At 50.5% G+C, this 133,782-nt stretch overlaps 4 protein-coding genes and 1 long non-coding RNA gene across 10 annotated transcripts; 3 read left to right on the forward strand and 2 right to left on the reverse strand.

Annotated features, from left to right (window-relative positions):
- The first annotated feature begins 6,388 nt into the window (after positions 1–6,388).
- On the forward strand, positions 6,389–13,467 carry FNDC5 (fibronectin type III domain containing 5). Its single transcript, XM_084874400.1, has 7 exons — positions 6,389–6,658; positions 7,196–7,459; positions 8,927–9,042; positions 9,469–9,667; positions 10,060–10,149; positions 12,216–12,349; positions 12,712–13,467. Exons 1-7 carry the CDS (start codon positions 6,574–6,576, stop codon positions 12,715–12,717), a joined length of 894 nt encoding a protein of 297 aa, XP_084730526.1. The 5' UTR covers positions 6,389–6,573; the 3' UTR covers positions 12,718–13,467.
- A 4,362-nt stretch (positions 13,468–17,829) lies between these two features.
- On the reverse strand, positions 17,830–54,273 carry S100PBP (S100P binding protein). 3 transcript variants are annotated; one of them, XM_084873119.1, is made up of 7 exons: positions 54,252–54,273; positions 45,052–45,165; positions 42,728–43,434; positions 41,123–41,205; positions 39,241–39,344; positions 22,480–22,561; positions 17,830–20,377 (listed from the first exon to the last, which is right to left on the reverse strand). In XM_084873119.1, the coding sequence occupies exons 3-7, from the start codon at positions 43,430–43,432 to the stop codon at positions 20,278–20,280; spliced, it is 1,074 nt and encodes a 357-aa protein (XP_084729245.1). In that variant the 5' UTR covers positions 43,433–43,434; positions 45,052–45,165; positions 54,252–54,273; the 3' UTR covers positions 17,830–20,277. The 3 variants fall into 3 exon arrangements, with proteins under 3 accessions (XP_084729245.1, XP_084729243.1, XP_084729244.1); XM_084873117.1 differs by lacking the exon at positions 54,252–54,273 and adding an exon at positions 52,671–52,803; XM_084873118.1 differs by lacking the exon at positions 54,252–54,273 and adding an exon at positions 52,503–52,647.
- Positions 52,951–77,058, forward strand: YARS1 (tyrosyl-tRNA synthetase 1). 3 transcript variants are annotated; one of them, XM_084873076.1, is made up of 13 exons: positions 52,953–53,189; positions 57,055–57,201; positions 57,347–57,522; positions 58,463–58,592; positions 61,852–61,932; positions 65,992–66,084; positions 68,431–68,566; positions 69,033–69,118; positions 71,633–71,768; positions 72,702–72,799; positions 73,690–73,883; positions 74,570–74,711; positions 76,211–77,058. In XM_084873076.1, exons 1-13 carry the CDS (start codon positions 53,007–53,009, stop codon positions 76,319–76,321), a joined length of 1,713 nt encoding a protein of 570 aa, XP_084729202.1. In that variant the 5' UTR covers positions 52,953–53,006; the 3' UTR covers positions 76,322–77,058. The 3 variants fall into 3 exon arrangements, with proteins under 3 accessions (XP_084729203.1, XP_084729202.1, XP_084729204.1); XM_084873078.1 differs by having other exon boundaries at positions 52,985–53,189; positions 56,995–57,201; XM_084873077.1 differs by lacking the exons at positions 68,431–68,566; positions 69,033–69,118 and having other exon boundaries at positions 52,951–53,189.
- Positions 77,059–77,768: 710 nt separating this feature from the next.
- Positions 77,769–105,657, reverse strand: NHSL3 (NHS like 3). Of its 2 annotated transcripts, none has more exons than XM_084873054.1 (7): positions 105,292–105,657; positions 83,588–83,758; positions 83,454–83,509; positions 83,056–83,179; positions 82,359–82,475; positions 79,708–82,257; positions 77,769–79,356 (listed from the first exon to the last, which is right to left on the reverse strand). In XM_084873054.1, exons 1-7 carry the CDS (start codon positions 105,512–105,514, stop codon positions 79,334–79,336), a joined length of 3,264 nt encoding a protein of 1,087 aa, XP_084729180.1. In that variant the 5' UTR covers positions 105,515–105,657; the 3' UTR covers positions 77,769–79,333. The 2 variants fall into 2 exon arrangements, with proteins under 2 accessions (XP_084729180.1, XP_084729181.1); XM_084873055.1 differs by lacking the exon at positions 105,292–105,657 and adding an exon at positions 95,133–95,303.
- Positions 105,658–120,202: 14,545 nt separating this feature from the next.
- On the forward strand, positions 120,203–123,744 carry LOC311617727. Its single transcript, XR_014794164.1, has 3 exons — positions 120,203–121,053; positions 122,949–123,377; positions 123,465–123,744. It is a non-coding gene; the product is annotated as an uncharacterized lncRNA (long non-coding RNA).
- The last annotated feature ends 10,038 nt before the right edge of the window (positions 123,745–133,782 follow it).

Here is a 133,782-nt window from a genome sequence, read left to right on the forward strand (position 1 = left end):
GGCCTGGGGCCAAGCTGTGGAGAGGGGGTGCCCTGACCCCCATACCCTGCATATGGCTTTTAAACTGGATGGGGAGTGAGATGCAGGCGGCTGGGGTATGTCCCAGCCAACCTTGCCTGCAGCCATCATCCCTCTTCCTCCCACTGGGAAAGCAGCTCTTGCCGGAGGGCCTGGGGCTCAGCCACAGAGGAACAGTGACTTCCCTGCAGAGGCCCCGCCCGGCTCACCCCTCTGCCCCCCCCCCGAATCAGAAGGGACCCCTGCATAGCTCTCTGACAGACCAGCCCAGGACCCTCCACCTTCCCATTGCTGGGCAGCTCGCTCCCATCCTCCTGGTCTGTCTCTGAGGTTTGAACTGTTGCCGGGTTTGCAGCGAGGGGACATGGACGAAGGGCAGAGGTGTGTTCCTGGGGCCTGTGCACACCGTTCTGTCTGGGGGTGCACAGGGTGCAGACAGGGCTTTTGAGACTTGAGTCGAGACTTTATGCCGAGCCCTGCCCGGTTTGGCTCAGTGGGTAGAGCGTCAGCCTGAGACTGAAAAGTCCCGGGTTTGATTCCGGTCACGGGTACATGCCTGGGTTGCTGGCTCAATCCCCAGTAGGGGGCGTGCAGGAGGCAGCCGATCAGTGGTTCTCTCTCATCAATGATGTTTCTATCTCTCTCTCCTTCTCCCTTCCTTTCTGAAATCAATTTTGAAAGTATATATATATATATTTTTTTTTTTTTTTTAAAAAGGCTTTATAAAGAACTTCCTAAACTGGGATCTGCCTCCCAGAAGCCTCTGGCAGCCGGGCTGTGCCCAGGGGGGTTGCCCACGCCGAACGTGGCCCCCGGTCTGTGCCCGTGGCCCCAGGCGGCTCTCCGCCTGTCCTGGGCCTCACACGTCGGAGAAGCCCCGTTCACCGCTGAGCTCCTGTGTGCAGAGCCGGGCGGGGCGGGGGCCGCAGGCCTGACCACCCCTGGAGCTGTGCCTCCGGAGCTTCTCTTCACCCGTGAGGTGCCTCCTCCCAGGCCGCGGAGGAGGCTGCGCGGGGACCCATCGGGCCTCCGGTGACGCTCACACAGCCTCCAGGACAGGTGCCCCAGGGAGAGGAGCAGTAACATCCCGACTCCTGGCCCCCGCGGGCCCCACTCATATCCTCACCGTACAGAGGGGAAACTGAGGCACAGAGTGATCAAGTCACCTGCCTGAGACTGCCTGGGGTTGGAGCCAGAGCCAGGACGGGACTCCACTCTGCTTCTTGAGCCCTTTCCAGTGGGGCCTCGAAGAAGCAAGGGCTCCCCAGAGGGTTCAGGGGGCCCAGAGCCCCAGCACCCGAACCCCGGAGGCCGAGGTGCCCTGCCCCAGGCCACGTGCTCCCCGTCTGTCTCTCTTGCTGGGAAGGCGGGTCATCTTCTCATTTCCAGCACCTTAGGTTCTCCCCAGGATGGGGATTGCCTCTTTGTTTCCATAGTAACGGTGAACCGAGGGGCCTCCTGAATCCCTGCAGAAATACTGCACTGGGACCTGCAAGTACACATGTGCCCGGGCCTCCCTGGATGGGCAGCTTCCAGTACATGCATGTACATACATGCACACTCACCACTCTGCACATGTGTGCACACCCAGTGCATGTGTATATACACACCCACGCCCCCTTAGGAGCATACACACACACTCTGGCACCCATGGGCACCTGTAGGCACATGCACGGTGAGCCTGGTTACCCAGAAGTGGGTCAGGACATCCCCCTGTCTGACATGCTCACTCCCACAGCCACCCTGGTCTGCTCAGACGCAGCCAAGGTCTTGGGGGAAGGAGAGACGTCCACTCTATAACAACACCCACGGCTACATTTACAGTGTGTGTCCGCACTGTGCGTCCAGGATGGTGCTTTTCTCTCCACATGTAACACAGTGCCACTCTAAGACAGGTGCCCAGGGAGGAAACACGCTCAGAGAGGTAGCGTGGTTTATCTGAGGTCGCACAGCATGGCCAAGCCAAGATCTGAGCCCAGGACTGTTTGGCTCCTGCCCCCTCTACCGGATCCCTCAATGCCAGACCCACGAGCACTCACCTGAGACCCACACACTCAGATGGGGAGGCAGCTGAAGGCTTGGGCTCTTGTGTATCTGGCCCTGAGGGTCTCTTAGGCTGACCCTGGAGGAGTTGGGGGCCTGAGGCCAGAAGCTAGGCCAGCCAGCCACCCTGAGCAGGCAGGTGGGCAGGGTGTGTCTTCCAGGAGGGGAGGCAGCTTTCAGCAAGGGGATGCTCTGGCAGTGACAACGTGCTGCTGGGAGGTGGTGAGCTCCCTGTCGCTGGAGGCATCCCAGGCCAATAGGCTCTGGGTGGCTTCAGAGTTAGGAAAATTCCACATGAGCAGTGACTGAGTCCTGCACCGTTATCGTCGTCATCCTGGTCGTCATAGCTACCACCGGTGGGACACTCTCTGTGTCAGGCACTTTAAGACACACTACACCTGCCCCCACCGTCCGTAAAAATAGCAGCGCCCGTGTATCTGGCCCCTCTGTGGTTATCTTCGCTGATTACTCACAGAACCCCGTGCACACACACTGCTGGTAGGCCCACTGACCGGTGAGGAAACTGAGGCTCTGAGAGAGTCAGGGACGTGTGCACCGTGCAGCAGCAGCAAGACTCGGGCTCTGCCTGGCTGCTGAGCCTGCCGTCTGCCCCCCGGGGACCAGGCTAAGGGAAGGCCGGGCAGTGGTTCCCAGCCCGGCGCTCTGTCCCTGGAGCCTTTCCTGTTCTGGGCCACACTGGCTTCCCTGTGACCGAGGTGGGCGCCCTCTGCTGGCCATGCCCTGGCCCTGCAAAGCCATGTCCCTTCAGAGTAAGGGATCGGATCCTCCTGCTCCTGGGATGTAGGGGTGGGCGGGCCCTTGAGCCCCGGGTCCTGACTTCAGATGGTGGTGCCTGAGGATACTCAGGGGCTGAGCTGAGTTTTGAGCCTCATGGCGGTCTAGTTCGCAGGCTCCGGGCCTTCCATCCCTCCCTGGTGGGGAAGGGATTTACGCCAGCTGCTTCACGTCCTGCCACACGCCCTCCACATCTACAGCGGGACCTGTGGTACCTTAATCAATAAAGAAACTAAAAAATAATAATAATAAAATAAAACAGGACCTCTGGTCCCTCTGCTCTTGCGGGGTCTTGGGGACTGCGGTCTGTAGCTGAGGCTCCGGCTCCTAGAGCAACGCTGGGGTCCAGGGCTTGAGGCAACTTGAGACGTGGAGTCGCCACTGGCAGACTGCGCCGGGAAGATTCACCGCCTTTCTGAGCACAGCAGGGGGAGGCGATGCCTCTGAAGACTGAAAAACTGAAGAGGCTTGAGGTCTCCCTCACCCAATCAGAAGGCCTTCTCTCAGCCCCCTTCCTCTCCCTCCCCACCCCCCTCCTCCCTCTCCTCCCGCTTCCTCTTTCCTAGCCCCCGTCACCACCTCCACCTCTCTGTGGGATGGATATTATTATCTTCCTTTTCGCGAGGAGGCATTTGAGACTCAGAAAGGTAGAGCGACTGGCCCAGGGCACCCAGTGAGCCATTTCTGGCTTAGACTCCAGACTCTGGATCATCTCCCCTGGCCTGTTCCTTCTTCCTCTTCCCTGTTTGCACTCCCCGCGTCTCCTCTGTCAGCTCCTCCTGCAAACAGTGTCCCAAAGCCTTCATCGACTTCTCTCCCTGTCCTTGGCTTCCACTCGGGCCAAGGCCTCGCGTTTTTTGTTTATTTATTTTATTTTAATGATTTTTGAGAGGGAAAGAAAGAGAAAAATACTGATTTTGTTGTCCTGCCTATTCATGCATTCATTGGTTGGTTCTTGCATGTGCCCTGACCAGGGATGGAACCTGCCACCTTGGCTATGGGATGATTCTCTCACCCACTGAGCTACTCGGCCAGGGAAAGACCCATCCAGGTGACCCTGCAGTCCCCCTGCATCCCCACAGGTCACCTGGCCCTATTTTCAACAGCCCAGTCTACATGCTGGAGCAGGCACAGTGAGCCTTCATTTTATGTTGAGAAGCTTCTCTCATGTATGTAAGGTGCTGGCTTGTGGACAAGGTTGGGGAGAGGTGGGTCCTTACCCAGGAGTTGTCTTAGCAGCTGCCTGTGTGAGCGGCAAGCCCCCTCAAGCCCTCAGGGATGGAAAATAGATGTCTTCTAGTGAACCCTGGCCCTGGCCCCCTGCCCTGTCACACCCTCAGCGGGGAAGGAAGGAAGAAGGCAGACTGGATCCAGCCCTAAACTGGGAGCCACATGACCAAATTTGAGACGCGATCCTGTAATTCACTGGCTGTGTGACCCAGGGCAAGTCCCCACATATCTGTGAGCCTCAGCTTCCGATCTGGAATGGGAGCTGATGACACTTCCAGCCTGAGACCCCAAATTACATGGACAAACAGCCAGTCCTTCTTGGGTGCTTGATTACTTTGTCTCCAAGCAATGCCTGCCCTTCTCCGGATTCTTCTGGGGGATTTGGGGTGGGGGCGTGGGGGGTCTCTAGTCGCATGACCATTCTAGGCAGCAAAGAGGAGCTTCCCATGGCTGCCCAGGATGTGGCTGAGGCGCCTGCAGCCTGGTCAGGTGCTGTGACTCCGGGAAGGATCACTAGACACTCCGGAGGATCCAATGCTCGTGACCTCCCAGGTGTCAACGTGTAAGTGACCGGTCCGCCTCCTAGGAGCCGTCTGTGGAGTCCTCCAGAGGAGACCAGTGCAGCCTGGGAGGATAGAGGCTCACCCTCCAGCCTCCACTCAGACCCTCATCCGTGCATTTACTCATTCTTCCACCGCTATCGCCCCAGAATAGATGTTCACTAAATGTATGCTGGGAGAACAAAATTGTTCCCTACCTTCAACAAACATTAGTGGGCACTCCTGCTCCCAGCTCTGTGCTCAGAGATACACATCTCTGAGTGGCCTTCACAGCCCTCTCCCAGGCCTCCAGGGCCTCTACATCCTCCTCGCTCTCTTCACTCCCAGCCCCGTTTCCGCGGTTGCCATGCTCCAAGCATCAGGCCTTTTCCCAGAATCGAGGGAATGCCCAAGCGCCCCGGGCAGCATGGGCTCTGGGGAGGTTCACCCCTCATCCACACCTCTCCGAGTCCTCCCCGTCTTTCATGTCCCAACTCCCGCAACCCTTCCCCATCCCTCTCACACTCCACAGCCGTCTCCCCCCTCCCAGTGCCCTATATCTACCTGGGGTAATACCTGGATGTACCAGCAGGTGGCGCCGAGGCCCCCTCTGCTCCAGCGCTGGACTGGACTCCAGACCCCACTAGGACCCTGTCGTGTCCCTCCCTCCTTCTCTTCTCAGCAGGGACAGGAGTGGGCTCTGTGACCTCTAGATAACCCCTCTCCTTCCTGCTGGCTCCTGCCAGGAGCCCTCAGGAGACTCCAGCTGCTCCTGCAGGCCTGGGCTGCCTTTTCCTGCCTGGTGGGTGAGGGGGTCCCCAGGGGCCCGGCTGCAGCTGGTGGGGCGGGGCCGGGTGGGGCGGGGCAGAACGCAGCTGCCAGAGAGAGAAAGAAAGAGAAAGGAGAAAGAGAGAGGAAGAAAGAAAGAACGAAAAAGAGAGAGAAGAGAGAACGGACAGAGAGAGGTGCTCTGGTTCCCAGGTTGACCAGAGGACGAGGTATGTGGCTGAGGGAGCAGAGGGGGCCGGGGGAGGGTCAGCCGGCCACGCAGAGCAGGCCTGGGGGGGGCTGAGGGGCTGGCCCGTTAAACCCCGCTGCTCAGCAAGAACCCCGAGCCCCTCCCGGTGAGACCAGGTAGAAAGGACGCAGCTCGAGGAGGCCTTGGGGGGAGCGTCTGCCAAGGGCTCTGTTGCTGCCCTGGACTCGCTGTGGGAATTTGCACCTCAGTTTCCTAACCTAAAGGGGGGGGGGGCAGATCCTGAACAGGGCTCTGTGGGGTGACTTTGCCAGGTGGCCCCTTGGGAAGGATCAGCCCTCCCGGGGCCTGGGGAAGATGAGGCCTTTAATGCCAGACAGTGGGCAGAGATGAGTGGCCCCTCCGTGTCAGGGGCCCAGGGCCCGGTCTGTTTCGGGGGGCCTGGGGGGGAGAGTGTCAGCGTGGGGCGGGGAGCTGCCCAGCTGTCTGGTGTCCAGAGATCATTGGGAGAGGATGGTGGTCAGATGGTGGGTGCCTGGCGCTCCGGTCAGAAAGGAAGTGGGTTGGGTGGAACGGTGTGGGACTGAGGTAGGGACGGTAAGAGGCTATGAGTGTCCCAAGGTAACGAGGGCGGGGCCCTCCAGCCCTTTTAGGACTGAGGCTGCCGGCCCAGGCTGCCGGCCCTGGCTAAAGCACTTAGAGCCATTAGCTCCTCCGCTGCTGACAGCACTCCGCCTGCCAGGATGGGAGGGGGCGGGGAGAGAAGGAGGGCAGGGCGGGGAAAGGGGAGGCCTGGGGCCACCCCTCCCTCATCCTGCTCTTGGGAAGAGATCGTTCCAGATTGTTCTCTGGGTAGGAAGGAGTTGGCACGAGCGAATTCTAGGGTCCCAGGGCTCCCAAAGTGACTGAGCTCGCTCAGGTGGGAGACAGTGAGTCAAGCACAGGTTTGGGGATCAGGTCAGCCCGTGTCCAATGCCTGCGTCCCCACCAGCCAAGCAGCCTCTCCAGCTGCAGTCTCCTCCCTGCCAGTCCTGGGAAAGTGGAGCCAGGCCTCAGGGTGCGAAGTAAGCAAAGCCCTTCGCACAGGACCTGGCACCCCCAGGGCAGGTGCTCCGGGTTACTCTCCCCCGGAGAGGCCGGGGAGGCGCAGGGATGGGGAGGACGGGCAGGGGCCACGAGCCAGGCCCTCCGGGGAGTCAGAGCCCCTCTCCCTGGCCGCAGGGCAAACCCTGAGCACCCGCTGTGTGCGCCCCGCACTCACCCCGCGCTCTGTGGGACCCATCCCCGCCGGGGAGCGCCCCAGCTCCCTCCGGCCCCAGCCAGCGAGGCCCTGGTGTGGGGTGAGGGGAGACCCCAAGGCCACAGGGTGGGGGAGAGGCGCGGGGAGCACCTGTCCCGCTGGGAGAGGGCGGCGCTGGGCCGGCCGCGGGGGGCGGGAGGGAGGGCGGGAGGCGGCGGGGCGCGGAGGAGCGGTTTGCGCTCCGGCACCGGCGAGAGGGGGCGGCCAGGTGGGGCCCCGCGGACCTGGCGGCCGGCCGGGTGGGGAGCGGGGGGTGCGCCCTCGGCCCTCACCCCGCCCCGCGTCTCCCCGCAGCTGGGGCGCCCCGCCCCCCGGGCGCCCGACGTGGACGCGGCCGCCGCCGCCGCGCGGGAGTCGCTGTCCGCGGAGCCGACATGCAGGCGGCGCGGGGCGGCGCGGGGCGGCCGGGCCGGGCGGGCCGCGGGCCGGATCGCGGGCGCCAGCGGCCGCCGGGAGCCGGAGCCGCGTCCCCCTGCGCCGCCCCGGGCCGGCCGGCCGCCGCCGCCGCCATGCACCGCCTCTGGCTGGGCTGCGTCTGCCTCGCGCTGGTGCAGGCGGGTAAGGGGGCCCTGGATGGGGGTGGGGGGGCGGGAGGCGGGGAGCCCTCAGTTCCCTCCCCTGCTTCCTGGGACTCCATCTCTCCCCATCACCGCTCCCTGATGCCAGCCCCAGCCTCTTCCCTGCCTTCCTGACCCCCGGCCCCTTCCTCCAGCCCCCAATTCCCTGCCAGCCACCCAGCCCTGGGGCCAGCGTCCTGTGACCTCAGTCCCCTCACTCCATTGCCCTGAGCCCAAGCCTTTGCCTCAGGTCCCCAGCCCCCTGCTCTGGCCGCGGAGCAGCCGAGGACACCAGTCCCCCCACCCAGGGCCTCCCTCCCTGCCCCCAAAGCCCTGCAGCCAACTCTGCAGGTCAGAGAGGGAGGGCCCAGCGGGGCCCAGTGGGTCCCAGTGAGCATGTGTGAGGACAGGGACAGGGACTGGCACCTGGCCCGGGGGGGCCCCCGGTGCAGCCGGCATCTGGCCTGCCCCGCGGGGCCTGGCCTCATCCTCGCCCCGCTCCCCTCCGGCTGCTGTGGCCTCCATCTCTCCCTCTCCCTCTCCGAGGCTCACTGCTCCCATCTCTGTGTCTGCCTCACGGACCCCGCCGGTCTGTCCTCTGGGTCTGTGTCTGCCACCTGCCCGTGTCCCTCTGTCTCTCTCGGGGCCACGTCTCCCCTGGGGCCTCGGTCCGTCTTCTGTGGGGCCAGGGGTGCTGCTCACGCCCAGATCTTCCCGTCGGTGCCAGCACCTGTCCCTTGTGACTCCACTGCCCTGTCCTGGAAGGGTCTTCCTTCCGGACCCCTCTGCCCCCATCACTTCCTCCTCCTCTTCTCCGCTGACGCCCTTCCATCCTCTTCCCACATCCAGAAGGCCCTGCCTGCCCTGGCCTCTGGGCTGAGGGGCCCCACCTTCCCCCGTCACCTCCCCGCCTGCCAGTTTAGAGCGCGCAGAGGCCCTTCCGCCGCAGGCTTCTCTCTGCCTGGTCCCCACAGCACCGAGGCTCCCTCCCTGCACCCCAACTCCCGTCCTCGCCTGGTTCTTCTCGACCTCTGGGCTTGCCCTGTCCTCAAGGTCACTCCCCTGGCAGCGCGGCGAGTCCTGTAGAAAGGGCACTGGATGGGGACTGCTTTTCGTCAGACTAACCTTCAGCTCCCGAACCCTGGCCGCCTCCGTCTCCCCAACCCCTGTCTCCTCACCTCTTCACGCCCCTCCATCAGATCTGCCACTGGCCCAGGCCCCTCCGTTTTAGCTTGCCCCCCTGGTAGGGCCAGTTGTGGGCATCTGGGGTTCCCTTCCTGGGCACACGGAGCCTGGGGCCTCCCCAGCCTGGCCCTGCACCCACCAGGGACCTGAGGCCCGTGTGCCAACCCCAGGGAGCCCTTGGTTTCTCCCGTTCCCGCTGCACAGCCTTCCCCAGGCTCACCCGGGAGACAGTGGGCCTGGGCCTGCCCGCGGGGGGTGCTCAGGCTCAGGTGTCCCCCCCCAGACAGCCCCTCCGCCCCAGTGAACGTCACTGTCAGGCACCTCAAGGCCAACTCGGCGGTGGTGAGCTGGGATGTCCTGGAGGATGAGGTTGTCATCGGATTCGCCATCTCTCAGCAGGTAAGCCCCTGGGAGGGGAGATGGTGGAGGGTGAGGGAGGAGGAAGGAAGGGGCTGAGGCCCAGGGCAGACTGGCAGGACAAGGGCCCCGAAGGGGGTCGGTCGGGGAGGGAGGGCTCTGGGGCCTTTGTTCGGAACCCGGGACTTCAGAGTGTGGTTTTGATCTTAAGCAGACCTGAGATTTGGGCCTGGCTCCACTTCTCCCGCGATGTATGGCTCTGGGCACCTTCCCTCACCCCTCTCCCCGCCGCCTCCTCTGTACAGCAGAGATAAGGAGGTCTGCAGAGATGGGGGGATGCGTCAGTGAGATGATGTCTGCAGCAAAGGGCTTAGCAGGGTGGCCAGGTGAGCCCGCGGCTGCGGCTGGAGAGGCGGCAGATGGGTGGTGACTGGGCACCGGACCCCCGGGCTGGCTCTCCTTTGGCAGAAGAAGGACGTGCGGATGCTGCGCTTCATCCAGGAGGTGAACACCACCACGCGCTCCTGCGCCCTCTGGGACCTGGAGGAGGACACGGAGTACATCGTGCACGTGCAGGCCATCTCTGTGCAGGGCCAGAGCCCGGCCAGCGAGCCCCTGCTCTTCAAGACGCCGCGCGAGGCCGAGAAGATGGCCTCCAAGAACAAAGGCAGGCCGGCACCGAGGGAGGGCGGGCGCGGTGGGCGAGGGCTGGTCAGGCCCGAGCAGTGGAGGTTTTAGAAAGCACTGATTTCCCATACTCCTCCCTCCACTGCCCCCCTACCTATCCCCTGTCTTCCCCTCTGCCTGGTAAAGCACCTAGTAAAGTACCTAAGAGAGAGAGAGGAGGTCACTGTAGTGACCCAATCAATGGGTATATAAACATTTATTTTGGATTGCCTTATCGCTGCCACTCCGAGTAGCCATCAGCGTGTTCTAGAAGCTCTTTTTGTTAGGTGCGTGGGCACCGATACGGAGAGAAGCCGGTCTTTCTTGGGCGTGGCCACAGAGGAGTGGCTGGGGGAGGCAAGGAGCCCAGACCCAGCGTCTCTCTCCCCACAGACGAGGTGACCATGCAGGAGATGGGGCGGAACCAGCAGCTGCAGACGGGCGAGGTGCTGATCATCGTGGTTGTCCTGTTCATGTGGGCCGGTGAGTCTGGGAAGGGCGGACCCTGACCTGACCCTTCTCTCACAGAAACACTCAAGGGGCCCAAGAGCCGCATGTGGCTCGCGAGCCTCAGTTTGCCCACCACGGCACTAGGTCATTCCTGTCGTGGTGCCTCCACAGCACCCTGTTTGCCCCTCCTCAGCCCTTCTTAGATAAGTTAGTTAGGCTTATAACTCTCTTTTCCACTTATCTGTAAGCTCTCTGAGGAGAAAGATCAAATTTCATTTCTGTATTCAATCCGCGTTTCCTGAGCGGCCACTTCACTGTCTATAGTGCTACGTTCCTTAGCGAGGGCTAAGAAGAGCCTCATACCTACCAGCAAGCCTGGGAGAAGCCGGGCCCGTATGAACTACAATTCAATGGGATGGGTGCTGTCATAGGACTGTGTATGGGAGCAGCGGAGAGGGAATTCATTCTGGGGCCAGGAGTCAGAAAACCGGAAAAACACCAAGAGTGGGAACATGGGATGTGAGCGTTGAAGGGTGAATAGGAGTTCACCCAGCAGCCAAAAAAAAAGGAAGGAAGGATGTTCTGGGCACGGTGGGTTCAAGAAACAGATTAAGCTCAGTGGGCTCAGGGCGGCTGTGACCCAAGAACGAGGTAGGGAGTGGGGAAGTGAAGGACGGCGAGGCGGCGGAGTGACTGGAGTCTGGAGGACCTGATGCCTGAGCTGTGTCAGCAGTGGGTGAGGGGCAGGCTCTCTCAGGTGGAAGAATTGGGGGGTGAGGGGGTGGGAGGTTCCATAGGCTCATAGGAAAACAGGCACTTGGGGGGAAAGGGTTATACAAAAGAGGAGGTTTGCTTACGGTGCTTTATTAGACTTGGCACAGATAGTGTTTATGAAATCACAACAATATAAACATAGTGAATGAACCCAAAATCGTCACGTAATTCTGTTAGGGCGATGGGGAAGGAAGCAGGGGGAGTGCTTAGGCCTTATCTGCTGTTAGAGGGGCAGCTCGAAAGGTGTGCGCTGGGAAAGGCAGCCAGGAGGGGGTCCCTGTGAGGCCTGACACGCCACAGTCAGACGGTGGAGGCGGCAGGCCCCTCTGTGAGAAGAGCCAGAGCCTCCGGGATGCGGTCTAACTGGCAACGTAAACCTGGGGGAGGGGCCTTATAACGAAGATACTGTTTTTGAGAAATAAGGGAGGGGGAGACTTAGGTTTAAGGCACTCCAGTCTAAGGGTATAAATACCCAAAGCCCCACTAGGCAGGGCACCTGGTTTGGTTTCCAGTGGCTGAGTTGCCGTATACACTCAGACAGTAGCTGTGTGTATTCCTTTTCTGCAAATACATTCCCGCCGCTTGTTGTCTCTTGTTTAAATTCGTCCCTACGAGAAGACAAGAATTGAGAACGCAGAATACTATTTCCAGGCAGAGGCCACCCTGACCATCCCTGACACTACCATGGTGGGAAGTCAAGAGATAATATCTAAAACAGATAGGCCAAGAAATAACCACTGTAAATCCAGAATAGAAATAAAAATAGGGAAAACACAAGAACTGGAGCTGGCTACTTTAGTACTATCCAACTTCCAAAAAAGCTTATGATGCGCCTGTATCAGTTCAATAAAATAAACATTTCGCAGACTGCAGGCCCCGGGTACACACCCCGGCTCCACCCCGGAGCGGCCTTGAGTAAGTCCCCTGAGCTCTGCTCGGTCCTCACTCTCACCTGGGGAGGTCACTGGGCCTCACAGTGCCACGAGGACTCCGCGAGCTGGAACGTGTCAGTGCACAGCACAGCTTGGCACGTGCTCAGCGGACGCTGCTGTTTCTATTTCCCCCTAAAGGAAGGGGGGCGGACTCAGACGTTTAAAAGGGAAGGGAGGAGACATGATCAGACACAGGTTGTAGGAAGACCAACCCAGCAGCAGTGAAGGGGATGGTCAGGGGCAGGCGGGCACAGGAGCCAGAGGCCAGGGGCAGGCTGTGGCAGTGGTGCAGGTGAGAGGCCATCTGGAGCTCAGTACCTAACGAGCTCAGCAAGGGCTCAGGGCGAGGGAGCAGGCGGGCAAGGACTCTGACTGCTCTCCCCCGTCCCCCAGGCGTCATCGTCCTCTTCTGCCGCCAGTATGACATTATCAAGGACAACGAGCCCAACAACAACAAGGAGAAAACCAAGAGCGCGTCCGAAACCAGCACACCAGAGCACCAAGGCGGGGGGCTTCTCCGCAGCAAGGTGAGGGCAGGGCTGGGGCCTGGACGGGCGGCCCCTGGCTCAGGACTGGGAGTCCCCAGACTGAGAGGGGGCAGTGCAGGGTCTGGCATGGCTACAGCTGGGCAGAGCCAAGCTTGGCTGCTGCCTGTGTGACCCAGGGGACTCTGCAAATTGGTTTTGGATCCTTTCCTTTTGCAGGGTGCCAGGGGCCAATGAGGGTTAAAGGGGGGGGGGGGCGGGGGGGCAGTGAATGGGGAGGGCAGAACTCTCGGCTGGTGTGGACGAGAAGAGATGGGCTTTGAGCTCATTTCTGCAGCGGCGGTGCTGTGACCTTGGGCAGGTGCTTCAGCTCTTTGTCCCGTATTTCCTCTTGTGTGAAACAGATATGAAACCTTTTCAGTGCTTGCTCTGGGCAGCTCAGAAGACAGTAGAAAATGTGAGAGGATCTCATGGTTCAGGCGATGATACCCAACAAACATCTGGCCCTCTCTGCATTTCCTCCGCCCCCATCTCCTCACACCCTCTGGCTTCCCTCTTCCTGGCGCATTTTGCTGAAGCCTCTTATTAACCCCCATCTCCAGAAGCACCGCAACCATGGCAGTGGCTGAGGCTGCGCTGAGGCAGATCTGCAGGACGTGAGAACCAGCCGGCAGGATGGCTCTGCTGGGGGTGACGGGGCCCGGGGGCAGTGGGCCCAGGACCCAGTCTTGGCCGTTCAGCTGCGTGAGCTGAAGGCTGGGTTTGAGACGGCAGAGACAAGACGTGCAGGCAGGCTGCTCCTGTCCTCCACGGGGGACAAGAGTCTGGCTCTCCAGCTCCCTTCCTCCTCTTGTCCTCTGTTTGCAACCTTGCGAGAAGTCTATTCAGTCAGCCCTGGCCGCTTCTCTCATTTTTCCTCCCAGTTTCCAAACAAGCTCTTGGTGATCATCATTGAAGCGTGACTACCTGTCTACAGGGAGAAGGATTTCATTTTTCTTCTCTGCTGGTCCCCAGGTCCACGGGCACAGGGAGGGGAGGACTGCAGTGGAGGGGGCGCTACGGCTAGCTGCACAGTTCTCTCCCCCCGATGTCCTAGTCTGGTGAAGGAGACTGAACTACAAACCCAAATTCTGCAAAAAAATAAACAAGCCACAAAACGAGTCCCGGCCCCATTCTGGAAAAGGCAAAGCTGCATGAGACACGGCCTTCCTCTCTGAGAAGATGCACAAAGCTGCTGGGAGAGGACAAGCACCGAGACCGACTTCGGCTCTTTCAGACCAAGAGCCGGCAGGGAAGCCGTGGAGCCTTTTCTGGATTTAGCCATTAAGGACTTGTTTGTGGTGCGATGCACAACTTTGTGTGTGTGTGTGAGATTTATCTGTTTTGTCTCTTGGAAAACACAATTGAAGGGCTTCATTCCAGAGGGCCATAGGGACTCCCGGAGCTGGTTGCCTGCACCTTCTATCTTTTTTGGCCCTTATTTTGACTGTAAGACCACCAGTCTGGGGTTTTAAGAAAAAGTAGGAAAGACAGCTGGAAGGTATTGGCCCCATTTCTTTAGGAAAATCTCGTTGTAACAGTGCTGACGAGGACGACGGAAAGGCACGTTCCCGTGGACGTCCCGAGGACTGCTAGATCACCGTGCTGCGGTGGGAGCTGCTGGAAGGCAGGCCCGAGCCACCCATTCAGAGCAGCCGTGGCCTCTGGGGTCTCCATAGCTTGCATCTCATCCAGGGTTCTGTGAAAGCTACCCAGGGTCCTCATGTCCTTCCCTAGAGCCGGTGTGGTGTGAGGTGACAGGTCTTTCTCCACTGCCCCTTTCTGGTAAAAAACAAAAACAAAAACAAAAACCTGGTGCTTGATAAGGGAAGGCAGACCCTTCCCCAGGACTGACAAGCTGTGGCAGCTGAACGCCTGCACGGAAGAGGACCTCTGCGCCTTCCAGTGGTGGCTACGGACGGCAGTGTGGGAGCACCACGCCTAGCAGCAGCCTGGCACACAGTAGGTGCTCTGAATGCCTGTTGAACTGAGTAAGAGCAATAGCCCTAAGCCAGAGAGCTGAAAGCCATCGCCCAGTGACCACCCTTCCTTCCGGTCTCCAGGAGCTCTCCCGGCTGGGCCGGCCACCACGTCCGAGTGTGGGACACAGGGAGGGAGGAGAGACAGGGTACAAGGCAGATGTCAGCAACACTAAGGGCTTCCTCATGGGAGGGCATGAGGCTTCACTCATTGTCTGTGACTTCCATCCCTGCTGAATGGGGCTGCAAGGCCAAGGCTCCCTAGGGGGGAGAGGTCCTTACCTCTGATCCAGTTAGAGCAATAACCACTTTTTAAACGAAAATAAAAAGACAAATGAAAAGGCACACCCTGGTCTTCTGGTACATGCCCAAACGCTGCCCTCTTTTTCTGGCAGTTGGCAGACGCTCAGTTCTCTCTCCATTTTGGCCTGCAGCTTCCTGGGGACATGCCTGCCAGCCAAGCTGGAGTTGGAAGGGAAATCTCGAGCAGATGGGGGGTGCACGTGTAGGAGGAGAAAATAGCTGCTCCATCGTCCTATTACTGAGCCCCGCCCCCGGACCCTAAACCAGGCTTGGGCTGCCTCACCGCATAGGTATGCAGACTGGTGCTCAGTTTTTAAAACAAAGGGTTTTCCCCTTGGACGGGCTGGTGCTTTCCCTGGCCAGAGGAATGCAGTCTGTTTCTCCCAGGGGTGAGCAGGGAAGTGAAGAGGAACTGCAGAGCCGCTTGCTGCGGCTCAGTATTCACAGCACGCCGTTCTGGGCTGTTAAAGGAACATCCTTATGGTCCCAACAGCAGGCTGAAAGGTGGAGTAATAGTGCCATTAGCCAATGAGCAAACCAGTAAATGGCACACCTTGAACATTCCTGTCAGAACCAGCAAGAACTTGGTGATTGGGCTTAGGGAAGGCTGTTCTGGAAGATTCTGAGAAAAGGCAGGCAGGTCTTAGAGAAGTCCATTAGCACACATAACCCTAAGCCAAACCTGAGAGGCACTTCCCAGGTCCTCTGTGCTCACAGTGCCAAGTGATGGAGAAGCCCCCAGGGCAGCATCAGGTGTAGAAAGCTGCCAGTGGGGTTCAGGAAGCACTGCCAGTCTCCCCCTTATCTGTGCCTATAGTATATCACCTGAGGGTGTGAAGGGAGAACAGTCCTGCTTTAAACTGTTGCCTTTACCTACCCATAGTCCCAAGTTCTTCAATGACTGAGCTTTTCCTGAATCAACTGTAGTTATACAAACCCTACACCCGGCTTGGGAAGCGGTCTCTCCTCACCACGCACATAGATCCAGATTGCTCACTGCTTATTCTTTGAGGCTGAGACCTGACTGCAGGCCACAGTGGGCCTGTGGGAGGAATGCAGGGCTGAGAGGCAGGAGACCCCACCTTGTATGGCATAACACCTCAGGCCAGTTACTTGAGGTGATGGGGAGTGGGCCTTGGTTTCCTCGTGTGTCAGACCCCATTCACCACCTAGACTGGGAGCTAAGGGGCTTCCTCACAGGAACGAGAGGGAACCCCAGAATTTAGGGAAGGACTGTGGGCTGTTTCAAAGGGGTAAGAGCCTCTTACTCCGTGTAATCCTGTCCCCTCAACCACTAGCTGTTCAGCATGGCCTCCTTTAGAATCCACTTTTAAGATCTCTGATGCAACCCTTTACAGAAATATGTAAAAACTCACCAAACATCATGTTTCAGACTTCTACTTTCTCACCTTCTTTAAACCTATTTGTCAGAGTTTGGATTTTGCTTTTACGATGTAGCTTCCAACAAACTTTATGTAAATGGGATACTATCCCCCAAGCTCCAATCTCATCAAGCTACTTGAAGCTAAATCGAAGGGAATCTTTGTATATAAATAGTTCCTTAATGATACATTTCATGACTATCACATGGGCTGCTTTGAAGATTGTCCAAATAATTACATTCCCCTTCTCTTAAAAAAAAAAAATTATTGATTTCAGAAAGGGAGAGGGATAGAAACCATCAATGATGAGAATCATTAATCAGCTGCCTCCTGCACGCCCCCTACTGGGGATGGAGCCTGCAAGAGGGGCTTGTGCCCTTGACTGCAATTGAACCTGAGATCCTTCAGTCCCGATGTGCCAAATCAGCTAGGGCCCACTGCCTCCTCAGTGGGTGCTAGGGAGGGGCAGATTTTCTGTCTATGGCATGTTCCAGTTGTCACGGGGGGAAGACAGGTGGGGAGGATTGACAAGGCAGGAGCTTGCTCATTAAGGAATTCCACCACTGACCAGCTGATACTTCCTGTGCCAAGTGGGAATTTTTTTCCAGACAGGTGCTTTGGCATACAACGCCAAGCATACCTTATGATCAGCTTAGGAATAATTGTTTACTCTCAGAAAAGCAGGACAATACCCAGAAAAGAAAGGAACTCAGATTTCCAGTTTTAGGTACTTGGGGTCTTTTCTTTCTGTAAAAGCTCAAAACAGGAGCATGTTTTAAAGAATGATTACAGAATGAGCCCATTTTCGAGAAGGTCCGTTGTCTTTCTCCTCACTTTCCCATAACATGAAACAAATGAAGGGTAAGGGACACCATCATTCCAGAGAATCCAGCCTGGTCTCTGAGACCTTTGAAACCTACAGTCACACTGTGAAAAAGGAAATGAGGAATTCCTGGACAAAGGACTGTCTACCTGACAGGAACAAAATAGGTCTGTGTAAGTCAGAAGCAACTCTGACTCAAACAAACCAAATAGCTGAGTACTTAGCAAATTTATATTGAACATTCTACTTGGACTGTAAAATATATACTAGATGAAATTTATAGAACAGCAGCTCAGAAAGCCTGTCCAAACACGTTGCCCCTTATTTTCTCAGCAGGAGCTGAATTTTAAAAAGCCATGGCTAATCTAGGAGCCATGCTATTATTGCCTTCCCTTTCATCCTCGTTCCTGGGGGGTACTAAGAAGCTTTGGTTCACAGAAAGGATCTAAGGAACACTGTGTCTCCCACATCAACCCATACTTATCCAACCTTCGCCTAGATTCTAGGAACAGTCAGTTTCTGGAGAAGAACAAGTTTCAATTTTGCACTATCAATTCTGGCTTCACATCCCTTTCAAAAGGAGAATGTCCCAGGATGGTTCAGCTTCTTCCTTAATCAGGGCTAACTCTGGAGTGGCAGAGGCACAGAGGTCAAACACAAGCATGGGAAGGAATGCAAGGCGATGTCTGTCTGATCAGGCGGAACCATTTTCCCCTCTGCAAAAACAGCAGCCCAGTGATATTTCAGGCTCTCCCCGTGTCAGGCTCCTGACATGCACTATATGTAGCTGCAAATCTCAATCAATTTCAACATTCTTTAGCTGCAGGAACGCCTTTTTCAACACTGTAATTTACCCTCAAAAGAATAGGAGCATGCACCCCCGCCTCCCCAGCACCACGTTCTACTAACTGCCACCCCCTTCTATACCCCACTAACCTACCTACGCAAGGAGGAAGGAACCCTCCTTCAAAGCCTGCAACAGACGGTCACAGTACATATGCCACTGACAAGAACTTTTATTTCTTTTTAATGACATTAAACACAACTGCTACAAGGGAAAAAACCATGATAAAGAGGCACCAAACTTGTTTCATAACTGATCCTGACAAAAACTCAAAGCAGGGCCTGCATTAGATGCAAAATTGCAGGTTCTTTGCCTCTAAGCAAACTACATAAACAGCACATTTTTACTCCGCTTTATCAATACCCTTGTGGTGAGAATGTCATCCTGGATGAAGAAAGGTAGGTAGGCAGTTAAATGTATGTAACATAAAACACAGTAACAATTCCACATGAAATACTAGACTTAGAGGCCAACACCAAGTATAAGATATGCATTTTCAAAAACACTAAAATTCCAGATTTTACCCACCAGCTTCTTTAAGATGGGCAGGCCTAATAATGAGTTTTCTTTGGCTGTTTTTTTCTCCTTGAAGAATATTATGTTAACTGCTAGAGAACAGTTCTCTCCTCCTCCAGTCCAACAGATTTAATTAAGCTGCTAAAGCTTTGGAAAAACAGAATTATTTGAGCAAAGAGGAAATGTGATTGTCACATTTTATAGTTAACCTGTCACTCATATGATTTGGCAAAGGCAATGCTCCCATTACAGATTCAGACTTAAACCCTTTTGTACCAGGAAGGTAGGAACATGAGTCCTAGATTTTGGCCTAAGCAAAACACTGTCTCTTCAGAACTTGGGTTATCTATGGGGAACTAGCCAGTTGCAATGCTAGTTATTCGCCTATGATTAATTATAGCTATGTTGTGGTTCCAAAGGTAGATTTTTGCTTGTCACACTCTATTAACTTAATTTAGGGAAACTTGGAGAAGCGACTGATATATTAAATGATAACTGGAAAAATAGATTGACTCTTGCCCTTGCACATAACTTTTTAGCATTTTGGTCTCAGAATTTAACAAAATGTCCAAGGAAAAGAGAACCCTGAACCAGATAAAAACAATACTTAGGGATGACCAAGTTCTTCCCAAGTCAGTTTCTAAAGAAGGGTTTAAGATGGGTTACTCACAAAGATGGGGCTGATGAAACAACAAAACCAGAGGCAGCTAGCCAGTATCATAGGCTGTGCTACAGAAACTATGTACAATTTTCACAGCGAGTGAGCAACAGCATGAATGCTAGACTGCAAAATCTCCCAAAAGATGTCTGGCGCTGTCTTTAAAGAAAGAAGAGCAAATTCCTAAGGCATCCATTAAGATGGCTGCAGTCTATCAACTTGGGTTAGAAAACCAATCCTTAAGATCAGGTAATGTTTTGTGCACAGGCTTAATCACAGCTATATTAGACCCACGTTAGCAGTTTTGTGAAACTGTGCATCAGAGGTTCAACCAAATGAGATGATAACATTAGGGTCTAAAGGCACCTCTTGTTGACAAATGGAGACAAAAAATGCCTCCAAAGTTTCTCCCACAGGATGGAAGCTCACTAACACAGGACTCAGCCTTAAAGTCTGGGTTCAGCAGATGAAACTGAAGACTGACATCTCAATAGCACTGACTTTTGGGACTGTCCTGGAGGCGAGACCCTGGGTGAGCAGCTCATCAATAAGGAGAGTAGGGACACTGTTCTTAAGAGGCACATCCATGTCTAACAGGAAGTTATCGGTCGAACCCTAGAGAGCACAGTGGTCACTGGGTTAAAAAAAAGGCAAATCCTTGAAATAAGGCAGAGAAGACAGTTACAAGACCACAAATTAACATACGTTACTCAGTCAGCTGTCTTCTGGCAAAGTTAAGATGCATACAATCTGCAAACATTACTATGCAAAGTAAGTCTGATAAAGAATGAAATAAAAGCCAAAAAAATAAAGGCAGAGAGGAGATACAAAAAGGAGAGAAGATTTATACTTTTAATCTGTCCTTTTAACAGGACATCTATTCTATTTCAAATATTTTGGATTACCAACTTGAAAATTTTGACAGGTAATTAGAGGTGTTAAAAGTTATTTGTATCCATTTATAAATCATGAGCAATTAACAATGGCTTGCAGCCTGATAAAGAATCTCTTCCTCATAGAAGATTAAAAGATTACTTCTTTTGGGCACCAGTAGACTTCACTTCTGCATAAAGGTGGGTGATTAGTTTGAGCCTGGGTGTTTTCGCCTAATGTCAGCTTTCAGGAGGTGGCCACCTTCAATTTAAAGAAACAAAAACTGTATCATCTTAACACTGCTTAAACACACATGCACGCACGCACGCACGCACGCACACACGCACGCCTGAAGGATTTTATACAAAAAATTTCAAGTTGGCAATGGGCACTTCCAAAAGGCAAAAAGTTCTTTAAATAAAAATCTTGTGAAAAATAAAATTCAAAATCTGCCAAGCACAAAACAGCAGAAGACGAGATGCTACTCTGAACAGGACCTGGACAGGGACCTTCACTGCTAACTGGGTGAGACACACAGACTGTATTGGTTATCTTAGAGACTCTGGAACCGCTGGTGGCTTCGCTTGTTCCTGTCAACCCACTGAGTCAGACTGTATCTTTCCAGAGGTTTCTGTCGGAACCGGGCATAGTTTCTGTCAACAGAGAGAGAGAGGGAAAATAGAAACAGAAAAGATGATGGTTTCAGCTGGGATGGCTCTTTGTATACAACTATTTTAAGAATATCATTACTTTAAGAAATCAAATAAATTTTACATTTCAATTCTCAAATTTTAGAAATTTTATACAAAGGTCATATTATAATTGCTATGTCCTTCCAAATTCCAAAGCACCTAATTCCTAGACAGGTATTATGTGGTAACAAATGTCCCAAGAAAACAATGTCTAATAGTGATTAAGTAGGAAAAAAAATACTTTCCCCCTCTGGGAACATTTAGAACAGGATCTACATTTCATTGCTTGTATCAGAGCTCTATTTCCAATAGGTCCTCACTGTCTGACACAGCTCAAGGTTGCTCAGGACACAGCAGTTAAAATTAGAATAAAATTCCCAGAGAAGGTAAGTCATCATGCGAGCTTCACACTGCAAGTTTAGGGACTGAACAATTAACAGCACAGACTTAGAGTTTCTTGAGTCTCCTTTAGTCATGTGCGGGGCTGGGTTCTGAAGAGGACCCATTGAGATCATTTGAGCCCATTCTCAACTCTACTGTTCCTAATAACCCACCTGGGAAACTTTTTAAAGATGTAGATTCTTGTCCCATCCCTCACCTCCAGACTTAATGACTTAGAATCCCTATAATCAAAGCCTGGACACCTATATTTTTGGACATCTCCAGAGATGATTATGAGGAACAACCAGGGTTGACAATAATTGTAACAATACCTGACATTTACTTAGTACTATATACAAGCACTTCAATTCTTTGAACACCTTATCTCATTTAAAATATATATATATTTTATTGATTTTTTACAGAGAGGAAGGGAGAGGGAGAGAGTTAGAAACATCGATGAGAGAGAAACATCTATCAACTGCCTCCCGCACACCTCCCACTGGGGATGTGCCCGCAACCAAGGCACATGCCCTTGAATAAGGAAACTGATCCTCAGGTTAACTAACTTGCTCAAGGTCATATAGTGGAGTAAGCAGAAGAGCCTGGATTTGAATTCACACCAGAATTTATTTACTAACCATTACACTAAATAGTCTTTCTGATAACTACAGATGAAACAATGAGTGTAAAGGCTGAGGTAGGAGAATGTCTGCATACTTGAAAAATAGCAAGGAAGCCAGTGACTAGAGCAGAATGAATAAAGCACAGAGTAGTAGGAGATGAGGTTAATGAGCTGTCAGACTAGGCCATGATCCTTATAGGAGATGTAGGGGATCATGAAAATGAGAAGATGGGAAATCAAAAACCATTTGAAAATCCTGAGCAAAGAAGAGAATCTAACATGGACTAATGTTTTAAAAGAATCTCTTTGGCTACTGAGCGAAGAACAGTCGACGGGCAAAAGCAGAAGCAGGAGATGATTTAGATTTGCAATAATCAGGTGAAAATGATGCAAAATGATCAGGTTTTAGATATATTTTGTATGTGGTGCTTACAAAATTTGCTAATGGAATAAACATATGGGAAGAGAGAAAGGAGCCAAAAATTACTTTAAGTTTTCTGGGTAACTGGTCAAAGTAACTGACTAAGTCTATAAAATTACACTGCATCAAGAAGAATCCATAAGATTTCGGCACTAGAAAGGCCCTTTGAACCCTGGCCAGAGAGGCTCAGCTGGTTGAGTGTTGTTCCATGCACCAAAGGGTCACTGGTTCCATTCCAGGTCAGGACACATGCCCAGGTTGCAGGCTCAATCCCCAGTAGGGGGTTTCAGGAGGAAGCTGACTGTTTCTCTCTCATATTGATGTTTCTTTCTATCTCTCTAAAACCAATAAAAATATTTTTAAAAGGCCCTTTGACATTAATTAGTCCAACATCTTAATTTTACAGATGCAAGAACCAGAGAAGTAAAGTGATTAGATTAAAATCAAATAGATGAAAAACTGCAAAGCTAGTACTAAAACCCAGGTTTCCTGAATGTCAGTCCAGTTCTTATTCCATTTTACTGTATTCCTCTTTTTCCACCTCTGATTTTAAACAATTATAACCTCAACTTCCCACCACAATCCTCTTATAGCCAAATTCTACCCTCTTCCTCCTCCCTTTAATCACCCACTCACCGAATGGTGAGGTCCGAAGGATGCGGATGGTTATGCATATGATGAACTTGATCCATCAAAGAACACAGTTCCACCAAGGCACCTGCAATACAGAGAGATCAGTGGTTAAAAATCAGGTCAGTGAACCACCATTGTCAGCCTAGGTCAAAGCTTTCAGAGGAAGAGAAAGCAAGCACTGGTCCTAATACTATCTCTGAGCATCACCACCAGTCAGCACAAAAACTATTATACAAGCCAGAGAGGGGAGCTTGTTCTTGGGTGATGATGATGAAACAACAAGACAGCTACCATTCATTCATTCAACATTTATTAGCTCCTACAATGTGTGAGGAACTTGACTGTCCCCTAGAATATTGTGGTTTATAAGAGACTGTATCTGCCCTATGTGATATGTATGGTGACACACAGAGACTGGGGCATGGGGATTAGAGAAAGTCGCCTCCAAGGGAAGTAAACTAAAAGCAGGGATCTATAGATGTAAGAAGTTGGTGAGATAAAGAGGGATGGGCGGTAGGAGTGTCCAAGAGAAATAGCTAATGCAAAGGCCTGGAACACAAGATAACAAAATACATTCAAGAAACAAGAGAAGTTGAGAACAGAAGAGGGGTGGGGGCTTTTTGCTTGACTAGAAAAACTGGGATTCTGGCAAAGTGCTAGTAAGTACTTTACACATTACCTTAATTCTAAAAAAAATCTTAGATGGAGAGAGATGTTATTAACATCATTTTAGAGATGAAAAACTATAGCTCAGGAAGTATACTTGCCTTAAGTGCTTATTAAGTTGGATTCAAAACAACCTACTTTGAGTTCAGCTTTTGCCACTATTTGATACTAATTTTACACCTAAGGGTTGAGACTTAAGCTGAAGTTCACAAGAGAAGAAATTATGGTTTGAGAAAATAAATAATTTCTCTAGACCCGTAGCTCTCAAATTTTAACATGAATCACAATCAGCTATAAATGTTATAAAACAGATTGCTGGGTTCCAACCCCAGAGCTTCTGATTCTGTAGATTCGAGTGGGAAATGAGATTTTGCATTTCTAATAAATGTCCAAGGGATGCTAATGCTGGTTTGGGAATTACACTTTGAAAACCACTGTCTTGGAGAGCAGAGATCTTTCTTTCACTAGTTTACATACTTCTCATTTATCTTATCTACTATGTTCTCAGGAAGCAAGAGCACTCTAAGGTACAGACCATCTTTTCAAGTTCAGGTAAAAAATATTTACGACCAATTTATTCAAAGCCTCAAGGAGCCGACCTTTGTAAAAAAGTATATAAACTTTGAAGTTAGGCAGACAAATTAAATTTCCAATCCAGTCACTAACTAGTTCTTGACCCTGAACAAATCATTTCATTTCTTCTAGCCCCACTTTACTCATCAAGGCACTGTGGGGGACAATAATATTTAGCTTGGAGTATTAGGAACATCTATAACAATAAAAGTGTAATATGCTAATTAGACCAGACAACCTTCCGGATGAAGCCAGAGCTGCGAGGGAAGCCGGGTCTGGGTGCCTGCTGGCGGCTGGGGTAAGGAAGGCCTACTCTTGCACAAATTTCATGCATTGGTCCTCTAGTAGTACATAAAAGCATAGAATACTGCCTGGCATACAGCCTGTGTGCAGTAAGTAGTAGCTATTATTATGATGTTACAGCCTCAGGCCTATGTTAGTTTGCAATGAGTCTTCAAATCCCATGACAATCAACTACCTATTTTTAAGAAAAATGCTTATTAAATGGATAAGTCTACATATAAACTATGACACTCAGCAGCACTTGGCAGATATTCTCCCTCTAACCATAATGAGAATACTTTTCAGGAAATATTTATAGATTCATTACATTAAAAGTTTCTGTGCAGTAATATAAAAAAGCACAACCAAGGATAAAAGAAGACAATTGACAAATATATATAAAATATATTTGGCAAAGGTTTACTATCCTTTTTCTACAACGACAAGTCTCCTCATAAAACAAAATATAGGTCAAGGACATGAATAGGTAATTCATACAAGTAAAACAATGAAAAAAATGTTCAGTCTCACAAATATGGAAATAAAAAATTAATCTCACTTCTTCATAAAGAAATACAAATTTCTCCTTTAAGAAAGTAATTTTTAATTAGAAAATCCCTTGCCTTTAAGTTTTTCCAGCTAAAATCAAAAGTCTTGATTCTAAATTGCCCCTTTCCTATACCCTACTTTCACATCACTAGCACCCCATTCCCTTTAGCTCCCAAAAAAGAATGTAGTAATGAGGGGAATATCAGCTTTGTAAGAATTTCAAAATAAAATTTTCCTGCCAAAGCATTACCAAAGGAAGGCTGGCGAGACATGCAATTTTGGTGTCCAACCTCAAAATGAAACAAGACTATCTACAGACCATGTCCTTCAGTTCACTCATCTCTAGAAAACTGCCTTGATGATGGAAACTAAAGATATACTATAAACCTCCAACCAAGAAACATATTCATTTTAAACTAAATGAAGAAAAAGACGGATTGATGAGGCCCAAGGAGGCTTCATATATTCAACTACTAGGCATCATAATCTAGCAGCAGCACTTACCATATATTAGGCACTATCTAAGTGTTTTGTATAAACAACCTTACTTATTTCTGACAACAATCATATGTGGTATTTTCCCCATTTTACAGATGAAGAAACAGGCACAGAAAAGCAATTTGTCCAAGGTTACATGCCGGTGTATGTTTCTTGGCATCTGCAAGTGGTTCAGGAATCTAGAGAAGGTGCTGTGTGTAAATTATTGAAGAGTGCAGAGACAAAACATTAATTTTGGAAGGCATTTGAGGGGCCAGAGGAACTGGCTAAAGAAATCTAGTTCTCTCTCCGAGACCGGTTTGGCTCAATGGATAGAGTGTCGGCTTGGGGACTGAAGGGTCCCGGGTTCGATTCTGGTCAAGGGCATGTACCTTGGTTGCGGGCATATCCCCAGTAGGGGGTGTGCAAGAGGCAGCTGATCGATGATTCTCTCTCATCTATGTTTCTAACTCTCTCTCTCTCCCTTCCTCTCTGTACAAAGTAAAAAAATAAAAAAGAAATCATGTTCTCTCGTCTCTCTGGACTCCTTACTTTTTATTAACCCAAATTATCCTAAAGCAAGGTTTAGTATACAGAATCCATTGTCAGATTGGAGGAATTGCCTTCGGCTGTTCAGGTGTATGGTCAGTAAGGGGCAATAACATGTAGATTGAAATGCCCTCAGCTGTCTGGCAGTAAGCAATCAGTTTTGCATCCTTTTTTCAATTTGAGGAAATGCTCTCAGCCATTTCCAACAGGCAATAACATAAGTGATTCAGCTCTTACTGAGTTCCCAAGTTCCATCAACCTTTTGATGAAACTCTTGCTTTTATGACATGCTGGAATTGGCTTCTGGCAGTTACATAGCTAGTGACAGAGACCAAATTCCAACAATACCATGGGTTGAGTTTCCTAAAAAATTTTTCTGGGACTGACATTTTATAGTGGGGATCAGAAAGCAAAAAAACATAACATAGTATGTCTCTTGCACACACAGTTGGCACATGGCACAGCCTGTATAAACAAGGAATGAATAATTATGGCTAAACTCATACACCAAAAAATTTGTTTTCATTAGCACTGAGAACTTACTGATGGATTATGGTAATCTTTATTATTATTATTATTATTTTAATATATTTCATTGATTTTTCACAGAGAGGATGAGAGAGAACCATCGATCAGCTGCTTTCTGCACCCCCCACTCCCACCAGGGATGTGCCCACAATCAAGGCACATGCCCCTGACCGGAATCAAACCTGGGACCCCTCAGTCCACAGGCCGACACTCCATCCACCGAGCCAAACAGGTTTTGGTGGTAACCTTTATTATTAATAAGACTTAATGATCACCATTGCAACAAAAAATTTAAGATACCTAGGAATAAACTTAACCAAGGAGGTAAAAGACCTGTACTCTGAAAACTATAGGATGTTGAAAAAAGAGACAAAGACTTAAATAAGTGGAAGAATACACCATGTTCATGGATTGGTAGAATAAAAATCATTAAAATGTCCTGGGGGAGCGTTGGCCTGTGAACTCAAAGATCCCAAGTTCAATACCGGTCAAAGGCATGTACCTTGGTTGTGAATATATCCCCAGTGGGGAGTGTGCAGGAGGCATGTGATCGATGTTTCTCTCTCATCAATGTTTCTAACTATCTCTTTCCTTCCTCTCTGTAAAAATTCAATAAAATGTATTTTTTTAAAAAGGCAATATAAAATAAAATAAAAAGGAAAGTTTGTGGGGGGAAAAAAAAATCATGTAAGACCAGCTCAAAGCTTCAATCTTCTTCCTCCAAATTTACATACTAACAAGAATGGAAACATTTTTGTTTCGAATTCTGAATTTTCTCTTCCCTTCATAGTCTCTTAACAGGTGGGATTTCTTGGACTAACAATTAGTACCATGAGTTTATTTTAAGTTGTGGCTAAAAGATGGTGAAGGCTATCTTTTGTTTTGTGGCTAAAAAGGAAATTCACCTAAGGATGAAATTAGGAGGAAAAAAACCTCAACATTTCAGGAATGAGATCAGCAATTCATCTAAACCTTAAATCTATAAGTATGTAGCTGACTAGTTTTGGGGGGGAATCCAGTCTAATAACTGTCCTTAATAAGTTAAAAAGTAAGTCAATTGTTAGAGGAGTAGGAATGATAATGCTGAGTGCTTGCTATGCCAAGGGCCCTTCTGTCAGGTTTTATATAATATCACATGACCCTACTCAATCAAGTTTGGCACATGATCCAAGAACAGGGATTCTCTCAGCTGACTAATAATTTATAAGCTGGCCTGGCTTATAAATCAGATACTCTCTTTGTAATGTGAATGTGAGCTTTAGCAATGAGAACAAGAGAGAAGAGTACACAGACAGGGATCTAGGGAACAGAACTTGAGATAGCTAATAGAGAGCAGAAGCACTAAATCAGCAGGGAAAACCTATGTAGTGAACAAAGATACCATTTCTGAAGGGGCCTGTCTCTATGGGGCCTGGCTAAGTTGTTGAGCATTTAATAATCTTCTTTTCTCCTGTAAATCCTTAAACTCAGTTACTTAAAGACATTCACAATGTCTCTATGCCATGTAATTAAAAAAAATACCAAGTACAGGGTAAAGAATGAAGGAAGGAAAGAAAAAAAAATGTGCTATAGAGGTGTGGGCTACTGCTTTTTCTTTTTTTTAATTTAATTTAAATTTTTTATTTTTTTTAATAAGTTTTTATTGTTCATATTATTACAAATGTTCCTCCCCCCCCCCCACACCATTGCTCTCCTCCACCAGGTTCCCACCCCACCCTCTGCCCTTTCCCCACTCCCCATTGTCCTCATCCATAGGTGCACAGTTTATGTTCAGTCTCTTCCCAGATCCCCCTCTTCCCTTTCCCCCAAGAATCGTCAGTTCACTTCCCTTCCATACCTCTGATTCTATTATATTCAACAGTTAATATTGTTCATCAGATTTTTTTAATTTCCTTGGTTTTTAGATTCACTTGTTGATAGTTACGTATTTGTTGTTCATAATTTTTATCTTTACTTTCTCTTCTGAAAGAACCCCCTTCAGCAATTCATATAATTCTGGTTTGGTGTTGATGAACTCCTTTAGCTTTTTTTTATTAGTGAAGCTCTTTATCTGACCTTCGATTCTGAGTGATAGCTTTGCTGGATAGATTATCTTTGGCTGTAGGTTCTTACTATTCATCACCTTGAATATTTCTTGCCATTCCCGTCTGGCCTGCATGGTTTCTGTTGAGAAGTCAGCTGACAATCGTATAGGTGCTCCTTTATAGGTAACTACCTTCTTTGCTCTTGCTGCTTTTAATATTCTCTCTTTGTCTTTTGCTCTTGGAATTTTAATTATGATGTGTCTTGGTGTGGTCCTCTTTGGATTCCTTTTGTTTGGAGTTCTGTGCACTTCCTGGACTTGTAAGTCTAATTCTTTCACCAGGTGGGCGAAGTTTTCTGTCACTATTTCTTTCAGTATGTTTTCGATATCTTGTTCTCTCTCATTTTCTGGGACCCCCATAATTCTGATGTTGGTTCGCTTTAAGTTGTCCCAGAGGTTTCTTACATTATTTTCAATTTTCTGGATTCTCTTGCCTTCTAACTTCTGTGGAGGAGTGTCTTCTGGTTCTTTATGTTCCAAATCTTTGACTTGATTCTTGCAATCTTCCATTCTGTTTTTAGGCCTCTGTATAATATTTTTTATTTCAGACAATGTATTCTTTATTTCTTGTTGATCCCTTATCATTTCTTGTTGATCCCTTATCATTTCTTGTTGACTCCTTATTAATTCTAGTTGATCTCTTTTCATATCCTCATAGGTCTTATCCATCTTTTCTAGGAAATTCTTGAAAAACCTTATAAGCGTAGATTTGAACTCTATATCCAGTAGCTTTTTGTCCTCCATTTCTTTCGTTTGTGATCTATTTCGTTGTCGCATTTCACAGTTATAGACGGGACGGGATTTCAGGGTGGAGCCTACAGCCTTGGCTTCCGTCAGCCCCGCCCTATGCGGCTCCTGGGTCTCAGGGTCCTTCAGTACTCGCTGCAAAGCGCCTCTGAGAGATAGGTGCCCTCGATTTTTGCCTGCTGCCAAACAGTCTATGCTCTCCCGCAATGAGCCCGGTATTGGGGTTCAGTTCAGTTGGAAGTGGAGTTGGAGGTGGCGTTCAGAACAGACTGGAGCCCCAGTCTCCTTCCGGCCAGGGCAATCCCACGGCACAGCCGACCGTCCCTTCTCTGCACGCAATGTGCGCGCCGCCGGGACCTCCTTTCCTCGCTTCCCCGGGGTTCCGCCTTACAGCCCAGCTCCCTATGGATGAGCCTGGGTCCCCGGGGTCTGGCCTAGAACTGGAGTTCAGAGCAGTCGGAACTGGGGCCCAACACAGTCAGAGTTTGATCTCCTTCCCGCTAGGGAACGCCAGCCAGGCACTCGGCCTCCCTCCTCTCCGGCTCCGTCCTCTCTGCGAGCCGCGTGTCTCCATACCTTGGGCTTTTAAAGCTCCTCCATGCTTCCTTCTGGTTTTCTCCTTGCTTCTCGTTGTAGAATTTCCAGTCAGTCGACTTTCCTGTAGTTCTGGGTAATATCCATTTTATATTTTAGTTGTATTTTATTGAAATTGTTTTGTGCGGCTGCGGCTAGGTGTTTACCTGGGCGCAGCCATCTTGGATCCTCCTTTTTTTTTTAATAAATATATTTTATTGATTTTTTACAGAGAGGAAGAGAGAGCGATAGAGAGTTAGAAACATCGATCAGCTGCCTCCTGCACACCCCCTACACCAGGGATGTGCCCGCAACCAAGGTACACGCCCTTGACCGGAATCGAACCTGGGACCCTTCAGTCCGCAGGCCGACGCTCTATTCACTGAGTCAAACCGGTTTTGGCTCTTCTTCTTTTTAAAAAAAATGTTTTCAGCTCAGCCAGCATGGCTCAGTGGTTGAACGTCGACCTATGAACCAAAAGGTCACTGGTTTGATTCCCAGTCAAGGCACATGCCCAATTGTGGGCTTGATCTCCAATTGGGGGAGTGCAGGAGGCAATCAATAATTCTCTCATCATTGACATTTCTATCTCTCTCTCCCTGTCCCTTCCTCTCTGAAATCAATAAAAATATTTTTTTAAAAGACTTTATTGACATAAAAAAAAAATCAAGATATGTCTAAAAAAATAAAATACATTTTCATCGATTTTAGAGAAAGAGGGAGAAGAAAGAGAAACATGATCAGTTGCCTCCCATATGCACCCTGACTGGGGATCAAACCCAAAATCTGGGTATGTCCCCTAACGAGGAATTGAACTGACAATCTTTTGGTGCATGGGGCAATGCTCAACCAACTGAGCAACACCAGCCAAGGCTAGGCTCCTGCTTTTATGAACAGATAAATAGAATGAAAATAAAAAGGAAAAAACAGATTAAATAGAAAGCAATAATGCAAACGTGTAGGTCAACAATATGGCACTGATCTAGTACAAATCTTGACTATTTTCCTTGTAGTCAAAGCAAACAGCAACTTAAATGTCCACTGAAGGATGAATGGAAAATAAAATGTGGGATATACAATCAATGGAATACTATCTATCTATACTAATAAAAGAGAAACATGTAAATTGACCATCACTTCACTGATACCTCACAATGCCCACAGCCAATCAGGAGTGAGTATACAAATTAACCCAACAAAGATGGCGGCAGCCCTGCCTCCCCTCCACCCCCAGACCAGCAGCTCCGGGCCTCTGGGCAGTAAGCCTCCTCAGGGCCTCCCTGCTGCGCTCCACACCTATCAACCATCCCTGCAGCCTCCCTGTGGCCCAGTGGCCCTGTGCCCCCCCTCCCACCCCCAGAGGCAACCCTCTGGTGTCTGAGGTCATAGCTCCCAGTGTCTGACTCTCCCTCTACCTCACCTGCCACTCTGGTAAACAAAACCCTAGCTTTGGAGCAGCTCAGCGCTCGGGTACACATTAGTGCACCCTGGAAGCCCCCGGGCCAGCCAAGGGGCGAAGGTGGCGGCTCAGCTTTGTTTTGAATAGATAGATCAAAGAGGCCACCTACACAGTAACCCAATTATCAGATCTCCCTCCTTCCTATCTCGCCAAATCAAGAGGGGAGGGGTGGTGGGAGTGAAAGGAGGGTGTGTGGGCAGGAGGCAGAGGGTAGAGGAGGAAAAAGATGAGGAAGGGGGCCAGTTGCATCCCACTTTCACAATGGGAAAGTGAAATGCACTAGCGTACCCAACCTTTCCAGTCCTTCCTGCCTGCCTCGCTTCCCCCACCTCCTTCCCGCTGAGTCTCCCCAGGAGTGCCAGCGCTGCACAGAGTTACAGAGGAACTCTTCGGAGAAGGAGGGAGAGGAGGAGAAGGAGGGTGAGGAGGAAGCAGCACCCTCGCAGCGCACAGGCTGCCTGAGCGCTTGACATGCTGGCAGCCAGGAGAAGGAAGGCCTATTCTTGCACGAATCTTCGTGCATTGGGCTTCTAGTCCTATATAACAGAGAGCTAATGTGCCGATTAACCAAACAGCAGAAAAACCATCCAAAGCTGGGGCTACGAGGGCCAAACTCCTTGCACAAATTTCGTGCACTGGGCCTCTAGTTCTGCCATAAAATGGAAGGAAATTTTGGTACCTGCTACACAACAAATGAATCTTGAGGACACTATGCCAAGTGAAGTAAGTCGTTCACAAAAAGACAAGTACTGTATGATTCAATTTATATGAGATAACTAAAGTAGACAATTTAATAGAAGGTAGAATGGTGATTAGGGGCTCCTAGGAGGGAGGGAAGCCTAGTTGTTTTTAATGAGTAGAGAGTTTGAGAGTTGCATGATAAAAAGTTCTAGATATCTGTTTCACAACAATGTGAATAAACATAACACTACTGAACTGTATACTCAAAATGGTAAATGTTGTTTTCTTATCACAATAAAAAAAAAAAGATTAATGGGATTATGTCAGAAGACACAGGAACCCACTTAAAGGAGTTCCTATTGATCAAATCTGAAAAAAATTTAAGAAATGCATTGATTATGACACATTGTTTTTTTAAAAATCCATGAGGGGTTCTATGCAATGGGGGCCTTTCGTTGGCGACAGCCAATGAAGAGCAGTAGCCACAGCTCTGTGCCACCCCATGGCGATGAGCCTCAAAAAAGCTACCCGGGAAAAGCAGGTAGTTACCTATAAAGGAGCACCCATAGGATTGTCAGCTGATTTCTCAACAGAAACCATGCAGGCCAGACGGGAATGGCAAGAAATATTCAAGGTGATGAATAGTAAGAACCTACAGCCAAAAATACTCTACCCAGCAAAGCTATCACTCAGAATTGAAGGCCAGATAAAGAGCTTCACTAATAAAAAAAAGCTAAAGGAGTACATCACTGCCAAACCAGAATTAGATGAATTGCTAAAGGGGGTTCTTTAGGAAGAGGAAGAAAATAAAGATAAAAATTATGAACAACATGGCTAAAACCGGTTTGGTTCAGTGGTAGAGCGTTAGTCTGCGGACTGAAAGGTCCCAGGTTCAATGCCAGTCAAGGGCATGTACATTGGTTGCAGGCACATCCCCGGTAGGGGGTGTGCAAGAGGCAGCTGGTCGATGTTTCTCTCTCATTGACGTTTCTAGCTCTCTATCTCTCTCCCTTCCTCTCTGTAAAAAATCAATAAAATGTATTTTTTTAAAAATTATGAACAACAAATATATAACTATCAACAAGAGAATCTAAAAACCAAGGGAATTAAAAAATCTGATGAACAATATTAACTGGTGAATATAATAGAATCAGAGGTATGGAAGGGGAGTGAACTGACGATTCTCGAGGTAAAGGGGAATGGGGGGTGTGGGAAGAGACTGAACATAAACTGTGCACCTATGGATGAGGACAATGGGGGGTAGGGAAAGGGCAGAGGGTGGGGTGGGAACCTGGTGGAGGGGAGCAATGGAGGGGGGGGGGGATAAGGAAAATTTGTAATAATATGAACAATAAAGATTTATTAAAAAAAAAAAAAAAAAAAAAAAAAAAGCTACCCGGTACCCAAGAACATGAACCAGGCGAGGAACAGCTGCAGCCAGGAGTGCCTTACTAAGCACACCAAGTTCATGTGGGCCATGATCCAAGGGGTGTGCGGTTTTACCCTCTAACAATCCGCCATGAAGCTGCTCAAGATCTCCAAGGACAAACAGACCCTGAAGTTGAGTGGGGACACACAGCAGGGCCAAAAAGGTGAGGAGCTCAGCAACCGCCTTATAGTAACGAGGAAGGCAACAGCCAGGGACTGAGTCCCATCCCCTCTGTATATAAGAAAACCTTTTCAAAAACAAATAATAAATCCATGAGGTAAAAGTGATACTAAAAAATCTATATAGACGAATGCCAGCTAACAATTGTAGAAAAATGATATATTTAGAAAATGAATACTTTCCAATTCTCCGTATAGTGGCTGATTCAGGCAAGGATCATCAATGAATGCTCAAACCATTAGGGGAATAATTGTGGAACAGGATATTTGAATGGTACCAAAGCAGCACTCCACAGATGATTTACTAATTACAAAGGGAATAATATACCTTACAATGGAGAAATGTTTCAATTAACATTTTAACAAGGTGATTAAACTTAGCATCTCTATTAGTGGAAATACCCGTCATTAGTTGGTACCTCCTAATTTGATACAGAATAAATACACAATAGTACCTGTGAATTATTCCAGCCAAAAAATATTTAATCTGAATCTAATCCATCTTCTAGACCAGTAGTTGGCAAACCGAGGCTCATGAGCCACATGCGGCTCTTTGGCCCCTTGAGTGTGGCTCTTCCACAAAATACCACGGCCTGGGCAAGTCTATTTTGAAGTAGTGGTGTTAGAAGAAGTTTAAGTTTAAAAAACTTGGCTCTCAAAAAAAATTTCAATCATTGTACTGTTGATATTTGACTCTGTTGACTAATGAGTTTGCCAACCACTGTTCCAGACCCAGTTTACAGTAAATTCAAGGGATGACACCAAAAAAGGGAAACAAACACAATTCAAAATGTGGGACAATCTACAAAACCAGTGACCTGGCCTGGCTGGTGCAGCTCAGTGACTGAGCATCAACCTATTAACCAGGAGGTCACAGTTCGATTCCCAGTCAGGCACATGCCAGGGTTATGGGCTTGATCCCCACTAGAGGGTGTGCAGGTGGCTGATCAATGATTCTCATCATTGATGTTTCTGCCTCTCTCTCTCTCTCTCTCTCCCTTCTTCTCTTAAATCAATAAAAATATATATATTTTTAAAAAGGTGACCCTGTCCTAGCTGGTTTGGCTCAATGGATAGAGCGTCGGCCTGAAGACTGAAGGGCCCTGGATTCGATTCCAGTCAAGGGCACATGCCCAGATTGCAGGCTTCACCCCCAAAAGGGGGTGTGCAGGAGGCAGCCGATCAATGATTCTCATCACTGATGTTTCTCTCTTTCCCTTCTCCCTTCCTCTGAAATCAATAAAAAAATTATTTTAAAAAAGGTAGAGGGTGGGGTGGGCATACGTGGGGAGGGTTTTGGGATGGGAATGGGGGGATGAGGACAATTATGTGATACCATAATCAATAATTTTTTCTAAAAGTGTTCATTAAAAAAAAAAAAAAAAAAAAAAAAAAAAAAAAAAAAGTGACCTGGATGGATTAGGAGACTTAAGGAGACACAGGCACATGTTGGTTCATGGCCCCAGTCCTCATTGATGTTTGTGGTGAATAGCAATGTGCCCCATGCCTTGGTACCAGCCGGACTCTTCTCTGAGTTCACCTAGCAGCTGGTGCAGGAAACCAGCAAGCCTGCCCAGTATGTTGCAGTGCACATGGTTCTGGACAACAGTTAAACCTTAATTCAATCCTGTTTTAATAATTTACAAGAGACATTTTTGGAAAAACAAGGAAATTGGGAATATAGGTGATTTTAAGAAATTATGATCAATTTTGTCCTCTTTGGAGGGATGCTTTTAGTTATATTTGCAAAAGGGAAGTTTTTCTTTTGCTGTAGTTGTCTTCTTTGCAGAATATTAGTTTGTGCAAGTTTGTGAGCAAATGAAACATACAGAGTTTGGCTCAATGTAAAGAACAACTTTCTAACAATTTTCTAATCAATGAATGGCCTATTTCATGAGGTAATGAGTTATGTACTATTAGAACTCTAAGCAAAGGCTGAATGGTCACTTGGCAAAGATACACAGAACAGAATTGTGTGTTAGGAGATTAAAGAGAAAATCTTAATGGTCCTTTTCTACTCTAAGAACTTATTTCATACAAAGTTTTCCATTAGATGGGATTTCATAACGGTTGGCACTTCTTTTTTTTAATATATTTTATTGATTTTTTACAGAGAGGAAGGGAGAGGGACAGAGAGCCAGAAATATCGATGAGAGAGAAACATCGACCAGCTGCCTTCTGCACACCCCCCACAGGGGATATGCCTGCAACCAATGTACATGCTCTTGACTAGAATTGAACCCGGGACCCCTCAGTCTGCAGACCGACACTCTATCCACTGAGCCAAACCAGTTTTGGCGGATGGTGGCACCCACAGCCAATAAGGAGGGAATATACTAATCGTGTGGTTGGCAAACTGTGGCTCGCAAGCCACATGTGGCTCTTTGGCCCCTTAAGTGTGGCTCTTCCACAAAATACCATGGCCTGGGTGAGTCTATTTTGAAAAAGTGGCGTTAAAGAAGTTTAAGTTTAAAAAATTTGGCTCTCAAAAGAAATTTCAATCATTGCACTGTTGATATTTGGCTCTGTTGACTAATGAGTTTGCCGACCACTGTACTAATAGACTGCCCTGCCCTCAAAGATGGCGGCACCCATAGCCAATAAGGAGGGAATATGCTAACTGACAAATGGCAGCATCTGGTCCCTCAGCCCTGCCAGGGCGGCAGGCACACAGCAAACTCTGTGCACCTGCCTCAGTCCTCTCAGCCCGCCAGGGCCGATCCAAGGCGCAGACAAGCCTCGGATGGTGGCTGCCCAGCTGCCCAGGGCCACCGGAGGCTCAGGTAACCAGGGCTGGCCGAATCTTGCGCTGCTGATAGTGGCAGCAGCAGAGGCGTGATGGGGGCGTCCTTTCCCTGACCGCCGGTCCACCTCCCGTCCCTGATGGCTCCCAGATTTTGAGAGGGGCCAGGCCAGGCTGAGGGAACATCCCCCACTTCAGTGCATAAATTTTCATGCACCGAGCCTCTAGTAATAGAATAATGGAGTTAAAGGATGAATTATATTATTATATCTTGTATCTATAATATATACATTATTGATTAAATGTGCCCAGCTGGCATGGCTCAGTGGTTGAGTATCAACCTTTGAACCAGGAGGTCAAGGTTCAATTCCTGGTCAGAATACATGCCCAGGTTGTGGGCTTAATCCCCAGTGTGGGGCATGCAGGAGGCAGCCAATCAATGATTCTCTCTCATCACTGATGTTTCTATTTCTCTCTCCCTCTCCCTCTCCCTTCCGCTCTGAAATCAATAAAAAATATTTTTTAAAAGTAATTTTCACATAAGCTAAGTAAGCCTTTTTATTATCCCCATTTTATAAATGAGAAAACTGAGCTTTTACTGGTTCAAAGTCACTCAACCTGTAAGTAATGGTGCTAGATATGAACCCAGAAATTAACTTTAGACTAGACTTTATTCTCCCAATTACTAAAATATTCTGCCTTTCCTCAGTTATTCAAACTGTTTCTTTTTTTAATATATATTTTTATTGATTTCAGAGAGGAAGGGAGAGGGAAAGAAACATCAATGACGAGAATCACTGATTGGTTGCTTCCTGTACACTCCTTACTGGGGATTGAGCCCCAGCATATGCCCTTGACTGGAATTGAACCTGGTACCCTTCAGACACTATCCACTGAGCCAAACTGGTTAGGGCTATTCTAGCTGCTTCCTATGTGATATAGACTGTTGTGATAAAATGGGAGAGACTGCTGAATGGGGGAAGAGATTAGAAAAGATGCTATAAAATGAGCAGTTGCTCATTGCTTTTCTTGTGACATTTTTTAAAAATGCCCCAATTGAGAAAGAAAACTGTATAACTGCATATTATCAGTGCCAACTATCTATTATATAAAAGAAAGTAAGTCACCTCATGAAAGAAAAAACAATGATCAATGCCCTAGCCGGTTTGGCTCAGTGGATAGAAAATTGGCCTGCAGACTGAAGGATCCCAGGTTTGATTCTGGTCAAGGGCACATGCCTAGATTGTGGGCTCGATCCCCAGTGGGAAGTGTGCAGGAGGCAGCCAATCAATGATTCTTTCTCATCATTGATGTTTCTATTTTTTTTCTCCCTCTCCCTTATTCCCTGAAATAGATAAAAAATATTTTTAATTGATTTTATTGATTTTTTTTTACAGAGAGGAAGGGAGAGGGATAAAAAGCTAGAAACATCGATGAGAGAGAAACATTGATCAGTTGCCTCCTGCACAAACTCTACCAGGGATGTGCCCGCAACCAACGTACATACCCTTGACAGGAATCAAACCTGGGACCTTTCAGTCCGCAGGCTGACACTCTATCCACTGAGCCAAACCGGTTTTGGCAATAAAAAATATTTTTTTTTTAAATTATCAAGCCTCTTCCACAGAGGCTGAATATAAACAAATTTTTTTTTTTTTAATCTGCCCCTCCAGTGACTAGGTGTGTGTGTGGGGGTGGGGGAATGAGGGGATTGTCCCTAGTTCCATCAGTTCAACTAAAGGGATCTCACAAACCAAAGGGCTGAGCAATCAGTATGAGTAGTATTTGATTGTTTAATAAAATCTTTGAGAAAAAAAATAAAAGGACCTGGCCTTGGCTGGTGTTTCTAAATGGTTAGAGCATTAGCCCATGCATCTTAGGGTCACGGGTTCGATTACTGGTCAAGGGTAGGTACCTGGGTTGCAGGTTTGATCCCCAGCCTTGGTTGGGACACATGGAGAAGGCAACCAATCAATGTCTCTTTCTCACATGGATGTTTCTCTCTCTTCACCTTCCCCTTTCCTCCCTTCCATTTTCTCTAAAAGTCAATGGAAAAAATATCCTCTAGTGAGTATTAACATAAATGAACAAACAAACTAACTAATTAAAATGACCTGGAATAAAAAAATTCTTTTGACTGATGTCTCAACAGTTCTAAACCTTTCATTCATAGCCTTATAAAACAAAAAAAGAAAAACTCACTAATCATTCAAGATTTGTCAAAGAAAGGGGAGTCTCCCTCTGATCTTTGGCCAAAAACTCTTCTAAAACCCTCTATAGTAACCTTAGAGTAACTGACCTTCCTTCCCTGTAGAGTCTGCCTAGAGCATCCTCCTCCTCCCATCTTCCAGCTCTCCCCAAACACAAACAGAAGGGCTCTTTCCTTGCTCCTACTGCACTTTATACATAATTATATTAGAGCACTAATCAACATTGCAGTGTAATTATCTTTTTCTTCTCTAGGCTATTAATTCCAAGAGGGCCAAGTCTCTACCTCACTTCTTTTTAAATTTACTATTCCTAATCTTCAAAATTAGCACCAGTGAGAGTTCTCGAGATAGGTTTGCTATATAGGGAAAGACACAAAGATGACAAAATATAGAGTGATCTTTTATGAGAAGAAATTATTTTGTAAGATCTCTAACTTCTGCATCTTCAGTGAAGCCCAGTTTCCCTTTAGGAGTCCCCCCCCATCAGCCAATAGTTCAGGATGAATGGGAGCTAGAGAAAAAGTCTAGCTAGCCATTTTGGTTTGCAATAGGTTTCCATGAACAAGGGATGACTCAACTTAAAGGATCAGGAAGGTAGTCAGAGCCTTTCAAGAGTTTTTATTCAGATGGCAAAGATGCAGGATGTAATTTGAAATGCCTGCTTTTTTTACGTTTAAATGCTAAAGACAAGAGGAAAATAATTCCAAATAAAAATCAATGATTTCTAAGCAGTACCTGCTCATCCACTCTACTGTTTTTCAGACAAAAAAACAAACCTCTGGCAAAAAAGTATAGGTCTGGTTACACCCTTCAACCATGGGGAACGTACTTTTCATGTACTGATATGAGTCTCTTTGGACCCCTCGTTAAGGTTAGCTCAGCCACTTTCTAGATAATATGGTTAGGCAATCCTTTGAAGTGAAAATTTTGGGGTATGGAAGTTATCTTTCTCACCAATTTGAGAAAATTAAGTGATATTATACTGGAAAAACAGTACCATCACATCTGTACATGCCATTTTTGGTTACCATGTTACCTTGGTTAGAATCCACTGAGTCTTTTATATGAGCAAAAACACTCCTGACATAAGTTTGCTTCTTCCGTTCTAGATCTGATTGTGAAAACGGTGAAACATTAGTCCTGGAACAAAGCAAACCAGAAGGAAAAACAGTCCATTAGAATTATGAGTATAGTGTTTTATTGACAAGAGATATATTCAATATATTGCTGATCAATCAGAACAACTAAATTTCATAAGCAAAATACTCTCTAAGATTCAGTGACATAAGATAGTCTTAGGCACCTGAAGCTGAAATCAAGTATGGAGTTGAGAGAAAAAAGAAGAGATCAACAATCTCCTGCTAACAACGCACAGGAAAGTAATGACAACTTAGTTCCTAGGAAAAAAAGCATTTGAGTAATTCAAGGTCAGGAAATAGCTAACTTCATAGAGCTACAGAAAAACTGAATGTGATAAATAGAAAAGAACCAGCTGGATCTGGCAATTAAAAAAATTGATGACCTTGGCAAGAACATCTGGCCCTTACTCATACTGACTCTGCACTATACTGAGGAGTCTGTGGATGAGAATATTGTGATAGTCAAGTTATTACGGTTCCAAGAAGCCTGACTTATATTCTCTGGTATAATTTCCAATGTGAGCAATTCAGTATGTTTCCCTCAAATTATGCAAACAAAAGAAAAAGAAAAACAGAAAAGGGACTTTAGCCTTATTTTTAATATTTTAAAATTTCAAAAGCAGAATACCTATACAAATGCACATGGATACATTTACAATTTTTCAAATATCATTGTAAGGAAGTCAATGTGACCCAATCTAAAAAACAGCTTTGCTAATTAAAAAGGCCCATGTAGAGACACTGCCATCTCCTGGCAATAAGAGCAAAGATTGAAAAGGTTGACCCAAATCTGCAGTCTCTATAAGAATTTTTCCCCAAGACAGTTGTAAATGATTTTCTACAGTTATATTTTAACATTCTTGTTAAAATTATTCTAACCTCCTAACATATCTGTGACCAGGCTTGTCCATACACAGGAAAAGGAATCTTACATTTATACAGTGCTTTCACTAATATGTCTTTTTCTAGTTTTCAAAATTATCTTGTGAGGTAGTGGAAAAGGCATCATTGGCCTCACTTTAATGACATAACTAGAGGCCCAGTCCAATAAATTCATTGGGACACACACAAACACACACACACAGAGTTCCCCTCAGCCTAGCCTGCACCCTCTCCAATCCGGGACCTTTCGGGGGATGTACGACTGCCAGTTTAGGCCCAATCCCGGGGATCAGGCCTAAACCGGCAGTGAGACATTCCCTCTCACAATCCAGGACCATTGGCTCCTAACTGCTCACCTACCTGCCAGCCTGATATCCCCTAACCACTTCTGCCTGCTGGCCTGGTCACCCCTCACTGACCCCCCTGCCAGCCTGGTTGCCCCTCACGGCCCCCCCTGAGAGCCTGATTGCCCCCAACTGCCCCCCTCTGTGGGCCTGGTTGTCTCTCACTGTCCCCCCTACCCCTCACTAACTCCCTTGCCAGCCTGGTTACCCCTCACTGCCCCCTCTACCAACCTGGTTGCCTCCAACTTCCCCCCGTGATGGCCTAGTCACCCCACACAGCCTGCTGTTCAATCATTTGGTCGTCCCTCACTAACCCACTTGCCAGCCTTGTCGCCCCACACATCCTGATGTTCAGTCGTTATTGTGAGGGCATCCCAATCAATTTGCATACGTATTACCCTTTTATTAGTATAGATGAGTCAGAGATCATTTGACTTGCCCAACATCACACTAATAGGTGGTGCTAGAACTTCAAGTATGCTTACTCAGGTTTTTTCCCCCCACACTACAGGGAAACTGAGGAGGAAACCAGAATATTTCATCACACTATTACCTTGCTTTGGTTTGCAGAACAGGAATGACTTTGCCTATTCTCTCAGGAACTTTCAGCTTCCCAGAATCCTTGTCAAGAACATCCTTTTTTTCAGAGCAAAAGAAATGCAGAAGGAAAGATGGTTCTTAGTAATAAGAAAATAACTTAGTTTACCATTTATGCAAATGCCCTTAAACTAAAGGCTTCAGAGGCATATCCTTATCCCACTGTGTACCAGGCACTATAATAGCTGCTTTAAATGAGATAGTGACTGCAATCTTAAGTGGGGGGAAGGAGGCTTAGAACCCTAAGCAGCAGGGATTATTAAGCCCATTTGGAGGAAAAGGAATCAGGCTCAAAGAGGTTAAGTAAATTGCCCAAGATTTTTCAACTCTTCTGAGGCTGACTTAGAGCTGGTACTACATTTAATATAGCAATATTAGAGGCCCGATGCGCGAAATTCATGCAAGAGTAGGCCTTCCTTCCCCTGGCGGCCAGCACGGGCTTCCCTCTGGCACCCGGGCTTCCCTCCAGCTGCTGGTAGGCACCCGGGACCTGGGCTTCCCTTGCAGCCCTGGCTTCGTCTAGAAGAATGTCCGGTCTAATTAGTATATTATGCTTTTATTATTATAGATAACCAAAGCTTAGGCTGAAGCCCAAAGAGAGGAAAAATAATACTAACATAATCATCAACTTAGTAATTATCTAATAAATGGTAATTTAATATCATGAATGTTAATGCAAATACACAATTACCCTTTACTCTATCATGAAGTATTTTTTTTAAATATATTTTATTGATTTTTTTTTACAGAGAGGAAGGGAGAGAAATAGAGAGTCAGAAACATCGACGAGAGTCATCGATCAGCCACCTCCTGCATGCCCCCTACCAGGGATGTGCCCGCAACCAAGGTACATGCCCTTGACCAGAATCGAACCCAGGACCCTTCAGTCCGCAGGCTGACACTCTATCCACTGAGCCAAACCGGTTTCGGCTATCATGAAATATTATTCACTCCTATTTTTAAATAAGAAATATGAGGGCTCAGCCATTGTGGCTCAGTGGTTGAGCATTGACCTATGAACCAGGAAGTCACGGTTCAATTCCTGTTAAGGGCACACGCCCAGGTTGCAGGCTCAATCCCCAGTGTCGGGTGTGCAGGAAGGAGGCAGCCAATCAATGAGTCTCTCTCATCATTGATGTTTCTATCTCTCTCCCTTCCTTTCTGAAATCAATAGAAATATAAAAATAAAAAGAAATGTGAGGGAACAGAGAGGCTACATAATCTGTCCAAGGTCATGGTATTAGGATTCAAACTGCAATTTGGCCAAAACTGGTTTGGCTCATTGGATAAGAGCATAAGCCTGCGGACTGAAAGGTCCCGGGTTCGATTCCAGTCAAGGGCATGTACCTTGGTTGCAGGCACATCCCCAGGAGGGGGTGTGCAGGAGGTAGCTGATCGATGATTCTCTCTCATCGATGTTTCTAACTCTCTATCCCTCTCTGTAAAAAAAACAAAACAAAAAAATACACACAATTTGTCTGAATACAAAGTTCTGTTGCTATACAGCTTCTAATGAAAATAATTTTTTATTTTTCTCTTCATCTTGAACAAATATACTTACTTTGTTTGATGAATTGGAAACAACTGGAAACTTCATTTCACAACTTGATTTATGTGATCCATTTCTCCAGGATGACCCTAAATGAGGAGTCTCTGAATGGTCCAAGATCTGAGTGATTACAGATGTAGGTTTCTTACTATCAGGCATACTTTTTCCAGGGACAGTTTGTTGAAAGTTATTACTTGAAGGAGAAGGGAGCAAGGGCCCATCCCAGGAAGAGTTATTGGGGATGATCCCCTCAGAATTAGTGCAAAGTCTGATCTTTTTTGGGCTAAGACCATCTTCTCTCATCCCTTCCCCAAGGGAGGAGCGTTTTTCAATATCTTTGGATGTATCAGTCTTGTCCTTATTAAGCATACTATCACAAGTTGTTGGATTAAATGGTGCAACAACTGTTAATTTTACAAGATTCTTTTCTGGTGCAAAGGGTCTGTTTAATGGTTTTGTAGGAGTTGGTCCCTGGCCAACTGATGTACTTTGAGGTGATTTGAAGAGGCCAGGAGTCTCAGCTACTGGTACACGGCTGTCCAATGAATGTTCCTCATCCTCATCTGATAGATCATCATCCCGCAAGTACTTCTCTATCTCTTCCTCCGTGAAGCTGAAATGGCCATCATCTTCTTCTCCTTCACTCAGGTCCAGCAAGGAGTCATCCAATATATCCTCATCCAAGGGACCCCTAGAGGGCACTAGTGGGCACATCATATCTGAAGAAATAGGAGGCAGATTCACTGAGGAACAGGAAATACTCTTTATACCAATTCCAAACTGCTCTCTAGAGTAATAGTGTCCTCACATTTCAAATTTTTAACACTGTGACTTGTAACGTGGAAAACAATTTTAAGATATCTAACTTTATCAGAATCATGGAAATACATATTAGAACGATGATACCTTTTTCCCTATAAATATGGTAAAAATTAAGACATAATAATCCAGGTTAGTGTGGTGTGCGAAAAAGCACTCTCATACTCTGTCAGTGAGAGTGTAAGTCAGCACAATATTTTGTGGATAGTATCTTGGCAATACCAATTTACCCAGATATTTCACTTCTGGAAGTTTATTCTACAGAAATACCTATACAAATGCACATGGATACATTTACAAAGATATCCAAAGCATCATTACTCAAAATACAGTACCTAAATAGTGAACAATCTACATATCCATCACCAGGAGATCAGTTAAGTAAAATTATGGTATATTCATGCTGTGTATATTTTAAACTACAGTAGTCTCCCCTTATCTGCAGTTTTGCTTTCCACAGTTGCAATTACCACAGTTTCAGACATGAGGTCAAGCGAGGTTCTAAATTATTAAATGGAAACTCCTGAAATAATAATTCTTTTGTTAAAGTATATTTTTACTGATTTCAGAGAGGAAAGGAGAAGCAGAGAGATAGAAACTTCAGTAAGGGAGAACCATTGATTGGCTGCTTCCTACCCGGGGTTGAGCCCACAACCTGGGCATGTGCCCTTGACGGGAATCAAACCTGGGACCCTTTAGTCCACAGGCCGAAGCTCTATCCACTGCACCAAACCAGTTAGGGCCTGAAAAATTCTTAAGTTTTGAGTAGTCTGATGAAATCTCGTGCCTTCCCACTCTGACTTGTCCAGAACATGAATTATACCTTTGTCCAGCATATCCACAATCTTTATGCTACTGTTCATTAGTCACTTAGTAGGTTATTGGAAGGACTGCCATGATATTTCAGTGCTTATGTTCAAATAAACCTTATTTTATTTAATAATGGCCCCAAAGAGCAAGAGTAGAATTGCTGGCAATTCATATATGCCAAAGAGAAGCTGTAAAGTACTTCCCAGGAAGTGACAACGTGTGCATAAAAAGGGAAAAAACAGTATATATAAGATTAGAAACTATCTGCGGTTTCAGGCATCCACTGGGAGTTTTGGAACATATCCCCTGCGGACAAGTGGGGACTACTGTATTTAAAGAGACAATGTGAGCCGAAACCAGTTTGGCTCAGTGGATAGAGCTTTGGTCTGCAGACTGAAAGGTCCCAGGTTCGATCCCGGTCCAGGGCATGTACATTGGTTGCGGGCACATCCCCAGTAGGGGATGTGCAGGAAGCAGCTGGTCGATGTTTCTCTCTCATCCGTGTTTCTGGCTCTCTATCCCTCTCCCTTCCTCTCTGTAAAAAAAAAAACAAAAAACAAGACAATGTGATCTGTATATACTATAATTGAATAATATCCACAACATACAAACAATACAAATATAATATGTAAAATGTTTGAATTTTCATAGTTTACACTTTTTAGAAAACATTTTATAATTAAGAATATTAGAATTGTCTTCCATACTGTGTGGAGCTGCTGGCGTGATCTCTGCCTCTGCCAGGAGACCAAATGGAAAAGGTTTCAGCTCCTGCTCTGTTCCTTTCAGCAGACTTGTCAAAGTGATTGACTCCCACCTTCCTGAAGGTACAAAGAAAATTAGAGGATCTTCTCATCACTTTCAACTCTGCTAATTACAAAGTCAACTGTATTATGCTTTTAAGATGCTCCATCTATTAATTTTCATCTTGATTTTTTTTAATACCAGAAAGTTAAATTTTAAGTCAAAACATAAAAGAAAAACCTTTAGAGAAAAAATTATGCAACTAAAGGACTAATTTTATTCCAACAATTTGTACTTTCTTAAGGTTATCATTTATTTGCTCCAGTAGGATGAATCCTGGATTCGGAGTCCAAAAACCTGGGTTATAGTTGTGGTTCTGTCACTAACTAGTTATAATAATTTAGCCACTTAACCATTTGTACTTATTTTCTCATTTATAAACTGGGGAACGGATGGAAAAGGGGACCAGGCAATGTCTAAGATTCCACCAAGATCTAAAAGTTACTCATGTCCACATATACAAGTCTCATTTCAATAGATGCATAGATGCAAAAATAGAAAAAAATGCAAACCCAAATTTGATGACTGCTATAACATGTGGAAGGATTGAGAGAGGTCAAAGGGAGATTTTGGTATCATTTTACTTTTCCAATTGAATATTTATATATTACTAGTTTAACTAAAACCTAGTTTTCAAACAGCTAATGATAAATTTGACCTATAATTATTTTCTAATGGAGAAAATGAGGGAAAGCTAATATTTTACATATTTCTTATAAACAAATGAAAAGCTATAAGAAATAATTAAACACTAAACTCAATAATCTGGGAAATTCATGATAGCCTTTTTTCTGTGAATTTTGCCTACCCCACTTCCTTCTAAACCACAACTGAAATTTTAGCTTTAGTTCATACCTTCTTACAGAAAACATAGTTTCTGAGTTACTATCATCACACAGCATTGAGCTAGATAATACATCTCTATAAAATTTCTAAGACATAAAGATATGATTTCTACACTCAAAGGATGTATAACCTTGCCAGGAGACAAGATTTAACATACACACTACTATGAAAAAATGTAAAATGGCATGGACAATAAAGTACCAAAGAAAGAGTTAGAAGGGAAGTAATTTCAGAATTTGAAAATTAAAAGGGACCTACGTAATGCACAGCATGGTGATTATAATTATCAACACTGATTTTATACTTGAAAATTGCTAAGAGAATATATCTTAAAAGTTCTCATCACAAGAAAAAAAACTTTAATTATGTGAGGTGGTGATGTTAACTAAACTTATAATTTTATAACTAAAGGCCCAGTGCATGGATTCGTGCACCGGTGGGGTCCCTCAGCGTGGCCTGCGGTAATCAGGTAAAACTCCGGCAATCCAAGGCCGCCTGCTGCTCCTGCCTGCCACTCCCACTTATCTCGGGCCCACTGCACCTGCCACAGGCTTGCGCCCAGTCAGTCCCAATCAGGAGAGGCTTGCATCTGGTGCCCTCGGATCAGCTGAGCAGTGCTCCTGCCGTGGGAGAGCACTGAGCAGGGGGGGGGGGGGGGGGGGCCGGCAGCTCCTGCATTGAGCATCTGCCCCCTGGTGGTCACTATGTGCACTGACCACCAGGGGGCAGATGCTCAATGCAGGAGCTGCCCCCTGGTGGTCAGTGCACATCATAGTGACTGGTCATTCAGTCATTTAGGCTTTTAAATATATAAATCATATGGCAATATGTACATATATCAAATCATTATGTTGAACATCTTAAGATAATAAAACTAGGGGGGATAATAAATAAAAGAGAGAACTAATTAAACTTTATCTTAGAAATGAGGTGGGACAGAAAGGAAAGAAATATTAAGTACCTATTATAAATCAGGCCCTGAGAGATATTTACAGCTCTAATTTAACTTAATTCTATAACACAGATCTTATCCAAGAAACTAAGGTTTCTGTTGTATTTAAACGTAGTGCTGCTAAGACTTTTTCTCTGATTTACCAACAATTGTTGTGAAAGTTCCAGGCACTGGAGCAGATTCCTCATTGAAGAGAAAAGTAATCTCTCTGCCCAGTGACTGAGTTTTTATAACATTATTTCTTTAGGCAGAAGTAAGAAAGTTGACTTTTGGAAATTTCTTTACATAAAGTTTGTGGTTGTCAAGTTCAAGTATCACAGACAGTATGGTTAAGCAGCTACATTTCTAAGAATCCCTTTCTGAGCCCCTATCCCCATTCTCACTCCAGCATCTGCTTGACCAAATGAGTTCAATATATTTTCACTCTTGGAAGACAAAAGTTCAAAGTCATAAAGTAACTCAACCAAGTACAGAGAACTAAGAATGCTAGAACAAGGATCCAAACTAAGGTATATTTCCAAAGGCAATGATTTTTCCTTGTGTATGTTTTTCTACCACCTTTGTAATAAGACTTGCCCAGGGTTGGTCAGCAAATGGCAGAGCCCTCTAAATTCACTACACCTTTTAATAGACATGAAAGATATGGACACTAATGAGGATTTTGGTGCCTTGGCAAAAATAATTTAAGCCACCTTATTATCACAGACTTCCTTGATTTCCCAGCTGAATGGAAGAACATCAGAAATATCCCTGAATGCGGCCAAACCTCACAAGAAAAAACACACACACATCATTACTGCACACAAAAAGGACCAATATCCTTCACAACCACTGAAAACATCAATTTCTATGCCATACGACATCCAGAGCCACAGAGCTGGCTCTTCCGAGCTTCTCTCATATAATGTTCCAAAAGGGCTAGGAGCAAAACAATACAATCCTATATAACGGTAGTAATCCTATGTAATAAAAGCCTGATAAGCAAATCGACCAAATGCAATGACAGAACGACTGTCACTATGACATGCACTGACCACCAGAGGGCAGTCGCTCAATGCAGGAGCTGCCCCCAGCCAGAAGGCCCCAGGCCAGCCAAGGTGGGTGCCAGCAGGGACCCCACAATCATCCCGACCATCGCCCTGCAGAGGGAGGCTACTGGCAGCAACGGGGCAGGCCAGTGAGCAGGCTGCCAAGGTGGGTGCCAGTGGGAGCTTCCCCCCTTCCCCAACCGCCCCACCAGTGGGCCCTGATCACTGGCCAGGCCTAAGGACCCTACCCATGCATAAATTTCATGCATCGGGCCTCTAGTATACATATAATGTTTAACCTGCATAAATCATTCTCTTCAAAATTTTAGTTCCTCATTTTAATACACATACAAGAATAACATAATAGTATAATGAATCCTACATACCATCATCAGACCCAATAACTACCATCAACCAAATCATTGCCAATCTAACCCCACCCATTTACCAGATTATTTTGAAGCAAATCCCAGGCATTAATCATTTCATCTGTAAATAACAAGAATTCATCATCATAAAATATCTGGTTCAGTTTTCCAATTATTTTATAAATGTCATATATATTTTTTTTTTAAATATATATTTTATTGATTTTTACACAAAGAGGAATTGAGAGGGATAGAGAATTAGAAACGTCGATGAGAGAGATACATCTACCAGCTGCCTCCTGCACATCTCCACTGGGGATGTGCCCGCAACCAAGGTACGTGCCCTGGACCGGAATCGAACCCGGGACCTTTCAGTCCGCAGGCCGACGCTCTATCCACTGAGCCAAACCGGTTTTGGCTGTCATATATTTTTTAAATATTTTTTAAAAATCATTATCCAACTAAGGTCCTTACATTGTAATTGACTGATATATCTTGTGTTTCAATCTATAGCATCCCCATTTTTTTCTTGCAACTTGTTAAAGAAACAATACCATAGATACATATATCATTAAATTATAAAAACATGCATAGGAATAAGAAACACCAAATTCATGCCAAAACCGGTTTGGCTCAGTGGTAGAGCGTCCGTCGGTCTGCGGACTGAAAGGTCCCAGGTTTGATTCCAGTCAAGGGCATGTACATTGGTTGCAGGCACATCCCCGGGAGTGTGCAAGAGGCATCTAATCGATGTTTCTCTCTTGTTGACATTTCTAGCTCTCTATCCCTCTCTCCTCCTCTCTATAAAAAAATCAATAAAACATATTTTAAAAATAAAATAAAATAAAATGTATTCTGTTGAGTTTAAAAAAAAAACAAAAAAAACAAACACCAAATTCAGCCCTGGCTGGTTTGGCTCAGTGGATAGAGCGTCAGCCTTTATAGGGAAGGATCCTGGGTTCGATTCTGGTCAAAGTCACATGCCCAGTTTATGGACTCAATTCTCAGTAGGGGACATGCAGGAGGCAGTCGATCAATGATTCTCTCTCATCATTGATGTTTCTAGCTCTCTTCCCTTCTTTTCTGAAATCAATAAAAATATATATTTTTTTAAAATTATTAAAAAAAGATAAAGCTGGATGGTGGGTATAATGGTACTCATTACTATACTTTTTATATGCTTAAAATATTTAATAATAAAAACATTTTAAAATTAGAAATCAGTGGGGATACAATGATTACATTCTGAAGTTTCAAATGTCCTCTCCTGTAAAAGGACCACATAATACTACTTCATGGAGTTGTTGGAAGAATTAGATAAGATCATGAATATAAAGCACTTAGTATATACATTATAAAAGCTAAATAAGTAGTTTACAGACATTATTTCACTCTATCCTCATCACCTCCCTGAACCCTTCAAAATCTTAAGAGAAACATAGGAATAGTAGGAAAAAAGAGTGCTAAACTGGTAAAAACTTCTCCTAGCCCTCGCATGTTAGGGAATTAATCCAGTAGCTCTAATCTCTTCTACATTAACCCAGAATTCAACCATTTGCCACTAAATTAAAGACTAGGCTGTATAGACATCTGAACTACAGGCAAATTCTGTAAATTAATAATGAAGTACCTTGTACAGGGGAACTAAAATTCAGAAACTTCAGCAATTCACTTCAAGTTTGAAGCTCAAAACAGATGAGAACACTCATCTGAAAAATGTAAATTGTTCACTGTTAACTTCGAATATAGATTATCATGAAGATAAATGAAGGCAAGTTTAGGAGAGCACTCAACATAAAGCCCTATACCAGTGGTCGACAAACTCATTAGTTAAGAGCCAAATATCAACAGTACGACGATTAAAATTTCTTTTGAGAGCCGAAACCGGTTTGGCTCAGTGGTAGATCATCAGTCTGTGGACTGAGGGGTCCCAGGTTTGATTCTGGTCAAGGGCATGTACATTGGTTGCAGGCACATCCCCAGTAAGGGATGTGTGCAGGAGGCAGCTGGTCGATGTTTCTCTCTCATCGACGTTTCTAGCTATCTCTCTCCCTTCCTCTCTGTAAAAAAAAATCAATAAAATATATTTAAAAAAATAAAATAAAATTTCTTTTGAGAGCCAAATTTTTTAAACTTAAACTTCTACCGCCACTTCTTCAAAATAGACTCTCCCAGGCTGTGGTATTTTGTGGAAGAGCCACACACAAGGGGCCAAAGAGTGCATGTGGCTCGGGAGCTGCAGTTTGCAGACTAGGGCCCTACACTAATGAAAGTTGATTTTAATGAATTTGTGAGGGAGGGGGGATCTCAGATCTCTAAAGGGAAGTTCCACAGAAAGCCTTAGTACTTGTCTGCCATCCTACCATCACCTGGCTTTCTTGGCACTTACTTTGTAACCCCCACCAAAAATATTCGGATCTCTTTATTTTTAAAGCAAGACTATTTTTCCCATCTCTCAAGTCTCTCTCTTAATTCCTCTGCTCCCCATCCCTCCTGTGACCCTATTCTGTCCTTCTATGTCTCTCACCTGTCCACCCCCTCCTTCACACTTCAGTTTACCACGCCCGCCCTCGCTGTTCTCTAACCTTCTGGTTGCAACCTCAGAAACTGGCTCCCTTTCTATTTTTATCATACCTAAAAAACCTACTGCCTTAGAGCACAGAGCTTTTATCTTTTGATTCAGGCCACTAAAACTGCAACACCAGATACCATCCCACATCCCTCTTTCTAAAGGCTCTAAAACCAAATCATTACCAAGCTGAATTTGACAAGGTATGGCCAAGGGGAAGGATTATTTTCAAGGGACAGGATTTCCCCACTCAACTTGGATTTCCAATTTTCCCCATACGCAATCCGTGTGAGGCACATTACACGAAAGGCACTACTCGGTAGGTTTTACCACTCTATCAAAGGGACATAGCATTCAAACAAAGTCAAAGTGGCCTAACATTATCTGTGGGGATTGCGCAACTCCCTTTGAGGTAACTGAAAAAGCTGTAGGACAGAAAAACAGCCCAGAGCTGGAAAAATCTGCTGCAAGTAACATTTCACTAGATAAGAGCCCCAGGATTCTCCTCCCATAGAGGCAAGGGAGACCAAATGTCCATGCCTGCAGCAACAGGTTTCTTAAAAAACAACAAAAAATGTAGGCAGGTTTGCTAAAGGCTGGAGCCTCTATCATAGTCACAAGACACTGGAGGTCAGGTGTGACCCATGACCCATCTAAGACCACACACCTTCTACTTGGCCCACAGTAAGTTTCCACCTATCTCAGAATCTAATCTAACCAGTAAATATGGCCGCATCCTGCCCGAGGAACTGAGCCAGCTCCGCCCCGGAGCCCCCACCTGAACCTTCCAACAGCCCTTAGGAAGGAACCTCCGTCCCTCACGGCGGCAGGCCCTGAGCCCTCCACAGCGCTGGGTCCCTTTCAAGCTTTGGACTCAGTCCCTCTCCTCTGTGAATCCTTTCACAGCCCGGGCTTGGAGGGAGCAAGCCCCCCGAGCCCCCCTACCCAGGTGAGGACGGCAGGTGGGCCCACCCCGCGGGCCCAGGCCTCCCCTCCGGGCTCAGGGAGGAATGGGTGGGGCGCCCCGGGTCTCGGGAGCCAAACCCACCCTTCGGAGGCGGCCCCCGGACCCCTTCCCGCCCTCCCTCCCGTAGTCAGCCTCAGCCTCCGGCACAGCATCGCCCGGGGCCAGGCCTCCGCACTCCCTCCTCCCTCCTCCCAGAGACGGAGAATTCCCGCCGCCCGCGGAGGGCGGGAGCAGCGCGGCTCGGCGCCCTCCCCTCCCCCCGGAGCGGGACCTGCCGGCGGCGCGGCCGCAGCCTCTCCCCGAGGATGGCGACCCCCCGCCCCGCCCCGCGGCGGGACCCCGGCCCCGCGCCCCGAGGGGCGGCCATCCTCTCCTCCCCCACAGCCCAGCGGCGAGAGGACCGCGGTCCCTCCCGGCCTCCCCTCCCGCCGTGGAGGAGCCGGAGCGGCAGCGCCCACCCGCCCCTGTCCCCCTCCCTCCCGCCGCCCCCGGGCTGGGAGAACCGACGCCGCTCCCGCCTCAGGCCGCCAACAGCCTCCCTTCTCCTCCGCAGGGTGAGGGGCGCCCAGAGCCCGCCGACGTGGAGGTGGGGGCAGGGACACTCCCCCCTCCCGCCGCCATCACCTCAGGGACGAAAAACGAGCCGCCCTCCCAGCAGGGCGAGGGCCTCCCAACCCCTCAACGGGGCGGACGGCGGCGGACGTGGTCCCCTGAAGAAGCAACAGGCGCCCCCATCCTCCTCCCGGCCGGGGAGTGCCGACCCCCTCGCCCCTCGCCCCTCCCGCACTTCACCTCCGGAAGCGGGGCCGAAGCCTGGGCGAAGACCTCGCCTCACTCCGCCCCCTGCGCCATTTTATCGCCCCTCTCCCCGACCTCCCCCACCCGAGGCAGCCCGGGCAGCGCCAGGGGGGCGGGCACACAGGCGATGATTGGCAGGGCGGCGCCCCGCCCCTTAGGGGGTGGAGCTTCGCGCAGGCGCCGCAACCCCTCCCTCTGCACCGCCTACCCCGACTACTGGCTCCGCCTCGTCTCGTCTCATCGACCCGCTCGACTTTCTGCTGCTCCTGCCTTCCGACCACCTCACGCCGACGGGTCCAGGCCGAGCCAGCCGAGCGACGAGCTCAGCTGATGCAACCTGACAGTACACTTCCCGGCACGAGGAGGCGGCGGCGGCGGCGGCGGCGCGGGCCGAGGGCGAGAGCGAGGAAAGGGCGCAGTGCTGGATTGAGCCCGGAAGACAAGGGGGACGGAGCCATGGGGGATGCTCTGAGCCCAGAAGAGAAGCTGCACCTCGTCACCCGGAACCTTCAGGTCAGGCCTGGGAAACGCGCTGTTGGGGACTGAGGACCCAACCAACGTTCAGAGATGCTGAACCCCACTACGAGATCCTAAGTGTATGGGGCCGGGGACTCCGCGCCAAAGCCGCGGTGAGATAGCCTGCAGTCCTCACTGCGGGTCCATCAGTCAGTCAGCCAGTCAGTTATCTGGGTGCCACAGCAACCACATCGGGCTCACCTCCTGTATGCAGTTACCTGTGTTGAACCAGACTTTGAATTCGGACTCCCACCCTATTATGTACCAGGCGCGAGGCTAGGTAATGGGGATACGTCAAGGCTCTGCCCACCCCACAGATTGTCTGAAGGGAATCAGACGTTAAAAATGACTTGTAATCCAAGCACTTTAATTACAGTTGAAGAAGGTACTGTAAATTACTTATACACGAAACCTTGAAAAGCAATTAGAGGAGACAACTGGGGTGTCAGGGGAGATTGGAGACGTGACCTTTAAACCTCATCCTGAAAGCTGCAGATCACCTCTTCACATATGTTCCTGCACAGCAGAAGTGGGAGTTAACCAGAGGGAAAATGGCGGTGGGGGGGTGGGACATTTCAGGTAAAAAGAACACAGATCCAGACCCAGAGGAAAGCCTAACCGCCGTAGCTCAGTGGTTGAGCTTCGACCTATGAACCAGGGGGTCACCATTCAATTCCGGTCAGGGCACATTCCCGGGTTTCCGGCTCGATCCCCAGCAGGGGGCGTGCAGGAGGCAGCCAACCAATTATTCCCTCTCATCATTGATGTTTCTAGCCCTTTCTCCCTCTCCCTTCCTCTCTGAAATCAATAAAATTATGTATAATTTAAAAAACAAAAAAAGACCCAGAGGAGAGCAAAAACACTGTGGTTCAGATAGGAGGCTAATTTGGCTGGAGTAGTGTCCCAATTACTAATTTTACTAGGGACATAGCACAGGTGACCTAGGGCTCCTCAGCCACCTAGTGGACTTATACGGAGTTACCAGGCACTTAGCCTAAATTCCAACACTAGGAGACAAACATTAATTGCACGAATCACACACACAAACGGTTTATTTACCTAAGGCCTGGTGGGTTCCAGAACTCGGCAAGCCACCCGGAGAGCCCCGCTGACAGACACACACAGGACATGCCCTTGACCAGAATTGAACCTGGGACCTTTCAGTCCGCAGACCGACGCTCTACCACTGAGCCAAACCGGCTTCAGTTCTGCCTTTTTTGTGATTGCTTCCTCACAGAACTAGACATTTCACATAAATGGAATCATACAAAATATGGCCTTTGTATCTAACATCTTCCATTTGGCATAATGTTTTCAAGGTTCATTCATGTTGTACCTATCAAAACCTCATTCCTTTTTTATGGCTGAATAATATTCCATTTCGTGGATTAAACCAGATTTTGTTTATCTATTCATCAATTAATGAACATTTGAGTTACTTCCACTCATAATTTAACCTTGACCAGAGAATTTTGCATGCTTCCCCTTTGTTTCCTAGCCTCTCTCCATAAAATAGTGCTGGTTGGCAATGGACACAAAACTCTGGGGAGGGAGGGTATGTATAGGAGGGGGGGGCAATGTTAAAATATGTACACAGATAATAATTTTTTTAAAAATGTAAAAGAGAGAAAATAAATAAATAAATAATTGGGGGGGGGATAGTGCTGGTTGGGACAAAGGATATACAAAGCTAATGGCGTTGACTCGCTCAGGTTTTAAAGGGTTTTAAAGTGATAGGACTTCCCTTGGGTAGTAGAACCTTCCAAGCATCCAAATAAGTCAGGGGCTTGGAGGATACAGGATCAACCTCCAATCAGCTTGGAGCACAGAATTTTAACAAGTCCAACTTTAATAAATAAATCCAACCAGCAAAACGATTTTTGTCACCCATGGCTTCCAACAATCACTTGAACACTAAAATCTCTTTTTATCTGTAACATGCCAGTTTATTAAGGTTTTTCCAATATATCTTAGGGCAAAAGGAAATTATTAAAGTATTTAAACAGGTAAATGAGTTCATCAAACTTTGGGTTTTAAAGATCTCTCTGGCTGGCTTTTGGAGAATGGGTTAGAGAGCAAAAGATTAGATATGGGAGACCTGTTAGACTGCTGTTTTAATCTTGGTGTAATCTTATGGTGGCCTAGACTAGGGTGGTGGGATAGAGGTGGAGAGAAGTAGAAGGGCTTAAAAGCTGGTTTCGGAGTAATGTATGCAACTTGAATGATAGTACCATTTACTCAAAGAATGGTTGGGGGATGAGGTGGAAAGATGAAAGCATGAGCTTTTAATTTTGAACACGTTGAGTTTGAATTGACTGGGGTGATAAAAAGTACACAGTTCTGTACAGCAGTGTTTTTCAGCCTTTTTTGGGCAAAGGCACACTTGTTTCATGAAAAAAATCACGAGGCACACCACCATTAGAAAATGTTAAAAAATTTAACTCTGTGCCTATATTGACTATATATAAAGTAATTCTCTTGAATAGGAATCAAATAAACACAAAGAAAGTATTTTATAATTACTTTATTATAAAATATTAAGTAAACAAAATAGTGAAAAATTATAAAATTCTTGTCTTGTCTGCACCTACGGCACACCAGGCAACATCTTGCGGCACACTAGTGTGCCGCGGAACAGCGGTTGAAAAACGCTGCTGTACAGGGTGTGAGCAGGAGATTTGGTGGTTACTAGCTCCTACGTAGTAATTGAAGCCACTGAAGGAGATCAGGGAGGATGTAAACTGAGAATTGCTGATATTGCTAATATTTTGTGATTCGGGGGAAGAACAGATGCAAAAAACTCAGACCCGGCAGCCAAAGCAGGAGGAAAACTAAGAATGAAATAGAAGAGACCGAAAGTAGAGAGTGTTTCTGGAAGTGAGTGAGAATTGAATTTAGCAACTTGGAGACCATCTGTGATTTAACAAGAGCATTTTCAGTGATGTGATGCTGCCTGGAATTCAAACTCAAATGGAAGAAGAGATAACTTTTTTAACAAGTTGGCTTTGAAAGGAAGGAGCATGAGTTAGAGGTAGTTGGATGGGAAGATGTGGTTGGGGACATACCCCTGTTGTGGGGTCGAACCCTGGGTTCAAAATAAGACCACCGGAGGCTGATTAATTAATTAAAAAAAAAAAAAAAAAAGCAGGCAAGGATTTACTGAACTGGCCAGGACAGCCACGAGAGCACCACACGCAGGTGGTCTCACACGACTGCACCGTTTCAGGGGTAGGCAATTCCTTTTAAAGGTTTAAACCGCAAGAATTTTCCTGTTGTTCCTAAATCCTAAAGACTAAATTCTAAAGACTGGGGACAGCCCGCAGGGTCAGTTCCCAGTCACATCCTGCTGGACATTGGAATGTGGCCCTATCTTGAGATAGCGATAACACAGAAGCAGAGCTCCACGGTTAGTCTCTAAAGCTCTAAAGGTTATCTACAGTTTCTATCCCTGAAGCTACTGAGTCAGTGGGAATCAATCTCCTGTGGTCCTGGTCCCAGGCTAGGGAAAATTGCCTTAGCCTCCAGGTCTCCACCTGGAAGCTGAGGTAAGTACCCAGTGTTTTAATCAGATGCAAGAGCCAGACTTAGCAGGGTTAAAATTCAAACGGCAGTTTTTACCAAAGTATGGTTGCCACTATATTTCACCCCATCCTCCTAACATCACTGTCATTTCACTGGAGTGGTACTAGCAACACCACCAACGTATATTGGCTCCCACTCTCCACTGAGACCATGGCCGGAGCCCCTGCTGGCTCTGAGCCTGGACCCCCAGTGACACGTGCCTTTGTTTTCCTTGTCGCAGGGTAAAGGATGAGCGAGGTGGGGCGCCGGCATTAAACCAGCTCTTCTGCTTCCACCACAGGAGGTTCTGGGGGAAGAGAAGCTGAAGGAGATCCTGAAGGATCGGGAACTTAAAGTTTACTGGGGAACAGCGACCACAGGCAAGCCGCATGTGGCTTACTTCGTGCCCATGTCTAAGATCGCAGACTTCTTGAAAGCAGGGTGTGAGGTAAGCTCTAATATTTAAACCAATCAGTTGTCCTGGGGGAGTGGCCAAAAGAGGGACTTCACAAGGGCTGGGCAGGGCAGGGAGGGGGGTGTGGAGGTCCTCAGGCAAATTCACATTTTGCTGGTTCCTGATCTCTTATGTCCAGGTAACAATTCTATTTGCGGACCTTCACGCATACCTGGATAACATGAAAGCCCCATGGGAACTTCTAGAACTCCGAACCAGCTACTACGAGAACGTGATCAAGGCAATGCTGGAGAGTATTGGTGTGCCCTTGGAGAAGCTCAAGTTCATCAAAGGCACCGATTACCAGCTCAGCAAGTAAGTGCTTGATCACCCACATTCCTCCTGGCTCCCATGCTCCTCACTAATTACAGGTCTGTGGCGTCTTGGCATTCTTAAATTTGGACTAGTAGCTGTTTGGCTCTACCTGTTAACCATTTAAAAATGTATTCCTTTTGTCCTTTTAATTCATCCATTGAAAATGTACTGACTAGTAAATGCCTAGATATCTCCATTTGCTGGAGTTGTAAATGTAAATCATAACAAAAGTCCTTGGCCTTACAGAGCTCACAGCATATTCGAAAGCAATGATGAGCAATTCAGCCTTCCTTTCTCCTTCCAGGCTCAGCAAATATTGATAAAAAGAAATGTGAAAGAAAAGTATTTCGCTTGTTTATCACCTCCCCAACAACTTTTATTGCTTGTCAGTTTCATTCATGTTTGTGATGTTAGAATACATATGATTTTGTGCCCTACTTTTAAATATTTTTTTTTATTGATTTCAGAGAGAGAAAGAAAGAGAAAGAAACATTAATGATGAGAGAGAATCATTGATAGGCTGCTTCCTGCATGCCCCCCACTGGGGATGGAGCCCGCAACCCAGGCATGTGCCCTGACTGGGAATCGAACCATGACCTGGTTCATAGGTTGACGCTTAACCACTGAGTAATGCTGGCCGGGCACTAGGTCCTTTTTCTTAAACTGAGCGGTGGGTACACTATTCTTAAGACATAGAAGATAGTTTGAGAAATTCTGATGTTTCTTTAATAGGCATTCCAGAAAAGGAGAATGGAGGGGAATGGAATACATAACAATGAAGTAGTATTTTGAATGAAAGGATGGGCCACTCACATTTTAAAAGCTAGTAGGCAGTGCTCTCCTGAAATGTGTTAAGATTGGGAGAGGGAATTCGTGTGCTTTAGGATTAAACTGAGGCCTGGGCGTGGCTTTAACTGTCTGCTCTCCCTTTCCTCTTCAGAGAGTACACGCTGGATGTATACAGACTCTCCTCGGTGGTCACGCAGCACGATGCCAAGAAAGCTGGAGCTGAGGTGGTCAAGCAGGTGGAGCACCCTTTGCTGAGTGGTCTGCTGTACCCTGGACTACAGGTACTTACGAGGGATGGGGTTACCTAGTGAGCTTTTCTGTTCTGCTTCTAACCACTGGTCCAAACCTCTCTCTCCGCCTAATTAAACTGATGCACTAGCTGTTCCTTCACAATGCGGTAGGCCTTCCTTTCTGTCTCCCTCCTCCTCCACCTGCCTTCATTTCCTAAAACCCTCTGGCTTTTTCAGTTGTAAGTTTCCCCTACCTATCTGTCATTTAACTGCTCACCTGCCTTCGCCAGTTTGGCTCAGTGGATAGAGCATCGGCCTGAGGACTGAATGGTGTGGGGGTTCGATTCCGGTCATGGGGACATGCCCAGGTTATAGGCCTGATCCCCAGTAGGGAGCATGCAGGAGGCAGCCAGTTGTGAATCTCTCTCATCATTGATGTCTCTATCTCTCTCTCCCTCTCCTTTCCTCTCTGAAATCAATAAGAATATATTTTTTTAAAAAGAAAAAGAAAAAAAGGAAAAAAAAACAACTACTGCTTATCTCGCAAACCTTCTTTAAGTTGACCAAAATCTCTTGAAAATTAATTTCAGAGCAATGTGTGAAAATAAATTTTAGGCATGATCCTATTTTCCATTAAACAAAACCAGCTCATCCTATTTCATGTGTGCACACTTATATGAACAAGGAGAAAGATGGGGGAAAAAACAAATCAAGCTATTAATATTGGTTACTTTAGAAAGGCAGGATGAAAATGTAGATAGATGCCGAAACTAGTTTGGCTCAGTGGATAGAGCGTCGGTCTGTGGACTGAAAGGTCCCAGGTTCGATTCCGGTGAAGGGCATGTACATTGGTTGCGGGCACAACCCTGGTAGGGGATGTGCAGGAGGCAGCTGGTCGATGTTTCTCTCTCATTGACGTTTCTAGCTCTCTATCCCTCTTCCTTCCTCCCTGTGGAAAATCAATAAAATAAAATTTAAAAAAAGAAAATGTAGATAGACAACTTTTTCTTTGTATATTTCTTTTTTTAAAAATATTGTGTTACTGATTTCAAAGAAGAAGGGAAAGGGAGAGATAGAAACAACAATGATGAGAATCATCGATTGCCTGCCTCCTGCATGTCCCCTACTGCGGATTGAGCCCACAACCTATACAAGTGCCCTTGACCAGAATCAAACCTGGGACCCTTCGATCTGCAGGCTCATCTCCATCCACTGAGCCAAACTGGCTAGGGCTCTTTATATAGTTCTATAATGTTTGATGTAAGAAATTATTCCTCCCTTGTCACCTCCAAGTGATCTTTCCAAAGGTTAAACCTGAAGACATTATCAATCTACACTGTCATTGTGATAGCCTCTAGTTATAGCTGTATATGGTTGTTAAAAGTAATTAAAATTAGCCCTCACCAGGTGCTCAGTTCATTGGGGCATCATCCATATACCAAAAGGTTGCAGGTTCAATCCCCAGTCAGGATTTGATTGATATTTCTCTCTCACATCAATGTTTCTCTTTCTCTTCCTCTCTCTCTCTAAAAATCAATAAATAATCTCAGGTGAGGATTTTAAAAATAATGACTTTTTAAAAAATATTTTTATTGATTTCAGAGAGAAAAGGAGAGGGAGAGAGAGGTAGAAACATCAATGATGAGAGAGAATTATTGATCAGCTGCCCCTTGCACGCCTCACACTGGGAATAGAGCCTGCAACTCAGGCATGTGCCTTGACTGGGAATCAAACTGTGCCTCCTGGTTCATAAGTCACTGCTCAACCACACCATCAGGGCAGTATTATTATTTTTTTTAAGTAATTAAAATTTTAGTTCTGCCGAGACCGGTTTGGCTCGATGGATAGAGCGTCGGCTTGGGGACTGAAGGGATCCGGGTTCGATTCCGGTCAAGGGCATGTACCTTGGTTGCAGGCATATTCCAGTAGGGGGTGTGCAGGAGGCAGCTGATTGATGACTCTCTCTCATCGATGTTTCTAGCTTTCTATCTCTCTCCCTTCCTCTCTGTACAAAATCAATAAAATATATTTAAAAAATAAATAAATAAATAAATAAAATTTTAGTTCTATAGTCACATCGGCCATATTACAGTTGCTCATGAGCCACATGTGAATAGTGGCTATCAGGTTGGACATCAGAGATATAGAACATATTTATCATCACAGTAAGATCTTTTGGACAATGCTATTCTAGATTCTTCCTGCTTGCTCCTCTTTCTCTACCTCTCCTTACTTTTCCCCCCATCCAGACACTAAATTTTATCAATTCTGCTTCTTAAAAAAATCTCTTAAATTCAATCTTGCTCTACATCCCCACTGACTTGATTCATCATTATTTCTTACCTGGACTCTCACAGCAGCTTTCTAGATATTTTCTTCATCTCCAACTCATGGCCTCCATTCCATGCTCTGCCCTCTTAGTGGTGTGATTTTTTACAGTATAGGTCAGGTTTCTCCCTGCCTTAAAACCATTCACTGTCAGAGATATTGCTAGGCACCCTAGCATGACAAAATTACCTGTTTATATGTCTCTTCTCATCTGGGTAATTGGTTCCTCGAAGGCTGAGTCTGGGTTTGACTCATCTCTGCATCTCCTGGGCTGAACTAGGCCTGGCGTGTATTAAGTGACAGTCTTTGTTTACTAGGTTAGCCTTGCCTTTTTTTCCTGCGCTCTCTCAGCACTTTCCTCTGCCTATTTATTTATTTATATTTTTAATTTTTTTAAAAACATTTTCTTCTTCTTTTTTTAATATATTTTTTATTGATTTTTTACAGAGAGGAAGAGAGAGGGATAGAGAGTTAGAAACATCGATGAGAGAGAATCATCGATCAGCAGCCTCTTGCACACCTCCTACTAGGGATGTACCTGCAACCAATGTACATGCCCTTGACCGGAATCGAACCCGGGACCTTTCAGTCCGCAGGCCGATGCTCTATCCACTGAGCCAAACCGGTTTTGGCTAATTTTTTTTTTTTTTACAGAGAGGAAGGGAGAGGGATAGAGAGTTAGAAACACTGATGAGAGAGAAACATCAATCAGCTGCCTCCTGCACACCCCACACTGGGGATATGCCTGCAACCAAGGTACATGCCCTTGACTGGAATAGAACCTGGAACCCTTCAAGTCCGCAGGCTGACACTCTATCCACTGAGCCAAACCAGTTAGGGCCCTCTGCCCCTTATTTACCATTTTTCATAGGCTTCATTAGGCAGGGGGTACGTTCGACATGGCTGGTCAAAAGTTTCTGGTTACCTAGATGCATAGAGAAGAAATATAGTAGGAGTTGATGCTCATGTGTTCTCTCCACAGGCCTTGGATGAAGAATATTTGAAAGTAGATGCCCAGTTTGGAGGCGTTGATCAGAGAAAGATTTTCACCTTTGCAGAGAAGGTTAGTATTCTCTTTTTTTTTCTTTTTTCTTTTGAGCCTCAGAGAAATGCTGAAAATGCCAGTCCCGCCACTCATAACCATATTGTATGGCAAGTATTCTTTTCCTTTGTTTTGCAGATGAGAAAACTGAGGCTAGAAAGTTGTTCAGTATCTCAGTTAATGGCCAAGCAAACAGCTCAGTTTCCAGGAAAGGCACTGCTGTTCTTTCCCAGAGCAGTTGGTCTGTTTGCTCAGGGTTTTATATGAACCACTCAGCTCTAAGATGACGGTTAGTAGTGCTTAAAGGAGGAAATTAATACAAGCCCATAATAGTTTGTTGTTGTTTTTTTCTGGGAAAGAGCTTGAGTAAGTTGAAAAGAGCTTTTGAGAAGCAGTTGGTATTTTTGTAAGCATCTCAAAACCTCACATTGGCAAGGGTGCAGAGAAAAACACTGCTAGTAGAAATGGCTGGAGGGTGGTTTGACAACACTAAAATGTTTCTGTCCTTTGCCCTAATAATTATGAAAATTTAGCCTAAGAAAATAATTTTAAAAGTACAATTTGAGTTACGTATGAAAGTATTTATCATATTATTAATTTAAAGCAAAAATCTAGAAATAAATTTACATCCAATGACGAGGGATTGGTTAATACATTATAATAAAGCCTCACATTGGAATATTATTTAATTTTTTAATGGTTTTTAGATATATTTAGTGACTGGGGAAATGTTTACAATGTAAATGTTTTATAATTTTATAATATATATTTTTTAATATTGATTATTAGAGAGGAAAGAAGAGAAAGAGAAACATCTATGAGAGAGAGAAATAACAATTGGTTGCCTCCTGTATACACCCCAACTGGGGCTTGAACCCACAACCTGGATATGTGCCCTGACTAGGAATTAAACCCACAACCCTTCAGTGTATGGGATGATGCTCTAACCAACTGAATCACACCAGCCAGGGCAGTTTTTATATATTTTTAAGGGTTATAAAAAAAAATTGTTAAGTATGTAAAAGAGATTATATGTGTGGCCCACAAATCCTAAAATATTTAGTATCTTGCCCTTTACAGAAAAATTTTGCCCATTCCTGCCCTAGAGATAACTTGTATCCTTGTAATTCATTACAGTTTAAGTTAGATGTTTTTACCTCTTCCCAACAATGCAAAAACATATATATTTCACTTTTATATATACTTTAAATCCCAAAGTCTTCGTTGTAATTGTTTAGTAAACATTTTTCATAAATACTTACCATTACTCACCCTTTCTGATACTCTTGATTTCTTCTTGTAATTCTATGTCTCTATGCTTCCATCTGGGATCATTTTTCTCTTTTTTCTTTTTTAATATATTTTATTGATTTTTCACAGAGAGGAAGGGAGAGAGAGAGAGAGCTAGAAACATCTATGAGAGAGAAACATCTTCCAGCTGCCTTCTGCACACCCCCTATCGGGGATGTGCCCGCAACCAAGGCACATGCCCTTGACCAGAATCGAACCCGGGACCTTTCAGTCCGCAGACCGACGCTCTACCACTGAGCCAAACCGGCCTCGGCTGGGATCATTTTTCTTTAGTCTAGAGCCCCCTTAGTATTTTGTGTTTGTAGTGAAGGTCTCTTGGTAATGAGTTCTTTCAACTTTTATCTGCAAAATCTTTCTTTTGCTTTCAGTGGGTATAAATTCTAGGTTGACCATTATTTTTCTTTTAGCCTTTAATTTTTTTTTATTTTATTTTTATTTTTTTTATAGAGAGGAAGGGAGAGGGATAGAGAGTTAGAAACACCCATGAGCCGAAACTGGTTTGTCTCAGTGGATAGAGCGTTGGCCTTCGGACTGAAAGGTCCCAGATTCGATTCCGATCAAGGGCATGTACCTTGGTTGCGGGCACATCCCCAGTAGAGGGTGTGCAAGAGGCAGGTGATCGATGATTCTCTCTCATCGATGTTTCTAACTCTCTATCCCTCTCTCTTCCTCTCTATAAAAAATCAATAAAATATATTTTGAAAAAAGAAAAAAAGAAAGAAACATCCATGAGAGAGAAACATCCAGCGGCTGCCTCCTGCACACCTCTACTGGGAATGTGCCCACAACCAAGGTACACTAGTCCGCAGGCCAACGCTCTATCCACTGAGCCAAACCAGTCAGGGCTCTTTTAGCCTTTTAAAAAGTTGTCTCATTGCCTCTGGCTTCCATAATTTCTACTAAAAAGCTGCCTATAAGTGTCATGTGTCAGATAATATTTTTTTTTTTCTGGAAGTTTTAAAGGTTATTTCTTGGTCTCTGATTTTCAACAATTTGACAATAATGTTTTTTTGCATGTTAGACCTCTAATATTCTGTTGTTTTCCTTTCTTTGTTCCCTCTGTGCTTTAGTTTGGATATTCTCTATTGACTTTTCTTCAAGTTTATTTATCCTATCTTCTGTTAAATTTATTCAGTATTGTTGCCGAAACCGGTTTGGCTCAGTGGATAGAGTGTTGGCCTGCGGACTAAAGGGTCCCGGGTTCGATTCCGGTCAATTGGTTGCGGGTACATCCCCAGTGGGGATGTGTGCAGGAGGCAGGTGGTCGATGACTCTCTCTCATCGACGTTTCTAACTCTCTATCTCTCTTAATTCCTCTCTATGTAAAATCAATAAAATATATTAAAAAAAAATTTATTCAGTATTGTGTTGTGTCTTTTTAGAACTTCCATTTGATTCTTCTTTATACATTCCGATTCTTGTTTAAGGTTCTCCATCTTTTATCCCATTTTTTCCTTTTCCTCTATTCCCTTTAACACACTAATCATGATTATTTTGACACTTTGATCTGCTTATTCCAATACCTGGAAGGTCTGTCACTCTGTTTTTGTTGACTATTTTAACTATCAGTTACTTTTTTCTGCTTTTCATTTCTAATACTTTTTTTTACTGTATCGGAGTAATTGTAGATACGTTATAGAAGCTCTGGATTATGTTTATAAAGTAATATGTTTTTGGTAGACTGTTAAGTTACTGATTTATCACCTTGATCCTGTCAGGGTTGTTTTTAGACTCTGTTAGAACAGTTTTGCCCTTGTTCCCTTGATATGGTTTTATTCTTAGGCTGTGGCTTTTCTAGAGCCTCATACTGAAATTTCAAGGTGTTCACAGAACCCTCACTATTTTGATTGAACCTAAATTTCAAGTTCTGTCTCGAGATCCAGCACTGTGCAGCCTCTGAAATCTCTGCTCAAGTCTCCAGCCTCCGGAACCTGTTCTCTGCTGGGCTTTCTGGAGTCTCTCCATATGCATGCACAGCCATGTGTCTCAGTGGGGAATTTTGACTTAGATATTTAGAGGAGGGAATGCCTTCTCTCTAGAACCCTTCCCAAATCCTAGCCTCCTGACAGCCCTACACTTCGGTCTCAGCTGCTTTTTTTTTTCTCAGTTCCCGGTTTGAAAAATATTCCCTCACAGGGAAAGCCAGGGTGAGTGTGTGGTCACTGTTGCTTTCCCTTCTCTCAAGATGTGTAGCAATACACCTCTTACTGTCAATGCCTACAAATGGTTATTTTATGTATTGCCAGGTTTTATAGTTGCTTATGATGGGAGAGTAAATCCATTAGCCTCACAATACAATACTAATAGAAAAGCTTGGCGAGCGGGACACACACACAACTTTGTTTACATTACGATCACCATTAAAAGCTATATATTTGAATATAAGTGATGAGAGAGAATCATTGATTGGCCTGGCTGGTGTGGCTTGGTAGTTGAACATTGACCTATGAACCAGAAGGTCATGGTTCAATTACCCATCATGGCACATTTCTGGGTTGTGGGCTTGATCCCCAGTAAGGGGCATGCAGGAGGAGGCCAATCAATGATTCTCTCTCATCACTTATATTTCTATCTCTCTCTCCCTCTCCCTTCCCTTCCGCTTTGAAATCAATAAACATATTTTTTAAATAAATAAAGTTGGCATTCAGTAGAAAAAAGACATTGGAAGGAATATATGAAACAACTAAGTTACTGGCCAAGTTAGATGAGATTAGCGTACTGAGGAGGAATTTATCCTAATATCTGCAATGTTTCTTTCTAACCCCTCAGTATCTCCCTGCACTCGGATACTCAAAACGGGTCCATCTGATGAATCCTATGGTTCCAGGATTAACTGGTAGCAAAATGAGTTCTTCAGAAGAGGTAAGTGCCAACTCTGACTTGGGTTTAGAAATCTGCAATAAGAGAAGAAGAGATTAAGTGCTCAAAAGAAGAGTAACTTAGCTAACTAGAAGTCTCAAATACTTGAGTAATAAGTTATCTTAAATTAGTCAGTTAATTCCAGTGGTTCTTGAGTACCTAAGGACCCAGAAGCAGTCCTGATGATTTTTTTTTATTATATTGATTTTTTACAGAGAGGGATAGAGAGTTAGAAGCATCGATGAGAGAGAAACATCAATCAGCTGCCTCCTGAACACCCCCCACTAGGGATATGCCCGCAACCAAGGTACATGCCCTTGACCGGAATCGAACCTGGGACCCTTGAGTTTACAGGCCAACACTCTATCCACTGAGCCCAACCAGTTAGGGCAGTCCTGATGATTTTTGAAATTTTACTGCTACTGATAAAAAGCTCAAAAGTAATTTCTTTATTCATAAAACTATGATAAAATTCAGCCTTATTAATGAGATGGCTGTGGTTGCATTTCACCAACTAGCGTCTTGATTATTAGGGTGATGTTTGATATGATTAATATGATATATTTGCTGTCTTTTGACAAGTAAAAGTCCAATTTAAGGAATGTACACTTTTATTTTGTTCACTAAGGGTACAGAATTGAGCAGCAGTTACCAACAGAGATGTTGAAGGTTGTGTTCAGGGTTCCCAAACATGGCTGATCTTCAGAATTACCAAGGAAATTTTGTTTTTAAGTTGGTTAGACCCTGTCCTTAGGTTCTGATAAAGTGGTTCTGGGAAACAATTCAGGAATCTGTACTTTCTTTCAGATCCTATTACGTGATTCTGTTTACAGTTGTGTTTGGGCGTTCATCTAGTTCTTTGATGAGAGATGAATAAATATATGCATAGAAATTGTTATTGTTATTTTTAAAAGAATCTACTCATTCTTTTTTCTCTCAAGTTATAGTGCTTCATCTCTCAATTATTTCTCTGACTATTAGATTACTCATCCTATTGGTGACATTCACCATATTTTAATCCTGGAAATAGATGTTAACAGCAGTTCCCAAACATGAATGCATTAGAATGACTCAGAGCTTTTTAAAAATATAATACCTGGCCCAACCCCAGGAGATTTTGATTCATGGGGTTTGGGTGGAGCCTGTAATTTATATATTTTTTAAAGCACCCAAGGTGATTCATATACAGCCATATGTGGACCAGAATTTGGTGACTGCTGAACTCAAATGAGCATGATCTCACTCACTCCAAAATAAGAAACAAATTCTATTACCCTAAAAAGGAAAAGTGACTCTAGATAATTTATGATATCTGGTGCTGGTGGGTTTTGTGAAACAAGTATCACACGTGGCTGATGGCAATGTCAGTTTGTATGCCCCTTTCAGAAAACAGTTTGGGCCTGGCAGTTTTTTGGTAATTTAAGGAAATAATCTTAGAGAAGGCAAAAAAAACTTCTGCTAGATGCTCATTGTAGTATGATATATAATCTGTAACAATTAGGATATAGTCCCAAAGTTTAGAAACTGTTATATAAACCAGTGTTTTTCAACCTTTTTTGGGCAAAGGCACACTTGTTTCATGAAAAAAATCACGAGGCACACCACCATTAGAAAATGTTAAAAAATTTAACTCTGTGCCTATATTGACTATATATAAAGTAATTCTCTTGAATAGGAATCAAATAAACACAAAGAAAGTATTTTATAATTACTTTATTATGAAATATTAAGTAAACAAAATAGTGAAAAATTATAAAATTCTTGTCTTGTCTGCACCTATGGCACACCAGGTGTGCCGCGGAACAGCAGTTGAAAAACGCTGATATAAACTACGTTTTCGCTAATAATTGGGAATATAATACACCATAAAAATTATAAGTGAAGACTAGCCACTCAGAAATGCTTATGACATAGTCTCATAATGTTTAAATCTTTGTTTAAAAGATTACAATGCAGTCGACCATTGAACATGCGGAGGTTAGGGGCACCAACATCCCCCTCCATGCAATTGAAATCTATAACTTTTGACTCCCTCAAAATTTATCTACTCATAATCTACTGTTGGCTGGGAACCTTAACAATAATAGTCAAGCAACACATATTTTGTATGTGATAAGTATTATCTACTGTATTCTTACAATATAATAAGCCAGAGAAAAGAAAATGTTATTCAGAAAATGATAAGGAAGAGAAAATATATTTACAGTACTGTACATATTGGGGGAAAATTGTGTATAAGTGTAACTGTGCAGTTCAAACCGGTGCTGTTCAGGGTACACAGATTAGTTGAGCATATTTTCATTTTCATTTTCAACCACAAGAGGTCCTCTTCCCCTCCATGGCTTCTAGGAGTCCAAGATTGATCTCCTTGATCGGAAGGAGGATGTGAAGAAAAAACTGAAGAAGGCCTTCTGTGAGCCAGGCAATGTGGAGAACAATGGGGTTCTGTCCTTCATTAAGCATGTCCTTTTCCCCCTCAAGTCTGGTAAGGCATTCCCTGTTCTCTTCTCAGAGGCCAGGCCAAAACAGCAGAACTAGTAGTGATAATGCTTGTGATGTGTCACAGTCTTCCTCCAGGGATGGCTTCCCTGGTTCTCTGCTCTGAATTCACAAATATTAATAATGGTTGGAGTTGAAATACCATTTCGTTGTCCATGTGTTGTTATCAGGTTAGATTCTGAGTGCAGTGGGTAGCGGTGATAGAATGAGGGTGGGGGCAAGGCATGAACTAGAGGAATAAAAAGAAATGTAAGACGCGATCCTTCCCCTGAATTTGGATGCTAGTTGGGAATACAACATGGCCTCACATCCAATTTTAAAAATTAAAGCACCACACAAAAAAGTTCAAAATACAGGTATGGCAAAAACAACAGATAGCCATATGTTTGGGCTAGGAATGCTGACTCTGCCATTAGCAGTGAGTTTATTGGTGTGGATCCTTTTTCTTACAGAGTTTGTGATCCTTCGAGATGAAAAATGGGGTGGAAACAAAACCTACACAGCTTACTTGGATCTGGAAAAGGACTTTGCTGATGAGGTAATTCCAGAGGAGGCATAATCCCCACTGAACTCATTCTTTCTTTTTTTATGTTTCACCCAAGGATATGTTTTAGAAGAAGAGAGAAAGAGAAACATTGATGTGAGGGAGAAACACTTATTGGTTGCCTCCCATACATGCCCCAACTGAGGACATCGAACCCACAATCTTTTGGTGTATAGGAAGATGTTCCAACCAACTGAGCCACCCAGCCAGGGCCCCACTGACCTCATTCTGACAGACCTCTCTGTCTTGTCCTAGCCGGTTTCTAATTATGTATATATATAACCTGGATAATATATTTTATAGGTGCATGCCAGTGGTGGTTGGCCAGCCTGCCTGCTGGTTGAACTTCTGGTCAAGGGAACAATTTGCATATTAGCCTTTTATTATATAGGAAGGATATATAGGATATACACTGAGTGGCCAGATTATTATTCGTTCAGAGATCATTGGTAATGGCTGAGGTGAGGATTCAGAAGGTTTACAGATTAGATGGGCAAACAGCACAGAGCTAATGTATTGGTGCCCTAATCACTCTCCAAAGGACTTAACCTGGAAGGAAGGACCAAAGCAAAAGGAAGCATTTCAAGGACAAGTTTTAAATCAAGGCTCAAAAAGGAGACACAGCCAAAACCGGTTTGGCTCAGTGGATAGAATGTCAGTCTGCAGACTGAAAGGTCCTGGGTTCGATTCCAGTCAAGGGCATGTACCTTGGTTGCGGGCACATCCCCGGTAGGGGGTGTGCAAGAGGCAGCTGGTCGATGTTTCTCTCTCATCGATGTTTCTAGCTCTCTGTCTCTCTCCCTTCCTCTCTGTAAAAACATCAATAAAATATTTTTTTTTTTTTTAAAGAGAGAGAGAGAGAGACAAATGTAAATGGACAGAATAGAATATACTATTCGGTTCACCAGACAGTTTAGCAAGACTTACTCAGTGGCCATGTGTTAGGCACCGTGTTAGGGGCTGGCAATACAAAGAAGACTACATCCTCATGGAGGTCATAATCCAGTAGGAGAAACAGAGATATAAATAAATATTTCCTGTCTTACTGCCCAGTGAAGGTATATGCATGGTCTAGAAATAAAATGGGAGGAAGTGATCTTTGTAGAAGGGATGGCATTCGCTGTTTCACCTGAGGGGTAGGAATTCCTGAGGACATGTGTGAGGGAATAAACTGCAAAGACATGGTAAGATGAAACAGCATGCTGTACAAGGAAGCAGTGGTTTGATTTGACTAGAGTCTAAAAGGTGAGGTGGGACATTGCAGGCATGAACAGTTCATAAAGGAAGATATAATAATAGTGTATATGAGGGGAAATGGGGAGTTTTGATTGACTCTGAAGTCAGCAGTTGAGTCAGCAGTGTGATAGGGCTGTGTGAGTCTTGGCCTAACCATCAGAAATGTAGATCCTGGAACCAGGGTGCTGATAATGCATTCCGTTCTCCATTGTTCTGAGGACATTTGGGCTTGCGCATAGACTTCAATATTTTTTTGTCTTTTATTATTATTTTTTTTAATGTATATATTTTATTGATTTTTTTTTTACAGAGAGGAAGGGAGAGGGATAGAGAGTTAGAAACATCGATGAGAGAGAAACACTGATCAGCTGCCTCCTGCACACCCCCTCCTGGGGATGTGCCCGCAACCTAGGTACATGCCCTTGACCGGAATCGAACCTGGAACCTTTCAGTCCGCAGGCCAACGCTCGATCCACTGAGCCAAACCGACTTTGGCTAGGACTTCAATTTCATGTTGTTTATTTGGCAATCAAGGGTGTCTTCATGGGAAGAGGATGGATACCACTATAGGCAACACACACAAAACCATGTCAATAAAGCACAGTTGAAAGAACCGGGCAAGTTTAGCTGAAAAGCAAGTATGGTTCCAGTCATCCTCAACTACATGAAGGACTCTCCTGGGTTAGGGTTAGGTTTCTTCCTGTGGCACCAGAGGGCTAACCCAGGACTTCGGGAGGGGACCACAGGGACGCATGCTTAGGTTCAGCTTCAGAAAAAACTCTTATGACCTCAATTCTGTGGCAGTGACAGGGCTGCTTCAGGTGACCTTACAGTCCCCACCACTGAGGTGTTCAGGCAAAGAACCACTGGAGGCAGTGTTGTAGGAGCGTTTGGGTGTCAAGTGGAAGAAAAGACTCAGTGATCCCTGAGGTCTGCGGGCCTTTAAGGCCCATTTTTTAGATATCTGACAGCCAGTCAAAGATTTTCTGTCATTATTGATGTTTCTATTTCTCTTCCTCTCTGAAATCAATAAACAATGTATTTAAAAAAAAAAAAAAAAAAAAAAAAAAAAAAAAGACCTGGGCCCGGGACAAGTCAGATAACCTTTCTGAACCTTTTTCCTTCTCTGCCCTTCCAGCTTCACAAGCTGGTTCTGATTGTGCTGGGAAAACTCCCTGCCTCCTGTACAGACAATATTAGTAGATTGAGGTGTCCGGTGTCCTTTGCCCTGTTCCAGTGTCATACCTCACCAGGCCTCATACACATTTACAGATTGTACACCCTGGAGATCTAAAGAATTCTGTTGAAGTCGCCCTGAACAAGTTGCTGGATCCCATCCGGGAAAAGTTTAATACCCCTGCACTGAAGAAGCTGTCCAGCGCTGCCTACCCAGATCCATCGAAGCAGAGTAAGGCCAGTAGGGGAGGGGGAGGGCCAGAGGGGTGACATCACCTGGAACACTAGCCTGTCAGTATTCCAGACAAAGGTCTCAGAACAAGGTCTGTCCTAAAGAGAGGACCCAAGAAGCCAGGGGGTCTGAAGTGTAAGGATGTCACACCCTGTTGGCTCCTGGAATGGCACTTGAGTCATCTTGGTTTTGGTCTGGTGGATAGTGTGCAGTGACCGTATCCTATTGTACCAGCACTGCTGGGAGCTGCTGGTGTAAGACGTGTCCTTGGGTCCTTTCACTAAATCCTCTTCAGTTAGACCATGACAGTGACACAGCTGCTTAGGCCCAGCCTGCACAGCTTTTCAGTAACAGTAAAGGGAGTCACTGACTTCCCTTCCATGTCCCTCTGATTGGCTCTTAGTTGGCCAACCACTCCTCTCAGAAAAGACTCAGTTACTACACGTGGAGTGCACGAATGGAAGCACCTAAAGGTGGCAGAGCTACGACTGTCCACTCCCCTCTCCTCCCGCCTAATTACTGAGTAAGAATAGATGAAAATTTAGTGTGTCACTCCTCAAAGGGTTGTATCACAACCCTGTTTAAAGAAAATATAACTCACAAGTAGCATTCGTAGTAAAGTATAATTGATTAAGAAAATCTGGACTCCCACATCCTATAAAAGTATTCAGGTCCTCAGTTCGCTACTTCCATGAAATCCTACATGACTAGTATATAATTCTGTAAATCTTTCCAGTAAATGTAAATAAGGAAGAAGGATTAAATGATTTGATTGATTGATAGATAGATAGATAGATAGATAGATAAATGAACGTATAATTGGTGGCTGGTGATTCTGCAGAAAGGCTGCTGGTGTCCTTTGGTCGGATCAGCAGTTGGCTTCCCATAGGGAAAGAGGACAGTTCTGAGCCCTTGGGTTCTTCTCATTCCCAGAGCCAGTTGCCAAAGGCCCTGCCAAGAATTCGGAACCAGAGGAGGTCGTCCCATCCCGACTGGATATCCGTGTGGGGAAAATCATCAGTGTGGACAAGGTACTCGTTTTCACTGCATCCCAGAGAGGCAGATAGGGGTCAGGTTTGTCTGTTTCCATCTGGAGGAAACCTGGCCCGAGATGGGGAGTAACATCCCTGAGATCATATTGCAAGTCAGAACCCAGGTGTCCAATTCCAGGCCTCAGGCTTTTGTCCCTTTGCTGCCTCTGGACCTTATCAGCCAAACATAGCCTGGAACTCAGTAGGGGGCAGATGTTAGTCAGGGGGAACTTGTTGATCCGTGAAATCTGGTCTGATGAACTCACCTGGTTCTCTACCAGTTTGTCTGGACTAGCTGCATTGTCTTAGGCCAGGCACTTAGTCTCCCAAACCAACCCCCACCATCAACACACACACACACACACACACACACACACACACACAGGGAGGAAGACTTTCTTTTTCCAGAAACAGAAGGTTATGCAACCTGTGGCGGGGACCACTTGTTTGGGCTTTTTCTCCTCCCAGCATTGATTGGCTTTTCACTGTATAAACCCAACCACCAAAACAACTTTGAGAGCTGCGGGCGCTTCCAGATGGTGACACCAGCAGTATCCTCCTCCATCTCCCATTGCGCCTAGGACTCACCTGGTGCAGCTGTGGCCAGAATGGCAGCCACAGATAGTCCAGGCCATTTCATCTCTTAGTTTCCTTCCACCTCTTACACAAGTAACTAGACTCATTTTACTCAAATCCCACCTCTTGACTGAGAGTAGACTAGACCTTCAAGATCCGGCCTCTTGTCTGCTATAGGACTTTGAAAGAGAGTACTAGGTGGTCCCTCAAGATCTTCTCTAGGGAGGAGATGCCCCTTCTGGAGCCGGAGGGCTCACCAGGCCCCATGATCTATTCCATTGGGAAACTCTGGGACCAACATCTCTTGCTGGCAGCACCCAGATGCAGACAGCCTGTATGTGGAGAAGATAGATGTCGGGGAAGCGGAGCCGCGGACTGTGGTGAGCGGCCTGGTGCAGTTTGTGCCCAAGGAGGAACTGCAGAACAGGCTGGTGGTGGTGCTATGCAACCTGAAGCCCCAGAAGATGCGCGGAATTGAGTCCCAAGGCATGCTTCTGTGTGCTTCTATGTAAGTGAGGGCTTGGGGCGGGGCCAGGCCGGGGGGGAGGCCAAGGGTGGGTGGGCCCATGCGATGCCCCTCCACATGCCAGCTAGAATGAGAACACTGGCCCAAAGGTGGTGCGTGGAGGAATTATTCCTTGTACAAGTACTAAGAATGAAGCACAGAAATGGAAGGTTCAAAGCAGTGTGCACCTGCCCACCTCTCACACTAATAAGAGGTGGTGCCAGGATTCACCTCAGTTCTGATGGGCTTTTAAGGCCTTGCTCTCTCTGTTATGTCAGACTTCCTCCCAAAGGAGCCCAGATTTTGGTATCTCTCCTGATCTAGGTCTTCATTTAGCCCTGGTTAACCCAACCCTGATGATGTCCCCGAAATCCCAGTGGGGCCTCCATGTGGAGGCTCTAATGCAGTGGTTCTCAACCTTTCTAATGCCCCAACCCTTTAATACAGTTCCTCATGTTGTGGTGGCCCCCAACCATAAAATTATTTTCGTTGCTACTTCATTACTGTAATTTTGATACTGTTATGAAAGGTAACGTAAATATCTGTGTTTTCCGATGGTCTTAGGCAACCCTGCTATTAAAGGGTGGCGGCATTAAAAAGGTTGAGAACCGCTGCTTAATGCTTTGATCTCATAACAGCTGGAGGCAACCTGTAGCTTCACTCTTTCCTTGTCCCACGTGTCTTTCCAGGGAAGGGAGCAGCCGCAAGGTCGAGCCTCTGGACCCTCCCGCAGGCTCCGCTCCTGGGGAGCGCGTGTTTGTGAAGGGCTATGAGAAGGGCCAACCAGATGACGAGCTCAAGCCCAAGAAGAAAGTCTTTGAGAAGCTGCAGGTAAAAAGCTGCCGTGGTTCCCCTCTTACCTGGGCCGCCGGGACTGTCCCCTCAGACTGCTCTGTACTGAATCCAAACCTGCCCTCTTCCACCTGGGCCTCTCTGCATCTAAGCTCCTCCTCCTCCTTCATTCCAGACCTTTCTGAACGAGGTGCCTAAAGACCAAGGAGGCCCTTGTGAGTCTGAGCACCAACAGGCTCCTTGAGGCACAGACAGTTCCTCCTTTGAATCTTGTCTGTGACAGATAGTCCCCCTTTTACCTGGCAGGATACCTGCCAGGGCCACACAGGGTCAGCACAAGTGGTGGAGCCAGGGTCACTGTCACCACTCATTCTCGTCCCCTCCTGGGGCACTGACTCCTGTGTGGCCTGCCCCTGTGACCCTTGAGTTCATTCACTCAAAAAATATCGGGTCCCTAAGAGATGCCAGGCATTGTTCTGGGTGCTTGGGCTACTACATCAGTGAATAAAACAGCAAAATTTCACTCTCCTCATGGAACCAACACTAATGGCTGGCCTTTTCTAGTTAATAACTTGTTTCCTCATGCTCGCTTCAGCAGCACACACACTAAGGTAACTTGTTTTCTCCATTAAATGTTTTCTGGCGGGCCTGACGCGGGGTTTCTCCTTCTCCATCCTGCTGTGTGTGCCAAATGGCTTCCTCCCCCCCTCCTTCCTGGTTTTCCAGGATGGCTTTATGAATCACTTATTTTTCTCTGGCTACAAAATATATTTTCAACATAGATATGTATAAAATATAGGGGGAAAAGAAGAAAACAAAATACCCATAATCTATCACCTAGAGATACTGAAAAATGTCATTAGTGATTATTTCCTTCTGGATATTTTCTATACATGGAGATATTTACAGTTTGAGTCATATGTTTGTTTGTTTTTAACTTGATGCCTGAAAAGCTTCGCTATTAAATATTGAGGGGGGGTCTTATTGTATAGTATTATATCATAATTATTATTATTTAACTAAATTATTTACCCTTATTAGGCATTGAGGTGGTTCTGTTTTACACTATTAGAATGCTATGATGGATGTCTTGATACATAGTTCCTCGCACTTATTCATAATTATTTTCTTAAACTAAGTCCCTAAAATGAGCTTTGTGCCACTGAGTTGGCTCTGACTCGCAGTGAGTGACCCTATGAATCAGTGATGCCCAGTGTCCTGTTCACAACAGCTCCTGCAGACTCCTCTGGCTTCTTTTATGGCATCAATCCGTCCCATACTCAGCTTCCTCTTTTCCTGCTGCCTTCTGTTCCCCCAGCATTATTGTCTTTTCCGAGGAGCCTGCCTTCTCATGCTGTGCCCAAAGTAAGACAGCTCCCATCCTGTCATTTTCCTCCAGGAATGTTCCAGGTTTACCCGAGTCCAAAGATGAGAGCTCTTAGAAAAGTTAGGTCAGTTTACACTCTGGTGGTGTACGAGAGTCTGTTTTCTTGCAGTTCCATCACCATCTCTATAATCGCTTTTTGTTTCTTATCCAGGCTGACTTTAAAATTTCTGAGGAGTGCATCGCACAGTGGAAGCAAACCAACTTCATGACCAAGCTGGGGTGCATCTCCTGTAAATCACTGAAAGGGGGGAACATCAGCTAGCTAACCTGCCTCTCCGGCCCTTCTCCCATCATCCCGAGTCATCTGTCTCCTCGGTTTGCGCTATCATCCGTTTACCCATCTCCCGGGACAGTGAAACGAGAAGTTTGGGGCTTTATCAGGCGAAGAACTTGCCGAGAGGCAGCTCCACGGCCCCAGAATCCAGGATCGCCCAGTCTGGCTGCAGTGGGAGGCCGACCTCCCAGGGAGTAACGAGGGCTGGGCAGCAGCAGGGAGGGCAGTCTACCTTCTTCCCTTGGCAGCTGACTTAAGAAATCTGGTTTTAATAGAACTCACAGAAAATGTTTATGCCACAGTCCTTCTAATTGGAAAAACACTGGTTTCCAGGTTTTCCTGGAATTATCCCAGCAGCTGTGCCTCTGCCTGGGATCTGATGCCTGAACTGTATTAATTACAGCTTCTCCCCAACAGGAAATTGTGGGATTTGCAAAGGGAAGGGAAAACAAGAGGACCTAGAGGCCTGCCATGTGGTTGGCAGCATTCGCCAATGCCTGCCAGCTCTAAGGCTTGGCACTGGAGATGGGGCCTGCCTTGGACTCCTGGTATTTCCCTTGGTTCTGCTAGTTTGGGACAGTCCCTAAACCAGCTGTGTTAACGACAGAAGCAGGGTGGATGGTACTGCCTGTTCTTTCTCCACAGAGGGTGGGGTACTTCTCCATAAGGTGTCTCAATCAGTATCACTAACCATCACGAATTCAAATAAAAGGTCTGGAAAAGGGTGTGTGGATGAGGCCTGTCTGTGAACTGGAGAGAGGAACACAGCTGAGCCCCTAACTCTGTCCGGAGCTGCTTGTGTCTTATATTCCCCCCTGTACTGGGTGGGGGGAGGGAGGAGGCGTAGAGGATGGAGGGTGAACACCTGACTCCCTTTGGCAGTGCTAAGCACAGGAGCCTCACTTTTAGGGTCCGATGTTTGCAGCGAGAACATTTTCCCTCCGAAATGTGGGCCCCCAACCACCACCACGCCCCTCCCCCATTAAGAAGCAGTGGCCACAGCCAAGTCTTAATCATTTAATTAACACCTTTGAAACAGCTTTTCATGTCTCATTCAGGCTTCAGGACAGAGGGAATGGATTGTACACACATATCAAAGACTCAAAAATTTAAAGAAATATATATATATATATATACTTCTAACATTTTTAGGGGAATTAAAAATCAGGCTTTTGGTCTCTCCATTTGCACTAGATCAAGCTCTTTTACCCCAGAGGACAAAGAAGGGTTGCTTCTAGGTCCTCCCTTCTCCTTCGTACTCTATCCCACCCAGTGGGGAAATAAACTCAGAAGACTGACTGAGGGAAAGGAGCTTGGTAACATTGACAGCAGGGAGGGAACGAGAATTTGGGTCCCCTCCCACCTCCAGCATCTCCAAGGCTGCCACCAGGACCTGCTTCTCAGGGGCTTGGATCAGGAGCTGAGCAGAGCGATGTTGACCATCTTTCCCCAACTCACTGGGCAGGCACAATGCGTCCCTAGCAGCAGCTCGCTACCCAAAGGGCAAGGGAAGAACATTGGGTTGTAGCTCCAGGGAGGGAGCAGTGAGTGAGGGCCAGAGGAGCCTGGGTCTCGTACCCCATCCCGTTTCTCAGCTCTTATTCTGGTCAAGCTCTCCTTGGTGGAAGAAAAACAGCTAATGGCAAGGTTCCTTGCCAGACTCAAGCCTGGGTCACTGGAGCCATAGGGGCTGGGGGGGTGGGGGTGGGGGTGGGGGGAGCCAGCCACCCTAGATAGGTGGCACAGGCTGAAAACAGGAAGGTCCTTAAAGTTCCTGGAGGAGATCAGTAGCAGACACTGATGTCTGGGGGCAGTCACCCAGCCTGCCCCCGTGGAGCACTGAGTGCCCCCTCTATTGGCGAGGGAAGAGCCTGGAATAGAATGCACCTTTGGCTTCCCGTCCTTGTCACTCGGCATCAGCTCCCCCCAGTGGAACCACCTGGGCTGAAAGCCACTGCAGAGAGGACATGAACCCAGGCGAGGAAAGAAAGGCCAGAAAATGCAATCTGTAGGGCTGGGACCGGGCCCTCTGCCCAAATAAGTCTCCCCCTGCCAGGCCCTCCCTGCATCCCCTCTGCAGTACTGACCAGCTGCAAGGGACACAGCCCGTGGGCTCCTGTCTGCAATGCTGTGCCTGCCCACCCCAGCCTCACCAGGTAAAACAGGAACAGAAGCCAGGGTCCCCGAGATGACTCCCCATTCTGTTCTCTCTCAGGAGAGCCCGAGGACCTCCTCTCTGGTTCTTTCTCTCCCCGCCCATTTGGGCCCTGGCAGGCTCGCACTGTCCCCTGCACGGAGCACCTAGCATCGCTGGAAGGCAGGAGGGTGGTTGGTGGTAAGTTGAGGCACAGGAAGGCTAACCCTTGCTGCACCTTTTGTGCTTTGGAACTCCACAGCCTCACTCCTGCCTCCAGCCTGGGGGGAATGCAATGACGTGCCCACCTCCAAGAACTCAGAAAAGGAGCAAACTGGATGGGAGGAAGAGGATGGTCCCAGCTAAGGGCTGGCTATGACTGATGCTGCCGCCATGTAAACAGGCCCTGGGAATGTGGCTTCAGGGGCCCTGGAGGATGGCCGTGCAGTCTCTTTTCAAAAGTGCTTTGATTCTGGACTACAGTATGTGCATGATTTGGACATTTAAAAAAGAAAACAAAAAAAAACTCAAGTGAGGTGTTCTGCTCCCACTCTGGCCTCTGGGCCAGCATGGGGCACAGCCACCCGCTCCCACCAGCTACCTCCTTCGAGATGAGGCTAAGGCCACGACTGACGTGGCAGCCGCCAGAGGTGGCTCCGTTCGGGAGAAGGCAGGAGAGCTGGATGACTTGGAGGGCAGGGTCAACACCAGGCTTGCATAAGTGTTGAAGGCCGTGGAGGTTAAGGCTGCAGGCATCCTCTCTGTTAGGTGAAGCGTCTGCCGTATCCTCTCATCCTCGGAGCCGCTCAGGTCCCTGAGATTGTATTCCTGGGATGGGTCAGCAGTGCCAGGGAGGCGCCCGGTGGTTAGAGCAGCTCTTTCTGTGGGTCTGTGGGGAAAGGGGAGAGTCAGCAAGGGGCCTGGACAAAACCCAAGGCACATTCTTACCTCATCCCCCAACCTCGGTTACTGAACATGCTAGGGGCACCGTGCTTAATGCTTTACAAACATTCTGACACTGCCCACGCTCCACAGTGAGGAGCTCAAGGCTAGGATGGGTAGATGAAATGGCCAAGTTGAAATTCAAACTTTAGTAGTTCTGGCTCCAAAGCCCCACACACTGTAGCTCAGTTCACCCTCCCCAGGCACCCCGCGTCCTAAAGCCTTGGAGACCCAAGAGCAATCCGGATGTTGAGCCCCCTCAGCAGCAATGCACCACGCCCCCCACTGCCCACTGTACCTGGGCCGGGCGGCCCCAGCTTCTCCTCGACGCCCGCCAGCTGCACGCCTCCGTTCTCGGCCGGCTCCCCCTTAGTCCTGCCCTCCACAGGGGGGAGCCCGTTGCTCGGGAGAGCGGCAAGGGGCTCGGCCCGCGGAAAGCTGGGGGACGTGGGCGAGGGCACGCCCACAGAGGGCTTGCGGGCCACGGGCGGGGGAGCCTTGGGTGGCTTCTTCGAGGCCTGGGGCGGCCGCTGCTCCGAGATGCTCCGGAGTTCCGCCACCAGATTCCGCTGGAGGTCGGCCTGCTTCTCGGGGGACACGGGCCGCTCCAGCTGCAGCTTCTTGGCGCCCTTGGAGAAGATAAAGCTGGCCGTGGAGGCAGGGGACTGGGGAGACCGCGGCTCCGCCTCGGGCGGCCCATTGGGCTGGGCGTTCGCAGGCCTCTCACTGGCAGCCAGGCTGGAGGCCTTGAGTCGGACGGCAGCATGGAGCCCTGGGGAAGGGGCGGGGGCCGGGCTGGCCCGCCCGGACAAGGCCCTTCGTAGTGGCTTCTGGGGGGCTGATGGCCCCACGGCTGGGGTTGGAGCCACCGTGGGAGCACCCACAGAACGCAGTCGAACCATCTGCAGGAGGGAGGGCGTGACCAGGGGCGCCCCGGCATCCTCCTTGGGAACCCCGTTGCCCTTGCTGCAGCCCACTGGCTCCTTCCGCGGGAGCTGGGCCAGCCCTGTGGCAGAGCCGGCAGGGGGCGCTGGCGGGGCTGGGGGATCTGGGGTACCAAGGGGCTGCCTCTGAGGAGAGACAGCAGCTGAGGGTGGATCAGCCAGGGAGTTGGCAAGGGCTGGGGGTTCTGAGGGGCCTTCGGGCTCAGGGCCGGCCACAGAGAAGAAGGCCTCCTCTGGCGGGGGGAAGTCCGCCATGGACAGGTCCTGCTCCTCGGGTGCGGGAGGTGGGGGTGGGGGCCAGTTGGGATCTTGGAGGGGCTCCTCAGTCTCTGGGGCGGGTGGGGCCTCCTCAACCACCTCTACTCTCTTAGTGGGTGGAGGGGGTGGATGGTAAGATGGGGGCGGGGAGGGTGGGGGGGACTGCTCTTTGGAGGCAACAGGAGACTCCTGAGCTGGAGTCAGAGATGCCTGGGGGGTGGAAGAGGGCTCAGGGCGGACATCGGCGGCAGAGACGGGCCCAGGGACCGGAGCAGGGGCAGCTGGGGCAGGGACAGCTTGGCTAGGGCTCTTGGACTTGGAGGGAGGCGGGGAGAAGGGGGCCAGCACCTTGGGGTGAGGCGGTATGACAAACCTGTCACCAAGGGTGGTCGCTATCTGGGGACCAGGCCGGTCTGAGGGGGCCGGGTCCGAGAAGGAGGAGCACAGAGAGGTGAGGGAGGAGGAGACAGAGGCCCCAGGAGAGCGGAGGGACGTGACACGCTCGGGTTTGGGGGGCTGGACCTTGCCCGGGGAAGCAGGGGCCCCCGCTAGACCCTTGGGAGGGAGGGTGGGGGTACCACTTTGGCTAGAGTATCCGCTGGAGGGGGAGAGCGTCCGTTCCGGGGAGCGTGGGAGGCGGCGGGAGCCGCCTGGAGACAGGCCGGGCACCCAGCTGCCGGCCGAGCTGGACGGACAGGGCGCCGCCCCAGTCCCCTCGGGCCCGCCGGTGGTGGGCGGCCGGGGCGCCTGCGGCTGCTGCTTGCGCTCTGGCTTGGGGGGCAAGCCCAGGGGCCCATCGGGGGCCGCCGAGCCCCGCTGGCGGAGCGAGTAGGTCCGGCGGGGAGGCGGCGGGGCCCGCTTCAGCTTCCGCAGGGACACGCTCCGGCTGGACATCTGCCCGCCGCTCCGGATACTGAGCGTGTCCGAGGCCTCGGCCGTGCTGCCCCCGCTGGGCGAGCCGCGCCCGCTGCCGCCCTGGGGAGGGGGGGCCACGCCGCTGCTGGCCACGGAGCCCTCCGGCCGGCCCCCGGAGCCCCCCTTGGAGGACAGCGTGGAGCCGTCGGACACGATGGTGTCGGAGGACTGGGAGTGGCTCCAGGTGTCGCTGGAGGAGGAGGCGTGGCGGCTGCGGGGCGGCGGGCTGGAGGCGGAGGAGAAGCGGCCCAGCGAGCGCACGGAGGCCGGGCTGGCGGACAGCAGGCTGCAGCGGCTCAGCGTGCGCAGGCTGCAGCGGCCCAGCGCCACCACGTCCACCGTGGGCGGCAGCACGGCGTGCGGGATCAGCTTGGACAGGTAGGTGGCCTGGGGCGAGATGGACATGGCCGGGCTCAGGGGCTCCAGGGGCCCCGCCCCTCCGGTCAGTCCGGGCACCGCGAGGGACATGGGCCGGGGGATGGGCGGCGGCTGAGCCCCCGTGGACCGGCCCACGAAGGTGTCGTCCCGGTAGAAGCGCTCGATGTGGCGCTGCAGCATGGCCTCCGCCTTGGCCCCGGCCTCCGCCTCCGCCTCCAGCGCCTGCAGCGACACGCGGGCGCCGGCCCCCGAGGCCAGGCGCGCGGGGCGGCCGTCCACCGTGGGGATGCGCACGGCATCCCGGGGGCCCGGAGGCCGGGGGGTCCCCGGTGCCTCGCGCTCGTTCCGCAGGCCTGGATGGACAGGAAGGACCGGGGAGTCAGCGGGGGAAGGAAGGGGAGGGCTGGCCAGGGCTTCCCGTCCCCCTCCTCTGCCCCCCTCGGCCGGGGCTCACCGAGTTCCTTCTGCACGTGCTGCGGCAGCCCCAGCACCGTGCTCCGCCGCTCCCGCCGCCTCCGCCCCGACTTGCCGGACGATTTGGGGAATGAGTCATGAGGTCGGAAGGTGGAGCCTGGGGGCCAGGGCAGGGGAGAGAGACCGTTAGGGCAGGCCTCGGGACACTCCGCAGAGCAGGCCTTTTGTAGAATGTTTAGTAAGAACTCTGTGCAAAAAGACTTCCATAGTCAAGGAGACATGGGCAAAGCTAGTTAAACAAAGTTAGATGCCGCTTTTCTGGAAGGCCTTAACATTTACTAGGTCAATAATGATAATTTCCATTTAGCAAACACTTAGGAAGTGTTAGCACACCGAATGCTTGGCATTCGCCCCAATAACGTAAGTACTCCAGTCCTGCTTTTTATAGACTATCAAGCGGAAGCTCAGAGAGGTGAAGGGCTGGCCCAGGGTCACACAGGTGTTAAGTAGCATCATCAGGCCCAAACCCAGGGTTCCCACCCCTCAGCCGTCCCGCTCTGCAGTCACTGTGCCTCACGACTCTCCCGGAGCACGCGGGCACTGTGTTTCTGAGGTCACTGAACCACGGAGCCCTGAGGAGCGGTAGACAGGGAGGCGAGGGGCAGGCTGCAGGCGTGGGGACCCAGGTGGCGCCCATCCCCCCTCCCAGCCAAGCATCCCTGCTGGGGGGCGGACACCTTTGCGCTGGATCATCTCGGTGCGGATGGAGAGAGCATCCTCGGCCGTGGAGCTCTCGGCCGTGTAGGATGTGGTCTGGCTGCAGAAGGAGATGGTGTCGTCGTCCGGCCCCGTCCGGGAGGACTGTGGAGGGGAAAGGAGGTCAGGCCGAGACCACCGCAGAGGCCGGGGGGGGGGCTGACCGCTGCCTCTTCAGCGCTCCCCCTTCTGACTCAGCTTGTCCCCAGCACCACCTCGCCCTGAGCAGACAGCAGCTGGACCAGCCCCCTGGGGTCACCTACTCCAGCCCTTCATGACACAGGCAGGAAACTGAGATCCCAAAGGGCTCAGAGACGTACTTGCCGGAGTCAAGCAGGGAGGGAAGAGCAGAGTCAGACTGAGCTGGGGCAGGGCTCACCTGGAGGCTCTGGGTGTCGCCATGGTCCCAGCCACCCTTGTTCAGTCTCTGCTTTTCTGGAAGAGACCGGAGAGTGTGTTGGGCGAGGCCTCCCAGGGGGGGCGGAGGGGAGCACCGGCGGGGAGGGCAGTTACCTTGGTGCTGCAGGGAGCGGAGCCCCTCCTGGGCCTGAGTGTGCAGCTCCTCCAGGTGAGGCGGCCGTCCGCTGGGGAAGAAGACGTTGTCCTGGTGCTCGTCCCCTGCGCCCCCTGGCCCCTGGCCGGGCCCCACACTCAGACGCTTGTCGCTCTCAGCCTTGGCTGAGCCTGCGGGGATGGCAGAGGGAGAGCAGTGAGGCCCAAAGGCACCTGGGTCCTCAGGATGCACAGGCACCAGACAAGGGCACTCACAGTGCCCGGACGGCACGGGGCCCCTGCACATACATGCAACGCCCTCTTCTGCCAATCCAGGCACAACCCACCATCCTGGAGCATGGAGTCAGTACACACACCGCCCCGTGAGCATATACAAACTACCTCCGAGCACACACGGATCCGAGTACCCACACCTCAGAAAGAGCCCCCAGGGCACCACACCAAGGTACACAGGCCCACTGTGTATGCACAGAACACCCACCGGCTTCCATATGCATACAAAGCACCCAAGTACAAATCTGTGTACACACATGGCACACAGGGGCCCCACAGAGCACACCCAGCCCCCGAGTATACATACAACACCCGCAGACCCCATTCTATACATATACAAACAACACCCAAACATGCATGTAACTGTGTATCCTCATGTCACTCAGGGCTGCAAGACACTGAGTAGGCATACAGCCCATGGCAAATACACTTCTCTGATCTCCAGACCTCAAGCTCTACTTTACAGGGAGAAAAAAACAAAAACACCCTTTTCATACACATCCTGGCCCAGGTCCAGGCAGAAGGGACCCTGGGACACTAGGAAGAGATGGGGGCTGGCAGGAGTCATAACCAGATCACCAAGAGGGACAAACCAGGGATATGGCCTCCTGGGTCCCCTACTCACCCATGCGGCTGTCCGTTAGTGGGAGGATAAGCAGGGTGAGGGAGAAGAGGGGCCCGGGCCTCTACACCCCCAGAAAGGAAAGCTCCAGCCTCTCTTGGGAGAACAGTCCTGGGTATCCCCCCCTCCCGGAGCCCTGCCCCCACCGAGGAGCCAGAGATCCGTTACAAACGATCCTGTTACAGGCCCCGCCCATTGGGAAGTTGTCACCTAATCCTGGGAATGGGGGGGCTGTGTCAGCACTTTGCAGCTCCGGCCCCCTTTAAATGGAACCCACAGCACAAGCAAAAGCGCTGGGAGGGCCATGTGACCCTGGCAGCACCCTGGAGAAGGACAGGAACAAAACAAGCCCTTTCCCGGGCCACGCCCAGAGACCAGGGTCCTTAGTTCAAGCACCTGCCTGTTCCTCCGGCCCCAGCCCATCTCCAAGGTCAGCTCCTGGGAATCCACAGGAATCCCCCCACGTCAGAGCTAGGTCTCTCACTCATCCTTCTGCCTAATCCCATCCCGACTTTATAAATCGGAAAACAAGAGAAAAGGTCTTGTTTAAGGTCACCCAGCAAATCACAGTCGGACTGAACTCCAGGACTAAACACCAGGTTCCCAGTAGGGATTCGTGGGTCACACTCAACCTGGGGGTCCTCAGGCCCCCTCTTCCCCCCCAAAAAACCAGTCCAACAAACTCTGGTCTCCATGTCCTAATCCAGGCCTGAAAGCCCAGCTTCTAGGACAAGGAAGTGGGCACTGGTCCCTCCTTCCAAAACTTCACCCCCAGCCTCTACGCAGAATTCCACTGGTCATGCTCCCCAACTTCCAGCAGTAGTTCCCCCCTCGACTCGGCTCCCCACATTCCTTCCTCCCAGACCCAGGACCCAGGAGGGGGTGCCCCTCCTCTTGGAACTGAGGTGCTGGATGGACCCGGGAAAGCCTGGTCCCCTGGCAGGGAGGCTGCCTTGCCCTAGGGCTGCAGGCTTCAAGGTTAGACACCTGGACCCATCCTCCCACACACGAGCAGAGCCCAGACAAAGGCAGCAGCACAGCGGCCGGACAAAGGCTGGACAGGGGGGCCTGGCCTCATTCCTGGCCCCCTCCCCCACCGATCACCGCTCCCCAGCCCTGATCCCCCCCATTCTACTACATCAGGGTCTGGCAAACGGAGTTGTGGGGTAGCCGTTCTCTCCCCCCACCCCACCCCCAGCCACACCCACTCACCCTTCTTCTTAAAGAGCCCGAGGAGCGCCGGGAGGTGGCGGCCCAGGAACACCACCATGACTGCGGGCCACTCAGACGTCCCCACCCCGACCCTCCAGAACGCAGGGACAGCCTAGCACTGAGGGATGCGGCCGCCAGTCCGCCCAGCTGCGGGGCGCCGGTCCGGGCCGAGGCGAGGGGGCGGGGCTGCTCGCAGGTCCTCCTCCCACCTTCGCCGCTGGCCCCGCCCCTCTGCTGGCCACGCCCCCCGGTGGAATCAGGGGCAGGAACCCTCCCAGACTCTCAGCCTGTGGGTGCTCAGCTCTGGTGGGCAGTATGACTAGGCGGGCTGACGATACTCCATCCAAGGGGCAGGCCAGAAACCCTGTCCCCAAGTCTTTTCTAAACAGTCAGGAGCCAAAGCTAGGGCAGGGCTCCAGCTGCCAGATGGCAGGTAGAAGAGGCACTAGACTAGACCTGGCATGGTGCCCACGCCAGGCCCTCCCGGCTGGTGAGGGCAATTCCCGAGGGCAGGAGCTCAGAGCATGGAGCAGCCAGGCAGACCAGGAATGCCTGCGGGGTGACACCCGAGGCGAGGGCAGGGCCACGGACGGAGGTCCCTGCAGAGGTGGAGCCAGCCTGGGACACTGAACTGGGAGGCCGGAGGTGCCCACAGTGGCATCACTTTGCTGGTGTAACCCTCACGTGTATGTGCAGCCCCACACTTTCCAAAGGGCTTCCTTCCCACTTTGGCAATGTGACATCAGCAGCCCAGAGCCGCACTGTGAACTCTCTAAGGTCACACAGCAAAGCAGGCCTTCAGCGCAGACTCTTCCCATCGGCCTCCCGCTGGGACTCAGTGACTCTGCTGGATCACCAGGCAGGGAGAACGGAATTAACCAAGAAACAGCTCATAGCCCTAACTGGTCTGGCTCAGTGGATAGAGCATCAGCCTGCGTACTCAAGGGTCCCAGGTTCGATTCCGGTCAAGGGCATGTACCTTGGTTGCGGGCACATACCTAGTAGGGAGTGTGCAGGAGGCAGCTGATCGATGTCTCTCTCTCATCGATGTTTCTGGCTCTCTATCCCTCTCCCTTCCTCTCTGTAAAAAATCAATTAAAAAAAAAAAAAAAAAACAGCTCACAGGTGAAGGCAGTAAGGACAGCAGCACTTTGAGGGAAATCGGGTCCAGGTTCAAATCCAGCTCCATCACACACAAGCCATGACCTCATAGAGAAACAAGGCCAATAACTCCTCCTTATAAAATTATTGTATCCATTCATTAGATCAGCAACTACTTATTAAGCTAGTCCTGGGGGTATACCTAGTGGGAAGCATTATTCTGTTCACCAGTATATCCTCAGTGCCTAAATTCGTGTCTGGTACATACTGTAAGCTCAATGAATATTTGATGAACTGATGAATACAAGAATGAGGTAAACTAACAACATAATTTTATTTTATTTTTTTGAATATATTTTTATTGATTTTTTACAGAGAAGGGAGAGGGATAGAAAGTTAGAAACATCGATGAGAAACATCGACCAGCTGCCTCCTGCATACCCCCGACCGGGGATGTGCCTGCAAACAAGGTACATGCCCTTGACCGGAATCGAACCTGGGACCCTTCAGTCCGCAGACCGACCCTCTATCCACTGAGCCAAACCAGATTCGGCTAACATAATTTTAGAGAGTGGGGACTGAGGACTGTGGCAGGAAGGGGATACCTTCAGAGGGCATCAAGGAGTGCTTCCCTAAGGAAAGACCTTTGGGACTGAGACTGAAGTAGGAGAAGGATGGAGGCGGGCACCAAATCCTAAACCTGAATTACACACACTCAGCTGTGTTGGAGAAAAGTATCGAAGCCTAGAAATTGTGACTGTGAAGAAAATTTCCCAGTCTGTGTGCAGTGTCCTGCCAATCTATTTACACAAAATAAAAGATTAAGACTCAACTTCGCTAAAAAAAAAAAAAAAAAAAAAGGCAGAGAGAGAAGGAGCCAGCCAGCAAAGTACAGAGCCCTCTAGACAGGGGCATCCATCGGCAACTATAAAGCCCTTGAGGCAGGAGTGGGGGGATTCCCAGAGCAGAGCAGGGGTGGCTGGGACATGGTGAGCGAATGGAGGAGGTGCGAAGAGGGCAGGAGCCAGATGTGGTAGGGCCCCATAGACAGGCCTTGGCAGAGCCTGAATTTTATTCAGAGCCCGGGAGGCTGGTCAATAACAGTAAAGGCTGGGCAGTAAACATGGAGGCTAAGCTGGGGAATGACCCTGCTAAGAGAGATCCATCCCCCTAGCAACTCCAAAAGGTGCAGAAGAGGAAGTCTGTGAGCTACAAAGTGCTGCCCTCCCCTCCCCACCCCTACCCCTGCCTGAAGACGTGCCCCTCCCACAGCATCCTTCTCTCTGAGTCCCAAGGGACTTAAGGATTCGATTCAAGACCCTCCTGGAGCCCCTCCCCCTTTGCTGCCCCACCCCTGGGAGAGCACTCAGCAGATGGTTGAGCCCTTGCTCTCTGGAAAACAAAACTTCTGTGGAGCTGGGTAGTATAGATGCACCAATCACTGAAATCTAACAACCCCATTTTACAGATGACGAAATGGAGGCCGGAGAGGGCAGGGCAGCTTCTGCCTTCAGGAACAACCTGAATTCAAAAGCCATGCTCTGTCCGCTGTGTCCGCTACAAACCTATGTCCCCTCTGCAGAAGGGCTGAGGGACCCATCACCATACAGGTGAGGTTTCTTGACCATATCCTTCCCTCTTCCCTCTTCCCTCTCTCTGAGGCCAGACCCATCCACCCCTCTTATCAGTCCCACTTGACCAGAAAAGAGCAGAAGGCCAACACTCGCAGGGTGGCAAATTCATGCCAGGCACCGTGCCAGGTGTGGGCAGAGGCAAACAGTCTGCCCTCATGGATCTTACTACCACACCAGTCCTCTGGGGCAGGTCCCCTCCTGGTAGCTGACCCTGCACCTGTGAGGCTCCAATACCGAGTCTGGAACCACGCAGGACAGTCACCCCCAGCTTCCTCCCAACCAGGGAAAGCAAAGGCGGAGCTCCTACTCAGTCACGGATGAGGCCCTTCGGTTCCTCAAGGTCCCAGGCCCCAAGGCTGCGAGTCAGGGCCATAGCTGCAAATTCCCCAGCCAGATCCAAGGCTCTGGCTCTTGATAACGCCTGGTTGCCCAGCAACAGCCCTCCCTTCACCCGCCCACAGCATGGCCAGCGCCGGAGGCCTCTCCGAGCCACCCCAGACACAGGTCCACACACCTGTGGCTCGCCAGGGGAGGGGCTCGGCACCCTGGATCTCAGGGGAGGGACTGGTACCTCATGAAGAAATCCAGGCCCAGAGAGTGGAAGGACCTCTGCCAAGGGCACACGTACACGTAAAAGTCCGTGTTCTAGGACCTTCTGCTCCAGGAGTCCAGAAGCACAGCCTAAGCCCCGCTTCACCCTCCACCTGCTTGGAGGAGGGAGGCTTCCGGGCTGTGAGAAGACACCTTGCTCCTGGCCACACCCCCCCCACCGCCCCCCTCCACACAGGGCACACCCGGAAGCAGACATGCAAATCCTGGAGCTCTGATCCGGTCTGCCGGCAGAGGAAGGCGGGCACACACCTCCACAGTGTCCACTGGGGCCAGTCCCACAGGTGGGTGCTCTCAGGACTAGCTCCACAAAGCACACGGAAGCCACCCGAGTCCGTGTCCTCTGTACACGAGCTGGGTGCAGGCAGACTCACAGGGCCCTGCCAGCTGGCTGTGTGCGTGAAGGTGGGTGTGTGCCCCCGCCACTCCGGGGCTTTCCTGGTCCTGGAGACAGACAGGAAGGAGTGGGGGAGGAAGGCCCAGCCCTCAAGGCCACGCGAACGCTGTGCGCATGTGTACTCACTGTCCTGGCAACATCCTCCGCGGTGAGGCCTCAACCTGCCCCATTCCAGAGCCAGGGGCGGGGGCGACGGCACACCCACAGCCCAGCGGGCTGACTCAGGGGAGAGGAATGAGGGGGGCGGGCACAGCTGCCCAGGTGGCCTCGCTCAGGCGCTGGAACCCTCCGCGGCCTGACCTTGTCCCCCTTCCACCGCCCTCCCTCCCTCCACATCCTGACGGTGCCGCTGGCCAGCCCGGGAGCCAGGATGTCGAGAAGCTCCAAGTCTCAAGCCCTGGCTGTACGGGTGGACAAACCAAGGCCCACGGGGCGGGCCTTCCCATGGGCACAGAACTCAAAGCACATGTAGGTTTTGTGCTCTGAGGGGCAAGACAAAAGGAAACGAACGTAACAAAACGTGTCAGGTGGAGGCACTTTTACAATTCTCAAAACACGTTCTCTCCCAGTGTTGCACACCTAATAAGAGTCCTGGAAGGTACCTGCGACACTCCCTTTTTACAAGTGAGCAAGACACGGCACCAGGGAAAGTGACTCGCTCAAGGTCACCCAACCAGGAAGTGCCCAGCTCACATTCCAGCCTGGGTCTCGCTCCAAAGGCCTTAGCCGTCCCGTCCCGAGTCTAAGGGAGCTGGGTCGGGGCCCCAGCCTGGGTCCCTACCCAGAGAGAGGGAGCTCTGCAGAAGGGGAATCCCCCGCCTTCCCTCCCTCAGCGGGAAGCCCCACCCAGCTGGGGCAGAGCTGACAGGCCGGTTCTACGGTAAATATTGGGGGGCAGGGCGTGCCCCCACGGGGAGAGTGCGGTCCCATCCCACAGCCGCCTAGGGGAACGGCCGCAGCGCAGGCAGGAATTAGCTACAATAATATTAATAAATTTCATAACGAGTTTCCAGGTCAGTATCTGCTCCCAACAATGATATAATCATCTCTTTGGGCCAGGAGCAATTCTGACTTTCCAAAGCCCTTTCCTTTGTTGCTTCAAGGCATGACTATCCCCATATAAACGCTGGAGAGGCCTACGTTCAGGCATCGTGACGTCAGGAGGAGAAACTGCTGGGGGTCCTGAGAGCTGGATTCCAGGCCGTGGACAGTGAATCCGTCTCCCCGGATTCCAGGCCTCAGTCTGCTCATCTGTAAACTGGGTCTAACCCACTTCCCATGGCGCCTGGGAAAGTGAAAGCCACGCAACCAAGTGTAAACACAAAATGTCAGTCCAGGGAGCCTCTGCCTCTCAGAGTATGGAGTCAAGGGCCCTCTCAGGCTCCTCTGCCTTTCCACTTACAGTTAATAGAGTGCCAGTGAACTGAGACCCACAGGTCCCGCTCCATCTCCCTCATCATACAGGGGCACGCCCCGAGGGTCAGTGACTGGCCCAAGGTCACAAAGCCAGCAACCCCAGAGCCAGGATGTGAGCCCTCTGACCGGAAGACAGGTCGTGTTCCCGTGCCCCCAGAGGCCTCCTCTCCCACCCACTTCCAGACCTCTCTGGAAATCTCAAGTGGAGTTAAGGACCATTAAGATAAGGTCTGATAAGGGACACTTAACACAAGCTCCCTATCTGCTCCTCGGTGAGGGGGCCCTTTCTGGCAGCCCTGATGCCCGGTTTGGGAGGGAAGGGAATCGGAGCCCAGACCAGAGGTCCCCCTGCTCTGGGAGTTAGTCAGGAGTTCTGGGTTTGAACTCTCACTGCCCCGCAGCTGTAGCCCGGTCCTGAGCCGGGCACTGCCGTTTTCTGGGCTCGGTTTCTTCATCTGTGAGGCGGAGGGTGGGAGAAAAACTCTCTAAAGAGCCCGCAGTATGTACAGCTCTGTTCCTACAAGGAAGGCGGCAGTCCCTCACTCTGAGGCGGCACCCAGGGCAACAAGGGGTTCAGCTTCTCTCAGACCCCTCAGCCCAGAGAGGGAAGCCAGGGCTCCCACAGGCAAGTCCAGACGTCCAGCGAGTCCTAAGTCCCTCCCCTCCCCTGGAAGGGAGCTGTGGGGTCTACCGAAGGCCCTGGTGCCCGAGGTCCAGAGGCAGGGGCGGGGATGAAGAGAATTTCAGGCAGTCTGACTCCACCAGAGCCTTGGTCATCCCTCAATCTCCTCGTCTACGAGGCGGGAATGAGAAGCCCTACCAAGAGGAGGTCCAAGGGGAAGCCGGGCCGAACAACGCGCTGGGAACGGAGGGCAGCGGGAAAGGGGGAGCTCCCTGGACCCTCAATTCCATTCCTCCACCGACCCCCAAACTGCCCGGGACCAACGGCCAGCGGTCTGGGGGTGAGGAGGGCTGGGCCGGACCATCCCAGCAGCACGGACGCCTCTCCTCCATCCTCACCTCCCTCTTCTCCTCGTCCAAGGCCTTTGATCCATGGAAGGAACCCTTCCTGGAGTCTCAGTTTTCCCTCCCACTTTCCACCTGCCCCCCTCGGAGCCCCAAGGACTAGACATCCTTCACCTCCTCTCCTCCCTTCCAGGGCTTTCTCCACTTGTGTTCTTTGGGGTCCAAACCCTGCAGGACGTCAGGCTTTCTTTACCCAGAGGACAAGCGGACCCCTCGATCCTAAGAGGAAACCCATCGATCTCAAACCAGATTGTACAGGCTTTGGGATGTGACAGGGTTGGGTTTGAATCAGGATTCAGCTACCTCCCTGCTAAGTGGCTTGAGAGCTGATGTCACTTCTCTGAGCTCCATCTTCCTCATCTGTAAAATGGGAGAATAGTAACTTCTAGCATGTAAGGCTGCGGGGAGACAGGTGAATTGATATAAGGAGTTTAGCACGGGGCCTCAGGTTCACCTCTGCATTATCTGTCACCATCCTCCCACCAAGCAGCATCAAGCACAGCCTTCCAGCCCTCTCTGGCCCTCACTCCCAATGTCTGACTGATCCCAGGTCCTAGCACTCTGTCGCCTCCTCCCCGGTGTCTCTGCAGCTGCCACTCCGCTCTGCTCCCACAGCCCCCACCCTTCCCTCCTCACCCGCACCTCCTCGCCTCTCCCCTGGATTACTGCAACAGCCTCCCGGCTTCTCGGAGCTCCCACTCTCCCCACCCCACCCGCCAACCTGTCCTGCCTTGCACCTGCCCGCACCCAGAGCCACCTTCCTCGCACATCACTTTCCCGGGCTCCTCCCTGCTCCAACACCTCCGCTGGCCTTTCGGCGCCAGCCCTCTCTGCTTCCTTCCCTCCTCTCCCGCATCCTCTCTCAGACTGACCAACTGATAAGTGCTCGGGTCCCAGTTCCATCCCTGGGCCTGGGGTAGCAGAGGCTGAGGCTAGGGAGGCCTTGGAATCCTCGGCACAAGTAAACCCAAAGGGCTGACGTTTGCATTCACAACGGAACTTCTCCCAGGCGGGGGCCTCCACTGCTTTTTCTCTCCGGCCTCCATGCTCAGGCTCCACTCCATGCCTTTGCTCACAACCGCACCCCAGAGATGAAATGTCTCTCATTTAATCGACAAGTCAGGACTAATTCCAAACTTGCAGCTCCTTCCAAGACCAGATTAAGACCCTCTCCCTAGTTTCTAAAACTGACTCATTAGTCAACAGAGCGGCAAACCGCGGCTCTCGAGCCGCCTGTGGCTCTCGAGCCGCAGTTTGCCGACCACTGACCTAGTGTCTGCCCCAGCCTCCACGCTTATCTCTGGGTTGCCTTGACAGTGCATTTGTTTTGTACACCTTGAAGCCCGGCTGGCTTCTGAGCTGCAGCAGGAACTCAGCGAGCACAAGGGCTGCTAAAAGCCCCTGGCCTCTCCCTTCAGGGCCAGCGGGCGGGAGACTGTAAACTCAGCCCTCCTAATCTCTCCTCCCCCCACGAATGGTCACAAGGCTGGGCCCACAGTTGGTTCTCAGGAAACCACCCGTTTACAGTGGCCATGGGGGGGGGGGGGCAGATGGAGAGCCCCAGCCCGGCCCCACCCCCTCACTGCAGCCCTCAGAGGAGGCAGGTGGGCAGAGCCCGGCTCCGGCACGGCTGGCACAGGGGGTCTATTGGAAAGGCCTGGAGTCTCTCCTCAGCACACCTGGGGAATCCTTAGAGAGCCTACCAGGACGTAACCCTTTTCCTGCTGTTATTCTGGTTATCAGGATTCATCTTCAAATGAACTCGGAGAAGCCCACCCTCTCTAAACCTCAGACTCTTTATCCATGAAACGGCTAACCACCCTGTAAGGGTCTCAAGGAGTCACCTAAGCTAAGCTCCCCACCCCCCCCACCCCCGCCTAATTTCAAAGGAAGACACCCCGCCACTGGAGTCAGGGAGGTCCAGAGAACAGAAAGCAACCTGCTCAAGGTCACGGGAGCCCATGCCAGAGCCACACGGAGAACCCAGACCCCCAAATTCCCGGCCCAAAGGAATGAGATCATCTCATTCAGAATTTTCTAGGAATGTGGGCCATCCTGGGAAGCCATGGGTGGATTTCCCCATCACAGCAAAAGAGGGGGGGGGGGGCACCCCATCTCTTCCGTGATCCTCTCACTGCCAAAGACCAGCTGATACCTTCCTCTGCTGGAGACCCTTTATCTTCCTGGGGAGGGCTAGGGAGGGGTTTGAATCCCACCCTGGATTCACCAGGTGGGGGAACTCGGTACCCTCGGCAGTCCCTCCTCCAGCACCCCTGGGGATTCTGAGGGGTACCCTGGACTGCCTACCCGCTGGGGGAGGCCAGGAATCCCCTCTCCCAGCTCTGGGTGGGAAGTCCTCCCCATTCTCCCCCCCTCCCCCGCTCGGAGGCTGGAATGTGACCCGCGGAGGGATCCCGCAGCACGCCGCGAAGGCTGTGTTCCAGCTGGGTGGCTGCGCTGAAAGGGGGAGATGCGGCAGCGACCACAGGGACCGCGGGGGGGGCCGGGGGGCGGCGCAGGGCCTGGCAGGCTGCGGCGGAGCGAGCGGGGGTGGGAGGGAGCCCAGAGAACCAGAACCAGTCTGACTCCTGATGGCGCCAGACGGAGGTGGCCCCGAGCTCCAGCCCCTGGCTTCCTGCTTCTCCCCTGCACCTTTGTCTCCCCTCCCTCCTGCAAACTTTCAGCCTGTTGGGGGCTAAGGCCTGCGAAACAAGTGTGTGTGTGTGTGTGTGTGTGTGTGTGTGTGTACACACATTCCTTAGGGTCTGTCTTTCACCCTGGCTGTGAGTCTGGCTGGTTGTGCAGTTCTGTACCTGTGGGTACATCTGTGTACCTAACCCGTTGGACCACTGTACCTACATGACTAATGTGTGTGCACACGGCTGTGTGTCTGAATCTGTGATGTGATGTGGTTCGTGTGACTGTGTAAATCACTGGCATAGGTATATGTGTGTCTGTGCGTCCTACAGCGATGGTGTGGGTGTAAATGTGTATGTGATCTTGGGTCTGTATGTCCGTACATCTGAGTGTTGTGTGTGGCTGTACATTGTGGACATGTACATGTGCCTGCCCGTAGGTGTTGCATGTGTCTGTGTGTGCATGTGAGGAGCGGGGTCTATGCGGGGAATGCCCGGCCACACACACACACACACACACTCACTCCCGCGCGCCCGGCCCCGGGCGGGGGCAGCAGCGGTGGCGCCGCAGCGGCAGGGAGACCCTCCCCCGCTGCCCCGCCCCCACCCCAGCCCCTACCTGCGGGCCGCTTCGCCGACCGCCCGAACCGCCAGAAGCTGCGGGCCCGCGGGCCGCTGGGGGCCTTCCTCTTGTGGTGCGAGTTGCCCATGGCGGGCGCAGGAGCCGGCGCGGGAGCCCGAGCGCAGCCCAACCAGCCGGGCCGCCGGGCCCGCAGCCCCGGGAGGCAGGCAGAGACTCGCGGCGGCCACTGCGGGCGCCCCCAGCCCCGGCGCGGCCACGCCCCCGGGCCCCGCGGCCAATGGCCGGGCCGGGGCGGGCGGGCGGGGGGCGGGGCCTGGCGCGCGCCCCACAGGCCCCGCCCCCAGGACCTGGGAGACCAGCTGAGCCGCCCCGCCCTGAACGCTCCCCGGAAAGGCAGGGCCCGGCCAGGTGAGGCCAGCAGGTAGCTTGCCCTCCCAGCCCAGGGGCCGCGGACCTGAGGACGGCGGCGGAATGGAGATAAGCGGGCCCCAGGATCCAGACCGGCGGGTTCTGGAGCCCTCCTCCTGCGAAGGCCCCCTAAACACTACAATGTCACGTGTCTGTGTGTGTATCTCCTGCCTCTGTGCCGGAGGTGTAAAATGTATCAATCTGACCGTATTTCTGTAATAATGGTGTTCCAAATAATAGTGGCGCCCTTTTGTGTAGCGTGTACAGGCACTGGGTAACCGCTTTCCTGCATGACTTCATTCATCCACAAAACAATGATCTAAGGTAGGTGCTTTTATCATCTCCATTTTACAGATGGGGAAATCCAAGTTCCATGAAGTCAACTGACTAGTCCAAAGTTAAACAGCATTAAACTACAGAGCTAGGATTCAGATCCGAACTGACTCCAATGCCCTCTGCCCCATGCTACCATCCCTCAGTTTATCTGTGCCCCTGTATCACCTGGAAGAAGGGCATGTAATTGGGCGTTTGTAACTGTGCTCGAATGTGGCTATCTAGTTGTGTACCTGTGTATACATCTGTCACCCTGAATATATGGTTTCCTCTTTATGTAATCATCTGTGTGTAACTGTGTGCCCATATCCATATCATTTAGTCTGTTTTCAAACGTCTGGATGTGTATGTTTGTGTATCTGTCTATGTAACTGTGACTGCCTATGTAACTATGTATCTGCCTATGTCTTGCTCAAGGTGGCTGGATAACACTGGTTTTATGCATTCAAGTGGGTAAGAACCTGCCTGTGTGCATGTAAGTGTAACTTTGTTTATCTACAATACAAATTGTGTAATTGCATGTGCTTTTGGGTATAGGTATGATTGTACAATTCTGTTTATTGAACCTATGCCCATATCTACATTTGTGTGTGCAAATTTAAGTCATGGAGAGTATAGTCGATAGACATATATAAAACCAGCCATGTCTGTGCATCTGTGGAGATATGTGCCCCTCCCTTTATACAAGTCTTTGTTTTTCAACTCCAGGCCAAACCTCACCTCTTCGGAAAGCCTTCCTGGCTGCCAGGCTGCCCCCGTCTCTGTGTCCTCATGAGCACCCTTGTGCCCAGGGACCTTCCCAGAGCCCCACAGTCTGGGAAATTCCTCTGCTTTACTATCACTGCTCCGTCTCTCCAGCGAGGGGCAGCGTGGTGCAGCAGGGAGAATGCTGGGCTGCGCGTCCAGAGCCCTCAGTTCTAATCTCTACAGGGCTCATCCCGTCTGCCAGCTGGGCAAACCCCTCCACCACACCACGCTGCCGCTAACCCACTGGCTCCAGAACACCCTGTCTCTGCAAAGTGGGACAGGCAAAGCTGTTCTCCCCCGCTCTCTGATGCCCATCTCTTGCTGAGGGTCTGAGGCTGCCGACAGTGCGATCTCTGAGGAGCTGTATTTTATTCCTCCATCCAGAAAATACTCATCGAGCACACGCTATATACCAAGTGTACGCACAAGGCTCCCTGCTCTGTACAGAGAAGAGGGTCCTCGTGTCAGAGATCTCCTAGCCCAATTCCATTAATTTACAGATGGGGAAACAGAGGCCCATCAGGGGAAAGGTGGTGTAGGGGAGCAGAAAGAACACTGAAGGGTAATGTACAAGCCCTAACCGGTTTGGCTCAGTGTATAGCGTGTCAGCCTGTAGACTCAAGGGTCCCAGGTTCCATTCCAGTCAAGGGCATGTACCTTGGTTGTGGGCACATACCCAATAAATCCCTCTCCCTTACCCTCTGTAAAAAATCAATAAAATATATATATGCCCTAACCGGTTTGGCTCAGTAGATAGAGCATCAGCCTGCGGACTGAAAGGTCCCAGATCAGAATTCCAGTCAAGGGCATGTACCTTGGTTGCAGGCACATCCCCAGTAGGGGGTGTGCAGGAGCAGCTGATCCATGTTTCTCTCTCATCGATGTTTCTAACTCTCTATTCTCCCTTCTTCTCTGTAAAAAATCAATTTTATATATATATATATATATATATATATATATATATATATATATATATATATTTTTTTTTTTTTTTTAAAGGGTAACATTCAAATCCCTCAGCATGAATTGAGGACAGGAGGCCATGCAGGGGCTGCCCTGCCCACCAGTTGAACCTCATCTCCAGCCACACCGCTCTCATTTCAGCTGCACAGAACTGCTTGCCACTCCCCAGTACACACCCCCAGACCTTCACACGCTCTCCTTCCTCTTCCACCTTTGCCCGGGAGAGTCCCTGTAAGGCCCGCTCCATAGTTCACTCCTCCGTGAAGGTTTCCCTGCTGCCCTACTCCCACGGGCATCCGTGCTGCCACTGACAGAGACCTGGTCACAGCTCGGACTCCCCAGCAGCTGTCTCCACCAGAAAGCAAATTTCCCAAGGGCAGGGATGGCCCCGTGTCTCTTAGTAACCCCAGGCCCAGTGGACACAGTCAGGTATGCCATACATGTTGAACAGAAACTGGGAGAGGTGCGGATGGTTGGACTTGCGTACGGGTGGAGGTGGTGATGATGGCGCTTAAGCTCTGGTGGAGGTGAAGAGGGTGGGCAGGGGAGCCCAGGGCACTCTCCCGGTCTTACGTACTGAGGCTACAGCGGCTGTGCTTGCTCCGGGATCCTAGAGGGGAGAGGACTGCATCGCCATGGGCCTGGGAGAGCTTGGGCGGGACTGGTGGGCAGAAGTAGGTAGTAAGGTTGGCAAATGCACCAGAACTCCTGGAAACACAACGCTGAGCCTGAGTGCCTCCTGAGCCTCTTGGGAAACGGTGCTGGAGGCCTCACTGGCTAAAGGCATGGAGGAGAGGGCGTCCTAAACACCCAGGAAGCTCTATCTGGAACAGACCCCACCGGCAGCCTCCTGGAAGTCATGCATTTTGCCAGCAGATTTGAGGTTTCAACCTTTTTCATCTCATGGCACGCATAAACTAATTACTAAGATTCTACAGCACACCTTGCCAAACACAGGGCCAGGCACCCTGTGAGTGCAGCAGACAGTGAACCGAAGAGGGGTGTAATCACTGGGAAGGTGGACAGAGATGCCCCCCTCCTGCCCAAGGAACGTTTCCACCTGCTTCCTTCCCCGAGTCAGCCCAAGGGCTAGAGGTGGCCCTGGGGTCTGTATGGGAGGTGAGGTGCGTATACCTGCTCCCCCCACCACCACGTTCACGGTGGCCCACATAATAGACAATGCCTCTTCTCATGAGTCTCAGCAGCATGTGACAGGCCCGGAGCAGCTGAGGCGGCTCTCAGGGTTTGGGGAGAGGGGGATTTCCCAGGGGCAGGTGGTGAGGGGGGCTCCCTCGCAGCCCTCTGCTGAAAACAGAGCGCGGACTTTTCTGGCCGCAGGATTAGCCATCCAGCTTCGGGGACCAGCGGACCAGCATAGTTGGGGGAGGGGCCCCTGGCTGAGGGGATTTCCAGGAGAATGCTGGGATGTGTGCCGTGGATGCAGATTCAGGGCCCCCACAAGGAGGGAGAGGCAGCTGGAACCGGAAGGTATCAGAAGGTGTCGGAGCTAGGGGTGGGGATGGCAGCCTTCTTAGTCTCAGCTTCCTGCTCATCTCATTCCACCCCTGCTAGAGGCACCTCCCTGGCATGGGATTTTCCATTTGAAGGCTGAGCAGGCGGGAAAAGCTGACAGGTGTGGGCCTCAGCTGCCCACCTCCATGTGCTGTGAGGGCTCCCTGTGACATCTCACGCCATCCATTCTGAGCGTCTAGGATCCAGAGGTGCCCGTACACTGGGGGCCCCTATCAGGTCACCCACCTATCACCCAAAGCCACTTAGTGCCAGGCCCTGTGCTAAGCAGAGGGAAAAGACAGTCAGCCCAGGCCCTGCCCTCAGGGTGTACAGAACAGTGCGGTATGGTGGTGTCTGTGCCCCACGGGACCCAGGCAGCCAGCCGGCCCCAGGCCCCAGCAGGTGCCTTGCCTCATTCCAGCGCTGCAAACCCAGCTTCTCCTCATCCTTCGATTTTAGTTCATGTGTCACCTCCTCAGAGAAGCCATCTCTGGTGTCTCTCTGGGACCATTATGCTCCTTCTTTTGTCACATTTTTTACCCTTAGCCGCCTCCTTGGCCCAGGTTCCTGCTCCTCTCAAACTCTGAGGACGGGGACCTTGTCTCTCATTCATCCCAAGACAGTGGCACACGGTGGGTACTTATACTAATACATTATATTAAATAGCTAATAAGTATTTGTGAAATACACCAGTGAGCTCCATCTCCCGTCTGGACCCAAGTCAGACAATGCCCATCCCTTCACAGGGGCCTGGGGGCGGTGAACCCAGACTCCTCTGGGGAAGTCACTCCCCCGGCGGATGATACACAGACCCCTTCCTCAACAGGGAGACGTGGCTTTATGACACTGCACTCTCCTCATCCTCCTTTCAACGGCAACCAAGCCCCTGGGTCCCCATGACCTGTCCATGACCAAAGGTAGGCTCTCCTTTCCTGGACCTAGTTCTCACCCCCACATCCCCAGCACCTACCCTCTTGCTCCTTCAGCCCATTCTCAAACTCACAGACTTCTAAAACTAGAAAGGATCTCAGAGGCTATAAAACCTATCTTTCTCAAGACAGGGCCTGTCTGGACTAGCGCGAGGCAGGACTTACCCCAGGTCACACAGCAGAGCAGAATCAACCTCAGGATCTCTCCACAACCCCACGCCCAGGGCAGTTCTCCCTGAATGAGTGGCCAAGGTGCCTCGGCTAAATCCGCTGGGCCCGGCAGGATGGCTCCAGAATTCTCACTATCCGTACAGAAGCCCTTCTCACTCCCACCCCCAGCCACTGCCATTCCCCAGCAGAAACCTTCAGGAGGGGGGCACATTCTTGTCCCCAAGGCTGGTCCTGTCTAAGACTCTACAGACTCTGCAACTCCTCTGCAGAGCCAGACCCACACCCAACCTCGCAGTGCTCCGTTAGGAGTGTGGCACCTGGTAGCAGACGGAGTGCTTCTGTCACTGCCCTGCTGTGAACATCCCTGCCACACGGGGGTCGTGGCCTGTCTTGGCCCAGATAGTCACATCGCCCTGAACAAGGCTTAACACTGTCTCGCCAAGAATATGTCTTTTCAAATGAATGAGGCCACGTGACCTTGATCAACTTACTTTCCCCCTCTGGGTCCATATCCTCTCCTGGAAATGGTGATGCATGCCTATCTCCCAGGTTGTTTTGAGGACAGGGAACACACTCCTGAAAATGCCTGGCCACAGTCTGGCACACAGAACCTTCATGTTCCTTCTCTTCCAATCAGCCAGCACCCTGCCCGTCCACACCCTGCTCGCCTCCTCCGGAGAGCCTGCCCTGATGGACGGGCTCCCGTCCAGGCATCTGGCCCAGGAACACTTCCTCCCCCGCTTGTCTCGCGATCAGATGACATTTCTGGAAAATATGGATTCCTGTTTGTTTACCTTTTCTTACGCCTGCATCCGGGACAAAGGTAAGACTCCGCTTCTGCGGGTCCCCCCTCCTGCAGGTCCCCCCTCACTAATCCTCAGCACCACGGGTATGTGAGGTGTGACCAAGTGAGTTTAGTTGTTTTCCAAACATGGATCGGGATGCACTTAGCTAATGCCACGTCCTCAGCATCACAACCACAGAACCCTGCCCCTGTCTGGACCACGTGCACAGCTCACAAAGCACGTGCACGTCTGTTATCTAGCTGGGTCCCTGAAACAGCCCGGAAAAGCCAGGGTTTATTATCTCTATTTTGCAGATAAGGAAACTGAGGCTTGCGGGGGTAGTTAATAACCTGCCTGTGTCTCCTGGTCTCATGGCCCGAGGGGGGCAGAACGAAAGGCAGCAGAGTTGTCCAAACAGGCCTCAGAGCTCATTCCCTCCGGACTGTGTCCTAGAGCAGCGGTCACCAACAGGTGATCCGCAGACCGCTGGTGGTCCCGGAGGTCCAAAAGGTTGGCAACCGCTATCCTAGATCACAGGTGATTAAACTTATAAAAATTATAATAGCTGTCGAAACCGGCTTGGCTAAGTGGATAGAGCGTCGGCCTGCGGACTGAAGGGTCCCAGGTTCGATTCCAGTCAAGGGCATGTACCTTGGTTACGAGCACATCCCTGAGGGGTGTGTGTGCGTGTGTGTGTGTGTGTGTGTGTGTGCAGGAGGCAGCTGATTGATGTTTCTCTCTCATCGATGTTTCTAACTCTCTATCCCTCTCCCTTCCTCTCTGTAAAAAATCAATAGAATATATTTTAAAAATTATAATAGCAATCCCTTGCATTTTTATGGTGACTTCACTTTTATATAATCTTCATAGCGTCTCTTGGGAGAATCTTGGAGACAAAAAGGTCACAGACCCATCAAGGCAAATGTCCCCTCTCTTTCCTGTGGCAGCAATGGAATCGGTGAGGACACAGAGAAGTTGCCCGTCACGGGACTTGCTAGCAGCTGAGCCAGAACTGGAACGCTCATTTCCTGACTCTGATGCTCTTCCCACTCTGTCACGTTCCCTCACTTCTCTCTGGGCCTTTCCCCACCTATAGAATGGGTTGGGTGAGAAGATCTTTAAGCCTTAACCACTGGTCCATGTCCTTGGGAGTGTTATGCAAACAGTACCAGTTTGGGAGACAGATGATTTGAGTTCAAATCCCAGATTAGGCTGGCAATTTTCAGCCTTGTTCATCTCATGGTACACAAACTAATTACTAAAATTCTGCGGCACACCAAAAAGTATATTATAGGTTTTGCTGATCGGACAAAACATTAAGTGTAATTCTGACTCATTCACATGAGACGACTATTGGGTTGGCCGTTTGTGTGTGTGAAAGAGAGAGAGAGAGAGAGAGAGAATTTAATATTTCTATTGATTTTTAAAGAGAGAGCAAGGCCTAAACCGGTTTGGCTCTGTGGATAGAGCGTCGGCCTGCAGACTCAAGGGTCCCGGGTTCGATTCCGGTCAAAGGCATGTGCATTGGTTGGGGGCACATCCCCAGTAGGGAGTGTGCAGGAGGCAGCTGATCAATGTTTCTCTCTCATCGATGTTTCTAACTCTCTATCCCTTTCCCTTCCTCTCTGTAAAAACATCAATAAAAAAATATATACATATATATTTAAATATATTTTATTGATTTTTTACAGAGAGGAAGGGAGAGGGACAGAGAGCTAGAAACATCGATGAGAGAGAAACATCGGCCAGCTGCCTCCTGCACACCCCCCACTGGGGATGTGCCCACGACCAATGTACATGCCCCTGACCGGAATCGAACCTGGGACCTTTCAGTCCGCAGACCGACGCTCTACCACTGAGCCAAACTGGTTTCGGCAATAAAAACATATTTTTTAAAAAATTAAAGAGAGAGCAAGGAGTGGGAGAAAGAAACACTGATGTGAGAGCCACGTCCACCCTCCCCCCACCACAAGGAGCTCGAAACTCAGGCATCTGCCCCAGGGCTCCACCAGGAATAGAACCCCACCCTCCACCTCTCCCACTGACCAGGAGACCAGGAGTAGAACCAGCAACCCGTCTGTGCACAGGACAGCACCCAACCAACCCCAGTAGAGCCACACCGGCCAGGGCTGTTGTCATGTTTTTATTTGACGGTCTAAAGGAAAAGAGGTCAGTGCTCTGACTACACAGTCAGGTATTATTGCATGTTTTTAAAAACTCTTGCGACACACAGGTTGAAAAATCACTGGTTCAAGCCCTCACTGTCCCTGAGCCTCAATTTTTTTCATCTGCAAATGGGTTCAAATGAGATCATGGCTATAGGCCTCCAGGCACATTCAGAATAATCAATAAATGTCAGATTTCCTCTCTTTCCTTTAGAAATGTGTGCAGGCCAGTGAGGGAAGTAAGAGGATTCTGGAAGACAGGTGCTCAACACTCTACTGCAAACCCAGTGTGTCCATTTTCCGGGAGAGGACTCGGAGTAAGGGAGCCGAGACCTGCATCTCTGGGTCCCTGGTGGAAAGAATGCGATAAGGGAGATCATGTCTTTCCCAGCAGAAGCCAAGCCCCCAGGAATTTTCTGGGTATCCCTCCTCCTCCTCTCCTTTGGGATATTTCCCCCCAGAAAGAGTTAAGCCTTCTTTGGGTTTCCCCTTCCGGACCAGCCGTGCCAGAGGAGATTAGAGAGATCAGATTTATTTCTCTTCATAAACAGACAAGAAGGAGAGCCAGGCAGGTGGCAAGGAAACAATTGGAATAATGGGAGGCTGGAGCAAAAAGGAGCAGGACTTCCACCAGGGGTACCTGGGGCCACCCCCGGACCTGCGGACACAACAGCCGGGGGCGGGGGAGGCGTGTCCTGCACGTGGGCTCACATCGGGCTGACCTGCTGCCAGGAAAGCCCAGTGCCACCTGATGCCAAAACACCAGGCAGGGGAGGCCTGGCCTCCGACCCAGTGACCTCTAACCCAGGCCGTTGGAGGAGGGACCTACAGGTCAGCTTTCCCAGCTTTTGCCCCCAGGCTGGGCTCCCTGAAAAGGGTCCCCTCTCCAACCCTGATAGCCTGACCACAATCCATCCTGTTGCACTTCTGATCCACGACTCTTGAGTGAGGCAGGGATGACTTCGGATGGAATCCCAGTGGGGCAGGCCTGGGACAAACCCCAGGTCCTGTTGAGACTGCAGAGCACACACACACACACACCCCAAACCCTCCCTCAGAAGCCAGCCCCGCCACCCTAGCCCCAGCACCCTGACTTCTGTTTGTGGCTGCGCTGCAGGGGAGCAGGGCCCTCGTCCAAAAGGAAGATCAGGCCGGATGCAAGCACACAAGAGGCTTTTCACCCTCTTCCTGATCCCGAACGCGTCCTTTAGCTCTCCTCCGGGGCGATGGTTAAAGGACACGGGGAGAGTAAACACGGGCAAATGGGATGGGCCGCACACTCCGCCATTTCCTCACCTCCCGGCGGGCGCAGCGGCCACACCGGGGTGAAGGTGGACTTCCCAGCATGGCCAGCCCCAAGGGAGCCCCACCCTCTTCCAGAGACTCATGTCCTCTCCCTCACACGAGGGACACATGGGGGAAGAGCCAAGCAAGTGGACAACAGAAAAGTGACCCCCACCCCCCGCTGGGATGGGGCAGGCCGGAGGGAGCCCAGAGGCAGGACGCGGTGCCCACCCAGCCCAGGGGCAGCCTCTCTGTCGGTAAACTTGGGCCACAGTTTCCCCGTCTATAAGAGCACATCCCACAGCTCACCACCCGGAAGGTCAATGTTTGTGGTTTGGCACAGGTGAGCGGTGAGAGGGCCCAGGTGGGAAAAGCTAACACTGCTGGCTTTTAAGAAGTCACATAAAGCATATGCTCCGTGATGGGTCCCTCTGTGGGGCCGGGAACCCAGACCCGCCGAGCCCGCTGGCACACTTTGTGGGTGTAGTTGATGTTCCAGACCCAGAGGGACCCCCCCACCGAAGCCACAGGGCCGCTCGCCTCTCCCACTGGCCCCAGGCCAGCGTCAATCTCTGACCCCCTGACTCAGCAGAGGGCAGGACCCGGGTGCGCCTGGGGGATGGGGGGTGCCTCACCCCCAGGAGCGGACTGCCTGCACTTGGTGATTCAGCCAGGGACCCCGCCCCAGCAGAGGGTCCTCCCCGCGACCCCCCAACGCGGGGCAGGGCCGGGGGCGGGAAATGCTGGGGCGGGGGGCCCAGAACGGGGCTGCCTGGGCTGAGCCCCGGGCCCTCCCTGCCCCGGCATCGGCGCCTCCAGCAGCCCCGGCCCCCCGCGGGGACCCCCCGCTGCCCCCCGGGCGCTGGCGGGCGCGCAGCCCCGGCGCCCGGCGCCTTACCTCGGCCTTTGCCCTTGGCCCTCCTGGCCTTGTCGTCCGCCTTCTTGGCCCGGGGGGCGGGCTCGGCGCCCTCGGCCCCCGCCGCCTTCTTCTTGCGCCGCTTGCCCCGCAGCCAGCTGAAGGCGCGGCGCAGGCCGGAGCGCGGCTTCCTGCGGCGCGGGGGGCTGCCGGGGCCGCCCGGCTCCTCGGCCGCAGGTGCGGCGGGGGGCGCGCGGGCCGCCATGGGGCGCGGGCGGCGTCAGGCCCCCGGCGGCCGGGCGCCCATGCGGGGCGGGGGCGCGGGCGGCGGGAGACCGGAGAAAAGTTTGGGCGGCGAGGCCGGCGGCTGGAGCGGCGGCGGCGGGCGGGGCGGCGGGCGGGGCGCGGGGACCGCCCGCGGGCAGGACCAGGAGGGAGCGGCCGCGGGGCGGGAGGTGCTGCCGGGCTCCTCCCCGCGCCCCGCCGCGCGGTTCGGGTTCGAGGCCGGGCGGGAGGGGCCGCGGCGGAGCCCCCGGAGTCCGCGCGGACGGCCGGGACCCGAGGGCGGGGTCGCGGGCGGGTCCGGGGGGCGGGTTCGGGGTTCCGTGCGGGCGCCGGGGCCTCGGAGGTGCCGGGGTCGCGGGAGGAAGGTCCCCCCGGGGTTGGAGGGCGGGGGTGGCTCAGGGCAGCGAGGGGACATGCCGGGCGGGACCTGGGAGGGCTGGGTGTCCGGGGTTTGGTCTGGAAGGGGCGGGTGGTCTGGGGTTGTTCACCTGGAATAAGGGGATGCTAAGAATCCTGTGCAGGACCCCGACGTGAAGACTGGGGGTTCAGGAGCGCCCCGGGCCCGTGATGGACAGTGCGCAGACCTCTCTCCTGTGGGGATCCCTCTGCTCCTTCCCCACCCTCCACACCCCTTCTCCAGCTTCCCACCACCCTCAGTGTGCAGCTGGCACCCAAGTCTCCCTCCCGGGTGAGGGCAGTTAGAGCAGTGCCTCAGTTTACCCTTAGGCTGTGGGACCCCAAGACCCCCCTGCTCGGCCGGCTCTGGGTTTCCCACTGAGATGCTCAGCACTGACGGGGGCCAATCTGGGCCTCCGTTCACTCAGGGGATAAAGGGTTTGAGATCCTCTGCGGGTGAGAAGTGACCCGGGGCGCCATAGGGAGGAAAGCCTTTACCCACCATGAAAGGTGCCCGGCGGACGCGGCTCAGGGGTTGAGCGTGGACCTATGGACCAGGGGGTCAGGGGTCCAATTCCTGGTCCGGGCATATGCCTGGCTGAGTGCTCGGTCTCCATTGTGGGGCGTGCAGGAGGCAGCCAATCGGGGATTCTCTCTTATTATTGACGTTTCTTTCTTTCTCTCCCTCTCCCTTCCTCTCTAAAATAAAAATTATATCTTTTAGCCGAAACCAGTTTGGCTCAGTGGATAGAGCTTCGGTCTGCGGACTAAAGGGTCCCAGGTTTGATTCCGGTCAAGGGCATGTACCTTGGTTGCGGGCACATCCCCAGTGTGGGGTGTGCAGGAGGTAGCTGATCGATGTTTCTAGCTCTCTATCCCTCTCCCTTCCTCTCTGTAAAAAATCAATTATATATATATATATATATATATATATATATATATATATATATATATCTTTTAAAAAAACAATCATGAAAAGGCTGTGCCTCTAGCTCTTTAGCTATAGCTAACCGAGCTCTTCTATATCATTTAATCCCACAACAAGCAGGGCAGAGGGTGTTACCCCATAAAGCAGAAACAGGCCGGGAGGGGACAATGCTCGCCTGAGAGCACAGAAGTGGTCGGAGCAGAGAAGACCAGCGATGCTGGTCTCATGGTGCCTGGTCCCAGGGGCTGGAGTTGCCCTGGGGGTTAGCCGTGGGTTCAGGGGCCTGGCACTCCCTCTCTGGGTCCCCGGAAGGGCATCATCATCACTCCGCCCCCCAGAGTTTGTCTTCCTCGCCCAACTTGACCCTGGTCAGGTAGCTTTCTCCTGGTCCTGGTCTCCAAAGACCCATTCGTGGGGGTTACCCGGCCAGTCAGTCCTGGTGTAATGTAAACAGCACCCACTGTGATATTGTAGGGCGGTTAGAGTGCAGAGTGTGACCCCCTTCACCTGCTTTAGCCCCCTGAGGGTCCCCAGGGGCTCAGCTGTGGCCAACCTGGGCCATCGCTGACACTCTCCCCACCTGGGGGGTGTGGGGCACTCACTGGCTTTGCTGAGCCTCAGTTTCCCATCTAATAGCCATTCATTCTGACCCGACCCACAATCCCAGAGCACCGGAATCACGCTGGGCCCTGTCCTGTGCTCTCTCCCAGCCCAACACTAGCCCCAAGGACCCTGCCTCTTGGGGTTTCGGGCAGGGCTGAGACTTGGAAAGAGAGCTGGGTGCAGGTCTTGGCCTGTTCGGTAGCCGGGATGCCTTGGGCAGGAAGGAGAGAGGAAGGCTCTTGGGAAGGGAGATCGGGAGAGGAATGTTGGTTAGTTTTGCTCCCACCAAGCCTTTCAGCATTCTCTTCCCAGGAGCCAGGGTGCCTACATAGTTTGCAGAGCTCAATACAAAATGGAAATGCAGGGTCTTTCGCTCAGGATTCGTTTAAAATTTCAAGAGGGCAGCCGAAACCCGTTTGGCTCAGTGGATAGAGCGTCAGCCTGCAGACTGAAAGGCCCCAGGTTTGATTCCGGTCAAGGGCATGTACCTTGGTAAAATGAAAAAATAAAATTTCAACAGGGCAAAACAGCACGGCGTGCAGCCGAACATGAACCATTCCAAATGCAGGACAATGTGTGACTCCGCCCAGGAAGCTGCCCTGCCGGGGGCTCCTATAATTGTTCCCTGAAGGCGCCTCTCAAACCAGGATGCCCGGGAATTAACCCAGGGAGGGTCCCCTGATCTGGAAGTCAGGAGGGGAAGGTAGGTGGTGGCCAGGGGTCTGGGTTATATTCCCCCTCAGACAGTCTCACCTCCCATTTCCAACCTGGACCGACCTCAGGCCGGCATCTCCTAGCGTCCCCCTGTCCCCTGACCGAACGGACAGACAGCCTTCTGAGAGTCCCAGAGAGGGCTGGCCTGGGAAGGGCTACCCCGCAGCCCTGCTCTCTGGCTTCGCGGTGGCTCAGTGCGTTTCTCTGCTGGCCCTACAAACAGCTGAGAACATGGACTTCCCAGCATCCCCAGGGGCAGGGCCCAAAGTCCACCCTGGAGCCAGGCTGTCACCTGAGCAGGGAGGAAGTGCCAGCCTGTCCCCAGGGTGGAACCAGCACCAGCCAGGGCTGGGGAAGCAGCCCCCACACCACACCACCCTCTGGCTTTGCCCCTCCGTGTTTGGAAAACCCAGGACCGCCGGGACATCGCCCTCGCACCCATCCAGCCTCCCCTCCCCGCCCACCTTGGGCGCCCTTCCCCCACAAAGGGACAACGGCTCTGTCGCTTTGTCCCTTCCTGGGGCCTGGCCTCCCACGCACACGCCAGCCCGGACAGTCAGCAAGGTGTGGCCGGGCCTCCCTCCTTTTACAGGAACACCAGGGAGGGAGAGAGCCTGCACACCGCACAGCAGGGCGGGGAGCACCTGTGCTTCCCTCGAGCTGAGACCAATTGGAGGGGCTGGGCCTGGAGGAGAAAGCCGGGCAGTTCTGCAAAGTTGAAGATGTTGAGAGATGAATAATATTCCTATTCCATGGACAAGAAAACGTAAAGAGCTGAAACCCATTTGGCTGAGTGGATAGAGCGTCAGCCTGCAGACGGAAGGGTCCCGGGTTTGATTCCCATGAAGGGCATGTACCTTGGTTTCGGGCACATCCCCAGTGGGGGAGGGGGGGGTGTGTGTGCAGGAGGCAGCTGATTGATGTTTCTCTCTCCTCGATGTTTTTAGCTTTCTGTCCCTCTCCCTTCCTCTCTGTAAGAAATCAATATATATATATATATATATATATATATATATATATATATATATTAATAAAATAAAAGCCTAAAGAGAGGTGGGTGACTTGCCAGCCAGCCCAGAGGTGGGTTTGAAAGTGCTTTGTGTTCGTGGCTGGTGCAATCAGGGTTGAGCTGAAACTAACCCCCAGCTTAGGAAACAGGGTTATTCCTCGCGTGGCTGATTCTGTGCCGAAAGCATGGGAACAACCAGGAAGTGGCCGAGGGAGGACATTGTGTGGTCTGCTCTGGCTTTGGGCTGTGAAAAAAATAAAAAATAAAAGTGATTTGTGTTCATGTGTGTTTGTGTCTATGTGTGTGATCAGGCACCTGCCTTGTGTCAGGAGCCCTCCCCCACTCCACGCAAACTACTTTCAAAAGTTGCAGGTTAAGCTCGAGCCAGTTTGACTCAGAGCGTCGGCCTGTGGACTGAAGGGTCACAGGTTCGATACCCAGTTCAACCAATCATGGCTGTGTATCTCTCACTTAGATGTTTTTCTCCCTCCCCCGCTACTCCCCCCTTTTCACTCTCTCTCTAGAAATCAATGGAAAAAATGTCCTCAAGTGAGGATTTTTTTAAAAGAGTGGGCCATTAAGACCCTAGAAAAGGAGAGTATCTATGGGGGGAAGGGGGGGGGGCCATAGCTGGGCCTCCAGAAACCGCCAGAAATGTTCTGATTCAGTTGGATGCACCTTCATGTGTTTATCTAGGGAAAGGGTCAGAGCGGTAACCAACTTCTCCAAAGGGTCCTGTTTCAGAATGAAATATAAGAACCTACCATTTGATCCTATTTAACATATGTATTTTTTAAAAACATATTTTATTGATTTTTCACAGAGAGAAAGAAGGATAGAGAGCTAGAAACATTGATGAGAGACAATCATCAATCAGCTGCCTTTTGCACACCACTCACTGGGGATGTGCCCGCAACCAATGTACATGCCCTTGACCGGAATCGAACCCGGGACCTTGCAGTCCACAAGCCGACGCTCTATCCACTGAGCCAAACCAGTTTCGGCCATATGTATGTTTTTAAATGTGTTTTTATTGTTTTAGAAAAAGGAAGGGAGCGGGAGAAAGAAACATTGATCAACTGCCCCACACACAGACCCCACCCCGAAACCTGGGTATGTACTTTGACCTGGAATTGACACTTGGGTGCACGGGACAACACTCAACCCACTGCGCCACACCGGCCAGGGCTACCATTTTATTCTTCTTAGTGGGAGGAGAAGATAGAAAGGGGTCCTAGCTGGTTTGGCTCCATGGATAGAGCGTCAGCCTGTGGACTGTAGGATCCCGGGTTCAATTCTGGTTAAGGACACAGGCCTGGGTTGCGGGCTCAATCCCCAGTAAGGGGCATGCAGGATTCTCTCTCATCATTGATGCTTCTATCTCTCTCTCTCTTTCTCCCTTCCTCTCTGAAGTCTATATATATATTTATTTTATTTTATTATTTATTTTAAGGTAGAAAGGGGTTCCAGACATCAGATGCACCTCCCCCTCCTCCCTAGCCCAAGGGTGAGGGGAGAAGCCCGCAGGTCCCATCTCTACAGCGGGCATTCCTGTGCCTGACATCTGTGCAGTGTGTTAACGTCTCAAACACCCGCCCTGCCCTGCGAGGTCTTCTTTGATCCTCCCAGTATCGCTTAGAATCAGGCCCCAAGCCCAATTCCACCCATTTTCCCTGCTGGGTTGAAAGGTGAAATACCTGCAAGATGTTAGCGTGTGTGGCTGGCCCCGTGGAGTGCTGGGCTCCCAGCGCGGAGCTGATGCCGGCTCCTGGGAGGCTGAGGGAGGGAGGGTACCAGAGAGGAGGGGGGAGAGGGGGGGAAGACAAGAGAGAGGAAAAGTAGCTGTTGCCTCTGCCCAGACTCCAGAGAGCAGCTCTGTGCTCCAGGCTTCCGGATTGGCCAGGTCCTGGGGCCAGATGGTCACTCTCCTCATATACACAGTGTAGAAAGGTGGTTTCAAACTTTTGCTTTTAGCCCTAGCTGGTTTGGTTCAGTGGATAGCATGTCGGCCTGCGGACTGAGGTTCCCAAGTTCGATGCTGATCGAGGGCACATGCCTGGGTTGTGGGCTCAATCCCCAGTAGGGGGCATGCAGGAGGCACCCACCCGATCAACGATTCTCTCTCATCATCGATGTTTCTCTCTCTCTCTTCTTCTCTGAAATCAATAAAAATACTAAAAAACAAAACAAAACAAAACAAAAAAACCAAAGCCCTGACTGGTTTGGCTCAGTGGATAGAGCATCGGCCTGCGGACTGAAGGGTCCCAGGTTCGATTCCCGTCAAGGGCATGTACCTTGGTTGCGGGCACATCTCCGGTAGGGGGTGTGCAGGAGGCAGCTGGTCGATGTTTCTCTCTCATCAATGTTTCTGGCTCTCTGTCCCTTTCCCTTCCTCTCTGTGGAAATTCAATAAAATATATTAAAATTAATTAATTAATTAGTTAATTAGTTAATTAAGAAAAACAAAAACTTTTGCTTTTAGCATTGGAACTTTCCTTTTTCTCCTCAAACAAAAGCTACCCGAATTTTATCTGAGAGATAAAATGGATAAAACATGTTTTATAGATACAAATTTATTGTATCATTCAAAACTTATAAGCTTTACTTACCACAAAGTAAATCAGCAGGAACAATGATGACATTTTGATGGGGACTAAAAGCCTGAAACCCTGAGGTATAGAGCTGGTTATGTTTTAACTGAGAACCAGCATTCAACTTATTTCTGCGGCAGCTTGTTTTAATTGGTAATTAGAGAATACTGGGCTTCATCGACAAGCAGGGGCAAGTGGTAGGCGTTTTTAAAACTTGGTAGAAATGTCAGGAGAAGCTTTATTCTGAAGTCTGCACAGAAATGGATTACCCAGCCTGCTCAGCTCAATGGCTTGTCAAAAGTTAGCCTAGCCCTAACCCGTTTAGCTCAGTGGATAGAGCATCGGCCTATGGACTGAAGGGTCCCAGGCTCCACTCCGGCCAAGGGCATGTACCTTGGTTGCAGGCACATCCCCAGTGGGGGTGTGCAAGAGGCAGCTGATCGATGTTTCTCTCTCATCGATGTTTCTAACTCTCTATCCCTCTACCTTCCTCTCTGTAAAAAATCAATGAAATATATTAAAAAAAAAAAAAAAAAGTTAGCCTAATCTGGTTCTCACCTCAGTCCTGCCCCTAACTTGCTGGGTGTCCTTGGGCAAGATGCTTGCCCTCTCTGGGCACCCATTTCCCCATCCCAGCCTCCGATGACCTCACAGCGTGAATGTGGCGGTATTTGCGTGCGCTTTGGGGGTGGGGTGGGGCGCAGCGCACACACTCAGCAGCTTCATTACTCATCTTCACCGTCCACCCCCATCCGGGCGTGCGCCTGAAGGGGCCACAAAACCACTGAACTGCCCAAGTTCCAGGCAGAGGTGGGTTGCCATGGAGATGTGCTTTGTTTCGCTGCTGTCTGGCTGCATCTGACAAGCACAAAAAAAAAAAGCCGAGCCCGTTGGACACTGACCGTGGCAGAGAGAGTAGGGATTTCCTGACCCCGAGATCCACGGGGCTCACTGCTCTCTAAGGAGAGGGGTTCACTGTTCAGCTCTCACCCCCAAAATGGGGGGTGACCAGTCTGGCCTGTGAGCTTATCAGGCTTTCTGTAGGGGGTCGCTGGGCGGGGCCCTCAAGGTGTTTGCAGACACTCCACCAGTCCAGGGCAGCAAGACTGGCCCTGTGCCCGAGGGCAGTGCCAGGAGGGAAACGCCCACAGCCAGGGCCTTCTGGAAGCTGCAGGAGGGGTGAGGATGTGTGCAGAGCTCCTGCCCATGATCAGAGGGAAACAGCTGGATGTGGGCTCTGAGACAACCCCCCATCCATACAGGGCCCCACATAAACCCACGGAGACACAAATAAGGTGGCACACTCACATGCACACCATTTCACACTGGCACGCCCAGATGCACAGATACACACAGCAAAACAAACCCCAATACACACAGACACATCTAGGTAACTGTAAACACTCAGGCACACTAAGACAGCCTGACATCTAAACACATAAACACAGAGATACAGAAACACAAACTCATGCACAGATGCAAACCACCCCCCCCCACCACACACACAATTATACACAGACAGGCTGATACACAGAGACACATAGATACACAAATACACACATTCCCAGATGCACACACCCTCATACACAGACATCCATTGATACAAACACGCACACAAATACTCACTAGTTCATAAACCAGAGAGAGATATACAGAAGGCCTTGTACACAAATATAAAGAGACAGAGTTATAAGCAGAAACGCAGATACACAAATACCTGGCACAGATCCAGGAAAGGGGAAGAGAGGAGAGAGGAACTCATACTTAGTGAGGGTCAATTCTGCACAGGCAGCATGAAAGGACTGTCATCTGTAGGATCTTTTTTAAAAATATTTTTTTAACTGATTTCAGAGAGGAAGGGGGAGGAAGAGAGAGATAGAAACATCAATGATGAGAGAGAATCATTGATGGGCTGCCTCTTGCACACCCCACACTGGGGATCAAGCCCACAATCCAGGCATGTGCCCCTGACCAGGGATCGAACCATGATCTCCTGGTTCATAGGTTGACACTCAATTACTGAGCCACACTGGCTGGGCAGTCTGTAGCATCTTTTTTTTTTTTTTTTTTTTTAATATATTTTATTGATTTTTTTATAGAGAGGAAGAGAGAGGAATAGAGAGTTAGAAACATCGATGAGAGATAATCATCGATCAGCTGCCTCCTGCACACCCCCTACTGGGGATGTGCCCGCAACCAAGGTACATGCCCTTGACCAGAATTGAACCTGGGACCTTTCAGCCCGCAGGCTGATGCTCTAGCCACTGAGCCAAACAGATTTCAGCTATAAGATCTTTTTTTTTTTTTTTTAATATATTTTATTGATATTTTACAGAGGAAGGGAGAGAGATAGAGAGCTAGAAACGTCGATGAGAGAGAAACATCGACCAGCTGCCTCTTGCACACGCCCTACTAGGGATGTGCCCGCAACCAATGTACATGCCCTTGACCAGAATCAAACCTGGGACCTTTCAGTCCGCAGACTGACGCTCTTACCACAGAGCCAAACCGGTTTCGGCGAGCTGTAGGATCTTTTAAAAATCCTCCCAACAGTCTGTGAAGGCGATAGTATGGCCCTGCTTTTTCTCAAAGTGATGATGTAGAACACACGAGCCTATAAAAGGCCCAAACAGTGCAGGAGTAAACTGGGTAAAACGGGAAAGTGCCTCTTCACCCACATTCCCCATCTCGCCCCGACCATTATTAATAGTGGGCAGTGTGTATTTTTTCTATGCATTCACACGCACACATTTTATAATACTACAAGTTTAACATTTTCCACAAAACCAGAGCTGTGTGGGCAGAGCTCCTGCCCATGACCGGAGGGAAACAGCTCAGGGAGGTTAAGAAACGTGACCAAGGTCATCATGCAGCCGGTTAGTGGGAGAATCAGGATTTGGATCTAGCCCTGGCTCACTCCAAACTGCTCTTTCTGCTGCCTCAGCCCTCAGACAGCCACAGACACAAATTCACACAGAGCAGGCCCGGGGCAGCGGGAGGGCCCGGCCCTCTGGCTGGAGAGGAAGGGAGGCCCAGCAGGCTCTCTGCCTGATTGCCCTGGGTCCCTTGGGTGGCACTTCTGGCTAAAGGCGGCGTCTGTGTGAATTCCTGTTAAGGGGCAGGTGTGTTCCTGGGACTGGAACCTTTGAATCATTGACCTAAGGTGAGCACCTGGCAGGTGACTAAGTCACACACACACACACACACACACACACACACACACACACACATAGCTCCAAGCCCTGGGACTGTGTCCTATCAGCTTCCCCCACTCTCTCTCCTTACCCCGCGTCCCAACCAATCCCTCTCTGTGTGCCCCAGAGGACCCTTCCTAAGGCTAAATGGGGACCCCGGCTCAAATCCCTTCTTGTTATCTCCAGGACAATCCCAGCCTCTGGGACACGCTGGGCCCTTCACTCTCTGACCTGACCTGCCTCTCCCCGTTTTTCCATTTGGCAAAGCACTTCTCCTTTATGACCAGCTCAAGTGCTCCTCTTGTGTGTGTGTGTTTTAATTGATTTTTTACAGAGAGGAAGAGAGAGCAATAGAGAGTTAGAAACATCGATGAGAGAGAATCATTGATCAGCGGCCTCCTGCATCCCGCCCCGCCCCACCCTCAGGGGATGTGCTCACAACCAAGGTACATGCCCTTGACCGGAATCGAGCCTGCGACCTTTCAGTCCCCAGGCGGAATCCCTCCCTGCTCCCACTCCCCCACCCCCCACCCCCCACCCCGAGTTTGTCCAGGAGACATCCACCCCAGGACTGCTCACTGTTATTACCCTCCTGACATCTTCCCAGATGGGCTGACCGGCTTCATGGTCCTAAATACCTTACCCCATCGCCTCCCTAAGTCCTTACAATGGCCCTAAAGAGGTAAGTGTTGTCCCCACTTCACAGATGGTTACATGGAGGCCCAGAGAAGGTAAGATCCTTCCTGGAGGCCTGGGTTTCTCACAGATCAGTCCTTAGCCAACAAGCCACACGCAATCACATTAGAGCACAGGTTCCCACTGCTCTCCCAGCAGCTAGAGCAGATATCCTGAGGGCAGGGCTGATCTCCTTCAGCTCTGACTCTGGTGCTGGTGCTGGTGTGGTGTAGTGGGGAGAGGTTCAGTGAATGGTTGTTGAATGAGGTACCCATTCATTGGCTGTACCTATGAGTGACAGAATCAGAGCGGAGAGGAGAGGAGAGAAGAGGAAAGGAGAGGAGAGGAGAGGAGAGGAGAGGAGAGGAGAGGAGAGGAGAGGAGAGGAGAGGAGAGGAGAGGAGAGGAGAGGAGAGGAGAGGAGAGGAGAGGAGAGGAGAGGAGAGACATGTAGGGAGGTGGAGTACCCTGGGTTTCCCAGGAAGTTGCTAAAGGCGAAAGTTCCCTCAGGGTGTGGCTGTGGTGCCTGGAGCCTCGCAGACACAGCTGGGGGAGCAGGTGTCCTCTGGCTCCTTCACATGTCCCTCCGTCAGAAGCACTCAGCCGGTCTGCTATTAAATATTTACTGTTTCCCACTCAGCTCAGCCGGGTGGCAGGCCCTGGAAGAGGAGACCAGAGAGCAGGGAACAGGGAACTGTTTGTAGTTAATGATCATCTCCTAGGTGTCACATAACCCGCCCAGGAGCCCTATAGGCTGGATTCCCAGCCCGATTTTTACAGCCAGAGAAATGAGGCTCAGCGTGGGGAACACACTGGTCCCAGGTCACACAGCCAGGGGGCCAGGACCCAGAGTCAGGCATCCTGCACACACACATACACACACCCCAGACGCGGAAGATGTGGGCCAGCCCAGAAGAGAGTCAAAGAGGCCATTTTTGAGGTGGGGCTGCGGCTAGAGCACAGCCATCCCGGCCACTGGTCTGCAATAACAACAGCTTGCCTTTGTCCAGCACTTTCCCTTCCATTAGCTCAGTCAGCCCTCCCCACTCTCCCTGGGGTGCCTATTATTGTCTCCATTTGACAGATGAGGGATGGAAGCCCAGGGAGGTCAAGTGACTTCCCAAGGTTGCACAGCCTGCGCACAGCAAAGCAAGAGAGAACTTTTGTACCCTAATCCTCCTCCTGCGTCTCTCTGCTGCCTCACTTTCACCCCCTCTCAGCAGTCTTCCATGCTGCCTGGGGGAGCACTCTAAAACACAAAGGTGGGCTTCCAGTCCTAAAGACCAGGCCAGCCCTAACTGGTTTGGCTCAGTGGCTAGGCACATGTGTCAAACACAAGGCCCGGGGGGCCAAATCCAGCCCGCCAGGCCTTGCAATGTGGCCCGCACCGCGCTGTCATCACTGCACTCCGCTGTCAGTTTATGACATCGTCAGTTTATGACTGTTCAGTAAACCATTCGGCCCGCGATTTAGGCTGGATTTTAGATTTTGGCCCCTTCTCTGATTGAGTTCGACACCCCTAGGCTAGAGCATCAGCCTGCAGACTGAAGGGTCCCAGTTCGATTCTGGTCAAGGCATGTACCTTGGTTGTGGGCACATCCCCAGTAGGAGTTGTGCAGGAGGCAGCTGATCGATGTACCTCTCTCATCGATGTTTCTAACTATCTCTCTCCCTTCCTCTCTGTAAAAAATCAATAAAATATATTTAAAAATAAAAATTAAAAAAACAATAAAGACCGGGCCAGTCTCTGCCCTCCACACCTCACCCTGCCGCCCCTTTGCCCACGGCTGTTCCTCAGCTCTCCCCAACTCCTTCACCTTCCAAGCTCCCACGAGGCCTACAAGTGCCAACTCAAATGCTGCCTTCTCCAGGAAGGCTCCCTGGGTTGGCTTCCTCCACACAAACCTCTAATGGAGCAATTATCTGATTACATTTAAGTGTTTGTCTGCTTCCCTTACAAGACTGTGAGCTCCCTAAGGGCAAAGACAGATTCTTCAGCTCTGTCTTCCCTGCACAGAGCTTGGCGTTCTCAGGAAGTACTTGCTGAACGAATGAATGACATCCCTCGGGGATGGGCCTGGTGGAAGACGGTAACAAAAATAGGGGCATCAAGAAAAACTTCCATCTGGGCCCAGAGGGTGTGGCTCAGGGGTTGAGCATTGACCTACGAACCAGGAGGTCACGGTTTGATTCCGGTCAGGGCACATGCCCAGGTTGTAGGCTGAATTCCCAGTAGGGGGTATGCAGGAGGCAGCCGATCAATGGTTCTCTCCCATCATTGATGTTTCTCTCTCTCCTTCTCCCTTTCTCTCTGATATCAATAAAAACATTCAAAAATAAGAGGAGGAGGAGGAGAGGAGGAAGAGGAGGAGGAAAGAAACTCCTATTTGGGAGTAAAGACAGGGATAGGATTTTGCTTTTGGCCACTGGGAGTCTAAGGTGCCTCCAGGACATTCAGCTGGGCAGGCCGAGTAGAGAGGAGTTGGAGGGGGAAGGGGAGGAAAACTGACCAGGAAGAAGGATACGAATAACATCTTCCCAAGTGTCAGACCCAGTGCTACATGCTTTACCAATATGTGCATTTTCCCATCTGATCACCAGGAGGTACCTATGTCAACGCATTTGAGGGAGGAGGAAGTTGAGACTCAGAGACATCAATTAAATTATCCAAAGTCCCACAGCTGGTAAACAGCAGAGCCAGGATTTAAAGCCGGGTCCAGGTGATGCCAAAGTCCATCCCTGTCATCCCTCCCCCACCCTGTAGACTAGGAAGGACTGAGCCTATAGGACACACACCTTTAAGGGGGGGAGGAAGCTGAGCTCAGGGCGGGGAACTGATTGTCCATGATATGGGAGGGGAGCCAGCAGGGTGGGGTGTGAAGCCAAAAAAAGAACTCGGGATGAGCCTGGGCAGCAGCGCCTGTTGTTCCTGAGAGATGGAGCCGGGCTGGTGAGGGGTTTGGCAGCTCAGAGGCAACCTTCCAGGGAGTCAGGAGCAGGACTTGCAGGATAGGAGGGGAGGAAGCGGAAGTGGTTGGCTGGGAAGAGGAGAAAGCCGGAAGGAAGGGAACAGCCCATGGGTATGGGTGTGTGGGCCTGGGAAGGCGGGGCAGATGGGCTTGGGCTGACCTGGAAGGACTGGGGAGGAAATGCAAGCAGGTGGGAGGAGGAAAGGTGCACAGTGGAGCATTTTATTGGTTGAGTCAGTGACTACAACTAGTCAGACACCCTCAGTCTCTTCAGTTCCATCCCCATCTTGCAAGCCAACCCAGCTATTCCCACTCCTCTCTTCCCTGCCCTCCCCTGCCCAGCCCCATCATTCCCCAGAGGTTGTTCAGGACCAGCCACCCCCACCACCAATCTGCTGTCTCACCCTCCCTGGCCCAGCCTGGCAACGCAGGCAGGGAGGAGTTTCCAGGCAGGAAAGGGCTGAGTCACTGGCCACACATCTGGTCTCAGATCTTGATACCCAGCTGGAAGGGGCCGGAAGGAAGAGGGCTCCTCCCCCAGGCTCCCTGGCCGGCCAGGCCTCACGGTACCCGCTGCGGGAGGCAGGCTGGGAGCGGGAGGCCCTGTCGTGTTAACCACCAGATTTTGCTGGGCGGCTTCCCCCACCCCAGCTGCTCAGGACAGCCCTGAAAAGGACAGCCTGTCACCTCCGTCCCACAGGTGTGGGGACTCCGAGAGGCAACGTGGCTTGGACAAGGTCACAGGGACTTGGGAGCTGGCCCCTGGGGTCCCCGCCCCTGCTCCGGCACACAGAGGAGGTGATGTGGGAGACGGTGGACAAAGGGACTGAGGCTCAGGCCTGCCGGAGGGTGACGCCTGCTACGCCGGGCGTGGGAGCAGCCCTCGGCCCAGGCTGCTCCACGACGGTCCCCTCCCGAAGTGCCAGGGGAGCGGGGACCCTCCTGCCCCCCCCCTCCCTGCTCTGCCCCTGCTGCTCCTGGCTCAGCTATGAACTGCCCCGACTGCCTTCTTCCTGCATTTCATCCTCTCCTCTCCCCTCCGTGCAGGGGCCTTGGCAGGAGGTGCTGCCACCCTGCCTGCTGCTGGGGCACAGTGTTCCCATTGTCCTGAGCGGAGGGCGTGTGCAGGGCCTGGGGAGAGGTGGCGGTGGGGGGTGGGGATCCTGCCAGGCCTCTGCTCTCTCCCCAGGCTGCTCAGCAGCCTCCTCTGAGACCAAGGCTGCTTTCTCACGCACCACCAGTCTGAGAGTGGGCAAGTCACACCCCCTCCCAGTCGGAGCTTCCCACATACATTAGACAAAAGACACCCCAATCAGCATTCTGCCATAGGCCCAGCCATCCCTCACATTAACTTTTGATTGACTTCATTATATTGAATGTGGCTGGCGTCACAACTGTGCCACTTGCTGGGTGACCTTGGGGCAAATTGGTGGACTTCCCCGAGTCTTGTTCTGTTCCTCTTAAAACATGGGGAGAACAGCAGTCCCAGCCCCCTCCCAGAGCGGTTGTCAGGGTTGATTCAGATGATGCCTAAAGCAGGTACCACATGTCATTTGGAAAAAAGGAAAAGGAAAGCTGGTATTATTATTATTCAGAGGTTTCAGATTACAAAATACATTTGTGCTCAAACGGAATATGGGAAATGCAAAAAAAGCACAAAGTCATAAATAAAAATCACCGTGAGTCCACCCAGAACGGCCCACCCTCACCTTCCAGGGGATGACCCTTGTGCTCCCCGGCAGGGCAGGTGGGGGGAGGGGGGTATAATCTGCATTTTCTGCATCCTCTCCCGACCTCATTTCCCTGCCTGGAAAGGGTTGAAGTAATCAGGGAAGACAAATCGATTTAATTTTACATGCCAACTGCTGCCTCAGATGAAGTGGCTCCAGGCTCGGTTCGCTCAGAGAGCCATGATCAATTAATCATGTCTGCCACGGATGCAGAAAGGGGTGGTATTTGTACCCAGGGTAGCCACTGGGTAGAGCCTAAGAAATCCCTAAGAACCACTTCAGGTTTTAACCTTTCAGGAAGAACCTTTCTCCCTTCTCATTCTGCTCCCTGTTCCCGGATCCTGGCTCCCTCTGGGAAATGGGGAGGACTCTCTGCCTCTCCAGGCCTGTCCTCTGCATACTTCTGGGGTCTGGTACCCAAAGCTGCTCCTATTGAACCTTCTCAGCAGAGCCCAACGCAGGCTCTCCTCCATTCAGGCCCCAAACAGGGGAGCTGGGGAGAGAAGAGGGTTTGCATGTTTTCCTCACTAAGAAGCATGCATACTAGCAGCCATTTCTTATCAGCCCAAGCGAGGACATTTGAATATTAAATGCTCCCATGCAAATGAATGCAAATCAGCACCTCCTCTCTCAGTAGCCGTTCTTGGAGCAATGGGGCCTTGTCCCAGCCTGAGTGGTGAGGTCCAGGATCAAGGCTGCCCTCTCCGCAGGTGAGAAAGGGGCTTGAGGGCCCTGGGAGGGGGACCTGGACGTAATAAGGGGACTCAGACAGAGCTAGGGACTCTCAGTCAACAGATGGGGACTCCGTGATGAGGAAGGTGCTGGTGAGGTGGCAAGAGGTGGTGTGTTCACTAAGGGAGAGAAATCTCAAGAATCTGAGGTGTGGCCCCACTGCCATCCCTTTCTCTCCCTCCCAGTCCTGGAGGCTCGCCAAGGAGCAAATGGAGCATCCTCGAGGGCCCTGGGTAGGGTCATCCCAGGATCCCAAGTGCTTGTCTGGAAGCTGCCTCCAGCCTCCAGGGCCCCAGAGGTGGAGGGAAACTCCTGGGAAATAAGAACACCTGGGAAAGCCTCCCCAGCCCTCCATGGCCCAGTCCAGACCTCCCTACTGGCTTCCAGGGCCTCACTTCAAGCCCCCATTCCCCTCACTGAGCTCCGCCCCTCACTGAGCCCTGGGACCAGTGCCTTGTCCTCCCAGCCTCTCGCCATTGACAGCCCTACCAGCCAAGCCTTGTCTTCACCAAGCCCAGGAAACAGGTTGTGAGATGGAGGAGACAGTGGCAAAGGGATCGATAAGAGCCTGGAAGGAGAGCCCGGCTAAAGGCCTTCTTGGTCAGCATCCACCGTGGCTCCGGGCCTGCTCTGCCAGCCGGACGGATGTGGAGATGATGCCGCGGGCAGAGAGGCAGCCCCCCCTCTGGCCTGCCAAGACTCAAGCCAGGGGCTGAAACACAAGAGCAGGCATTGGTCCCACCCTGATCCCCTGAACAAGAGCTGCACTGTGCACACCCCTCCCCTCCCCCCACCCGCCCCTCAGGCCAGGACAGGGTCAGGCAGGGCCACCCATGGAGGCCGGAAACAAGACACCCAGGCAGCAAGGGAGCACGGGAGAGAGACTGAGTTCCAGGGTCAGGAATGTACAGTCAGACCTGCAGGGAGAGAGGCTGTGTCTTTACCCCCCTGAGTCTGGAGGGACGGGGTGGCCACGCGGTGTCCCAGGCATTCCCAGGACACAGAGAAGCAGACCCACGTGGGGGAGACCCCAGCCCACAGTCCCAGAAGCAGGGAGGTTCCAGGTGATGGTGATCCCGTGTGCCTTGGGAAGGACACAGGAGTCAGAGGCCCCATTGCACAGTCATAGCCTTTCTCAGGGCCTCGAGGCTCCTTGGCTGACTTCACTCAATTGTCCATCAGCACGGTCATTGCACTTCAACTCTGCCAGCCCTGTGCTGGGCACAGGGGCAGAGGGATGAAAAGACACTGTCCCCAACTTCATGGAAGCAGCTAAAATCAGAGTCTGGGTTCCAGGGAGCTATTTATAGTCTAAGTGCCTGTCTTGCCTACAGTCCTTTCTGCTGGTTTCTTTCTCTTCTAAAAAATATTTTGTTATCGATTTCAGAGAAGAAGGGAGAGGGAGAGAGAGTTTGAAATAGCAATGATGAGATCCTACTGGGGATCGAGCCTGCAACCCAGGCCTGGCATGTGCCCCGACCAGGAATGGAGCCATGACCTCCTGGTTCATAGGTCGACACTCAACCCCTGAGCCACACTGGCTTGGCTCTGCTGCTTTCTTTCTTTTTTCTTTTCTTCTTTTTTAAAAAAAATATATTTTATTGATTTTTTTTACAGAGAGGAAGGGAGAGGATAGAGAGTTAGAAACATCGATGAAAGAGAAACATCCATCAGCTGCCTCTTGCACACCCACTACTGGGGATGTGTCCATAACCAAGGTACATGCTACATGCCCTTGACCGGAATTGAACCTAGGACCCTTCAGTCAACAGGCCAACGCTCTATACACTGAGCCAAACCGGTTAGGGGCTCTGCTGGTTTCGTAAGTCCCCAAACTCTGAACTAAGTGACCCAATTGCTCTGCCACTCACAGGGCCAGCGGGGGGCCTGGCCCTCACGCAGCTGGCCAGAGGCCCATGAAGTGGTCCGGCTGGAAACTGCCCTCCACGAATCAGATTTCCTAAACCAGGTAGATCCTCTCTCGGGGAGTGAGGCAGCGGCCCAGGGGAAGTGAGCGCAGGAGCACGAGGCCACAGGAGCCAAGCACCGCAAGACGCCCGGCAGACAGGCCGGGCAGGAGGAACAGACGTGAAGCCCAGAATGGCCGAGCCTCTGGACAGGGAGACCGGACTGGGAGGCACCAGGCGCCCGCCTCGCGGTGGCGAAGGTGAGCCTCCACGGTGGCGGAGCTGCTCTGCTTCCTGGACACCCGTGGACACGCCACGGGGCTGGGAGATAAGGGGCACGCTCCCTGTGCCCCCCACTTCCCCGGGAGTCTCACGGCAGCCCCTCAGACACGCAGGTGAGCATTCCGCCAGTCCTCGTCTCCCAGAATAGCCAGACAAACCCTGCTCCTCACATCCCCGCCTGTCCGGCCTCTTCCCAGCAGAAGCCCCGCCGGGGACCCAGAGGGAGCCGCCGAGGGCAGCAGAGCCCTGAACCCAAGTCCAAAGAGGGGATTTAAATCCTGCGTCTGCAATGTGCCTGCTTTCCGAGCCTCGGTTTCCTCATCAGAAACGGGGAGGAGAGCCTGCTGCCCCAGAGGCTGTTGGGAATGAAACGAGACCGCCTCCCCCAGAGGTGAACCCTTCACACGCCCTCTGGCCTCTCGCCCCATTTTCATGCTTCCCTCCCGATTCCAGAAGCGCACCCAGGACGGCCATGAGCCTGGGACCCTGGCTCTAACAGGCTCCCCACGCTGGGCTGGGGCTCTAGGCACTACCCGGGGAGCCCGGGCTCTGATCGAAAAGAAGAGCCTCCGGTGGGCAGTGAATAGTGGAGTTTCAGATACTCGTGACCTGGGCCCCGTCAGTCACATTGTCCCTCATCCCAGCGCCTCTGCGGGAGGGAGGGGCCCAGGGCAGGGAGCCGGCCTCTGATTAGAACAGGAAGTTTTTCCTGCCCTGGCTGGTGTGGCTCAGTGGATAGAGTGTCGGACTGCAGACTGAAGGGTCCCAGGATGGATTCTGGTCAAGGGCACATGTCCAGGTTGTGGACTCGGTCCCCAGTGGGGGACGTGCAGGAGGCAGCAGATCAATGACTCTCTCATCACTGATGTTCCTATCTCTCTCTCCCTCTCCCTTCCTCTCTGAAATCAATTAAAAAAAAAAAAAAAAAAAGAGAGAACAGGAAGTCCTGCCCGGATGCCAAGCCTCACATGAGACTGTGTCACCTCGGCTCTGGCTGTGGGGTGGCACGAGAACTGTCACAAGCCCCTTTTCCTCCTTTCTCCCCACGTCTCAGCCTCTTTCCGCTTTTCTCCTGAGGGCAGCGGCCCGTCAGCTCTGGGCTGACCCCATCCCCATCCCCGCCCCTCGCAGCATGAGATCTGGGTTCACTTTCTGGCTGTGCGACGCTGGACAGGCTGCCTCACCTCTCTGAGCAAGACGGAGTGAATGAAACAACAAGGAAAGGACCAAGCCAGTGGCTGGGCTTCCTCCAGTGTCAGCTTCCTTGCTGCTTCCCATTCCAGAGCCCTCACCAAGGGCCTTGAAAGGGGCTGGAGGAGGCCAAGGGGCTGGAGGAGGCCATAGGCCTGCTCTGAGCTCCAGGAGTCATGTGATCAAACACACGCCACCAGGTGGCCTGCAGCGGGGCACTGCAGGGCTCTGCGCCTGTCTTCATTCACCAAGTGGGGGTACAATGGGGTTTAGCTACTGTCAGGCCCACCTCCTCTGGGCATAGAGGCTGCCAGGAGGAAGGACCTGAGACTCCCTTTGGGTGGCAAGAGAGAGACTGCCCTTTAGGGCCGGAGGCTGGGGGGCGGTGGCCAGAGGCGAGTCATCAGGGGCCCAGGGCTGGGCAGTCTCAGTACCTCCATCAGCCAGGGCTCCGCTGCAGGAGCTGCTCCACGGATGCAGTCACCTCCCTCACAAAGGCTCAGGCCTGTTCTGAGAGGACTCTGCTGGCGACACAGTCACACACACTTGTCCATGCGGTCACACAAAGGCACTTCGGACACACACATTCACATACTCCTTACACTCAGGGATGCTCACACAGTCACACACACACACACACACACACACACACACACACACACACTGAGAGACACTCACAGGCATTATTGCACCCAAGTATAGCTACACAAAGGCACACATTCACACACGCTTCTATATACAACATCCACACAGTCAAAGGGGAACACCAACAGGAACACAACCCTGCTCACGCCTGCACACCCAGGACAACTGCAGACACAGAGGCGCACACAAAGACGTGCTCAGACACATTCACACATCATTCTTGCACACAAGCTCGCCCACTTGAGTACTCACTTCAAAGACACACACTCATTCTGCACACAGTCCTGTATACTGGGTCTTTCAGACACACACATACAGCCTCCCGCCCTAGCCTCCCTCACCAAGCCCTGCAGGCATCCCCAGTTCTGCAGCCTATTAGGCTCAACTCTTACTCCCCACCCACTTCCCACCATCCTCTGGGGCCTCTGGGACCTCCCTCCGGAGCTGGGGGAGGGGATGGGGCAGGGCTCGCCCTGCTGATGTGGCAACTCACTCACCTGCAGCCCGGCCTCACCCTCCACTGGGAAAGGCTTAAAGGAGCAGGAGGCCCCGGGGCTGGCCCGCCAGGTCTCCGCTCTTGTTTCTCAGGTGGGGAAAGTGGGGCTCTGAGGGGGGTTAGATGGGGAATGAAACTTTACCCCACAGCTGCAGTGTCAGGAGCAGCGTGAGAGTGTGTGTGTATGGATGTGTGTGAGTGTGAGTGTGTGTGAGTGTGTGTGTGTGTGTGTGTGTGATGCTGTGAATGGGGAAGGCTGGGTTTCAGGCTCACCTGTGTGTGTGTGTGTGTGTATATGAGAGAGAGAGAGAGAGAGAGAGAGAGAGAGAGAGAGAGAGAGAGAGAGAGAGAGAAAGAGAGAGAGAGAGAGAGAGAGAGAGAGAGAGAGAGAGATGCTGTGAATGGGAAGGCTGGCTTCAGGCTCACCTTCTGCCTGCCCTGGCTGGCTGCCTGTTGAACCTGCTCCTTTTGCTGTTCCCAGTCTCACTGACAGGCACTCCCACCCTCTGGCAATCCTTGTCTCCACAGCCAGCACCATAAGGCCTGAGCCAGACACACACACACACACACACACACACACACACACACACGACCAGCTACTGCAACCTGTCGAATCTCTCCCCAGTTTTCTCAAGCCTGGATGCGGGCAGCCTGTGCAGCGGGCAATCCGGCTCTGCTACTTCCCAGCTCCGTGACTTAGGGCAAGTCACTGCTCTTCTCGGAACAAACCTCAGTTGCCTCATCTATAAATGGGGTGATGACCACGCTCACCGCCCAAGGCTGGATTGTGAGGGAAGGAAACAACATACAGAGGTGGAGTGCTGAGGGCCATCCCAGAGACTCGGACAGGCGTGGTGAGTGAACGAAGACGGAAGAGTTGCCAGGACATTCTGAGGGGCCGCCGGACCAGCCTCTCGCAGTGTGCTTTGCTGCGAGGCTGCTGCTGCTTCCACAGCCGGGAAGCCCAGCCAGCCCTGATCTCTGTCCTGTGGTGGGAGGGGGCCTAGCTGGGGGGCAGGTGGGGGGGGAGGGTCAGGAAGGCACAGCCATGCCTGTGAGAAGGACCAGTCTAATGGGAGAGACCCAGTTCCCCTCTGATCCCCGAGGACCCAGCTTAACCAGACCCTGAGGCCCAAGACGAGTCAGTGGGGTTGTGGCTGTGCCCCAAGGGCTCCCAGTCTGATGGGAGACAGCCTCACCCAAGAGCTCCCAGCTGGTGGGGAGACACTCCGGGCCCAGCCGGGAGACGTCACCTTCCCCTGGAGTCCCAGTGGCTGGGCGGTTCATCCTCTCCCATGGCCACAGCTGCTGCAGGAGCCACAGCGCTGGTTCCAGGGACCCCCAGTCACAACAGGGAGTGAACATACACCGAGCCTCGGACACACGGTGCCCAGACTCAGAGAAACAGACACGGGCACAGGAGAATGTGGCTTGTGTGTGGGCCTCTTGCACATGTGTGTGTATGACTCAGAACGAGTATGTGACCGTGTGTGACTGGGCCTGTTCCTGTGACCGTGCATGGGCCTCTGAGCCGAGGCTGTTGCAGACAGACACTCAGTGAACAAGCCCCGCTGGGTGAATCACTCATTCACGGACACGTGTTCACTCTGTTCCCGTCACTGAGCGTACAGCACCACGGAGCCCTGTCACTGAGCGAACAGCACCACGGAGCCCTGTCACTGAGCGTACAGCACCACGGAGCCCTCGGCAGGCGTGGCTCCTGCGCTCAGGGACACCGCAATGCAATGGAGGTGGAGGCAGCACGAAGCCAGCGTGAAGACTGCGGGGACACAGGGGAGGGGGTTCCTGGGAGCTGCCCCCAAAGTAGCAGGCTTTAGAGCTGGGGGAGGTGTTCCAGGCAGAGCGAACAGCATGTGCAAAGCCTGTGGCCTGGGAGAGGCCCGGAAAGGTTTGCTGGAGGAGCTGAGTGGATGGAGTGTAGGAAGAGGTAGGCAGGAAGGAGAGGGGGCACAGCTTCTTTGTGTGGGGAGTGTGTGTGTGTGAAGTGTGTGTGTGTGTGTGTGTGAGTGTGTGTTATGTGTGTGTGTTGTGTGTGTGTGTGTGAGTGTGTAATGTGTTGTGTGTGTGAAGTGTGTGTGTGTGAGTGTGTGTGAGTGTGTGTGTGAGTGTGTGAGTGTGTGTGTGAGAGTGTGAGTGTGGTGTGTGTGTGTGTGTGTGTAGTGGAAATAGCCAGAGTTTGCTCGCCTGAACCCGTACCTGGGGGTGGAAGGACAGAGTCCAGAGGAGCCAGAGGGTCTGAAGGGGAAAAGCAAGTGCAGAGGTGATGCTGCCGGATGTGAGGCTCAGCGCTGAGCGCCAGGACCTCCCAGGGCTGTGCTGGGAGGGACCCAGAAGCTGGGCGAGCCTGGGGAAGGTCCCCCGCAGATGCCCAGCTTTGAGGGAATTGGATAATAGCTCCCGCACGGGGTAGCGGTGAGAATTGCATTACATGCCTTTTCCCAAGCTGCCCTCCTCTGAGCCCTCCCGGACTTCTCTCTTCCTCTCCAGAGCTGTTTCCCATCTTCAAGCCCAGGAGGCCGATTCAAAAGGCCGAGGTTACGGAGCACCGCGTGAGTGAGCGGCCTGGCCTGGAACCCGGGCTCAGACCCAGCTCGGCTCCTCCCCTCACGGCCTCCCAGCACGCGAATGCGCCGCTGGGATTGTTGCCGGGGGATCTGATGCTGTTACTATTATTGTTGTTTATTATTAGTTACCAAGGTGATCCGAAAACATCCTGCTTCAGCTCGGGCTCCCACCTCCCCGCTTCCCGCACTTAGAGCTCCAGGCCCGGGCGGCCCCGCGCGGCCGCGGCGGGAACTGCAGTCCCCGGGCGCGGCTCGGCGTGGGGGCGCCCCTGGAGGCAGCGCTCGGCACTGCACCGCCGCGCGAGCCCGCCCGCTGAGCGCGTGTCCTCTGCACCACATAGGTCCCCGGACACGGGTCCCAGCTGGCGGGGAAGAAATAGAAATAAAGAGAATAACACGTATCAAGCGACTTTTATATACTGGACAGAAGCTGGGCCTTTCCTCCACAGTTTCTCATCTAACACCAGATCAACCTCACTTCCTAGAAATGGAAGCTGAGGCTCACAGAGCTTAAGTAATTGACCCAGAGTTGCAGATCTGGATTTGAACCCAACTCTGCCAAAGTCTGCGGCCATATCCAGAACTCCTCCCACTGAGTCCAAAGAGGAAACGGCACCTGGACCCTCTTACTAGACTGTAAGCCTCTGGAGGCTAAGCATACTAATGGTGATGATAAAAAATAAAATAAAAAATCGCCCTAACTTGTTTGGCTCAGAGGATAGAGTGTTGGCCTGCAGACTGAAGGGTCCCAGGTTCAATTCGGTCAAGGGCATGTGCCTTGGTTGCAGGCATATCCCCAGTAGGGAGTGTGCAGGAGGCAGCTGATTGATGTTTCTCTCTCATTGATGTTTCTAATTCTCTGTCCCTCTCCCTTCCTCTCTGTAAAAAAATCAATAAAATACATTTTTTTAAAAATGTTTTAAAAAATAATAATTCAGTCACTGGTGGAGGCAGTGTACCGAATTTGAGCGTCACTATTTCCTGCATGTGTGTCTTTGGTCAACTAAGTTACTTCACCTCTCTGACTCCCAATTTTACCATCAGTCAGTGAGCTTTAAAAAAAAAAAAAAAAGTTTTGTTTTGTTTTCCCATGTGAAGCATCAATCAGTTGTTTCCTGCCCATGTGTCCCTGCTGGAGATCAAACATGCAACCTGGGCATGTGCCCTGTCCGGGAATCAAACCTGCCACTTTCTGGTGCACGGGATGTCACTGCAACCAACCGAGCCACAACAGCCAAGGCAGTGAGTGAGCTTTCTTAAAGTCTCATGTCAGAGGCCTGTCGATGCTCTGAGGATTCCATGGAATCGCGCAGACACAGTGCTTAGCTTAGCGCCTGGCACGTGGGAAGTTCTCAAGAAAACAGCCAATATGATTTTCTCACTCAGACACTACTTATTGCAAACCTACGATCTAGGGACACAGCAGGAAGAAGTACAGAGATTGTTCTTGCTTTGATGATTTCCTCGTTTCTGTGTTCCTAGGACCTAGCGCATTGCTGGCTTAGTAAATGTTGAAATCGATGCATAAAGTACCAAATGAAGGAAAAAAAATAGACAGATGTACCACAGTGAGAGGGAGAAAAGGGGGTTTTAAAAATAATAGCTGGAACAAAAATACAAAAAAAAATTTGAGAAAAACTAAACACACACACACAATTAATAGCTAATATTTGGGGGCACTCCCAGTGTATCAGTACTCGACTAAATGCTTTTTGTATTCTCAGTTCATGCTCACAGCAAACCCATACGGGTGAAGTGTCACCTGATTTTACAGAGAAAAACACCACCTCTGAGAGGTAGAGTGACTTTCCTAAGGTCACAAAGTCAGTGCCGGGCAGGCTTTAGGCCTGGGCCGGTGCCTCCAAAGCCTGGGCGTGGCCCCGTGCTCCCTGGAAGCAGTGGGCGCCGCCAGCCCCCTCCCGCCTCTGGATGGTCTGCACCAGGGGTCTTCAAACTACGGCCCGCGGGCCACATGCGGCCCGCAGAGGAGTCTGATCCTGCCCGCCAGGTTTTTTGGGCAGTGAGCGCAGCCGAGGTGTTACAGTAGGGATTAGTAGTTCATATAGTCCGGCCCTCCAGCTCTCTGAGGGACCGTGATCTGGCCCCCACTTTAAAAAGTTTGAGGACCCCTGGTCTGCACACAGACACAGCAGAAGGGCCTCCGCCGCACCAGTCATAACGGGAATGTTCCGGGCTCAGCCTTCTTTCGGAACAAGTCCACTGCCACTCGCGCGCGCTGAGCCTCGCAGGGGACTGTCGCACAGCACTCCTGTGCAGAGTATTAACTGCCTCTTTCACAGGCTGGGGACTGGGGTTCAGGAAGGCTGGGTTCGAAAGGTCCTGTGGGGCAGGCTCTGGGGTGTGGCGGAAACTGCTGCCCTCTGGTGCCTCGCTCCTTCCGAGCTCACCCTCTGCCAATCACCCCCGCCTCTTCCCTCTCTCAGAGCCCCCTCCCTGACCTGTTCCGGCCAGGGTCACTACAGGCCTAAACCTGAGTAAGGTGAGCTAGGCAGGACCTCTGGGCACCCTGCCTGGAGCGTCACTATTCATCCAGGATGGGGTTCTGATCTGTTCACAACTTCCCTGATTCTGGTTGGTTTTGGGTGGTGTTTTAGAAAGAGGGTCTCTCTCCGAAACCGGCTTGGCTCAGTGGATAGAGCATCAGCCTGTGGATTGAAAGGTCCCGGGTTCGATTCCAGGCAAGGGCATGTACCTTGGTTGTGGGCACATCCTCAGTGGGGGCTGTGTGGGAGGCAGCTGATCAATGTTTCTCTCTCATTGATGTTTCTAACTCTCTATCCCTCTCTCTTCCTCTCTGTAAAAAAAAACAAAAAAAAAAAACAATAAAATATATTAAAAGAAAGAAGGAAGGAAGGAAGGAAGGAAAAAAGAAAGAAAGAAAGGAAGAAAGAAAGGAAGAAAGAAAGAAAGAAAGAAAGAAAGAAAGAAAGAAAGAAAGAAAGAAAGAAATGTTTCCCCCAAATTCTCTGCCAAGGGCTCATTTTCCTTGGGGGTAGTCCTTACCTCAGGGGTCTCGGCAGGAAACAGGGGGACACTCAAAGTATTAGCCAGAAGAGGGTTTAACGAAGGGACTGTTCGCAGAGATGTGGGCAGGAATGGTGAGGCACCCTGGGGGTCCCAACCATGGAACGGAGTCCCTCCCCACAGGCCCGAAGGAACGAAGGGAGGGAGCCTTGTGAACGAACCTGGAGAGAGATGTATCCGAGGGTGCAGGCCAGCCAGCAGGAACATCGGGGTGGAGGTGCCAAAATCACAGGGGAAGGAGGCGTTAGAAGTACCCAGATCTCACTCTCCTCCCTCCCTCTGGTCTCCTGCCGTGTCTCCTATGGCCAAACTCCACCTGAAACCATAAGGCCAGGGCCCAGGGGAGGCTGTGAGCAGGACAGACGGCAGGGCTGAGAAGCTTGGAGGACTTAGAGTAGCTAGCCCAGAGCTCTTCTCTTCCTGGCCTCGGCTTTGGGAGGGGCTGAGAGACAGTGCCTGGTGCAGAGCGTCCCTTGTCATCTCTTCAGGCCCAGGTTTGTCCTCCAGGCTGAGCCGTCACATCACTCAGCCCAGTGATCTGGCATTGTTCTCTGCATGAGCTCGTCACCCCAGGAGGCAGTTCTGCACCCTCCATCCTGTGAGCTCTCTGCAGGCAGGGGTCTGGGCCAAACACAGCTCTTTGCTCTGACACAGGGCCTGGCACAGGCCAGGCGCCAACGTCTGCCACGTGAACTGAATCCTACAGCCTCAGCACCTCACTCGGCCTTGGTGAACACAATCTGGGCACGTGCACATGTCTGTTTCCCTGAGGACACGGGGGCTTCCTGATGGTCAGAGGCCCGGGCCTGGCACATGGCAAACATCAAATGTTGCCTGAATTGGCCTAGATAGGGCCATCCTGCTTTCCTTCACCTTTTTTTAATTTTTATTTTTAGATCCTACTATATGCTAAAGCCCTGTGCTAGGCCCTGGGGACATAACAGTAAATAAGACACACAAAGTCAGGGGCTTCCCTTCTATGGGGGAAGCAGAGACGGGATTGAAAAGAAGCAATAATATTGCAGGTTGTGGTAAGGGCTGCACAGGAAATAAAAAGGTGAGGATCGCACTAAGTGGGTGGTCTTCATGGGGGGAGGGGGCGTACCAGGAAAGGCCTTCTTAGGAGATGACAAGTAAGCTGAGGCCGGAAGAAGCGTAGACGCTGGATGTGAAGAGCTGGGAAGGCTGTTCTAGGAGAGGGGACAGCAGAGCGGAGGCCTGGAGGTGGAGGAGCTTCTGGGCGATTCAGTGTTTCAGCCCAAAGGAGGGCCTGACGGGGAGGTGAGGAGTTCGGTCTTGGGGACTGCTCAGGGCCGGCTCCTGGGCGAGGTAGGGGCTCGGAGGGGACGGGGTGACCTTTTTCATGCCACCCTTGCTGCCTGTTGCCTAGCACCCACAGCAAACAGCGCCGCTGGCAGGCCTTCCCCCCTCCCCGGGCTCCCCTCTGAGTGGCAGCAGCTGTCAAATGACCAGCAGCTGAGGCTCTGCCAGCCTCCTCCCCTGGCATACCTCAGGGCTAAGTCAGAAAGTGACCAGCTGCCTCCAAAACCCCACTTTTCTTGTGCATCAGACCTTACAAGGGTGTCTTTGGCTGTCCTGGGTTAGTCTCCCACCCCCTCGCGTTAGACAGAGAGATATAAATACACAGCCGCCGGCGGCACGCTCAGATATGTGAATAATGAGCACAGAAGCAGGCCTCCCTCACACTCAGCAGACACTCCTCGCACCCGTCCACACGCACCCGCCTCGGCCCCCGGGCACCCAGGCACACACAGGCCTATCTGCATGCCGCACAGACAGTCACAACAGCTGGCCGCACACACAAAAACTCCACAACACCTCTCTCTTCCTCTCTGTAAAACATCAATTAAAAAAAAAAAAAAAAAAAAAAAAAAGCCGAAACCGGTTTGGCTCAGTGGATAGAGCGTCGGCCTGTGGACTGAAGGGTCCCGGGTTCGATTCCGGTCAGGGACATGTGCATTGGTTGCGGCCACATCCCCAGTAGGAGATGTGCAAGAGGCAGCTGGTCGATGATTCTTTCTCATCGATATTTCTAACTCTCTATCCCTCTCTCTTCCTCTCTGTAAAAAATCAATAAAAAAACAAAAACCTCCACAACACACAGTCACTCCCCCCGGATGCATACAATCCCGCATCGACATGCCCGCACACAGGCATGGGCCCTGCGGTCATCCCAATTGCTCTTGGCCACACAATCCCACAATCTCCCGCTCCGCACACATCACACACAGCCAGGCGGTGTTCATACAGTTGGCAGAGGGGCACACGGATACCACACACAATTCACACGCGTTCAGCACATCCACACCATGACCCCCCCCAAGGCCCCCTCAGGGCCTCTCTGAGGAAACACACACACAGAACGGCGGCTGGGACTGAGCGCAGCATTCTTCTGCGATTGAGTCAGGACCTCCCTACGGGGGGCTGAGTGGAGAGGAGCGCCCAGGCCCAGGTCTGGGACGGGAGGGCAGCTTCTCTCTTGGGGAGAAAGGCTTGGGTGTTGGAAGTGTGACCCGGACACTGGTGGGCTAAGGA

The sequence above is a fragment of the Pipistrellus hanaki genome (assembly GCF_964339955.1).
Source record: "Pipistrellus hanaki genome assembly, chromosome: 2".
NCBI classification, from domain to species: Eukaryota; Metazoa; Chordata; class Mammalia; order Chiroptera; family Vespertilionidae; genus Pipistrellus; species Pipistrellus hanaki.

Bases quoted from the DNA above. Each gene is read 5' to 3' on its own strand.
- FNDC5 (XM_084874400.1), top strand. From the start codon at position 6,574: ATGCCTGCGTCCCCACCAGCCAAGCAGCCTCTCCAGCTGCAGTCTCCT. The intron at 6,659-7,195 runs GTGCGAAGTAAG...GTCTCCCCGCAG, and splicing joins AAGTGGAGCCAGGCCTCAGG to CTGGGGCGCCCCGCCCCCCG. The intron at 10,150-12,215 runs GTGAGTCTGGGA...CCCGTCCCCCAG, and splicing joins TGTCCTGTTCATGTGGGCCG to GCGTCATCGTCCTCTTCTGC.
- S100PBP (XM_084873119.1), bottom strand. From the start codon at position 43,432: ATGATGTGCCCACTAGTGCCCTCTAGGGGTCCCTTGGATGAGGATATA. The intron at 22,562-39,240 runs GTAACATGGTAA...TCTGTATTGCAG, and splicing joins CTCAGTGGATTCTAACCAAG to GTGCCTTGGTGGAACTGTGT. The intron at 20,378-22,479 runs GTGAGTGGGTGA...CTCTGTTGACAG, and splicing joins CCTTCGGACCTCACCATTCG to AAACTATGCCCGGTTCCGAC.
- YARS1 (XM_084873076.1), top strand. From the start codon at position 53,007: ATGCAACCTGACAGTACACTTCCCGGCACGAGGAGGCGGCGGCGGCGG. The intron at 53,190-57,054 runs GTCAGGCCTGGG...CTTCCACCACAG, and splicing joins TCGTCACCCGGAACCTTCAG to GAGGTTCTGGGGGAAGAGAA. The intron at 68,567-69,032 runs GTAAGGCATTCC...TTTTTCTTACAG, and splicing joins CCTTTTCCCCCTCAAGTCTG to AGTTTGTGATCCTTCGAGAT.
- NHSL3 (XM_084873054.1), bottom strand. From the start codon at position 105,514: ATGGCGGCCCGCGCGCCCCCCGCCGCACCTGCGGCCGAGGAGCCGGGC. The intron at 83,759-105,291 runs GTAAGGCGCCGG...CCATCCCCGCAG, and splicing joins GGCCAAGGGCAAAGGCCGAG to GCTCAGCCAAGGCTGAGAGC. The intron at 82,476-83,055 runs GTGTCCGCCCCC...CCTGGCCCCCAG, and splicing joins CGAGATGATCCAGCGCAAAG to GCTCCACCTTCCGACCTCAT.